At 45.6% G+C, this 135,000-nt stretch overlaps 9 protein-coding genes and 1 long non-coding RNA gene across 14 annotated transcripts in view; 2 read left to right on the top strand and 8 right to left on the bottom strand.

Moving 5' to 3' along the window:
• Positions 1 to 24,776, top strand: part of tmem132a (transmembrane protein 132A) — a gene marked incomplete at both ends in the record, with an annotated part of 30,037 nt that extends 5,261 nt beyond the window's left edge. Inside the window, 7 exon segments of the mRNA XM_084454422.1 lie at positions 948 to 1,149; positions 1,731 to 1,874; positions 1,988 to 2,190; positions 3,317 to 3,536; positions 3,692 to 3,883; positions 4,297 to 5,115; positions 24,753 to 24,776. Of these exon segments, the coding sequence (XP_084310548.1) occupies positions 948 to 1,149; positions 1,731 to 1,874; positions 1,988 to 2,190; positions 3,317 to 3,536; positions 3,692 to 3,883; positions 4,297 to 5,115; positions 24,753 to 24,776 (1,804 nt within the window).
• A 3,455-nt stretch (positions 24,777 to 28,231) lies between these two features.
• LOC311322353 (uncharacterized protein) lies at positions 28,232 to 35,461 on the bottom strand (the record flags this gene model as incomplete). Its single annotated transcript, XM_084454420.1, has 7 exons — positions 28,232 to 29,362; positions 30,366 to 31,114; positions 31,420 to 31,534; positions 33,627 to 33,775; positions 34,517 to 34,622; positions 34,778 to 34,884; positions 35,170 to 35,461. 7 exons carry the CDS (start codon positions 35,459 to 35,461, stop codon positions 28,232 to 28,234), a joined length of 2,649 nt encoding a protein of 882 aa, XP_084310546.1.
• An 8,029-nt stretch (positions 35,462 to 43,490) lies between these two features.
• Positions 43,491 to 44,632, bottom strand: LOC311322352 (uncharacterized protein; the record flags this gene model as incomplete). Its single annotated transcript, XM_084454419.1, has 2 exons — positions 43,491 to 44,399; positions 44,510 to 44,632. 2 exons carry the CDS (start codon positions 44,630 to 44,632, stop codon positions 43,671 to 43,673), a joined length of 852 nt encoding a protein of 283 aa, XP_084310545.1. The 3' UTR covers positions 43,491 to 43,670.
• An 8,604-nt stretch (positions 44,633 to 53,236) lies between these two features.
• Positions 53,237 to 61,838, bottom strand: LOC311322247 (uncharacterized protein). Of its 3 annotated transcripts, XM_084454307.1 has the most exons (8): positions 61,727 to 61,759; positions 60,918 to 61,123; positions 60,129 to 60,254; positions 58,392 to 58,490; positions 57,477 to 58,212; positions 55,027 to 55,915; positions 54,495 to 54,752; positions 53,237 to 53,985 (listed from the first exon to the last, which is right to left on the bottom strand). In XM_084454307.1, exons 5-8 carry the CDS (start codon positions 58,034 to 58,036, stop codon positions 53,488 to 53,490), a joined length of 2,205 nt encoding a protein of 734 aa, XP_084310433.1. In that variant the 5' UTR covers positions 58,037 to 58,212; positions 58,392 to 58,490; positions 60,129 to 60,254; positions 60,918 to 61,123; positions 61,727 to 61,759; the 3' UTR covers positions 53,237 to 53,487. The 3 variants fall into 3 exon arrangements, with proteins under 3 accessions (XP_084310433.1, XP_084310432.1, XP_084310434.1); XM_084454306.1 differs by lacking the exon at positions 60,918 to 61,123 and having other exon boundaries at positions 61,727 to 61,838; XM_084454308.1 differs by lacking the exons at positions 60,129 to 60,254; positions 60,918 to 61,123 and having other exon boundaries at positions 61,727 to 61,813.
• Positions 61,839 to 62,281: 443 nt separating this feature from the next.
• LOC311322351 (uncharacterized protein) lies at positions 62,282 to 68,426 on the bottom strand (the record flags this gene model as incomplete). Its single annotated transcript, XM_084454418.1, has 3 exons — positions 62,282 to 64,374; positions 65,381 to 65,475; positions 68,375 to 68,426. 3 exons carry the CDS (start codon positions 68,424 to 68,426, stop codon positions 63,616 to 63,618), a joined length of 906 nt encoding a protein of 301 aa, XP_084310544.1. The 3' UTR covers positions 62,282 to 63,615.
• On the bottom strand, positions 68,291 to 71,496 carry LOC311322350 (uncharacterized protein). The gene is made up of 4 exons (XM_084454417.1): positions 71,209 to 71,496; positions 70,952 to 71,049; positions 70,546 to 70,660; positions 68,291 to 69,641 (listed from the first exon to the last, which is right to left on the bottom strand). The coding sequence occupies exons 1-4, from the start codon at positions 71,489 to 71,491 to the stop codon at positions 68,617 to 68,619; spliced, it is 1,521 nt and encodes a 506-aa protein (XP_084310543.1). The 5' UTR covers positions 71,492 to 71,496; the 3' UTR covers positions 68,291 to 68,616.
• Positions 71,497 to 72,178: 682 nt separating this feature from the next.
• On the bottom strand, positions 72,179 to 76,173 carry LOC311322349 (uncharacterized protein). The gene is made up of 4 exons (XM_084454416.1): positions 75,847 to 76,173; positions 75,634 to 75,728; positions 73,660 to 73,738; positions 72,179 to 73,480 (listed from the first exon to the last, which is right to left on the bottom strand). Exons 1-4 carry the CDS (start codon positions 76,088 to 76,090, stop codon positions 72,252 to 72,254), a joined length of 1,647 nt encoding a protein of 548 aa, XP_084310542.1. The 5' UTR covers positions 76,091 to 76,173; the 3' UTR covers positions 72,179 to 72,251.
• Positions 76,174 to 76,938: 765 nt separating this feature from the next.
• LOC311322226 (uncharacterized protein) lies at positions 76,939 to 86,304 on the bottom strand. 3 transcript variants are annotated; one of them, XM_084454280.1, is made up of 8 exons: positions 82,260 to 82,662; positions 82,055 to 82,154; positions 81,721 to 81,925; positions 81,519 to 81,616; positions 81,132 to 81,183; positions 79,622 to 79,821; positions 78,878 to 78,944; positions 76,939 to 78,703 (listed from the first exon to the last, which is right to left on the bottom strand). In XM_084454280.1, the coding sequence occupies exons 3-8, from the start codon at positions 81,911 to 81,913 to the stop codon at positions 77,985 to 77,987; spliced, it is 1,329 nt and encodes a 442-aa protein (XP_084310406.1). In that variant the 5' UTR covers positions 81,914 to 81,925; positions 82,055 to 82,154; positions 82,260 to 82,662; the 3' UTR covers positions 76,939 to 77,984. The 3 variants fall into 3 exon arrangements, 2 of the variants coding, with proteins under 2 accessions (XP_084310406.1, XP_084310405.1); XM_084454279.1 differs by having other exon boundaries at positions 81,721 to 82,154; XR_014630916.1 differs by lacking the exons at positions 76,939 to 78,703; positions 78,878 to 78,944; positions 79,622 to 79,821; ... (1 more) ...; positions 81,519 to 81,616; positions 81,721 to 81,925 and adding exons at positions 83,527 to 83,593; positions 84,304 to 84,503; positions 85,076 to 85,127; positions 85,734 to 85,831; positions 85,953 to 86,304 and having other exon boundaries at positions 81,960 to 82,154; positions 82,260 to 83,352.
• Positions 86,305 to 89,537: 3,233 nt separating this feature from the next.
• On the bottom strand, positions 89,538 to 92,763 carry LOC311322348 (uncharacterized protein; the record flags this gene model as incomplete). Its single annotated transcript, XM_084454415.1, has 4 exons — positions 89,538 to 89,912; positions 91,296 to 92,144; positions 92,261 to 92,361; positions 92,451 to 92,763. 4 exons carry the CDS (start codon positions 92,761 to 92,763, stop codon positions 89,787 to 89,789), a joined length of 1,389 nt encoding a protein of 462 aa, XP_084310541.1. The 3' UTR covers positions 89,538 to 89,786.
• A 22,602-nt stretch (positions 92,764 to 115,365) lies between these two features.
• On the top strand, positions 115,366 to 116,620 carry LOC311322210. The gene is made up of 3 exons (XR_014630914.1): positions 115,366 to 115,538; positions 115,881 to 116,035; positions 116,216 to 116,620. It is a non-coding gene; the product is annotated as an uncharacterized lncRNA (long non-coding RNA).
• Positions 116,621 to 135,000: the final 18,380 nt, after the last annotated feature.

Raw genomic sequence — 135,000 nt, 5'->3', positions numbered from 1 at the left:
AGCGTTCTCTCCCCTCAATGTTCCCCAGTGTTCTCTCCCCTCAATGTTCCCCAGTGTTCTCTCCCCTCAATGTTCCCCAGCGTTCTCCCCCCTCAATGTTCCCTAGACCCAGCGTTCTCTCCCCTCAATGTTCCCCAGCGTTCTCTCCCCTCAATGTTCCCCAGCGTTCTCTCCCCTCAATGTTCCCCAGCGTTCTCTCCCCTCAATGTTCCCCAGTGTTCTCTCCCCTCAATGTTCCCCAGCGTTCTCTCCCCTCAATGTTCCCCAGCGTTCTCTCCCCTCAATGTTCCCCAGCGTTCTCTCCCCTCAATGTTCCCCAGCGTTCTCTCCCCTCAATGTTCCCCAGCGTTCTCTCCCCTCAATGTTCCCCAGCGTTCTCTCCCCTCAATGTTCCCCAGCGTTCTCTCCCCTCAATGTTCCCCAGACCCAGCGTTCTCTCCCCTCAATGTTCCCCAGACCCAGCGTTCTCTCCCCTCAATGTTCCCCAGCGTTCTCTCCCCTCAATGTTCCCCAGCGTTCTCTCCCCTCAATGTTCCCCAGTGTTCTCTCCCCTCAATGTTCCCCAGCGTTCTCCCCCCTCAATGTTCCCCAGCGTTCTCCCCCCTCAATGTTCCCTAGACCCAGCGTTCTCCCCCCTCAATGTTCCCTGGCCCTAGCTTTCACGTTTTCAAAAATACAAAAGCTCTGGTTGTGTTTTTTTGAATCACATTCATTGTAACGTTCTGTAGATTCTGGAATGATCCAAAGCTGATGGCTGATCAGGGCGTGCTCAAACTACCCTCACCCCCTTCTCCCCCCTCAAACTACCCTCACCCCCTTCTCCCCCCTCAAACTACCCTCACCCCCTTCTCCCCCCTCAAACTACCCTCCCCCCCTTCTCCCCCCTCAAACTACCCTCCCCCCCTTCTCCCCCCTCAAACTACCCTCACCCCCTTCTCCCCCCGCAGATCCTCGTCTCTCCACCAGGTGGCGTGCCTCTCAGTGGACGGTCTGAGGCGGACTTTTGGCGTTGCCATGACGGTGCCGGCCAGTTGGTGGGTGGAGTACTCCGGCCGCAATGACCCTCCTCCTACGCCGCCGCGTGGGGGCGTGGTCAGCAGCTTCTCCTTCACGGACAGAGAGGTGGTCGGCGTCGTCGCCCTCACCGAGGTAGGGGGGCGCCTCGTTTCGTCTACGTGGGGTCACCCCGCCAGGGGCGTGCTCACCTCGCGCCAACGAGCTGTTGCACTGAACAGTTACGCTAAGTGTCCTTAACCCACACCTGTGATCCTTATCCTAACACGACTCTTAAGATAAGATAAGAGACTTGATTGATCCTCCGGGGGGAAATCTGGTGTTTCAGCAGCTGAACTTCAGTGTTTCAATGGGTTTCTTTCCTGATTAAATAAAAGTAAAAAAAAAAATATATATATATATATCAGGCTAATATTTTGGCTCTAACGGGTCTCTACTGCCCAGAGAAGAGAAGGGTGTGTATCTTCTTATCTGACTCTGGGGAAGATGGCAAATAAGATCATTTACCCAAAGGTTGGCGTGTTCCTTTAACCCAAACCTGGGATTCTTATCCTACCACGACCCAGGAAGTAGTTTAACCGCCTGAACTGAGGATCCTTTTTGGACCTTTTCCCAGTGTGCCTGCCCCTCTGGTCTGTGTGTGTGTGTCTGTGTGTGTGTGTCATGTTCTCTGCTTCTCTGTGATGCTGAATGACTTGAATGTTTAACATCGACAGAGCGACACGATCATAAACACGGCCATCTTGACCAGCGAGCCCGTGTCACTTCCTGTTATCGTGCTGGCAGTCGGGCATGATGGAAAGGTGTCTGATGTCACTTCCGCCGTGAGGTGCCAGTCGTCCAACGAGAACATTGTCAAGGTAAAGACAGAACTGAACACACACACACACACAAACACACACACACACTGTATTGCAGAAGTGTACTGTACCACCCATCTCACTTCTGTTCTTCTCTTTGATTGGCTCAACAGGTGTCCAGCGACTGCTCCGCCGTCTTTGTCGACGGGAGCGAATCAGGCGCCGGCAGCACCTGCGCGCGGGTGGAGTTTGTACTGGGCGCGCTCCGTGGGTCGCTGCGCCTGTCCGTGTGGGCGCCCTCCGTGCCCCTGCGCGTGTCCCTCTCCGACCCCGAGCTCAATGCCATCGACGGCTGGAGCCAGCTCAGCGTCAACGGGTCAGTAGTGAGAGCCGTTACCGTGGGAATGTTCTAGAGCCGTTTGGCAGTTGTTGTTTATTTTTGAATATTTGCCAGTTGGAGAGCAGAGAGGGACATGCGCTACCCTGCCCTGTCCCAGCTCTAGTCCCACTATGCACTCTTGCACATTTGGAAACATAAACATGTTTGTATTTTGTGGGATTTTTACATCAATCCTTTGCTTTTAAATCTGTGTAGAGGGGTGAACGCCATGCTTCAGGAAAAGCGGTTGTGTGAATGCACAAACACACACACACACAAACACCTACACACACACACACACACACACACACACACACTGAAGGAGGGATACTGTTGCAGATGATTTTGGAAGAAACACATCTGTCCTGGGAGCCAGAGATTAGACCATCTGGCTCTTCTGGGATTCTGTAATCTGTAATAATCTGATTTAATCCCACGTATCTCAGTAGAAGGTATGGACTGAGACAATAAGACTGAACCTCCTGGCCCCTCCCCCTGCTCCTTGAAGACAGATGAAGGAAAATTTGATATCTCAGTTTTGAGATGCGCAAACTACGTTTGTTCTTCGAAGACAGAGGAGAAAACATGAATGCCGACACTCACAGTAGGATTGTGTGTGTGTGTGTGTGTGTGTGTGTGTGTGTGTGTGTGTGTGTGTGTGTGTGTGTGTGTGTGTGTGTGTGTGTGTGTTTGAGACCCCCATGTATTTTCAAACATACATGCATGGGATGTGCTTGTGATTGAGGAGGACCTCAGTGAGGTGTTCCTGTTGGAAGTAGGCTGGACCTTTGACTGTAGTTTAGAAGAGGTGTTTCTCACTGAACAGCTAGAGTACCGGTCGCTGGTTCAGGCCATTATACAGCCAGGCTACACGGGTCAGATAACTGTGTTTATATCTGGCAGCCTGGGCCATGACCATAGGTTAGTAGTCTGAGGCCTGAGGATTATGGGGCTGACCAAGTGTCAAGCAAAGCAAGCAGACTGATAAATATTGCTAAATCTCCTCCATTATAGGCAGCCGATGCATTTGGAGAAGATGTTTTCAGTACCCATAACTCCCCTGGTGTTAGTGGCACTTCCTGTATGCTTAATGTACATCATTATTATGTGTGTGTGTGTCCAGCTGTTCCCCAGTGTTCCAGAGGTCGACAGTTGAGGTTCTGACTCAGTTCGTCGCCAAGGACGACCGGGGTCAGCTGACCTATCTGCTGGGCTCACCTGATTGGCTGGTGGACATGACAGAGATTGTCCGTAATTGGCTGAGAGTGGAGAACCCTCGCATTGCCACCCTTGACAAACAGAGCAATCTGATTGGCCTGCAGCCGGGGAAAACCTCCCTTCACGTGGGTGTTCACTTCCTCATCATGTGACCGGAATAAAAGTTGATCTTTTTAGAAAAAGATTCAAGTTTTAATCGCCAGCACCAGTAAGATCACTCCACCTTCCATGACTAAAGAATTTGGAGACATTCCTATTGGTCTTCCTCCTTATCCCTCAGGTCATATCGAACCAATGGGATGGTGTCCTAGGCAGCTGTGATGTCACCGTGACCTCTGAACTCGTGACTCCAGGTGACCTATCAGTGCAGGTTGTGAGCGGACTGGGCATGTCCATCAAGGCCAGCCCCGCCCACCCGTCCGTCGTCACAGCAACAGTGACAGCCTACAATGTTCTGTCCGACCCCGGGCAGGTGAGCGTTGGTGTGGCTTGTTACAGGTGTGCATTGTGGGATATCAGAGCTGCATGTGAAGGTACATGAGTACATTACTGACTCTTTCTCTCTCACTTCCTCCCTCTCTATCCCTCTCTCTCTCCCTCTCTCTCTCTCTCTCTCCCTCTCTCTCTCTCTCTCTCTCCCTCTCTCTTTATCTCTCTCCCTCTCTCTCCCTCTCTCTCTCCCTCTCTCTCTCTCTCTATCTCTCTCTCTCCCTCTCTCTTTATCTCTCTCCCTCTCTCTTTCTCTCTCTCTCCCTTTCCCCCATTTTATCACTGCCACCCTTTAACTTTTCTCTCCTTCTCCACCTCTATATCGATCCCCCCCCCTCTCCCTCCCTGTCTCCCTCCCTCCCTCCCTCCCTCTCTCTCTCTCTCTCTCTCCGCCAGGAGGCCATCATCAATGTCTGGCTCCAGTTCAGTGATGACAGCGCCTCTCTTCTCTCCGCCTTCAGGGGCGTGTCCTTCTTCCTGCGCCTCTCCTCATTGGCCGAGTCCGTGGTTGCCGTGACGCCAGGCCCGTCCCAGCGCATCGTCGCCCAGGGAGACGGGGGCGGACCCTTGCTGCGGGCGGAGCTCCTCGTCTCCACCTGCGAGCCAATCACGTCCAACTCCATCGTCGACAGCGACGGCCTCAAGTCCGGGGAAGGAGGCGGGACCAGGAGGCTGGCGAAGGGATCTGGTTGGCTAAGAGTGAACCTGGACTCTGACCTTCGTCCAATGGGGAGCGAGGAGTCTGACTTTGAGTTGGGCGCGTCGGACACGCTGGTGGAGTCGGACGGAGACGCGTACGGCAACTTCGGCACCAGCGGCGCCACCACCACCCCCGGCAACGGCGTCCCAGGGGACTCCTCCCCCGACAACCGCCAGGTGGGTGAGGAGGGCATGCTGGGAAGGAAGGGGCTGGAACGCGCGGTGCTCAGGCCCAATCACGAGGAGGGCGCCGCCTACCTCTCGCCCGGCGTGGAGAGGGAGAGCACATGGGAGGAGGAGGAGGAAGAGGAGGAGGAGGAAGAGGAGGAGGACAGGCTCGGAGACAGAGAGCTGGAGGTGGGGGTGGGGGCCATCTTCTCCCTCCTCTGTCTGTCCACACTCCTCTTCCTGGTCAACTTCCTTCCCTGCGCCCTGAGAGAGAGGAGGAGGAAGAGGAGAGGGAGGGAGAAGGGTTGGGGAGAGACGGATGAAGTGGAGGAGGAGGAGGAGAGGGAGGTGGGGAAGGAGAAGGAGGTAGAGGAGGAGAAGAAGGGAGTGGATGTCGAGGAAAATGCAGAGAAAATGTATGTGATCCATGGAAATATTCTTATGTGAAATTATTTTTTAATCGCTAAGTAATCAGAAAATAAATAGCCTAATACATGTACATGTATTTCACCAGGAGAAGTCCCAAGTCTTTAGGTCTCTCTTTAGGTCTCTCTTTAAATTACAACCTTTGATATTTTGTATTTCATAGTTGTACATTTGCTTCACTGTAACTCAACCTTTGTGGCTACTTATGTATTTGTTATAAATGTAGCGACATGGGGGCCTGTAAAGTAACCAGTAAATTAGAGTTGATCTCTTATCCTCCCTGTAAATACACATACAGCCAGTGGTCAGTTGTATAGTGATGGTGAAGGACGGGTGCAGTTTATGAATAATCTCTACTGCGCTCTGCTGGTGTGCAACTGTATTGGTTTCTTCTGATTGGTGTAAATCTCATGCTATGAAGAGGACTGACACACACCGACGGACGGACACAGGTCACGTAAAAGTGGCTGCACCGCTTAAAAATAAATTTGGACTAATAATTTTGTCTGTAAAGCAATCAGTACAATTTGTTTGGAATTTAATTAATATAGGCCTACTTATTTTACAACTAATGACGGACGGTTTGTTTTGTTCTTAGGATAGCCTATTTTGTTTCCGCAAGCTTTGTTTGAAGCTTTGCTATTCGAAATGATTCATCCCGTCAGTCTTTTTACAGTTTGAATTCCACAGCGCTCATCTCTTTCATTAATGTTTATTAGCTGACATTTTACACTGAGGAGCCGGTCAGCAGAGTGGCGCAGCGGAAGCGTGCTGGGCCCATAACCCAGAGGTCGATGGATCGAAACCATCCTCTGCTATCTTTTTATGCGAATGGGAAATGTCTTTTGTTAGTTAGGAATACGAGTTAATAATACTTTAGTATTATATCAACTACTTTTAGAACCCCAGTTGTTGAAATTGTGATTTGAGTGCGTTGTACTAGTTTGTTTTTCTTTTGTGCAGACCATGTGGTACACAGTGAGTCGGCGTCAATTTACTAGTACGCTAGATTAGAGGATGTTTATTTTGCTGGCTCGCTGCATTTGTTTGGGCCACGCCGCCGCGACTCATTGTTGAGGTTTCTATCGCAAAAGATACTCGCCCAACGTGGGGCTCGAACCCACGACCCTGAGATTAAGAGTCTCATGCTCTACCGACTGAGCTAGCCGGGCATGTTTGTGCTGCGGTGTATAGTCCTAGAAAACGTGTTGATGGGTGGTAGCGTTGAAATGAATTTGTACTTCCATTTTGGGAGAATATGCAGGACACATGTTTAAAAAAAGATATTCATGAAAAAAAGCCAATTCGGAGCACTTAGGTGTCTGTGTAAACGAGGAGGGGCTTCAGATGTGTAGGAGGACACGTTGCTGTCCACTACGTCGACCAGCAGATGGCGTCAGATATTAGGAAAATGGGAGGTCACATGATCAACTCAGAAATTGGGGGAATTGTTAGCGTGGCTGGAATACACTGAACAATAGGCCTATATAGACTACACACACAAAAATACAAAAGCACACATTCAAAGCGTCAAGTGTCTGAAGCCAACAGACCAGGCAGCGAGTCTGTTAAAATGACACCAGAGGGAAATGTGATCAAATGAATCATCTGGATGGGATGATGGAGTGACTTTCACTACTTCAATCAGCCAGTTTTTTTTTATAGTTGATTGACAGGGAAGTCAGACATCTTGTCTTAGAGCCACCTATCCAGATTAATCCGATCTAATGCAACAATCACCAGGATAGGAGCAGTTAGCAGATCTAGCTCTAACATTGAGTCTATGGGGAGCCACATGCTCAGAACTGACCACTTGTTTTAGATCTGGAACCATTGCCACACCATGATGGGTCTTAGCGTTAGGCCAATCATAGACGCAGCAAACACTCAGGTGTGATGGTCTGACCAGAAGATGAACTGTCTCAGTGAGGGTTTAGGTGAAGGAAACTGAGCAGAATTGCTTGGCCTACATACCTGTGAAGGTTCATGAAGATTGTAGATAAAAATAAATTTGGTCTGAAAAAAAAAAAGCCATACATACCCCTTATGTTTTTTTTCAGGTGGACATAATTCAATTGTTCACTGCTCGGCCTAGTAATGGACTAGACACCCCTGGGTGGCAGATCTATGATCAGAATTGCTTGGCCTACATACCTGTGAATGTTCATGAAGATTGTAGATAAAAATAAATTTGGTCTGAAAAAAAAAAGAGCCTTATGTTTTTTTTCAGGTGGACATAATTCAATTGTTCACTGCTCGGCCTAGTAATGGACTAGACACCCCTGGGTGGCAGATCTATGATCAGAATGGATTGGCCTATATACCTGTGAATGTTCATGAAGATTGTAGATAAAAATAAATTTGGTCCGAAAAAAAAAAAGCCATACATACCCCTTATGTTTTTTTTCAGGTGGACATAATTAAATTGTTCACTGCTCGGCCTAGTAATGGACTAGACACCCCTGGGTGGCAGATCTATGATCAGAATTGCTTGGCCTATATACCTGTGAAGGTTCATGAAGATTGTAGATAAAAATAAATTTGGTCTGAAAAAAAAAAGCCATACATACCCCTTATGTTTTTTTTCAGGTGGACATAATTCAATTGTTCACTGCTCGGCCTAGTAATGGACTAGACACCCCTGGGTGGCAGATCTATGATCAGAATGGATTGGCCTATATACCTGTGAATGTTCATGAAGATTGTAGATAAAAATAAATTTGGTCTGAAAAAAAAAAAGCCATACATGTTATGTTTTTTTTCAGGTGGACATAATTCAATTGTTCACTGCTCGGCCTAGTAATGGACTAGACACCCCTGGGTGGCAGATCTATGATCAGAATTGCTTGGCCTACATACCTGTGAATGTTCATGAAGATTGTAGATAAAAATAAATTTGGTCTGAAAAAAAAAATGCCATACATACCCCTTATGTTTTTTTTCAGGTGGACATAATTCAATTGTTCACTGCTCGGCCTAGTAATGGACTAGACACCCCTGGGTGGCAGATCTATGATCAGAATTGCTTGGCCTACATACCTGTGAATGTTCATGAAGATTGTAGATAAAAATAAATTTGGTCTGAAAAAAAAAATGCCATACATACCCCTTATGTTTTTTTTCAGGTGGACATAATTCAATTGTTCACTGCTCGGCCTAGTAATGGACTAGACACCCCTGGGTGGCAGATCTATGATCAGAATTGCTTGGCCTATATACCTGTGAAGGTTCATGAAGATTGTAGATAAAAATAAATTTGGTCTGAAAAAAAAAAGCCATACATACCCCTTATGTTTTTTTTCAGGTGGACATAATTCAATTGTTCACTGCTCGGCCTAGTAATGGACTAGACACCCCTGGGTGGCAGATCTATGATCAGAATGGATTGGCCTACATACCTGTGAATGTTCATGAAGATTGTAGATAAAAATAAATTTGGTCTGAAAAAAAAAAAGCCATACATACCCCTTATGTTTTTTTTCAGGTGGACATAATTAAATTGTTCACTGCTCGGCCTAGTAATGGACTAGACACCCCTGGGTGGCAGATCTATGATCAGAATTGCTTGGCCTATATACCTGTGAAGGTTCATGAAGATTGTAGATAAAAATAAATTTGGTCTGAAAAAAAAAAGCCATACATACCCCTTATGTTTTTTTTCAGGTGGACATAATTCAATTGTTCACTGCTCGGCCTAGTAATGGACTAGACACCCCTGGGTGGCAGATCTATGATCAGAATGGATTGGCCTATATACCTGTGAATGTTCATGAAGATTGTAGATAAAAATAAATTTGGTCTGAAAAAAAAAAAGCCATACATACCCCTTATGTTTTTTTTCAGGTGGACATAATTAAATTGTTCACTGCTCGGCCTAGTAATGGACTAGACACCCCTGGGTGGCAGATCTATGATCAGAATTGCTTGGCCTATATACCTGTGAAGGTTCATGAAGATTGTAGATAAAAATAAATTTGGTCTGAAAAAAAAAAGCCATACATACCCCTTATGTTTTTTTTCAGGTGGACATAATTCAATTGTTCACTGCTCGGCCTAGTAATGGACTAGACACCCCTGGGTGGCAGATCTATGATCAGAATGGATTTGCCTATATACCTGTGAATGTTCATGAAGATTGTAGATAAAAATAAATTTGGTCTGAAAAAAAAAAAGCCATACATACCCCTTATGTTTTTTTTCAGGTGGACATAATTAAATTGTTCACTGCTCGGCCTAGTAATGGACTAGACACCCCTGGGTGGCAGATCTATGATCAGAATTGCTTGGCCTATATACCTGTGAAGGTTCATGAAGATTGTAGATAAAAATAAATTTGGTCTGAAAAAAAAAAGCCATACATACCCCTTATGTTTTTTTTCAGGTGGACATAATTCAATTGTTCACTGCTCGGCCTAGTAATGGACTAGACACCCCTGGGTGGCAGATCTATGATCAGAATGGATTGGCCTATATACCTGTGAATGTTCATGAAGATTGTAGATAAAAATAAATTTGGTCTGAAAAAAAAAAAGCCATACATACCCCTTATGTTTTTTTTCAGGTGGACATAATTAAATTGTTCACTGCTCGGCCTAGTAATGGACTAGACACCCCTGGGTGGCAGATCTATGATCAGAATGGATTGGCCTATATACCTGTGAATGTTCATGAAGATTGTAGATAAAAATAAATTTGGTCTGAAAAAAAAAAAGCCATACATACCCCTTATGTTTTTTTTCAGGTGGACATAATTCAATTGTTCACTGCTCGGCCTAGTAATGGACTAGACACCCCTGGGTGGCAGATCTATGATCAGAATTGCTTGGCCTACATACCTGTGAATGTTCATGAAGATTGTAGATAAAAATAAATTTGGTCTGAAAAAAAAAAAGCCATACATACCCCTTATGTTTTTTTTCAGGTGGACATAATTCAATTGTTCACTGCTCGGCCTAGTAATGGACTAGACACCCCTGGGTGGCAGATCTATGATCAGAATGGATTGGCCTACATACCTGTGAATGTTCATGAAGATTGTAGATAAAAATAAATTTGGTCTGAAAAAAAAAAAGCCATACATACCCCTTATGTTTTTTTTCAGGTGGACATAATTAAATTGTTCACTGCTCGGCCTAGTAATGGACTAGACACCCCTGGGTGGCAGATCTATGATCAGAATTGCTTGGCCTATATACCTGTGAAGGTTCATGAAGATTGTAGATAAAAATAAATTTGGTCTGAAAAAAAAAAGCCATACATACCCCTTATGTTTTTTTTCAGGTGGACATAATTCAATTGTTCACTGCTCGGCCTAGTAATGGACTAGACACCCCTGGGTGGCAGATCTATGATCAGAATGGATTGGCCTATATACCTGTGAATGTTCATGAAGATTGTAGATAAAAATAAATTTGGTCTGAAAAAAAAAATGCCATACATACCCCTTATGTTTTTTTTCAGGTGGACATAATTAAATTGTTCACTGCTCGGCCTAGTAATGGACTAGACACCCCTGGGTGGCAGATCTATGATCAGAATGGATTGGCCTATATACCTGTGAATGTTCATGAAGATTGTAGATAAAAATAAATTTGGTCTGAAAAAAAAAATGCCATACATACCCCTTATGTTTTTTTTCAGGTGGACATAATTCAATTGTTCACTGCTCGGCCTAGTAATGGACTAGACACCCCTGGGTGGCAGATCTATGATCAGAATTGCTTGGCCTACATACCTGTGAATGTTCATGAAGATTGTAGATAAAAATAAATTTGGTCTGAAAAAAAAAAAGCCATACATACCCCTTATGTTTTTTTTCAGGTGGACATAATTCAATTGTTCACTGCTCGGCCTAGTAATGGACTAGACACCCCTGGGTGGCAGATCTATGATCAGAATTGCTTGGCCTACATACCTGTGAATGTTCATGAAGATTGTAGATAAAAATAAATTTGGTCTGAAAAAAAAAAGCCATACATACCCCTTATGTTTTTTTTCAGGTGGACATAATTCAATTGTTCACTGCTCGGCCTAGTAATGGACTAGACACCCCTGGGTGGCAGATCTATGATCAGAATGGATTGGCCTACATACCTGTGAATGTTCATGAAGATTGTAGATAAAAATAAATTTGGTCTGAAAAAAAAAAAGCCATACATACCCCTTATGTTTTTTTTCAGGTGGACATAATTAAATTGTTCACTGCTCGGCCTAGTAATGGACTAGACACCCCTGGGTGGCAGATCTATGATCAGAATTGCTTGGCCTATATACCTGTGAAGGTTCATGAAGATTGTAGATAAAAATAAATTTGGTCTGAAAAAAAAAAGCCATACATACCCCTTATGTTTTTTTTCAGGTGGACATAATTCAATTGTTCACTGCTCGGCCTAGTAATGGACTAGACACCCCTGGGTGGCAGATCTATGATCAGAATGGATTTGCCTATATACCTGTGAATGTTCATGAAGATTGTAGATAAAAATAAATTTGGTCTGAAAAAAAAAATGCCATACATACCCCTTATGTTTTTTTTCAGGTGGACATAATTAAATTGTTCACTGCTCGGCCTAGTAATGGACTAGACACCCCTGGGTGGCAGATCTATGATCAGAATTGCTTGGCCTATATACCTGTGAAGGTTCATGAAGATTGTAGATAAAAATAAATTTGGTCTGAAAAAAAAAAGCCATACATACCCCTTATGTTTTTTTTCAGGTGGACATAATTCAATTGTTCACTGCTCGGCCTAGTAATGGACTAGACACCCCTGGGTGGCAGATCTATGATCAGAATGGATTGGCCTATATACCTGTGAATGTTCATGAAGATTGTAGATAAAAATAAATTTGGTCTGAAAAAAAAAAAGCCATACATACCCCTTATGTTTTTTTTCAGGTGGACATAATTAAATTGTTCACTGCTCGGCCTAGTAATGGACTAGACACCCCTGGGTGGCAGATCTATGATCAGAATGGATTGGCCTATATACCTGTGAATGTTCATGAAGATTGTAGATAAAAATAAATTTGGTCTGAAAAAAAAAAAGCCATACATACCCCTTATGTTTTTTTTCAGGTGGACATAATTCAATTGTTCACTGCTCGGCCTAGTAATGGACTAGACACCCCTGGGTGGCAGATCTATGATCAGAATTGCTTGGCCTACATACCTGTGAATGTTCATGAAGATTGTAGATAAAAATAAATTTGGTCTGAAAAAAAAAAAGCCATACATACCCCTTATGTTTTTTTTCAGGTGGACATAATTCAATTGTTCACTGCTCGGCCTAGTAATGGACTAGACACCCCTGGGTGGCAGATCTATGATCAGAATGGATTGGCCTACATACCTGTGAATGTTCATGAAGATTGTAGATAAAAATAAATTTGGTCTGAAAAAAAAAAAGCCATACATACCCCTTATGTTTTTTTTCAGGTGGACATAATTAAATTGTTCACTGCTCGGCCTAGTAATGGACTAGACACCCCTGGGTGGCAGATCTATGATCAGAATTGCTTGGCCTATATACCTGTGAAGGTTCATGAAGATTGTAGATAAAAATAAATTTGGTCTGAAAAAAAAAAAGCCATACATACCCCTTATGTTTTTTTTCAGGTGGACATAATTCAATTGTTCACTGCTCGGCCTAGTAATGGACTAGACACCCCTGGGTGGCAGATCTATGATCAGAATGGATTGGCCTATATACCTGTGAATGTTCATGAAGATTGTAGATAAAAATAAATTTGGTCTGAAAAAAAAAATGCCATACATACCCCTTATGTTTTTTTTCAGGTGGACATAATTAAATTGTTCACTGCTCGGCCTAGTAATGGACTAGACACCCCTGGGTGGCAGATCTATGATCAGAATGGATTGGCCTATATACCTGTGAATGTTCATGAAGATTGTAGATAAAAATAAATTTGGTCTGAAAAAAAAAATGCCATACATACCCCTTATGTTTTTTTTCAGGTGGACATAATTCAATTGTTCACTGCTCGGCCTAGTAATGGACTAGACACCCCTGGGTGGCAGATCTATGATCAGAATTGCTTGGCCTACATACCTGTGAATGTTCATGAAGATTGTAGATAAAAATAAATTTGGTCTGAAAAAAAAAAAGCCATACATACCCCTTATGTTTTTTTTCAGGTGGACATAATTCAATTGTTCACTGCTCGGCCTAGTAATGGACTAGACACCCCTGGGTGGCAGATCTATGATCAGAATTGCTTGGCCTACATACCTGTGAATGTTCATGAAGATTGTAGATAAAAATAAATTTGGTCTGAAAAAAAAAAAGCCATACATACCCCTTATGTTTTTTTTCAGGTGGACATAATTCAATTGTTCACTGCTCGGCCTAGTAATGGACTAGACACCCCTGGGTGGCAGATCTATGATCAGAATTGCTTGGCCTACATACCTGTGAATGTTCATGAAGATTGTAGATAAAAATAAATTTGGTCTGAAAAAAAAAAAGCCATACATACCCCTTATGTTTTTTTTCAGGTGGACATAATTCAATTGTTCACTGCTCGGCCTAGTAATGGACTAGACACCCCTGGGTGGCAGATCTATGATCAGAATGGATTGGCCTACATACCTGTGAATGTTCATGAAGATTGTAGATAAAAATAAATTTGGTCTGAAAAAAAAAAAGCCATACATACCCCTTATGTTTTTTTTCAGGTGGACATAATTAAATTGTTCACTGCTCGGCCTAGTAATGGACTAGACACCCCTGGGTGGCAGATCTATGATCAGAATTGCTTGGCCTATATACCTGTGAAGGTTCATGAAGATTGTAGATAAAAATAAATTTGGTCTGAAAAAAAAAAGCCATACATACCCCTTATGTTTTTTTTCAGGTGGACATAATTCAATTGTTCACTGCTCGGCCTAGTAATGGACTAGACACCCCTGGGTGGCAGATCTATGATCAGAATGGATTGGCCTATATACCTGTGAATGTTCATGAAGATTGTAGATAAAAATAAATTTGGTCTGAAAAAAAAAAAGCCATACATACCCCTTATGTTTTTTTTCAGGTGGACATAATTCAATTGTTCACTGCTCGGCCTAGTAATGGACTAGACACCCCTGGGTGGCAGATCTATGATCAGAATTGCTTGGCCTACATACCTGTGAATGTTCATGAAGATTGTAGATAAAAATAAATTTGGTCTGAAAAAAAAAAAGCCATACATACCCCTTATGTTTTTTTTCAGGTGGACATAATTAAATTGTTCACTGCTCGGCCTAGTAATGGACTAGACACCCCTGGGTGGCAGATCTATGATCAGAATGGATTGGCCTACATACCTGTGAATGTTCATGAAGATTGTAGATAAAAATAAATTTGGTCTGAAAAAAAAAAAGCCATACATACCCCTTATGTTTTTTTTCAGGTGGACATAATTCAATTGTTCACTGCTCGGCCTAGTAATGGACTAGACACCCCTGGGTGGCAGATCTATGATCAGAATGGATTGGCCTACATACCTGTGAATGTTCATGAAGATTGTAGATAAAAATAAATTTGGTCTGAAAAAAAAAAAGCCATACATACCCCTTATGTTTTTTTTCAGGTGGACATAATTAAATTGTTCACTGCTCGGCCTAGTAATGGACTAGACACCCCTGGGTGGCAGATCTATGATCAGAATTGCTTGGCCTATATACCTGTGAAGGTTCATGAAGATTGTAGATAAAAATAAATTTGGTCTTAAAAAAAAAAGCCATACATACCCCTTATGTTTTTTTTCAGGTGGACATAATTCAATTGTTCACTGCTCGGCCTAGTAATGGACTAGACACCCCTGGGTGGCAGATCTATGATCAGAATGGATTGGCCTATATACCTGTGAATGTTCATGAAGATTGTAGATAAAAATAAATTTGGTCTGAAAAAAAAAATGCCATACATACCCCTTATGTTTTTTTTCAGGTGGACATAATTAAATTGTTCACTGCTCGGCCTAGTAATGGACTAGACACCCCTGGGTGGCAGATCTATGATCAGAATTGCTTGGCCTACATACCTGTGAATGTTCATGAAGATTGTAGATAAAAATAAATTTGGTCTGAAAAAAAAAAAGCCATACATACCCCTTATGTTTTTTTTCAGGTGGACATAATTCAATTGTTCACTGCTCGGCCTAGTAATGGACTAGACACCCCTGGGTGGCAGATCTATGATCAGAATGGATTGGCCTACATACCTGTGAATGTTCATGAAGATTGTAGATAAAAATAAATTTGGTCTGAAAAAAAAAAAGCCATACATACCCCTTATGTTTTTTTTCAGGTGGACATAATTAAATTGTTCACTGCTCGGCCTAGTAATGGACTAGACACCCCTGGGTGGCAGATCTATGATCAGAATTGCTTGGCCTATATACCTGTGAAGGTTCATGAAGATTGTAGATAAAAATAAATTTGGTCTGAAAAAAAAAAGCCATACATACCCCTTATGTTTTTTTTCAGGTGGACATAATTCAATTGTTCACTGCTCGGCCTAGTAATGGACTAGACACCCCTGGGTGGCAGATCTATGATCAGAATGGATTGGCCTATATACCTGTGAATGTTCATGAAGATTGTAGATAAAAATAAATTTGGTCTGAAAAAAAAAAAGCCATACATACCCCTTATGTTTTTTTTCAGGTGGACATAATTCAATTGTTCACTGCTCGGCCTAGTAATGGACTAGACACCCCTGGGTGGCAGATCTATGATCAGAATTGCTTGGCCTACATACCTGTGAATGTTCATGAAGATTGTAGATAAAAATAAATTTGGTCTGAAAAAAAAAAAGCCATACATACCCCTTATGTTTTTTTTCAGGTGGACATAATTCAATTGTTCACTGCTCGGCCTAGTAATGGACTAGACACCCCTGGGTGGCAGATCTATGATCAGAATGGATTGGCCTACATACCTGTGAATGTTCATGAAGATTGTAGATAAAAATAAATTTGGTCTGAAAAAAAAAAAGCCATACATACCCCTTATGTTTTTTTTCAGGTGGACATAATTCAATTGTTCACTGCTCGGCCTAGTAATGGACTAGACACCCCTGGGTGGCAGATCTATGATCAGAATGGATTGGCCTACATACCTGTGAATGTTCATGAAGATTGTAGATAAAAATAAATTTGGTCTGAAAAAAAAAAAGCCATACATACCCCTTATGTTTTTTTTCAGGTGGACATAATTAAATTGTTCACTGCTCGGCCTAGTAATGGACTAGACACCCCTGGGTGGCAGATCTATGATCAGAATTGCTTGGCCTATATACCTGTGAAGGTTCATGAAGATTGTAGATAAAAATAAATTTGGTCTTAAAAAAAAAAGCCATACATACCCCTTATGTTTTTTTTCAGGTGGACATAATTCAATTGTTCACTGCTCGGCCTAGTAATGGACTAGACACCCCTGGGTGGCAGATCTATGATCAGAATGGATTGGCCTATATACCTGTGAATGTTCATGAAGATTGTAGATAAAAATAAATTTGGTCTGAAAAAAAAAATGCCATACATACCCCTTATGTTTTTTTTCAGGTGGACATAATTCAATTGTTCACTGCTCGGCCTAGTAATGGACTAGACACCCCTGGGTGGCAGATCTATGATCAGAATTGCTTGGCCTACATACCTGTGAATGTTCATGAAGATTGTAGATAAAAATAAATTTGGTCTGAAAAAAAAAAAAGCCATACATACCCCTTATGTTTTTTTTCAGGTGGACATAATTCAATTGTTCACTGCTCGGCCTAGTAATGGACTAGACACCCCTGGGTGGCAGATCTATGATCAGAATTGCTTGGCCTACATACCTGTGAATGTTCATGAAGATTGTAGATAAAAATAAATTTGGTCTGAAAAAAAAAAAGCCATACATACCCCTTATGTTTTTTTTCAGGTGGACATAATTCAATTGTTCACTGCTCGGCCTAGTAATGGACTAGACACCCCTGGGTGGCAGATCTATGATCAGAATTGCTTGGCCTACATACCTGTGAATGTTCATGAAGATTGTAGATAAAAATAAATTTGGTCTGAAAAAAAAAAAGCCATACATACCCCTTATGTTTTTTTTCAGGTGGACATAATTCAATTGTTCACTGCTCGGCCTAGTAATGGACTAGACACCCCTGGGTGGCAGATCTATGATCAGAATGGATTGGCCTACATACCTGTGAATGTTCATGAAGATTGTAGATAAAAATAAATTTGGTCTGAAAAAAAAAAAGCCATACATACCCCTTATGTTTTTTTTCAGGTGGACATAATTAAATTGTTCACTGCTCGGCCTAGTAATGGACTAGACACCCCTGGGTGGCAGATCTATGATCAGAATTGCTTGGCCTATATACCTGTGAAGGTTCATGAAGATTGTAGATAAAAATAAATTTGGTCTGAAAAAAAAAAGCCATACATACCCCTTATGTTTTTTTTCAGGTGGACATAATTCAATTGTTCACTGCTCGGCCTAGTAATGGACTAGACACCCCTGGGTGGCAGATCTATGATCAGAATGGATTGGCCTATATACCTGTGAATGTTCATGAAGATTGTAGATAAAATTAAATTTGGTCTGAAAAAAAAAAAGCCATACATACCCCTTATGTTTTTTTTCAGGTGGACATAATTAAATTGTTCACTGCTCGGCCTAGTAATGGACTAGACACCCCTGGGTGGCAGATCTATGATCAGAATGGATTGGCCTATATACCTGTGAATGTTCATGAAGATTGTAGATAAAAATACATTTGGTCTGAAAAAAAAAAAGCCATACATACCCCTTATGTTTTTTTTCAGGTGGACATAATTCAATTGTTCACTGCTCGGCCTAGTAATGGACTAGACACCCCTGGGTGGCAGATCTATGATCAGAATTGCTTGGCCTACATACATGTGAATGTTCATGAAGATTGTAGATAAAAATAAATTTGGTCTGAAAAAAAAAAGAGCCATACATACCCCTTATGTTTTTTTTCAGGTGGACATAATTCAATTGTTCACTGCTCGGCCTAGTAATGGACTAGACACCCCTGGGTGGCAGATCTATGATCAGAATTGCTTGGCCTATATACCTGTGAAGGTTCATGAAGATTGTAGATAAAAATAAATTTGGTCTGAAAAAAAAAAAGCCATACATACCCCTTATGTTTTTTTTCAGGTGGACATAATTCAATTGTTCCCTGCTCGGCCTAGTAATGGACTAGACACCCCTGGGTGGCAGATCTATGATCAGAATTGCTTGGCCTACATACCTGTGAATGTTCATGAAGATTGTAGATAAAAATAAATTTGGTCTGAAAAAAAAAAAGCCATACATACCCCTTATGTTTTTTTTCAGGTGGACATAATTCAATTGTTCCCTGCTCGGCCTAGTAATGGACTAGACACCCCTGGGTGGCAGATCTATGATCAGAATTGCTTGGCCTACATACCTGTGAATGTTCATGAAGATTGTAGATAAAAATAAATTTGGTCTGAAAAAAAAAAGAGCCATACATACCCCTTATGTTTTTTTTCAGGTGGACATAATTAAATTGTTCACTGCTCGGCCTAGTAATGGACTAGACACCCCTGGGTGGCAGATCTATGATCAGAATTGCTTGGCCTACATACCTGTGAATGTTCATGAAGATTGTAGATAAAAATAAATTTGGTCTGAAAAAAAAAAAGCCATACATACCCCTTATGTTTTTTTTCAGGTGGACATAATTCAATTGTTCACTGCTCGGCCTAGTAATGGACTAGACACCCCTGGGTGGCAGATCTATGATCAGAATGGATTGGCCTATATACCTGTGAATGTTCATGAAGATTGTAGATAAAAATAAATTTGGTCTGAAAAAAAAAATGCCATACATACCTCTTATGTTTTTTTTCAGGTGGACATAATTCAATTGTTCACTGCTCGGCCTAGTAATGGCCTAGACACCCCTGGGTGGCAGATCTATGATCAGAATGGATTGGCCTATATACCTGTGAATGTTCATGAAGATTGTAGATAAAAATTAATTTGGTCTGAAAAAAAAAAAAAAAGCCATACATACCCCTTATGTTTTTGTTCAGGTGGACATAATTCAATTGTTCACTGCTCGGCCTAGTAATGGACTAGACACCCCTGGGTGGCAGATCTATGATCAGAATTGCTTGGCCTACATACCTGTGAATGTTCATGAAGATTGTAGATAAAATTAAATTTGGTCTGAACAAAAAAAAGCCATACATACCCCTTATGTTTTTTTTCAGGTGGACATAATTCAATTGTTCACTGCTCGGCCTAGTAATGGACTAGACACCCCTGGGTGGCAGATCTATGATCAGAATGGATTGGCCTACATACCTGTGAATGTTCATGAAGATTGTAGATAAAAATAAATTTGGTCTGAAAAAAAAAAAGCCATACATACCCCTTATGTTTTTTTTCAGGTGGACATAATTCAATTGTTCACTGCTCAGCCTAGTAATGGACTAGACACCCCTGGGTGGCAGATCTATGATCAGAATTGCTTGGCCTACATACCTGTGAATGTTCATGAAGATTGTAGATAAAAATAAATTTGGTCTGAAAAAAAAAAGAGCCATACATACCCCTTATGTTTTTTTTCAGGTGGACATAATTAAATTGTTCACTGCTCGGCCTAGTAATGGACTAGACACCCCTGGGTGGCAGATCTATGATCAGAATGGATTGGCCTATATACCTGTGAATGTTCATGAAGATTGTAGATAAAAATAAATTTGGTCTGAAAAAAAAAAAGCCATACATACCCCTTATGTTTTTTTTCAGATGGACATAATTCAATTGTTCACTGCTCGGCCTAGTAATGGACTAGACACCCCTGGGTGGCAGATCTATGATCAGAATTGCTTGGCCTACATACCTGTGAATGTTCATGAAGATTGTAGATAAAAATAAATTTGGTCTGAAAAAAAAAAGACCCATACATACCCCTTATGTTTTTTTTCAGGTGGACATAATTCAATTGTTCACTGCTCGGCCTAGTAATGGACTAGACACCCCTGGGTGGCAGATCTATGATCAGAATTGCTTGGCCTATATACCTGTGAAGGTTCATGAAGATTGTAGATAAAAATAAATTTGGTCTGAAAAAAAAAAAGCCATACATACCCCTTATGTTTTTTTTCAGGTGGACATAATTCAATTGTTCACTGCTCGGCCTAGTAATGGACTAGACACCCCTGGGTGGCAGATCTATGATCAGAATTGCTTGGCCTACATACCTGTGAATGTTCATGAAGATTGTAGATAAAAATAAATTTGGTCTGAAAAAAAAAAAGCCATACATACCCCTTATGTTTTTTTTCAGGTGGACATAATTCAATTGTTCACTGCTCGGCCTAGTAATGGACTAGACACCCCTGGGTGGCAGATCTATGATCAGAATTGCTTGGCCTACATACCTGTGAATGTTCATGAAGATTGTAGATAAAAATAAATTTGGTCTGAAAAAAAAAAAGCCATACATACCCCTTATGTTTTTTTTCAGGTGGACATAATTCAATTGTTCACTGCTCGGCCTAGTAATGGACTAGACACCCCTGGGTGGCAGATCTATGATCAGAATGGATTGGCCTACATACCTGTGAATGTTCATGAAGATTGTAGATAAAAATAAATTTGGTCTGAAAAAAAAAAAGCCATACATACCCCTTATGTTTTTTTTCAGGTGGACATAATTAAATTGTTCACTGCTCGGCCTAGTAATGGACTAGACACCCCTGGGTGGCAGATCTATGATCAGAATTGCTTGGCCTATATACCTGTGAAGGTTCATGAAGATTGTAGATAAAAAATAAATTTGGTCTGAAAAAAAAAAGCCATACATACCCCTTATGTTTTTTTTCAGGTGGACATAATTCAATTGTTCACTGCTCGGCCTAGTAATGGACTAGACACCCCTGGGTGGCAGATCTATGATCAGAATTGCTTGGCCTACATACCTGTGAATGTTCATGAAGATTGTAGATAAAAATAAATTTGGTCTGAAAAAAAAAAGAGCCATACATACCCCTTATGTTTTTTTTCAGGTGGACATAATTCAATTGTTCACTGCTCGGCCTAGTAATGGACTAGACACCCCTGGGTGGCAGATCTATGATCAGAATTGCTTGGCCTATATACCTGTGAAGGTTCATGAAGATTGTAGATAAAAATAAATTTGGTCTGAAAAAAAAAAAGCCATACATACCCCTTATGTTTTTTTTCAGGTGGACATAATTCAATTGTTCCCTGCTCGGCCTAGTAATGGACTAGACACCCCTGGGTGGCAGATCTATGATCAGAATTGCTTGGCCTACATACCTGTGAATGTTCATGAAGATTGTAGATAAAAATAAATTTGGTCTGAAAAAAAAAAAGCCATACATACCCCTTATGTTTTTTTTCAGGTGGACATAATTCAATTGTTCCCTGCTCGGCCTAGTAATGGACTAGACACCCCTGGGTGGCAGATCTATGATCAGAATTGCTTGGCCTACATACCTGTGAATGTTCATGAAGATTGTAGATAAAAATAAATTTGGTCTGAAAAAAAAAAGAGCCATACATACCCCTTATGTTTTTTTTCAGGTGGACATAATTAAATTGTTCACTGCTCGGCCTAGTAATGGACTAGACACCCCTGGGTGGCAGATCTATGATCAGAATTGCTTGGCCTACATACCTGTGAATGTTCATGAAGATTGTAGATAAAAATAAATTTGGTCTGAAAAAAAAAAAGCCATACATACCCCTTATGTTTTTTTTCAGGTGGACATAATTCAATTGTTCACTGCTCGGCCTAGTAATGGACTAGACACCCCTGGGTGGCAGATCTATGATCAGAATGGATTGGCCTATATACCTGTGAATGTTCATGAAGATTGTAGATAAAAATAAATTTGGTCTGAAAAAAAAAATGCCATACATACCTCTTATGTTTTTTTTCAGGTGGACATAATTCAATTGTTCACTGCTCGGCCTAGTAATGGCCTAGACACCCCTGGGTGGCAGATCTATGATCAGAATGGATTGGCCTATATACCTGTGAATGTTCATGAAGATTGTAGATAAAAATAAATTTGGTCTGAAAAAAAAAAAGCCATACATACCCCTTATGTTTTTGTTCAGGTGGACATAATTCAATTGTTCACTGCTCGGCCTAGTAATGGACTAGACACCCCTGGGTGGCAGATCTATGATCAGAATTGCTTGGCCTACATACCTGTGAATGTTCATGAAGATTGTAGATAAAATTAAATTTGGTCTGAACAAAAAAAAGCCATACATACCCCTTATGTTTTTTTTCAGGTGGACATAATTCAATTGTTCACTGCTCGGCCTAGTAATGGACTAGACACCCCTGGGTGGCAGATCTATGATCAGAATGGATTGGCCTACATACCTGTGAATGTTCATGAAGATTGTAGATAAAAATAAATTTGGTCTGAAAAAAAAAAAGCCATACATACCCCTTATGTTTTTTTTCAGGTGGACATAATTCAATTGTTCACTGCTCAGCCTAGTAATGGACTAGACACCCCTGGGTGGCAGATCTATGATCAGAATTGCTTGGCCTACATACCTGTGAATGTTCATGAAGATTGTAGATAAAAATAAATTTGGTCTGAAAAAAAAAAGAGCCATACATACCCCTTATGTTTTTTTTCAGGTGGACATAATTAAATTGTTCACTGCTCGGCCTAGTAATGGACTAGACACCCCTGGGTGGCAGATCTATGATCAGAATGGATTGGCCTATATACCTGTGAATGTTCATGAAGATTGTAGATAAAAATAAATTTGGTCTGAAAAAAAAAAAGCCATACATACCCCTTATGTTTTTTTTCAGGTGGACATAATTCAATTGTTCACTGCTCGGCCTAGTAATGGACTAGACACCCCTGGGTGGCAGATCTATGATCAGAATTGCTTGGCCTACATACCTGTGAATGTTCATGAAGATTGTAGATAAAAATAAATTTGGTCTGAACAAAAAAAAGCCATACATACCCCTTATGTTTTTTTTCAGGTGGACATAATTCAATTGTTCACTGCTCGGCCTAGTAATGGACTAGACACCCCTGGGTGGCAGATCTATGATCAGAATGGATTGGCCTACATACCTGTGAATGTTCATGAAGATTGTAGATAAAAATAAATTTGGTCTGAAAAAAAAAAAGCCATACATACCCCTTATGTTTTTTTTCAGGTGGACATAATTAAATTGTTCACTGCTCGGCCTAGTAATGGACTAGACACCCCTGGGTGGCAGATCTATGATCAGAATTGCTTGGCCTATATACCTGTGAAGGTTCATGAAGATTGTAGATAAAAATAAATTTGGTCTGAAAAAAAAAGCCATACATACCCCTTATGTTTTTTTTCAGGTGGACATAATTCAATTGTTCACTGCTCGGCCTAGTAATGGACTAGACACCCCTGGGTGGCAGATCTATGATCAGAATTGCTTGGCCTATATACCTGTGAATGTTCATGAAGATTGTAGATAAAAATAAATTTGGTCTGAAATAAAAAAAGCCATACATACCCCTTATGTTTTTTTTCAGGTGGACATAATTCAATTGTTCCCTGCTCGGCCTAGTAATGGACTAGACACCCCTGGGTGGCAGATCTATGATCAGAATTGCTTGGCCTACATACCTGTGAATGTTCATGAAGATTGTAGATAAAAATAAATTTGGTCTGAAAAAAAAAAAGCCATACATACCCCTTATGTTTTTTTTCAGGTGGACATAATTCAATTGTTCCCTGCTCGGCCTAGTAATGGACTAGACACCCCTGGGTGGCAGATCTATGATCAGAATTGCTGGGCCTACATACCTGTGAATGTTCATGAAGATTGTAGATAAAAATAAATTTGGTCTGAAAAAAAAAAAGCCATACATACCCCTTATGTTTTTTTTCAGGTGGACATAATTCAATTGTTCACTGCTCGGCCTAGTAATGGACTAGACACCCCTGGTTGGCAGATCTATGATCAGAATTGCTTGGCCTACATACCTGTGAAGGTTCATGAAGATTGTAGACAAAAAATAAATTTGGTATGAAAAAAAAACGCCATGTTTTTTTTCAGGTGGACATAATAAAATTGTTCACTGCTTGGCCTAGGAATGGACTAGACACCCCTGGGTGGCAGATCTATGATCAGAATTGCTTGTACTTCATACCTGTGAAGGTTCATGAAGATTGTAGACAAAAAATAAATTTGGTCTGAAAAAAAAAAAACTTAAAACAAAAACACACACATCAGTTTATGTGCACTTATTTAATTGCATGAAAAAAACTTGGACCTCAAGCAGCACAATCGCTCACTTTTTCTCACAGGATCATATATCAGATCATATCATATATATGATCAGATCAGATCCACACAAACAAGGATTCTAAACATTCTGGAATGGAACTTCCAGATGGACAGCAGGGTTCCGACATTGCCACGGTAACAAAGGACCGGAAGGCCCTGTTTGAATTCTGAGACGTGACCTTCCCTGACCTTTGTCTAGAGGTCGACCTCTGACCCACGGTAACAGAGGACCGGAAGGCTGTAAAATAACATCAAGAAATAAAAATAAGTTAATTTAACAGTTCACAAAAAATGTTTTTATAAAACTAAAAGGAATTGATGAAGAATCTACAGCGTTAGCAGACAGAACAGACCAGAGTGATGAATAGAGCCAGGAGGAAGAGGGGATATTAAACTAGATACTGAAGCAGAGGAGTGAGGGTCCCATCGTTGATTTACTTAATCTGAAATGCATTGCTTAGCCTTTCCATCCCTCCTTCCATCCATCCATCCCTCCATTCATCCCTTTTCTCTCTCTCTCCCTTCAGTACCCTGGAGAGCTCAAACTTAGACTAGGCCATTTGATGATTAGATGACAGATAATATAAAATGCTGACCAGGACAGACAGGTAGCCAGTGGAATTGACATACAGTAGAATGAGTTCAGAGTAAATACTACTCAGTCTAATCTAAAGACTCAATATTTAAAGAGACTGTTTGTTCCCAGGCACAGATGCCTTGGAGGGGTACCTCAGTCAGCACAACACATATCAGACACACCCTTCATCATCATCATCCCAGTTGGAGGTAGGTAGCATGGAAAGTTTGACCGTGCCTTACCCATATGTAACAGGCCAGGTATGTTACAGGGCAGGTAATTTTACAGGGCAGGTATGTTACAGGCCAGGTATGTTACAGGCCAGGGCTGCGTTTCCCAGAGGCATCGTAGCGCTATGTTCATCGTAAGCTACAGCGTTCATCGTAGTGCTACGATGCCTCTGGGAAACTCAGCCCTGGCCTGTTACATACCTGGCCTGTTACATACTTGGCCTGTAACATACCTGGCCTGTTACATACCTGGGCTGAGTTTCCCCAGAGGCATCGTAGCGCTACGTTAATCGTTATCATTAATAAAGCGCTATGATGAACGCCATACCTTACGATGAACATAGCGCTACGATGCCTCTGGGAAACTCAGCCCAGGTTTGAAGTAGTTTTGTGCCGTTTTAGACAGGATTTACCCTTGCTAACGTAAACTTGAGCTTCTTGTCTTTGAAATCGAGAGTTTAACATGTTTTTGAAAGATTTTTCAAGGTGCCCACCCACATTAATTGTATGACCAAAACTGTGGTAGAGCAATTATCAGTATCCTTTACTACTCCTTTAAGGGGAAACTCTCAATGGGAGCTTAGCTGATGCTGCATCTTCCAGACTGCTACCGCCTTCCACTCTGTGCCACGACAACAACAATGTAATGTACTCTAGCCTATATTGTAACCTAACCTTAGAATGCTTATTGTTTAATAAACACCAGCATCTTTGACGGCTTCTGGAAAACATCTGTCTGGAACTGAATCGATTTACTATCACTATCCAGGACAGCTGGGAACAAGTGTTACCATATAGGACATGGTTTGAACCAGGTTTGAACCCATGTCTCATCACACACAGCAGGCTTGGCAACTGCCAGGATTAGCCCATTGAGATATCCAACAGCTCTGCTAACAAGTGTTCGTCCATCATACTTGGACCCAGATTTGCACCCATGCCACATGGGAAATTCAGCACCTGCAATAATCCATTCAGCTATCTGGGAGCTCTTTGAACAACAGTTTTTACTCATATTAATCCATCATTCCAGAACAATAGAGTTACTGTATAATGACAATATGTTCAAGGCTAGGATCGAGACAAGGTTACAACAGACACATCGCTTTCAGGGACGCAAGAGTTCACAGAGCTGCACCAGAGCCATGCTCACCCCAGTCAAATATCGCTCCAGAGTCATAACCAGAGAGAGCCATGCATAATGCAGTCAGATTGCCTGCAACAGCATTACTTCTCTGTGCCCTCTTTCTCTAAGTACTATTTAGTCCTATTCATTGTAAACAAACCACTTGAGGCTTAGCCGTTATGATTTGATAATAGGCTAGCCTAAGTCAAAGAATTTAGTTTCAACAACATAAGTAGGATAGGCAAGTTAATTAGCCTATATTAAGTAGGCTGAAACCGTATTCAAGACATTACAAACCTCCATGTTATACCTCTATTCAGCATCTATTGTCATCAGTAGGAATCAAACCCCTTTCTCCGGCATGGGAACCACCAGCACATATCGATAGACCAAAGACGAATTAGAATAAGTTAAACGCCGATATTTGGATTTTTCCCGTTTGGTAAGGTGTTAATCGTCTAGGTGTTTGGTAAGGTGTTAATCGTCAAAGTAGGTGTTTGGTAAGGTGTTAATCGTCTAAGTAGGTGTTTGGTAAGGTGTTAATCGTCTAAGTAGGTGTTTGGTAAGGTGTGAATCGTCTAAGTAGGTGTTTGGTAAGGTGTTAATCGTCTAGCCTAGTCACCAGTCTCTCCTCGGGCCCCTTCTGCCCGCCTGCTACTTCCGCTTGCTTTATTTTACCTTAACCGGTAGTTCTCGCATCTTCTTTTATAATTTTCGTCGATGTTATGCCTGGTGATGGCCTACCTTTGATATCATAAACATGTACAATAAAAGATAAAGATAAGAATTCAAGTAAAATACAGTGTATCTAACCTTACCCTAGATGACTTCGTCCTTCCAAGCGACGGGTAAATCTCCCATGCTTTGTTGTAATCAGTCTCACAGTGGAAAGAAATACATCCAAATCATCTGGCACTGCTTTCACCTCCTTATGAGTCCTCTTTCTAATTAGAGGCTGATATCACAATATCACACCACCATCCCTACAGTTGGGAACCCAAACATCTCTACCATTAGAAGACTTTCCCCCCTGTTCATCACACCCAGTAGATGCAGCAGTTTGTTTCAGTTCAGATGTCAACGAGAACGAGAACAAAGATTTATGTACGTTTGACTTGGTTGGGATTATTCCAACAAATAATTCTAGCAACTACAGTATGCCTAATATAACCCTGAGACAGTTCATCTTCTGGTCAAACCATCACACCTGAGTGTTTGCTGCGTCTATGATTGGCCTAACGCTAAGACCCATCATGGTGTGGCAATGGTTCCAGATCTAAAACAAGTGGTCCAAGCATGTGGCTCCCCATAGACTCAATGTTAGAGCTAGATCTGCTAACTGCTCCTATCCTGGTGATTGTTGCATTAGATCGGATTCATCTGGATAGGTGGCTCTAAGACAAGATGTCTGACCTCCCTACAGGCTACTGTCAATAAGTGATAATCAACGCCAGGTGTGCTGGTGAAAATATGTTCCTGATAGAGACGTGAAACCGGGTCACTGTGATACTTTAGTAAGGACAGTGAGATTCAATAAAGAGTATTTGCTAGGTAATTAGTAAAAAAGAATATTTTATTATAACTTGTACCACCTCCACCCCCCAACCTCCCAGAACACAGTATGGCTATTATAGAGTTATATTCCACAAGCACTCATCTACAGGACCAGCTAGTGGAGGTTCACAGCTGAACGACGTCCAAATCCGGACGTCGTGAGAGTTCTGCTTAAGATTTCCCAACATCCCTCACGCCATCCCTCCTCCTCCTCCTCCTCCTCCTCCTCCTCCTCCTCCTCCTCCTCCTTCTCCTCCTCCTCCTCCTCCGCAGGCGGATGACTGCTGGTGCGTGCGCAGGTTGCAGGTCCAGGCGAATCGTTTCCCGCACCCGGGGCAGCTGAAGGGCTTCTCCCCCGTGTGGACGCGCTGGTGCTTCTTCAGGTTCCCCGCCTCGGAGAACATCTTCCCGCAGGTGGCGCAGCGGAAGGGCTTCTCGCCCGTGTGGACGCGCTGGTGCGCCTCCAGGTTCGACAGGCCGGTGAAGGCCTTGCCGCACGCCCAGCACACGTAGCTCCGCCTCCTGCCGTCTCCGCCGCCGCCGCCGCCCGCATTGTGATGCTGCAGCTGCTGCTGGGAAGTCCGTTGGGCAGAGAGAGCCGCCTCGATGTCGGCCAGGCCGTCGACGGACGTCACCGCCGTCGCCCCCCCCCTCGCCGGAGGCCCCTCCTGGGGCAGCGAGGGGCTGATACCGCCGGCGCCCCTGCCGGGGGCGAGGCTCTGCTGCTGACCCCCCCCCCGCAACCTGCTGTTGCTATGCCGACGCTGCTGCAGCTGGGCCTGCGCTGCTCTCAACATGGCCGCCCTGCTCCAGGGAGGAGGGTGAACCTGGACGCTGGCGCCCGCCTGCACGCCGTCCGCCTGGGGCTGCGGTCTGGGCCGCCCGGAGGGGGAGGAGCCCCGGCCCGCCCCCCTCGCCCCGGAGGACGGGAGGGGCCGCGCCTGGGTGGGAGGCTGCGTCTCAGAGACCACGATGACGGCGTCTGGGTCCGCGGCGGCGGCATAGGAGCAGGCCGGGCCACCGGGGGGCGGCGGCGAGGAGGAGGCGGCGGGATCCGGAGCCCAGCGGGTGAAGAAGGTCTCCAGTTCAAACAGGGAGAAGTCTGAGCTCAGCGAGCTGCTGGCCCTCTGCTTAGCCGCAGGGGGCTGCAGGCCCTGGCATGACGGCAGGCTGTCTGGCGCCACCCTGTGGACACTGGCAGTACTGCTGCCTAGACCTCCAGGATCAGGGAGGGCGGTGGGGGCTCCTAGCCCCCTCTGAGAAGAGAGGGAGGGGGCCGTCTTCCCCTCTACCTTCAGTGTTGTCGCCTCTGGAAGTAGAGGCTAGGAGAGGACAGGAGAGGAGAGCAGCGTGAGATTTGTTTGCTTAAATAATTGTATTCCACTCAGAAGTGTCTGGCTGTGTGTGTGTGTGTGTGTGTGTGTGTGTATGTTTGAGCGTGTGATGTTATAACATTGTGTCACAATTGAGGAAGTTGACATGTCCTGGGATGAAATGAAGTTTTATAATAAACCACATTAAATCATTGATGTTGTTTATGAACTTTTAATCCTGTTTTATATTTTACAAGGTCAGGACATGGATCAACATCTCACAAAAACTGTGACACAATATCATCCCTTAACCAACAACAGAATCCAGAGGAATTTAGAATGAAAAGCTATTACTATTTTAACTAATGGCAGTAAATATCTAAATAATTGATCGATCCTAGGCAAGTCTTTTGATCAAACATTACCAGCACCACATTTGAACAGTACCCCAAGAGTACACTTTTCATACAAACTAAAACATTGATAAATATATATATTTTTAAAAAGTATTATAAATATGATTAGTCACCCAACCCTCTGAAACTCTGTATGAAAACCCATTACCCAGAAAACCCATAACTAAAACAGCCCAGAGTAGGCTCATATAAAAACAACACAGGAGAATGACCATGCTACACACTGACGAACCCTGATCACTAAGCCCTTGACTAACCCTGATGTCACATCCCACCCAGGTCTGGAGGTATGTGCGCTACTACCAAAGTGTAGTATTGCCTCCTTTTTCACACAAGTGAACTTGTATGAGATTTGCACTGTGAAGTATGACATCACGTGTCTGAAGGTTTTTGCGAAGCCACAACTCTGCATCGTGTTCTAATATGGAACTGACTCAGAGGTCCTGGCAAAGAAAAAAAAAGAAGAAAAACACTCCCGGTTTCTCGGGCTGGAGTCCTAATCTGAAGGTCGCGGGTTCGAGCCCCGCCGCGTTGGTGGGCGCCGTGTGGCTCAGCGTCGGGATAAGAGCGCCAGCGCCGCTGCTGCCGGGTCACACGGCCGGCTGAGGCTGCTGGTCCTGCGCCTGCGGATGGTGTCGCTTCTGGTGCTTCTTGAGGTTACTGGGGTCGGCGAAGCGCTCGGGGCAGCGCGGGCACTGGTACGGTCTCTCCCCGGTGTGGACGTTCATGTGGATCTTCAGGTTCCACACCTGGGAGAAGTGCTTCCCGCAGACGGTGCATCCGTAGGGCCGCTCGCCCGTGTGGGTCCTGAGGTGGGGCTCCAGGTTGGCTGGGGCCGAGAACCCTTTCCCACAGAACCTGCACAGGTACAGCCTCTTCCTCTCCGCCTTCTTCCTGCCGTTGGTGTACCTCTCCTGACCCTGAGCTTGACCCTGAGCCTGACCCTGGTCCGACCCCGCCATCGGACCCATAAACCCGCCGAGCCCGCCCGCGACGGACATGGCGCCCGAGAAGCTCCCGGAGTGCTCCGTGGCAAAACCCCGCCCACCCTGCGCCTCGGGGCCGGCGCTAAGCCCCGCCCTCATGGGGGGCGGGGCCGGCGGGAAGCCGTGAGACAGGGAGGAGGTTCCCGGGACGACCATGCAGTCGTCGTCGCAGCTGTCCCCGTTACTACTCCACATCTGATTGGCCGACGAGGCGTCGTACGACAGCGCGTGATGGCCATAGCTGACCTCTGACAAGCCCCGCCTGGTCCCCTCGGGTTCTGCGAGCTGATTGGCCAGAGCCAGGCCGTCGTCCAATGGTATCGCTGCCCGGTAGTCATCTGTACTGGACTCCACTAATCCTGAGAGAGAAGACAAGTTTGTCAGAGTAGGTGTGTGTGTGTGTGTGTGTGTGTGTGTGTGTGTGTGTGTGTGTGTGTGTGTGTGGGAGTGTGTGTGTGTGAGTGAGTGAGTGAGTGAGTGTGCGTATGTGGTGGGGGTTCCCACAGGATCTACTTCCCAACAAAGAATGTAATTAATTAATTGATTAGGTATGCAAATCAAGTAAGCCAAAATGGAGTACAATAAAAAGACTGTAAGCAGTCAGTCCAGCTCATCTCCCCTCCTCTCCTCCCCTCCTCTCCTCCCCTCCCTCTCCCTCACTCACCCTCCTGAATGCTGAGGCCTCCCTGGCCCGCGGTGCGAAGCCCCTCCTCCAGATCCTCCACCTTGATCAGCAGCACGTCTGGATCCTCGTCCCCCTGCGGCTCCACACCTGCACACTGGGGCACAGCAGCACAGGACGCCACTTCAGACTGTGGGAACGCACCCCGACACGTACCACCCGCAAACCCACGTCCAAGACCCTGGTTCAAACCCACATCCAAGACCCTGGGTCAAACCCACATCCAAGACCCTGGTTCAAACCCACATCCAAGACCCTGGTTCAAACCCACATCCAAGACCCTGGTTCAAACCCACATCCAAGACCCTGGGTCAAACCCACATCCAAGACCCTGGGTCAAACCCACATCCAAGACCCTGGTTCAGACGTTGAGTTACTGAAACCAACATCTTGTATTTAGGGAACTGCCCAGCTGAGGGTGTTCAAAGGAAAGCATGGTGGTTATAGAACTGCTGTGAACGACTGTTTGTGTGCATGTTGATTTGGTACAATCAGTTTCTGACCCCAGACGACTTGGAAGTCAATATGAAGGGTTATGTTTGAGCACTCATGTTTTAGATATCTGTCTCATTTTATGACACGATAGACAAGCCTTGAAAATAAAGATGGACACCAAGAACTCGAGGAATGCATGTCATTTATTGCAATTGTATAGGGTAAAAAAAGAATTCTTAAATACAAAGATTGCAATGCTGAAACATAATTATATTATATATAAAGTACTGCAATACCGAAAAAATTATATTATAAAGTACTGTACAGACAGAAGAATAAAAGTGTATATTCTATTAGAGTTTTTAATGCGTAGTACCATGCATTCTTTTCAACAACTACATAATATTTAGAATTGAATGTATAAAGTTACTTGGCCCGGTGTGAAACCCCTTTCTGCTTGGGAGCTGTAGTTCAGTCCATCTGAACCCGTGTTCTTCTACAGTCATCTCCACATTCACACCTTGGAAGCTTTAAGGGACCTTCACTCACATTTACAGTAAAACGTAAAAAATCTTACATTTTTCTCAGGACTATCTTGAGATCCTTCATTGGATCTTCAAGGAGACACAATGTATTGAGAAGCACAAGAACATGGTTCTGCTAGGGATATAAAGTACCCAGGGAGAACCCGACAGAACCTGCTGAGAACCCTTTATGGCCCTGAGTCGTCTGTGTGTCAGAACCGTGTTTTGGGTTGAGCCTGGGTCCCGGGACAAGTCCAGTTACAGGATCTCTAATTAGCTACAAAGTTAGAAACAAGTCAGCACTGCTGTTAACTCTCTGCTCTTCAGCGTTCTCCCTGCCCCCCCCCCCCCCGGAGGCGGAGTCTGGGCGTGTCCTCAGGAGAAGCAGGCCATGTCCTCGGTGTAGACGTCCGGGTGGTTCCTCTGCTGGTGGGTCCTGAGGTTGCGTATCCAGGCGAAGCCCTTCCCACACAGCTGGCAGCTGAAGGGCTTCTCCCCCGTGTGGACGCGCTGGTGCTTCTTCAGGTTCCCCGCCTCGGAGAACATCTTCCCGCAGGTGGCGCAGCGGAAGGGCTTCTCGCCCGTGTGGACGCGCTGGTGGATCTCCACCTTCTTGGGCCGGTTGAAGGCCTTCCCGCAGAAGTTGCAGATGTAGAGTTTCTCCCTGGCGCTCGTCCTGTGCAGGGCCTTCGTAGCCCCTCCTCCTCCTCTTCCTCCTCCTCCCCCTCGGGATGAGGAGGGGAAACCGGCAAACTCGCCATCCCTTCCTCCTCCCCGCCCCCAACCGTTTAGGTCGGAGGTCGACGGCATCACAACGTCATTGGGCCTCAGCATGGAGTGAGGAGGGGGCGGGGCGGCAGGCGTGTTGTTTTGGTTGCCCTGCATTCCGGCGCCCTCCCAGTCCAGTAGCTCCTCCCCTTCCTCCGAGTCGACGTCAATGACTTCCTGTTTTGCGGCAGGGAGACGATGGCGGGCGACGCCCCCGGAAAGCGGCTGAAACAGTGCCCCGCCCCCCGAAGAAGCCCCGCCTCCAGTAGCGTAAGAACAAGATGGCCGCCCGTCACCCTCCTCCTCGGCGCTGTTAAAGAACGCCCCCACAAGTGGGCCGTCGCTTTCGCCAAACACATCGAACGCAGAGTCGGGGTTGGCCGGCGGTCCCTGGGAGGAGGCGGAGCCTGCCGTGTTTTCAGGGTCATTGTCAGTTTTAAGGAGAGTTGAGGATCCACTGACCTCCAGTCCTCTGGCTCTGCCGCTGGGCTGCGTCCGGGTCCGGGGGCCCGTCTGGGGCTGGGGGAGGGGCTCGGAGCTCTGGGCCGTGGCCGGGGGGAGCTCCGGGGGGCTGGGGTGAACGCCGCCGCGAGGCCCGCACTCCACCACTCCTGGAGGAGGACGGAGAGACGGTTAGAGGACTCGTTTGGTGTCTAGCATCATAAGACCTGTTATAAGGTTCGTTATGATACTATACAACAGCACGCCCATAGAGATCCATTAAGGACTTAGCTGTGACATGACCAATGAACACTAATATATCAAGAGTGGACAATTTGTAAAAAGTCTTGATACAGGCCATTGTATATGATCGTAAACAAACTTCTAACAGGGCTTGAGAGATGAGCTATGGACGGTGGTGGGGGTACACGACAGGATATTTAAAATCCTAACCCATTTTGAATCCCGACCATAAGGAGAATCTTAACAGACGTTCCTACCGCGAATCTCAAACATGCACACACTACAAGATTTGAAAATAGCGGCTCATCACACACTACAGGATATTATTGTGCCCGCGAAGGAGCAACGAACCACTGCCTTGCTTGTAAAGTAGTGATGTAATAATCTTAAATATCAAACATGTGTGATACTATTGGGGCCGCCCCGATGGGTCTGCGAGCCGATCAGGAGGTATAACATTGAATCTGTAAACCTCTCACATTACAAGATCATCTGGGCCCAACATCGGTACCGACCAACTTTCCAGACCAGATTTCTCCTCCGATTGTCGGGAGGGGTGAATCGGGGATAAATCGGACCAAAAATCCTGTAGTGTGCCTTAGTATTAAGTTTATTGATGTTGGGCTGAAAGAGATTGAAACACAACAACGTGCCACCCGCAAACTCACCGTCTTCTCCGATGAGAGCGATGTGGTCCGACTCGGCCAGAGCGTCATCCATCCTCTCCTCCTTCACCAGCATGCCCTCCTGCTCCACCAGCTGGACATCTACTGTCTGGGAGACATGACACCACAACGGTCTTCAACAACTAGCACTCTGCTCATAACACACCGATGAGGGTGGATAATATTATTAAAATAGAATAGGCCTTTTTAGTTAATATGTATATATATTATGGATAAAGCGGATTCCTGTGGGCATTGGCCTACCTCATCTGGTCTGAGCGGGACGGGATGCATCGGTTCGCTGATCGTGTTACTAGTTGAGGATCCGTCGGGCCATAAACCCATGTTCATCTGTCTGTCAAACACGCTCCCTGGAATCAAAAAACAACAACAAACCCGCTTGGATCAACATCCACACAAAGCCATATTGATATGTAAGGAGTTTATACAAAGCCATATTGATATGAAAGGAGTTTATACAAAGCCATATTGATATGTAAGGAGTTTATACAAAGCCATATTGATATGTAAGGAGTTTATACAAAGCCATATTGATATGTAAGGAGTTTATACAAAGCCATATTGATATGTAAGGAGTTTATACAAAGCCATATTGCTATGAAAGGAGTGTATACATTGCGGAGCGGCACTCTCACCGGAAGATGTGGCCGCCCCCCGGTATTTGTCGGTGATGCTGACGTGCGCCCGGCCGCCGGGACGGCTGCTGTTCATGGCGAGCCGCCGCTCCGCGCTTCCCCGGGCCATCTTCAGCTCCAGCAGATGCAGCTTCCTCTTCAGCGCCTTGTTCTCCCTCTGGCACTGGGACATCTGCAGACTCACCACGGCGTAGTCGTCGTCCACCAGTTTGCAGATCTCCGCCACGGCCGCGTTGGCCAGGACCTCCATGATGGAGGCGAGCTGCGTCTGGAAGGCGAGGCGCGTCGACATGGTGATCCGATCGACTCAGACGAGTTAAGCTCCTCGAACGGTTCAAAACTCTCACCCTCAAATATTAATACAGAGACCTGTATGGTTAAAATAGAAATAAGCGGACGCAAAGCGTTTGGCTGACTTGCATAAGAAGAATCAGCTTGTAGGAAAGAGTTGCTAGCAGCTAGCTTCTTCCAAGCTACAACCCCCCTAGTGTCTTTTCCGGAAGCGGAAATACTACCGTAAATTACCTAAGGTGGAATGATGGGCGCAGGCAGAAAAAAAACGTTAGGTGGGGGGACAATGAGAAGAAAACAAAGCAATCAATCAGAAGTGAGAGCAGTTTCAGTAAAATTATTTTATTATCTACATTTCCTAAAGACACAATTTCCATGGTGAAAAACCCAGAGTGGTACATTTTAAGCATTGCATGGTACCCTTGTACTTATGACAAATAAACAAAGAATAGATGGGTCACATAGAAGCCAGACCTAGACTCCGTTTTAGCGCTGTGCCAACTCTGGAGAAAGGTCTGGCCGCAACCCATTGTCATTCTGGGATGGGGGGGGGGGGGGGGGACTGCATTTCTTTAAACCAATCACAATTGTCTTTTGCGGTGCCAAGCCCAGGATACAGCAATGGTGCCCTTGCACCTGCCTGCCTTTCACATCCCACTGCTTTGAACATTATTTCATGGGGAGCGTATAGTCGGGACTAAATTAAAAACTCATTTAGGTAATACACTTTACCGTTTGTGTAATAAAAACCTCAGTGAAGTGAGAGTTATCGTGGAAGACGGTCCAAGGAAATCGCAGCTCGTGTGCCAGATATGCTGCTGACAGCTCGCTAGAGTGCAGGACTCGTTAGCAATACTTGAAAAGTGGAAATCTGCAGTCAGTGACCAATCAGAGGCCAAATCAGCCTCTCTGCACAACCCACTATCTGAGAAAATCCAACCAGATTCTCATTGGTGTCCGCGGATATCATAGCTTGTTCCCAGAAATTCTTGCCGTGGCGAGGGCTTCTGGGTACTCGGAATACACGTGCACAGGTTGTGTAGTAAACAAAAGCCCTTGTAAACAAAAGCCCTAGTCCGCTGATGTGTAGCACATTGGTCACCTCACGTAGTCCAGTCTACAGACCCTTCCTGGTCCTTGTTGACCCTGTGCACGCCTCGGTGTCGTATCAAGTTGCTCAGAAAAGAGAAGCTCTTCCAGCACTGCTTGCACCTGAAAGGCTTCTCCCTGGTGTGGACCGTCTGGTGCTTCTTCACGTAGCTGGCCTCCGTGAAGCGCTTCCCGCACGTGGGGCAGCTGTAGGGCCGCTCGCTGTCCGCCTTCCCCCGGCCGTCCGCCCTGCCGGGCTGCAGTGGCCCCAGAGCGCCGCCGCCGGAGGGCCCCACCACCGCCGCCGCCCCGGAGTTCTGGTGTGTTTTGGACCCTGCGGTGAGGGTGTTGGGAGGGTAGAGGAGTGTGCTGTAAGCCGCTTGGCTTCTCTGGTGCTGGGGGTGTGTCCTGAGACCGTGCAAGGTCGGGAGGTAGGAGTGTGGTGGCGGTGGTGGCGGCGGTGGGTGGTTCAAGCTTGGCCTAGGGGCAGACCCAAGATCAGGTCTGGCACCGGGCCCAGAACCGACTCCAGACCCAAGAGCAGGTCTGGCACCAGGCCCAGAACCGACTCCAGACCCAAGATCAGGTCTGGAACTGGGCCCAGAACCGACTCCAGACCCAAGATCAGGTCTGGCACTGGGCCCAGAACCGACTCCAGACCCAGAATCAGCCGCAGGCCTTCTTTGGGTCCAGATATGAGGTACCATAGATATTGGACCCAGGCTGCTGAGTGACGGCCCCCCTGTCCAGTGGCCGTGTTCCGCAAGAGAAAAGCCTGTTCCCTGTCGGTCCGGTTCTGAACCTGGACCTGGGTCCGGCTCGTGGTGAAGGAGGAGGGGTTCCTGAGGGACACGGGTCCAGGTTCTGGGGCTCGTTTCCATGGTCCAGTCTTCCACGCTGGCTGCATCTGACACTAGACGTCAAAGGAGAGAGAGAGAATAGGAAACATGATCTACACCAGGGGTTCCCCGGAGCCCCCCTCACTTACACTTGATGGATTTTAGGATTCTAGAAAAATATTTGACTCGATGAATATTAAGGCTTCAAATTGTCTGGGGCCTGGGCCCCCCCTATGATTGTTGGCGCCCCCCTAATGGGGGGCCCGGACCCCAGGTTTGGAAACCCTGATCTACACGATAGCGGCACCAGCAGTGTTAACTTCGTCGGCGAAAACTATGACAAAAATTATTCGCCAACAACCTTTATTTAGTTAGCGTCATGAGATGACAACTAAATAAAAAAAATGATTTATGTACGATGACAAAAACTATGACCAAATCTACTGAAATTTTCATCAACAATAAAAAACTAGATGAAAATGTTAGGACAGGACAGTTTGGGAAGAGATCAGAACGCTGAGATTTCTGTGAGAGCTGTTGCTCACGCTCACGCTTGTTTCTGTTCTAATACCTCAAAACCTTTCAAAAGCACTGAGGCGTTTATCTGGGGGGGCGGAGACGCTTCTTACATTCCCCGCCGGTCATCAGGGCCGAGTCCAGATGGCGGCTGACCATGCCTTCCTCCTCCTCCTCCCCATCCTTCCTCTCCTCTTTGACCAGACACACTTCCACTCCTGTGTCCTCCAACTCTTCAGACTGCAACACAGAAGAGGGCAGCAGAACCTCACTTCAGAACCTCACTTCAGAACCTCACTTCAGAACCTCACTTCAGAACCTCACTTCAGAACCTCACTTCAGAACCTCACTTCAGAACTTCACTTCAGAACTTCACTTCAGATTGTTTTCTTTTCTTTTTTTAATTCTTTGAGTGCTAAATCACACCGAGGTGCCTCAATGCACTTTACAACAAAATTAAAAACAACACAGAAAGAAAAACAGACAAGAACATGGACAGACAAATGTTAAAACACATGGACAGAAAACGACAATCAATATACCGTACAAGCATCAAAGTACAGTGAAATAGAACAATATACACAATAAATAGTGCAATATAATATATAAATAGAACACTATAAACATTGAATAGTGCAATAACAGCTTGAGCAATCATGTAGGTAGTTATTGAAGCTCCCCTGCCATATGATCATAAAGATCAATTTGTAGGGGCAAAGTATTGTGTAAAGAGATGAGTTTTATGTCTGGTTTTGAACAACTGAATGGATGTAGCATTTCTGAGTGGAAGCTGGTTCCAGAGGAAGGGAGCACGGTAAGAGAAGGCCCTGCTTCCAGATGACTGTTTATGAGTTCTGGGAACAGGGAGGTAACCAGCATCTTGTGAGCGGAGGGGATGGCGAGGAGAGTAAGGGGTGACAAGGTCCGAAAGATATGAAGGGGCCTGAAGGGATTTATAGGCTAGCCTGACCATGTAGACATTTATAGGTTAGCCTGACCATGTAGAGATTTATAGGTTAGCCTGACCATGTAGAGATTTATAGGTTAGCCTGACCATGTAGAGATTTATAGGTTAGCCTGACCATGTAGAGATTTATAGGTTAGCCTGACCATGTAGAGATTTATAGGTTAGCCTGACCATGTAGAGATTTATAGGTTAGCCTGACCATGAAGACATTTATAGGTTAGCCTGACCATGAAGACATTTATAGGTTAGCCTGACCATGTAGAGATTTATAGGTTAGCCTGACCATGTAGAGATTTATAGGTTAGCCTGACCATGAAGACATTTATAGGTTAGCCTGACCATGAAGACATTTATAGGTTAGCCTGACCATGTAGAGATTTATAGGTTAGCCTGACCATGAAGACATTTATAGGTTAGCCTGACCATGAAGACATTTATAGGTTAACAGTAGGACCTTGAAATAATTTATATCAACATCTTGTATGATCTAAAAAAAAAAAAAAAAAAGGTTTCCATTGAGGATCTCCTTCAAAAGTTTAAGTGTTTAGTGACACTGCCTTTAAATATCCATGGACATAAAGGGCGTTCGCTTCTTGAGAAAGGACTCGCCACTCAAATGTAATGTTCCCTGGTACTTTATTTGAACAAACAACGTTTCGGTCAATCAGATCTTCTTCATGTGTCTCTAGTTAACCTGAAGAAGATCTGATTGATCTCCATGTTGTTTGTTTAAATAAAGCACCGGGAGCATTACACTTGAGTGGCGAACCTTTTTTCAAGAACTGAATGCCCGTTTTCTACAGTTTGGCTCAGCACCAAATCAGGGATGTGCTTAAGACTGACTAGAAACTTTTCATGGACAGAAACGACCTTTACACGTCTGGGTGACTGTGGCTCGGGTGTGTTGGTTCTGACTGTGAGCACTAGGAGAGAGAACGGCCCAGGTCACTCTAATTGTTGAGCTTTGAAGCACAACCTTATTCAAGGGCTCAAGATAAAACCTTCTGTTATAGCATTACTCACGTCAACAGAGAGGCGTGTGCATACCTGTCTGTCTGTGCCCTGTCTCCCTGGAGGTGGTGGAGGTGGAGGTGGTGGTGGTGACCGTTCCTGCTTGAGCTGGGACTGGGAGGAGACGCTTCCTCCAGGCTTACCTTCTGAAAACTGATATGGAGGACAGAACAGAGGATATATTAAGAGAGAGACTGACTGCAAACCGGAGTCCAAACCAAGTACTGTACACATGTAAACATGTGGTCCCCCACCCATTATGCATGTTCCCTTGTGGTATCAAGCCCCCTGCTTCTCATTAGGCGTTTTTATACAGAGATCTCACTATATTGCCCTGTAGAAGACCCCTCCATTTTCTGGCTTTGTTTGTTTATAATGAACCAAAGAAAGACGGTATAATGTGTGATTTTATATAGCACGCCGGCAATCTGGAATCAAGAGGCATGACCCTTGGACGCAACATTCACTAGTCCATGCACCTGTATGGTCAAAAGTCCTATAATGAATGTTGAAATACAGACATATCTAGCGCTACTAATGTCACATCATGTGTATCAATGATTGACAAAAGTAAGCTCTCTACAAACCATGGTAGTGTGAATAAGAGTACAATAACGTCTCCATCTAGTGGGCAAACAATATTCAATCTATAATTAATGTTGAGCCAGACAGATACAGACATATCTAGCTCGACTAAACCTCTCAAGCTCTACTCTCTGCGGATGTAGAAAGTACATGGTTTCCCGAGTAAACTTGTCTGAGACACCAAGCATAGTTTTTGATGTAAAAATCTAAATGTACTTGTCAATGGAAAAATGCATTGTGGTGGGTTCTGGTACTACGGGGGACTGACAGATTCACTCACTGACTCACTCACTCACTCACTCACGACGTGACACCGGCCAACCTAAAGTCCCCCCCCCTTCGGCTGTCGCTGAGTGGGGGACAATTAGGTTTGCAAAGCCATCAGGAACATCATAACAGAAATGACTCAGGAGAAATCGACAACCCCCCGCCCCCCTCCGAAAGATTGAACAAATTGATGTGTGGTGGAGCCCGTTACCTCGTCTAGGATGGTGACTGTGATGACCCCCTGAGTCGAGGGGTCTGCCCCCTCACTGGAAGCGACCGGCTGGTCCCCAGGTCCCCAGGGACCCTCTCTCTCTGCGACGTCCCCTGGGATCCCAAAGCTTCTATGGCGACCTGGGAGGTACCCTTCTCCTGGAAAGAGAGAGGAGGATAATTTAGCTTCAACTTCAGCTTGTTTATCAGTAGTTCTAGACGATACGCTTCACTTGTAGATAATCGCACACTAATCAACAATATGCCATGAGCTGATTCATGAGCTGATTCAGGATCAGCGCGCATCTATACCTCTTGCTGCTGCTCCTCTAAACTTGTCGAGTATCTGACCCCCGGCGGTGCCACTGAGCCGGTTGGCGAGGACGCGCTCTCGCATTGTCCTCTCTGCGCGCTCCCGAGCCATTTTCACTTCTAGGGTCTGTAGTTTCCTCCTCAAAACCCTGTTCTCCCTCTGGCTTTGGGTCATTTCCAGACGAAAAACAGCATAGTCGTCGTCTACCAGCTTACAGATCTGAGCAACCGCTGCGTTCGCCAGCACCTCCATGACGGAGGCGATCTGAGAGTGGAATGTCATGGAGTTGGTCATTGTCAGCGTTCAACCTTGACTTGCAAACATAGAAGATAGGCACATGACAGCCGAGTCTTTCGGCACAAAGTATGCGCTAATATTCTCTAATTCAATGTTAATGAGTAGTGCATAATTCAAAATTTTGTCCGAAAGGTGCATCGAATGTTTTAACCGATGGCCACCATGTTTACTTCCGGCTATCAAGATTCTACGTCACGTGTGGAGAGGCGTGGCTAAAGGAAGGTTCTTCTTCTTCTTTCTCTCTTTAGGTGACAAAATCAACAAATAAAATCAAATCAAATAAGATTTATTGGCATGAATGATAATAAACCGTTGTTGCCAAAGCAGAATAATAATACACAATTATGTACATATACATACATAAGACATACACATATACACATTCATTACATAAAATATGTTACATTTGTCAATGCAAGTGTATTAACCGGAAAGATATGATACATTAAAATAATAAAATAAAACTAAATTAAACTAAATTTAAATAAAACGTAAGAAATATATATATAAATATATATATACATACAAATACATACATACACATACATAAACATATAGATACAAAATAATATAATCAGATTATGTAATATATTAATTAACATTCATGTTGACGTCATAGAGAACCTGGACGACCCATGCACAGTTCAGAGAGCAGGAAGCTCGCCCGGACCTTGCACGCCTAGTCCGGGAGTTTGAAGGCACAAAGGAGTCAGAAGAACAGAGCCACCATGGACAGTACCCATCATTTCAAGCTGACTATAGGGTAATTTTCTGATGTATTGCACGGGTCTGTATTACAGTGTGTGGACCTGAAAGCATACATTTTTAAAATGAAATTTGCATATTTTACCCCATGTTGTCATGGTGAGAGAACAACTATAGATTTTTTTTACATTGACACCTATTTAATTGGATTCCTTGACCCCAAAAATGTACACGTTGACACCAATTTTGTCATTATAGCTATAACAGGAGCAAAGATATGAGGGCTGGTGTATTGTCGGCAGCCATTTAAAAAGAATTGTATAAAAACAAAAAGTGATCTCACTTGTGTCTTTGGATAAAAATGTTTCTATGGCCCTAAGGTACTTCCATACCAAAGGAGACCTTTGCATCATGACTTGAAGTAAAAAGCTTCCTAAGTCCTCTTCTAACTGTGTTAGAGTTTTTGAATAAATAGAATTCCAGTATCGATGAAGGTGTATGTTTAATGTAATGTTTGATGCAGTATCTACAGGACATATAAGACTTTAACAAGGATTTCTTTTTCATGAGGTGTCAAAACTGTTTCGTCTTACTGAATGGTACTGTATATGCATCAAAGATTTTATACCATGTAGGTAGCTGTGCACCTAATAAAATAGTATTAGGCGTGTCATAACAAAATATTTATGATTAATCTTCTTATGTATGGCAAATATATATATAAATGCAAAGCCAAGTTTTTTTGTTCAACAGTGAATTATATTAACATGGCAATGGATAAAAAAAATAGCAAAGCAAATGAACGCTGAATGCGTGTGCAGCTTGTTTGAGAATGGTGTTTACCCCATTGTTTATGTTTGCAAGTTTGTGTTTGTATGCTCTGATAAAATGTTAACAAAAAAACAAAGAAAAAAAGGTTTATATTGTAAGTCAAACCAAACAATGGCGACCCAACTAAAATGATGTGGATCGCAGGGGGGTCCCATCATAATTGTATATACTGTAAAACAGCAGGGCAGGTTTGGAGAAAGATGAATACTACATATTATTAACTCATTCTTAAACAACAGGACAGTAACATTCAAATGAATCTTGAACAGATCTAAACAAATCCTGGGATCAATCTTGTTGTAAACAGCAAATATTTTACTAGTATTTACCTTCTTCTGCCTAATGCGACTTTGGGTTTATTTAAGTTTATTTATTTATTTTTAATCAAACTTTAGTGGGATACGATAACAGAAGTGTCAAGTGAAATGTATAGGTGGAGAAGAGTTGCAACAACAACGTAGAACGGAATTCAACATAGAACAAGCCACTCATAAATAAAATGTTTTTAATTATTCTTCAGAAGGATAGCAGGTGGTAGAGCAGGGTCAGGTTCCAAAGATAACAAAGGGCCCGTATTGTGTCAGGAGGCACAGTCGTCCATGTGTTTCTTCAGGTGGTGCTCCAGCTGGAACAGCTTCCCACAGCGCTCACAGCTGAACAGCTTCACCTCCTCCTCCACGCCACCGCCTGGCCTCCGGTGCGTAGTCTGGTGCCGTCGGCAACTGTCCACGTCCGGGAAACGCTTGAAACATCGGCGACACTTGACCGACTTGCTGGGGTGGTTGTGGGTCAACAGATGGGAGTTGAGGTGGGCAAGTTGGCGGAACATCCGCCCGCAGACTGGGCACTGGAAGGGCTTCTCCCCCGTGTGGACCCTCTTGTGGACCCCCAGGGCCATTTTGTTGCAGAAAACCTTGCTGCAGACATCACAGCGGAAAGCGGGTTGCTGACGGCACTTGCTGCGGACTTGGGCCCTGTACTGGGCCCTGTACTGGGCCCTCTGACTCTGCCTAGAGTACGCGAGGGGGCCTGAGGGGGGTGGTCTTGACTGGGAGGAGGCTCTCTGAAAATCCTGACTTTCTGGTTCTGATTTTATTTCATAGGACTTGCAGTCACTGTCTGGCTTCTGCTGTTGTGATGGTTGTTGCTGCTGCTGCTGTTGTTGTTGTTGTTGTTGTATCAGGATGAAACCCTCAGCGTTGGTCTGGCTCACGAAAGCGTCCACAAAAGGCTCTCCACTCTCAGCTTCTATCTCCAGATCTCCAGGGTCCGGCTGCTCATGTTTCAGATGTTCACAGCTTAACTCCACCTGTATTAGGCAAGACAGAGAAGAGTTTCACAAATGTAAAAAAAACAAACAAGAGATGTTCCTTCATAGTTCTCCTCACAACAGATAATCAGAATGAGGATTCAAGTCACCTTTACAGGAGACAGGAGTGAAGAGTTCAGCTGAATCCCAGGTGGGGGTCCATGGCATTGACAGGTGCATCCGGGCACTCCAACAACCTCGACACCTGAACAGACAGCGCCATTGCCAATCATTCACTGTATTAGACATGGTAGGTGGTTGTTGATTATATATAATAACAAACTTTATTTAAGCAATAAACCACGAGAGGCCGTGTGTTATAGTGATTTTATAACAGCTAGGGGGCGTTGTTAGGCACGACACGAAGCTGGGTGCCTAAAACCCCCCTAGCTGTTATAAAATCACTATAACACACGGCCTCAAGTGGTTTATTGCTTTTATACAACGGTTACTACAGCTATTAGTGTAAAAATAAACACACAGCAATGTAAAATATTAACATTTATTCAAAACGAAGTATCATTCCCTCAATTCCGCCGAGCAAAATAGTTCCCCTAACAAAACAACTACAATGCATTGGATCAAATGGGAGGCGCATTAATACTGGAAATGGAATGATATGCGGTCCCAGGTGTGTGTTACAAAGTATTTTAACACGGCGTCCAGCCAATCAGAGTCAAGAACCAGAACTAACCGTTGTATAAAATAAATTGACTGCTTGGAGAATACAACACTCAGTGCATACTAGGTGCCTGCACGGACCCCAACTAACTCCTAACACAACATTCTACAGTTGGCAGTTGGTGTTAGAATGTTGGAAGTTTAAAATGCAACCGAAAATCCATCCAACCGACGCCAACGGTCACCAACAAACATGGCACACCAACCCAATGCTGTTGGTTGGCCGGTTGGGGCAGTGCGCAGGCACCCAAACGTTACATACCGGCTGCTTCGCTGGATGGGTTTAGTACTTTTCCTTCGCTCCGTCTCTCCTCATCCATTACGAAGAACTGAGATGAATAACGCTCATTGAAGAGCTGGCAGATTTCTTTGACGGCGATTGTGCTAAGCGTTTCCATGACTTTGGAGACCTGGGTTTGAAAGGCCTCTCTAAAGTCCATTAAGGATGCCATCTGAGTGTTATAATATTTCACCCCCAAAAGTCCGTGCGATTATTCCGGTTCTGAAAGTGAAAATGTTCCTCTGCTAGGAGCCCATTCTTCTTCTTTGGGTTTTCACGGCGGCTGCATCCAATTTGTTGCACTACCGCCATCTAATGGAGCTAGCTGGCTCCTACAATGCCCTTTCCGCCAGTCACATTCTACCTAGTCTGACTCAACCATGGAATGAGCTGGGGCCTTTCAGGGGGCTTTCAGGGGCCTTTCAGGGGCCTTTCATGGGCCTTTCTCGTTCGGTGTCGTTTCGCCGGTCTAGAGCGGAAGCGCGATGACGCATCGCATAATCATCCGGTCTGGACCGGAAGACGAAGAGTTGTTGTAATGTTTTTACTGTAGGCTGCACATGGTGAAGTTTCGAGTAGATAACATTCGCGATGGCATCACCAGGCATAACACCCGACGAAAATTGTAAAAGAAGATGCGAGGAGAACTACCAGTTAAGGAAGAATAAAGCAAGCGGATGTTGGAGGCGGGCTCTACAGGCTCGAGCCGGATGATGGGGCGGGCTTAAGGCAGTGAAGTAAATAGACACCAGGCTCTTCTCCCCGAGGAGAGACTGGTGATGCGAGGCTAGAATGATCTTAAAGGTATAATATGTAATATGTGGATTAAAATAAACATTAAACAAAATAATTACTAGGAATCTGACTAGGGTTGATCTGCTTTGTGTTTATCCACTATACTGGTAAAGTTTACATGAAGCAATTATTATGAAGCAATTATTCACAAAAATTGTAAGCAACTATGAACTAAATATAGGCCTATGGTATAGCTGTGAAGCAAAACGTTTGCTGAAAAGAGTGGGTCACCACAAAATGTCAAAACTAATGCCATTTACAAACATTCCCAACATATAGTAATCATATATTTTCATAAAGATGTATCCAGATGATCAGGCGAGTTACTTCTTAGTTTGGTATGTCCATGTTTTATTTGATCTCATAGCAGCAAACCTGATGCAACTTGATATAAAACCGGATGCACAGAACCCAGACCCAGAACCCAGACCCAGAACCCAGTTGCAGCCAGACCTTTCTCCAAGGCTGGCACAGCGCTAAAATGTGTGGAGAGGTCTGGCTATGTGAGACTACAGGCCAATAGGCTATGGCTCAAAATGTTTGTATATACCTGGGGTCCAACTGAAAACCCAAAGTGATGTTCAAGGCAAAAATCTATGTTTAAGTACATGTACTGTATGTCGATCTTCATGCTTTTATCACAGAGCACTCTGGGATCAAAGTTTCTTTTTCAACTTAATGGAACTACATGTTTAAACCATTTCATCTTTTTCCTGTATATACTTTTGTATATACATGTATAGTTTTAAATGTTAAGATTATTTATACAAGATTATTTATACAAGCTAGTTTATACAAGCTAGAACTGCCACTGCCATAGTCTTCATCATATATACTCATCTCTTTAAGGAAGTAACAATTACAAATACATCTAGCATGACTGCCTGAGAGAGAGGTGTTCTTAAAACAAAGATCACAGAACTGTATCACCTGCCTCCATTAACATCAGATCCCTCTCTCACAGATCCAGTACTGCTGGTCATCACATTGACTGTCGTTCCAATTTCTGTCAGGATCTGTAAAGAAATGGTGGATCTCAACACAGTCCTCCCCTTCTGGTGGCCCAACATAATTATCAGGCTGATTGGTGTGCCAGTACCTAGAGGGTTAAACAACAACACACAACCAGACAGTCACACACTGAGGGAACTACCAGTACCTACAGGGTTAAACAACAACACACAACCAGACAGTCACACACTGAGGGAGGTACCAGTACCTACAGGGTTAAACAACAACACGCAACCAGACAGTCACACACTGAGGGAGGTACCAGTACCTACAGGGTTAAACAACAACACGCAACCAGACAGTCACACACTGAGGGAGGTACCAGTACCTACAGGGTTAAACAACAACACGCAACCAGACACTCACACACTGAGGGAGGTACCAGTACCTACAGGGTTAAACAACAACACGCAACCAGACAGTCACACACTGAGGGAGGTACCAGTACCTACAGGGTTAAACAACAACACACAACCAGACAGTCACACACTGAGGGAGGTGGGATCATGACAACAACAGGTGGTTCCTATGTAGCCATCAATATGAAGAGTTGTGTCAATGAAAGCACTGGAGGCTCATACAGTATATTTATACTAGCAAGTTCCAAAAGATAACATTGCCAGGCAATTTTTTTTTTTTTTTTTTACTTTTCATTGTTACTAACTTGTCATGTCCAGCATACAGCTCTGGTTTCTACAGCTTGTTGTTTTGTTATGAATCTAGAGCCTGAAGAAGGAGTAGTTTTCTCTTACGCTGTGGTCAGTGGTGTTCCGTCCACCCAGGTCCAGGTCCCCTCTACATCTCTGTCAGTCAGACCGATCCACACTCTTTTCTTGAAGGTAGAGAGATATACCTGTCATGGAGAAAGATTGTTGTTGTTTGCAATACAGAGAATGGTTATAGGCTGAGGTTTAGCCTCTCTCTCTCTCTCTCTCTCTCTCTCTCTCTCTCTCTCTCCATCTCTCACCTGTTCCTCTCTGCTGTTTATGATCACCAGGTGTGCTCCTCTGCTTATACAGTCCTGTCTGCTCTCCTCCCAGGTTTTCTTCTCAGTAGAGACGTAATAATGACTGCAGCCAAACCTCCTCCATCCATCGATACTCTCTACAACAGGAAACAACACATCACAGTCACAGGTGAGTAGTTATTATTAGACGTAGTAACAGCTGCAGCCAAACCTCTTCAATCCGTCTTCACAGTGAGTTTTCTCTGTTTGATAAAACAACACAGGTCACTTACAGAACAGTTTTCCATTTGACATCTCTGTTATTATTACTCTATATGAGAACATTAACAGTAACAGCTGCAGCCAAACCTCTTCCATCCATCTATCAACAGATCATCGCTCGGGAACAGGAGCCACTCAGCAGCATCCATAAGAAACAGACAGTAAAGAAGGCCTCACAAATAGACACCACTCACACCCTCCACACCTGCTACAACCTCATGCCCCATTACCATCAACCCCCCCCAACACACACACACAGAACATAGGTGCATCTCAGAAAATTAGACTATTGTGAAAACGTCCATTATTTTCCGTAATTTAATTCAAACAGTGAAACTTTCATGTATTCTAGATCCATTTCACAAAGTGAAATATTTAAAACTTTTTAGTTTTAATCTTTATGATTGTACAGTATGTTCAGTATCTTCATTTATACACTCAATACTTGGTGGGGGCTCCTTTTGCACAAATTACTGCATCAACGTGGAACAACATGGAGGCAATCAACCTTGAAATATTTCACTACATATGTAATGAATCTATAATATATGAAATTTCACTATTTGAATTAAATTACGGAAAATAATAACTTTCCACAATATTCAAATTTTCTGAGATGCACCTGTACATACACAGTTGATCACAGCTGGTTGACAGAACACAACCCACCATCTGTCCCTCAGCAAACTGGGATATGAACCAGTGACCTTTCGGTTTCTGTCCCTCTTCTCTGGCTGCCTTGCGTACCTATCTTCCTCACAGCACCAAATACACACATGAAATGAGACTGGAGATCAGAATGAAGAATTGAACCTACCACAAAGTCTCTTCTGAAGGGCATCTCTCCCTTTCATCAGGTTCTGGTTACTGGTCTCTAGCTGGTCTCTCTCTCTGGTCAGGTCCTCAACTGAAACAAAAGGGAAGTTGGGGTTATTTTTGCAGAGTAGAGGATGTGGTTGGAGGGTCTCAGGATGTGAAAGTAAACCTTCTCACAGTCTGACGACATGAAACAAAGTCATTTCACGTCTATTTAAACAAACATTATTGTCATGAAATTGAGCTTGAAGAAATGCTTATATATTTATAACATATTTAACTTGTTTCTGCTGTGACCACAGTTTGGATCAAATCCCTCTCTATTCCAGCAATTTAGAATTTCAATTTTAATTTTAAAAAAATCCTGTAATAAACAGTTTCAAATGATTGTGAATAGATTGTTACGGCACAAACGGACCCAAGCAATTAAGAGACCAAACAAAGCACAACACTAAAGCCATACACACAAAAAGCCCCAAGTACACAGACAAGAGTCGCTGAAATGTCCAAAATAACAAGGAGAAAAAAACAAACAAATCATAATGTTCTTAACAACATGACAATAATCAACAAAGGCTTTTCCCCTCTGACAGGATGGGGGGAGAGAACCAACCGAAAAAGGAAGGACTAACTGAGACAATGTTCACAAACAAACTAAAGAAAAAGGGATATAATATTCACCGCCCAACCAGGGGAAGTAAAATGACCCTACAAAAAGCTAAACCCCAAACTAACCCCGTAACCCACAAACACATACAGTACAAGATTAACATGATGATAGAAGGTTTTTTTGCATTTGAACCTGAATTGAAACTCTGTTGAGCCCAACCCTGGCTGTGACACATCATCCTTCTGTCTGGGATCATAATGATTAGAAATCACTAGACTCACAGAGGACGAGACGGAGGGAGATGTTCAGAGTGGCTTGTAGGACACACAGCAGCCCAAAGCTCAAAACAACCAGCCTGAAGAGTCTTAATCCTGTGGGACAAACACACACACACACACACACAGAGTTGTTTGAAATGTTTTGTTTTTCTTGGCATAATGATTGGAAGGTGGCCAAATCAGCTTGTATGATCTGTCCTACCTGACTGTGGGGTCTCCTCTGGGGTCCTGGTTTGAACATCCTTGGTTGGATCATCAGAGAGGTTTATATCCTCCACCTCCATCTCTCCATGACCTCTAAACACCGCCATCCCTACCAGCTCTACTGGCTACTGTAGAATAGATATCAGCTCTACTGGCTACTGTAGAATAGATATCAGCTCTACTGGTTACTGTAGAATAGATATCAGCTCTACTGGTTACTATAGAATAGATATCAACTCTACTGGTTACTGTAGAATACCAACTCTACTGCTTACTGTAGAATAAATGTCAAATTCCTAGTATGTGTGAACCATATACATGGCTAATAAACAGCTAATAAACCTTTATACGTATATAACTTTTATATATATATAATTAATAAACTTAACAGCTCCTCCTTCTTTTCTTCTTTCTGCATCTCTTGTTCCTCTTTTACCACTGTCTTCCTCATCCTTTTTTCACTGTCAGCAGTGAAGCCACATAGATATAAATACACCCATAGTCATAGCAACAAGATCTCTCAGTATATATCCATATTTACACATGTATCCAACAACCTGGGTCTTAAATATAGTGCATTTTGTGAGGGAAATTGTGTTCATGACATGTTTTATACTTAATACTTTATTCTCTAAACGTATTAAGTGGTCTAACTTCTAACTTCATACTAAGGGATGTTCTGGTTGAGTTTTCCAGTTGCCCCCTGCTCCTGGCCTGATGAGAGAGCATTGTTAGGCAGTTCCCTGTCTCCAACTGGGTGCAGGGCCGATAACATTATTTGGGTATCGGGGAGTGAGAGACACAGAGGCACAAACTTCACCACGTTTGATTTTAATGAGATGTGTTTCATTTCTTAAAGCGGGGATGACCATATATGGTACCATTTTCCTGTTGTTGTTTTTGTGGACGGTCATTTCTCATCTGAAGCAAAGACACTTGCATGCTTGATTTTCAAACGTCATGTGAAATACTGTATAGAAGACTATCACTGACTACAGTTCCATCACACTTCTCCTCAGATACAACCTGGTGTCTGTTCTGAAGTGTCCTCTGGCCAGAGCACTGTTATTAAAGCTCTCTTCTTACTCCAAAGTTCACCGGTGTGTTTTTGGAGTTCTTACCCTTTTAAAAGAATCCACTACAATGTACCCCCTCCCCCAGTCCCAGCCTGCATGTCTTACTGTATTTCACTAATCTGACCTGAGACACAACAGAATTAGAATTAGTGGCTTAAATAACTGAAACATTCCTGTCCTTTAATCACATAAACAGACACACTGCAGCTCTGGACTCCCAGAAACTATGGAACAAAATATCCCGGTGTTTGATGTGTGTGTGTGTGTGTGTGTGACAGGGACCCAGGAGGTCTGGACCAGACGTGTCGCCAGTGGTCAGTCTTAAGGGGGCACAATTATTATTAAATATTTTGATAATACGATATGCTATTGTATTTGAAGCATACTACACTGAGGTCATCTACTAACCAAACTGATCCCAGGTAGATTTAATATGTCCTGCTGTATTATGCCTAAAATGATTTGAATGTATTAAGTTATAACTTGGAGAGAGGCCAACCGGCGACCACTCTTAAAGGAGTAGTAAAGGGAAAATGCATGTTTAGCCCTGTTTTAAGGTTACTTATGATCATATACAATGGTTCAGATCAAAATGTTGACAAAACTAGCACTTTTGAGAAAGTCTGATAATTGCTCTACCACCGTTTTGGTCATACAATGGATGTGGGTGGGCACCTTGAAAAATCTTTCAAAAACATGTTAAACTCTCAATTTCAAAGACATAAAGTAAGATTCTAGATCATCTGGAAAGGCTTTTTAAAATATTTAGCATAGTAAAAATAAAAACTAATGAAAAATAAAAATAAAAACTAATGAAAAAGCTAAACTATTATAACCCTGAACAAGTGCTGTTGACACACACACACACACACACACACACACACACGCTCCACAGTTTCTGGCTCTTGACAGAGCTCACGCAAGATGAGCTCTGTCATCTTGAGATTCCCATGTCCTGGTCTTAGCCTGATGACGGCCGTCTCCTCTCTCCTGCTTCCTCCTGCACCCCCACGGTGACAACTCTATTCTATACGCTGTGGAAACGCCTGCCTCTCGTCTCCTCTCTCCTGCTTCCTCCTGCACTCCCCACGGTGACAACTCTATTCTATACGCTGTGGAAACGCCTGCCTCTCGTCTCCTCTCTCCTGCTTCCTCCTGCACTCCCCACGGTGACAACTCTATTCTATACGCTGTGGAAACGCCTGCCTCTCGTCTCCTGGTCCCAGTGCTGTTGCCACTTCCTGGTGATTTCCTTCCATACAATCCTCTTCCCCTCTGCTCTCGACAGCCTAATGTGTTTCCTCTCCTCACAGCTTGCTTGTAGTAATACTAATCTCAAATTTTCTGGGATTTTGGGGCATAAAGGGGTTAATATTTGAAAATGCTCAAAGAAAATCACCCGGCACCCTCCTGTATTTTGAAGAGGCACGCCCAAGCTACAGTACAAGAATCAGCAGAGAAAAAAACTTTACTGGACAAAACCAGGTTCGTCAAAATATACTTTAGCAGCCTGACTCCAGGACTAGTTCTAGACATAAATGAAGAGTTAGTGTTGCCGGAGTCACCACAAAGCAGACACCACTTCTTAAAAAAATAAAAATAAAATCATGTCTAGTGTACTGGCTCACACACACACACACACACACACACACACACACACACACACACACACACACACACACACACACACACACACACACACACACACACACACACACACACACACACACAACTAACATCAGCTACAGGCCTTCAATCATCTCTCACAGCACAGACAGACGGACAGAAACAGACACACAGACAGAGACAGAGACAGAAAGACAGACGACAAACACACCGCTTCAATTCAAAGGGGCTTTATTGGCATGTGAGAAAAAAAATGTACGTATAATTATAGATATACTTGAATAAGACATGTATAAACAGAGTTGTGCATCTCTCTCTCTTCCCAGACCAGTCCATTGACGTAAAAACAGGAATATCTCTCTTATTTAAAATAACCCACTTCTTATACAGCTCCTACTGTAACTGTCTCTCAACACTCACCAGTCCAATGACGACGATACAGTCAAGAGCAGAAATCCTCCATCTCTTCCTGGCCTCCGGTTCTTACAGGTCACTGAGACACTGGGTGAGCTGCCGGTGTCGGCGGAGGCTGCAGAGCTGGCTGAAGGAGTTCCCGCAGCGGGTGCAGGTGTAGGGTTTCTCCTTGGTGTGGACCGTCTGGTGCCTCTTCAGGTGGTTAGACGTGATGAAGCTCTTCCCGCACAGCGAGCAGCAGTAGCGCCGCTCCCCGGAGTGGACGAGCATGTGGACGCGAAGGTTGTTCATCTTGGCGAAGGCCTTGCCACAGTGCTCGCAGTTGTAGGCTTCAGGGGTGGGCTTGGAGGGCCTGGGTCGCCCTCGGGCCCTGAGACGGGGGTTCAGGGCCTCCGTGGGGTCCGTGGGGGACGGGAGAGCCTTGATGTTAAGTTCTACCTCCAGGTTCAGATCACAGTCGACCGTTTCCTGCTTGACCTGCGGTAACGTAGGCATCTCCTCTACGTTCATGTTCAGGTCACAGTCGGGCGTTTCCTGCTTGACCTGCGGCAATGCAGGGGTCTCCTCCTGCATGAATAAAAAGACGTGTTCAGTTGAAGCTTAACATTTTGAAGCTGAAGTCTCTGTCCTCTCCAGATCAGACTCACACATGTGCTACTGGCAGACTGACTGGAATCATCACGCTTCCTTTGGGACTCGGCTGGCAACCCAGTAACATTCCAGCATGCAACAAAACCTTCTTGCGTCTTTACACACATTTCACAAGTCATCCAATTAAAATCCATTCTGATTCAATGTCATAGAGAAATGAGAGCATTGGATCGTTCCTCAAATTAACTAAAAGGCCACAAATGTATCTTTGGTATCACGGATGGATAATTTAATGATGATGAATCATGAAGTGAAACAAAATGGCAGCTCAGTCTGTCAGGCTCGTATTTTAGTAAAGTTAGACGAAACTTAACTAAAATACTAGCTTGACAGACTGAATTGCCATTTCGTTTCACTTCATTAATCAGTCTGAACATTGCAGCCGTTTTCCCGAGATGGCCGGTGAGCGGAAGTGCGTGAGATACCTCAGGTGTCGACCAGGTGGCCCGTTTCTTGTTCCATGCCCCAGGCTGGTCCCCGTCTGTCTGTTTGGGCTCCTCCACGTCTGTGATGGACTTCATGGCCGCCGCGGCGTGTCTCAGGAAACACTTGGCGCAGTAGGCGGAGTCTGGGCGGGGCTTCTTCTCACAGCCGGCCCCCACGCATCGAGGACCGGCCCGTTTAGCCGCCTCCCCCCTCCCTGCCGCCGCCGCCGTCTGCGCTGCTGCTTGCGCTTCCGTCAGCTCAAACGAATAAAGTTCAAAAGATATTGAAAGAACGGGAGTAGGACATGTATCTGTTAGTTTGAAATGCAAGATCATAGGTCTCTTATCGTAGCTAGCATGAAAATATGATTCACTTAAACCCAAATGATATGTGTAAGTATTAGTTCCCATTCAAGTATGTGACAAAAATCTACCCTAATGCACAATGTAGATACTGAGGAGGGTCATGAAAACTGGACAAATGACCCACTTAAGGTATGAAAAAATAATAATAAAAGTAGCAGAAATCTACCGGCTGAAAGAGCTTGATCTTCTTTTTCCTACTGGGTCTGGCGGCCTTCTCTATCCTCCCATCTTTAATGCCCCGGTCGTTCCCGCCCTTCTCCTCTGCCCCAGCAGAGGGCGTGGCCAAGGGCGCGGCCACAGCTGGACCTACAGGCAGGCTGGTCTCTGCTTTCCTGGTTCCAGGTGGTGTAGCTGGGCTCAAAGGCAGTTTAGACTCTGCCTTACTGGTTCCAGGTGTTGTAGCTGGGCCCATAGGCAGGCTGGACTCGACCTTACGGGTTCCAGGTGTTGTGACTGGGCTTAGAGGCAGTTTAGACTCGACCTTACGGGTTCCAGGTGTTGTGGCTGGGCTCAAAGGCAGTTTAGACTCTGTCTTACTGGTTCCAGGTGTTGTGGCTGGGCTCAAAGGCAGTTTAGACTCTGTCTTACTGGTTCCAGGTGTTCTGGCTGGGCTCAAAGGCAGTTTAGACTCTGTCTTACTGGTTACAGGTGTTGTGGCTGGGCCCATAGGCAGGCTGGACTCGACCTTACGGGTTCCAGGTGATGTAGCTGGGCTCAGAGGAAGGCTGGACTGGGCTTTTGGAGTTCCAGGTGATGTAGCTGGGCTCAGAGGAAGGCTGGACTGGGCTTTTGGAGTTCCAGGTGATGTAGCTGGGCTCAGAGGAAGGCTGGACTGGGCCTTCTGGGCTCCAGGTACTGTAGCAGCAGCAGCGTTGGGACTCGTTGCGTTGTGGTCGTCAGGAGCAGTGGTCCCGGCGGCCTGGCTCCTCTCAGCGCTGCAGTTGGGGCAGACGTAGTCCTCGCCGTTCCTCTCCATCAGACGCCCGCCGGCTTCGGTGATGCCCACGCAGTCGCCGTGGAACCAGGCCTCGCAGCGGTCACAGCAGATCATGAACCTGGGGACAGACCAGGGAACCCACAGTGACGCTTTAGCTGGAGGTAGGGTTGCAAATTTCAAGGAATTTCATTAATTGATAACTGTTAACCTTAACAAACGATAGTCGATTAATTGATAAGAACGTCACACGCTGGACTGCGCTTTGCTCGCATCATTTTTTTTTTCCTTCTTCCGCTGTGTCGTTGAAATTTCCCGGCATCCCAATTAGCCTTCACTACATGACGGGGCGCCCTCATGTGCAGTCAGACCCTAAATCATGATTACATTTCACACAACTCCCGTTGATAATGTTCGTTCAAAAAAAAAAGTTCTGTTCCATTAAAGGACTATGCTCGTTTTTGACAACCTGGACCTTATTTACGACATATTATAAGAAGTTTGACTCACCCAGATCACTTTTGTGTTGTTCGGAGGCAGGTAGAAGAAATTTAAAATCCAGCGCGAGCCAGTATATCCATGTAATGGCGGCGCACGGGGCATAGGGAATGCAGTTTCTCAAAATCCATTTTCGGCCGCTAAACGGTTGTTTTCATCAATCACATTGCATGAATCGACAGTTGATATTCCTCTACGCGAGCCATTCTTTCGGTTGGTTTTCAAATGGTCTGTAGCCACTGTAATATGATCTTTAGAAGCCTCTCCCCCACTTGCTCCAGCACGCATGCGCACAGGCCAGCGCGCAGCCTGCTATTCTCCGGCTCACGTTCTCTGCGCTACGATCGTAGTTGGTGCCGAGAATATTGTCGTCGTCATTCGTCAGCAACAATCCGATCGTAGCGCAGAGAATGTGAGGGAGCATAGCCAGTGTAAAGATCATATTACAGTGGCTACAGACCACGTATTTGAAAACCGAAAGAATGGCTCGCGTAGAGGAATATCAACTGTCGATTCATGCAATGTGATTGATGAAAACAACCGTTTAGCGGCCGAAAATGGATTTTGAGAAACTGCATTCCCTATGCCCTGTGCGCCGCCATTACATGGATATACTGGCTCGCGCTGGATTTTAAATTTCTTCTACCTGCCTCCGAACAACACAAAAGTGATCTGGGTGAGTCAAACTTCTTATAATATGTCGTAAATAAGGTCCAGGTTGTCAAAAACGAGCATAGTCCTTTAACAAGCAATTAATCGAGTAACCAAATCTTATTAGAGTAAATTCTTATAGGCAATTAATCGACGGTCGATTAACTATTAACATCCCTAGCTGGAGGCTTTAAAGCTAGACAGTTACTTACGTAGAACCGCTATACAAATAACGCTTTGATTGATTGATTGATTGATTGATTAATTGATTGAACCTGTGACAGGCCGGTTATTATAACTTTATAAGCATGACAGAGGTGTATCAAAGGTTCATGTCTAGTCAGGCTCATCATTCATGTCCAAGAGGCATTTGTAAAGTTTAAAAAAGGTAAATAAAGTATTTAACCAAATGTATTTCAATCACTGAGTCATGAATCCAACATCTAAGCAATAACCAAGCTGAGGAGACATGATTTTTAATGCAATACAACGACTTGGGCTACAATCTGCAATGTCACTGGACTACAAAGTACCGTTTGTTGTGTTTCTGTCGACAGATGCAGTACAGCGCGTCGTCGTCATATCCTCCATCATCATCGTCCGGGTCACCGTAAGACGACGAGTTGGTGGTGGACGACGACAACTCGTCCTCAGAATCCTCCTGGACCTTGCGGGACTTTGTGTCTCTCTTGGCCACCACCTCCTTTCCATTCTTCTCCTTCTCTCTTTTAATGTTTTTCTTTAGGGATTCCTGCTGGGGTTGCGCTGCACCCCGCTCTGCATCCGGGTCCCGGTCCTGATCCTTGGACCGGGGCTTTTTGGAGGCCTCTCCCCCACCACCCCCACCACCCCCACCACCCCCACCACTATCCCCTTCATTCTCATTCTCTGAGCTTCCATGGTCTTTGACATGGGGGGATGCCCACGCTGCCTGCCAGGCTGAAGAAGGATACCCTCCCTCCAGGCTGGCAGGCCAGCTCCTCCTGAACCCTCTCTTGGCAGCGAGCAGGAACTCCTCCAGCCTGTCGGTGCGCTTGGCCCGCCTCCCGCTGCGGCGGAAGGGCTGTCCCTCGGCGGACGCCTCCCCCGGCATCTCTCTCTCTCTCACTCTCCCTCTCTCTCTCTCTGGGACGGAGGGTCTGGCGGAGGTCTTCCCCAGCTCAGCTCACTTGGTAGATCCCTCTGTGTCTCCCAGCTCTGGCGTTACCTCAGGAACATCCTCACCCTCTTCACCCCCTTCCCTCCTCCTCCTGTATCTCTCTCCGTTACCTGTTGAGCAAACTGACATTAAGTTTTAAGAAATAGAATGATGGATCTGATCAAATTCTCTTATGTAAAAGAGATATAAATGAATCACTTCCTCTGAGAAACAAGGTTCAACGAGGGAGAGGTTAAGATCCTTGCGCTCATTTAAGCCCCCCCCCCCCCCCCTCCCCCTCCTGAGGTACCTTGAGAGCTGCTGTCCAGGACCCTGGCTCTGCTCGGACTCAGGCATCACATTCTCCTCCATAGGTGATGGAGTCACTCGCTGCTTTCAAACACAATATCTACGGTTGAGAGAGGAGCACAAGAGACAGGCTAGGAGTTAATTTTTTTATTTTTAAATCATACTAATTAATCATACGAGTATTACAAGGGTTCTCTGGGTCACTGGAAAGGTAATATATTTATTATACATGGAGTATTACAAGAGTGATGGAATGTCCGCACTTTTAAAAAACAACTAAAATCACTGCTGTTCAGAGAGCCTTTTGGTAAATGGTAAACAGACTGCACTTATATAGTGATTTTATCCAAAGTGCTTTACAATGGCCTCTCATTAGCTGCCATGCAAGGTGCTAGCCTGCTCATTGGGAGCAATTTGGGGTTCAGTATCTTGCCCAAGGACACATCGACAAGTGGACAGGAGGAGGCGGGATTCGAACCGCCGACCCTACGATCACTGGACGACCCCCTCTACCTCCTGAGCCACGGCCTCCTCTGGTTTCCCCTGGTCTGTTTCCCTTCCTCTGGTTTCCCCTGGTCTGTTTCCCTTCCTCCGTCTCCTGAGCCACCGCCTCCTCTCTGGTTTCCCCTGGTCTGTTTCCCTTCCTCTGTCTCCTGAGCCACCGCCTCCTCTCTGGTTTCCCCTGGTCTGTTTCCCTTCCTCTGTCTCCTGAGCCACCGCCTCCTCTCTGGTTTCCCCTGGTCTGTTTCCCTTCCTCTGTCTCCTGAGCCACCGCCTCCTCTCTGGTTTCCCCTGGTCTGTTTCCCTTCCTCTGTCTCCTGAGCCACCGCCTCCTCCCTGGTTTCCCCTGGTCTGTTTCCCTTCCTCTGTCTCCTGAGCCACCGCCTCCTCTCTGGTTTCCCCTGGTCTGTTTCCCTTCCTCTCTGGTTTCCCCTGGTCTGTTTCCCTTCCTCTCTGGTTTCCCCTGGTCTGTTTCCCTTCCTCTGTCTCCTGAGCCACCGCCTCCTCTCTGGTTTCCCCTGGTCTGTTTCCCTTCCTCCGTCTCATCAGTTGTATTTTCTTCGTTTATCCTGGCCTGCTGTACTTCCTTAATGTACTTATTTTAATGTACGTGTTGTCGATTTATTTTAATATATATGTTGCTGTTGTCTTGCTATTTATTGGAGTGGAAAGCACTTTGTGATTCTGTATCTTGAAAGGTGCTACACCTGTCGATAAATCAAACTACTAAACTTACTTCTCCAGATCACTGGAAAGGTCATTTCCGTACATGGAGTACGGCGCTCTCCGGGTCACTGGAAGAATTCTTCCATGTTTGATCTGTCTCTTTGTGTTAGAGGGTGATCTCTAATGGATCCATATCTCTAGCGTGACCCTTGACCTCTGAACCGTATCAGCCTGATGGAGCAGCTCTAGCTGAGGCGCTGCAGCTGAGCTTGAGCCTGCTTCAAAGTTGCGGACATTTCGTCACTCGCCCCACAGTATAATTAGCGTTTGCTTATTAGTATTGGTCAAATCGGACATTGTATTTTTGTAGGCAGACTAAAGCAGTGTGACGTTTATCCCAGGAAAAGGTGGGTCATTCAACCCCCCTGTTACACAATCCTTGGACATTGGAACACCACAGCTGAACGCAGCCCAGTCCGTAGGAACGCCTCTCTGCTCTATCCGACGTGAGAGGTTTCGGCTGGGTAACAACACATTCATTCAACCACAAAAAAATACCGTATTTGGCCACCTGAAGCTCTGTAGCTGGATCTGAATGGGCGCTTCTTAGACGAGACAGGGGGCTTGCTCTCCTCTTTGCTTACATCCTTTTTTATTTAGAAGAGGTCATCGCTGGTTTGGTGCAAGAACACTGGACCTACAGATTAGAGAAGACGTGTTCAATAATGACATGTAGGCTATGGCTCACTGCACGATTCAACAGTTGTTCTACAGAATCCACACAAGGGTCTTTTAAGCTATCGCTAGCATCAACTGATCGCTAACATCAACTTCAACTGATGTCCAAGTATTCAAAAGGTGAACATTAGACGTCTCGATGCTGTAATATTCAAATCCCGGCGGTTTCATCCCAGATCCTAACCGAGAAGCTGGCGGAAACTCACACAGGATCTGGGCCCCGAGGGTCTAATAGACAAGAAAAACTAGTGCTACACCCCCGTCTATAGTGAGCAATAGCAGATGTGAGCGCCTTCAAAACAATCTGGAGCTCAAGGCGCTAAAGTGGAGATGGTTGTGGAAACAAGCGGGCCCTACACCCCACCATCTCTGCGTGGCTCTCCAGGACTCCTCCCACTTCCTGGGGGACCAGATTCAAGATTCAGGCTTTATTTTGTCACATGTAATGTACAGTGTACAATCGGAGTGAAATGTTACTGCCAGCTCTGATATGTGCTCTGATGTTACAAATACTTTAAATACAAATACACAATTTACACAATAAATATAAATTAATACAATATAATGGTAAAATACCGCTATGGACGGATTATGTACGTGCTTTAAATATGAATATAAAAACCTGGGGGACACACCATCATCCTGGGACCGTCAGCTCCCTCACCAAGAAGGCACAGCAGAGGACGGACTCTACTTCCTGAGGCAGCTGAAGAAGTTCAACCTGCCAAAGCCAATGATGGTACTCTTCTACACCTCCATCACAAGAGTCCATCCTCACCTCCTCCATCACCACCACAGCCAAAGACAAGGCCAGACACCTCCAGGGCCCTGAAGAGGGCAAGGAAGATCGTGGCAGACCCAGACTTTTTGAGCCACTCCCCTCTGGCAGGAGGCTGATTATCATGATCAAAAACCTCTCTTCACAAAAGCAGCTTCTTCCCGACAACTACCGAGCTGATCAACAAGACGTGTCCCCCTCTGACTCTGCAGCACCAACTTATTTGCACACGACTCTTGATTGTATTGCACATAGGATCACACTGAACCTCGCACATTGCATAGGCCTGATCGCATTGCACATGTTGTGAACACATGTTGCACATCATGTTGTATTTGCCCTTTACTTATTGCGCTTTTATGTTGCACTGTCATGTCATTTGCACTGTCCTGTCATTTATCGTAACCACCCACGGTCCAGAAAGACTCCTCATCTGGCTCAAATAAATCTGAATCTAATACGTGCTTTCACTTCTAAAACGAATGCATCCAATGTCAGCTACTAGCTAGCTACCCCACTGCCCTGTCTCATGTCTTCCTCTAGATAGCTCACGTTAGCTCCCCGAATGGGTGGCGAATAACACTTGGCTGGCTCAACGTAATTACGTTTCGTTTCATAACATAACTCAGAACCTCTGAATATTATAAACTCACACATCGTGTCGTTCCCTGCACGGTAGATCCTCCAACACAGTCCTCACTTGTGTGTTGGGGCAGCGTTTTGCGGGGACTTGAACTTCATGTAGACTACAAATGGCTGCCAGCTAGGGGAGAGCTGCTGGGTCTCTACAGCGCTGGTGGTGGAGAGGAGGAGACATGAGGACGAGGGAGACAAGGGGGCTGAGAAGGGTTAAAGTATGACTTGCTCTAACAAACAAGATAGGAATTGATATGGAGCATTGAGAAGGCTAGACAATGATTGATAGATGGAAAGATATATGAGGGGTCAAGTGCGGAGGAGAGGGAGATAAGTGTATGAACATGCCAAGTTGTGCTCTAGTTCTTATATAGGAGAGTGAATGGGTCGACGGAGAGACAGGGGATGAATGTACAATAATGAGATGAAGACCGCTCAGGCTTTCATAGAGGTGGACAACTTTATAATAAAAACACACAAGTGCACACTTAGAATAAAAACACACAAGTGCGAACAGAATAAAAACACACAAGTGCACACAGAATAAAAACACACAAGTGCACACAGAATAAAAACACACAAGTGCACACAGAATAAAAATGAGGGGAACTTCAGTGGTCAGGCTTTCAGCAAAGGCCAAAAGGAGAAAATCACATACTTGGTCAAACACACTTATAAAAAACACCATAGATTTATTTTGTTGTTGTACAGGAAGTAAAACGACAGCACAGTGACAGAAATACAGGAAGCTCAGCTACAAAAGTTCCATTCTGTGATCTCTGCAGCTGCAGGAGGAGCAGGGAGAAGGAATCATTACAGTGCAGTAAACTCACAGAAACCAGTTCTGAGACAAGTCTTGAAACTTAGTTCAGGTTTAGTTTACTTGTAGAATTAAAGGCTGAATGGTTAAAGAAACTGCCCTGTCTCATTCATCTCCTGTAGATTTGTCTGTGGACCTCTTGAGCTAGTAGTCTCGAGTACTGCGCTTGCTGCTGACAGTAATGCCATATTATTATAGTGGCAACAAAATCTGTAAATTTTTCTCAAGCAATCTGAGACGCACGCCCGTTTACCAACCAAGGTCAAGTACAGGTGAATAACGACCTATTACCATGCAAGTTCTTAAGTGCACTTGCCTCGCATAAATGCAATATGAAACCCTATAGCCGGATAAAATGAGTAAAATAGAACAAAAACATGAATTTTGGTCCAGACCTTGGTGCAGACTTTCAGGTGTGAAAAGGCCTTCAGCAACAGGAACACAAGTCACATCAACGTTTGGATTTTGGAATCCAGTAGTGGTTTATTCCTCTGCTGGTGTGCTTTGGTACTAAGGTTTACAAAAATTAATTAACAAAAAAGAATCTGCACACTAGATGTGCTCTCATGAACATTTATTCCTACCTCAGTAGTGACATTTCGGACAATGATGTCCTGGTACTAATATAGCAAATCCATACTTGGAAAAAAACAAAACAGTTAATAACATAAACATGTAAACTACCTTTCACTGATCGTCTGGTCTGGTCTGGTACCACAGGCTAGACTACTAATGACAACGATGACGTTCCAGAGCGGCTTGGGCGGTGTTTATCATAAATCGTAATCATTTGTAAATCATTTATTTTGTCTTCTTCCGCTGTGTCGTTGAAATTTCCCGGCATCGCAATTAGCCTTCACTACATGACAGGGTGCCCTCATGTGCAGTCAGACCTTCAATCATGATTACATTTCACGCAACTCCCATTGATAACGTTCGTTCCCCCCCAAAAAAGTTATGTTCCATTAACAAGCAATTAATCGAGTAACCAAATCTTATTCGAGTAAATTCTTATCGGCAAGTAATCGATAGTTGATTAACTATTAACATCCCTAGTTCCAACGATAACAAAGGGCCCGTATTGTGTCAGGAGGCACAGTCGTCCATGTGTTTCTTCAGGTGGTGCTCCAGCTGGAACAGCTTCCCACAGCGCTCACAGCTGAACAGCTTCACCTCCTCCTCCACGCCACCGCCTGGCCTCCGGTGCGTAGTCTGGTGCCGTCGGCAACTGTCCACGTCCGGGAAACGCTTGAAACATCGGCGACACTTGACCGACTTGCTGGGGTGCTTGTGGGTCAACAGATGCGAGTTGAGGTGGGCAAGTTGGCGGAACATCCGCCCGCAGACTGGGCACTGGAAGGGCTTCTCCCCAGTGTGGACCCTCTTGTGGACCCCCAGGGCCATGTTGTTGCAGAAAACCTTGCTGCAGACGTCACAGCGGAAAGCGGGTTGCTGACGGCACTTGCTGTGGACTTGGGCCCTGTACCAGACCCTGTGACTCTGCCTAGGGTACGCGAGGGGGCCTGAGGGGGGTGGTCTTGACTGGGAGGAGGCTCTCTGAAAATCCACACTTTCTGGTTCTGATTTTATTTCATAGGACTTGCAGTCACTGTCTGGCTTCTGCTGTTGTGGTGGTGGTGGTTGTTGTTGTTGTTGTTGTTGTTGTTGCTGTTGTTGTTGTTGTTGTTGTTGCTGCTGCTGTTGTTGTTGTATTATCAGGATGAAACCCTCAGCGTTGGTCTGGCTCACGACAGCGTCCACAAAAGGCTCTCCACTCTCAGCTTCTATCTCCAGATCTCCAGGGTCCGGCTGCTCATGTTTCAGATGTTCACAGCTTAACTCCACCTGTATTAGGCAAGACAGAGAAGAGTTTCACAAATGTAAAAATAAAAAAACAATACCAAGAGATGTTCCTTCATAGTCAACACACTCTAGTACTTGGTCGACATTATTTGTTGGTTGGTTTGTTTGTTTGGTTTGGATCTAGAGCAACCCCAAAAGTTTGCCACACTACTCCTCCCACAGTTCTAACGGCACACACACACACACACACACACACACACACACACACACACGAGTCATGTCAAATCGACCGGCTTCATCGGGAATCGTGTGCTTCCTCATTGCTAAGCAATATCTTTGATAGTTTCATTTATATTAATTTATTAGTGAATTAAAATTCCCCATTGACTTGAATGGGAATAGGGAAAATCTCCAGTTCAAATATTTTTTTATCTCAGAAACCTTAAAGTCGCACTGAAATGAAAAAAGCATTCTGTCCCATGTTGGTTCACATAATTAGTCATAGTGTTCACCTATTCAACGATCTATGCCCCCCCAAAAAATTCTACTTTTGTTGTAATCTTATATCAAAGTATATAATTTCTTACATCCTGGAAAACGGTAGGTCACGTGCAATGACGACAACAGGTACCTTAGATTTTAGGCCAATAATCTCATGACATCCACCCGTCAATCAACGCTATCCTTCTATCGAATCTGTCTAAAGTTCTTAAAACCCGTCCACTTGTCAATGTTCCAATCAAATTCCTCTAAACATATGTCCCACCCTCATAGCTTGTTTGCGTCGGAAATACGTCAAACTACGGAAGTTAGATGATCTCAAACGTCTGTTTCAGTGCGACTTTAAGGCCTAAAGTTACCGAAGAACTACAAGTGCATGCACACAACATCCAACACACACACACACACACCCAAGACACAAACACACCATACACACACCCAACACTAAGTAATAATGACAGAATGGGCAACCACACTGGCAATTTCCCCAAATTGCACATTTCTAGTTCTCCTCACAACAGATAATCAGAATGAGGATTCAAGTCACCTTTACAGGAGATAGGAGTGAAGAGTTCAGCTGAATCCCAGGTGGGGGTCCATGGCATTGACAGGTGCATCCGGGCACTCCAACAACCTCGACACCTGAACAGACAGCGCCATTGCCAATCATTCACCGTATTAGACATGGTAGGTGGTCTTTTATTGTGTATAATAGCTGAAACTTGGTGATAAATAGGCTCTGTGCACCAGCTCCACTACTTCCTGAAAGTCACTTGGCATGTTTATTTCCTGTCCTATATGATTGGATTAAGTGATTAATCAGGTGTGCGGCAGACCCAGCACACACCTGATTAATCACTTAATCCAATCATATAGGACAGGAAATAAAGAAGCCAAGTGACTTTCAGGAAGTAGTGAAGCTGGTGCACAGAGCCTATTGGCTGCTTGGAGAATACAACACACTGAATGGTTAAGATGAACAGGAGTGGTCAAATTCTGCCATACGATCCTTGATTTACTGTCTGGAACTGATGCAAAGCATGTGGTTTATTAGCTAGATAACTTTACTTACTGGCTGCTTTATTGCTGGATGTGTTTTGTACTTTTTCTTCGCTCCGTCTCTCTTCCTCTATTCCGAATAACTGAGATGAATAACGCTCATTGAAGAGCTGGCAGATTTCTTCCACGGCGATTTTGCTAAGCGTTTCCATGACTTTAGAAACATGGGTTTGAAAGTCCTCCCTTAAATCTAGGGATGCCATCTGAGTGTTTTAAGACTTTAGTCCACAAAAATCGTGCGATAATTCCACGTTACTCTGCTGGTTAGTGCCGAGGGTGTCGACTATTGATGACGCGGTAACTAATTATTGCCGTAAAAATAGGTGCAAGTTAAAGGTGCAGCATGCAGTTTGGCTCAGACGCATTTTTTGTTATATTTTTGCAGTTCTCATTACATCCCGACAGCAATCAATAAATAAAGTGCTCCGACACTAAAATGAAATAAATCTGTAATCAGTGTGAGTCACAGGACTGTAACAAGTGCGTCCAATCATTTCGAGGTGCCAACTTGAAATGATTGGATGGCTTATGGTTTGGCTCCACTGCGGCAATCGGCATCAACCATGAGCCATCGGAACTAATACATTGTAATTAATAACAGTGGCTCCACTGCAGTTATTGCATCACATTTAATGCCAACGTCAGAGTTAATAGAATAACAGCGGTTCATTTCTTGATTGTTGATGGTAGAACGTCGACGGCTGACTGACGGCTGCAGTGGAGCCATGCTGTTACCTGCCTGTCAGCCTACCTGCCCGTCCGCCTACCTGCCCGTCCGCCTACCTGCCCGTCCGCCTACCTGCCCGTCCGCCTACCTGCCCGTCCGCCTGCCTGCCCGTCCGCCTACCTGCCCGTCCGCCTACCTGCCCATCAGCCTACCTGCCCATCAGCCTACCTGCCCGTCCGCCTACCTGCCCGTCCGCCTACCTACCTGCCCGTCAGCCTACCTGCCCGTCCGTCCGCCTACCTGCCCGTCCACCTACCTGCCCGTCAGCCTACCTGCCCGTCCGCCTGCCTGCCTAGCGAGGGCCAGTGGTTGGAAGCACTCTGGGCCCTATTCACTTTGCAGTTGTGGTTTCTGGTCTAAGCAGATATTGATCCCTCTGTCCATAAACGGGCCTACCCATAAAACCTACGATGCGATGCGGCTTCTTCAAGAACTTCCTCTGGAATAGGTTACTTGGTCTGGCATGTCCTTGTTTTATTCAACCCCTAGCGCCTGCTGGCGAGACTAGGCTGCAGGATCCCAGCAGGATCCGGTCCGGAAACCAAGCACTGAACAGTGAGCAGAAATCCATCTCTCCCCCGACGTTAACGCCAGGTCCGTCTGGAGGCGTGGCTTTGGAGGGAGGCCTGAAGGGTGGGGTGAGGATTTTGTCGGTTGCAATTTTCAAAATCTTTTACAGTGTTTCCAAAGTCTAACATCAAATTACAAACCACATACGGCACCTTTAAATGTCTGCTGGAATGTTCTATGCTATTCCGGCGTACAAGAGAACAGTGTACAGATCACAACTAACATATTAACAAGAACCAAACATTGTCATGTAAAATGTAAATATTACACATTTTAATATCCATACATTGTTAACATCCTATGACTTCGAACTGTCAGGACTAGAGCTCTAATCTAATAATCATTCTTTTCCATACATACAGCTACAAACACGTTTCAGACTAACAGTAGAGTTAGCGTTAAGGGAGTCATTCTCACATGCTGACACCACCTTTAAAAAACAAAGTCTAGTGTAGTACTGGCTCACACACACCACTAGCATCTGCTACAGGGGCTCAAGTCCTCTGCCTTGATGACACACACACACACACACACACACACACACACACACACACACACACACACACACACACACACAGGCCAGTCCACTGAAGTAAAAATCCGGTCATCTCTCATTTAAAATCTTAGCAAAGAACCACACATTGTCATGTAAAATGTAAATATTACACAAATTTTAATATCCATACATTGTTAACATCCTATGACTCGAGATAGAGAAGGCGAAATGTATCAACCGTGAGGGCTAGAGTTCTAATCTAATAATCATTCTTTTCCATACATACAGTTACAAACATGTTTCAGACTTTACATTTCTAGTCATGAATGAAGAGTTAGTGTTGAGGGAGTCATTCTCACCACAAAGCAGAATTCACGTTTTTTTTTTTTTTTTTTTTTTTAAATCATGTCTAGTGTATTGGCTCACACACACCACTAACATCTGCTACAGGGGTTCAAGACCTTTGCGTTTATCTCTCTCTCTCACACACACACACACACACACACACACACACACACACACACACACACACACACACACACACACACACACTCTCCAGACCAGTCCATTGAAGTACAAACAGGAGTGGAGACTTAAGCCCGCGGTATACTCGCTGTTCAACAACGCCTGTGTGTGGACAAGCGCACATTTTGCGGTGCGTTAAATTTCCGAGGACCTGCGCGGCCAACCGCAGCCGACGGCCCAGAGGACGGGGAGGTGTGGCAGCCGTCGTCGGTACATCGTAGTTAAAAAGCAAGCATGCCGCGACCTTTGTACCCCACTTGTTTAAAAGCACCCATTTTCTTATACAACTCCTACTGTAATACTGCTCCTGTCTCGCTACACTTACTGTACCAGTCCAATAAAGACAATACAGTCAACAACGGAAATCCACCATCTTTCTTTTTTTTAACCCCTCCTCCTTCTCTTCTTACAGGCCACACTGGGACTGCTGTCGGTGTCGGCGCACGCTGCAGAGCTGGCTGAAGGACTGTCCGCAGCGGGCGCAGGTGTAGGGCTTCTCCTGGGTGTGGACCGTCCGGTGCCTCTTCAGATGGCTGGAGGAGATGAAGCTCTTCCCGCACAGCGAGCAGTGGTAGCGCCGCTCGCCGGAGTGGATGAGCAGGTGGACGCGCAGGTTGTTGGGCTGGGAGAAGCCCTTGCCGCAGTGCTGGCAGCTGTAGGGCCGCTCACCGGTGTGGGAGCGCTGGTGCACCTCCAGGCTGGCGGCGCTGGGGAACACCCGCCCGCAGAAGTTACACACCATGGGCTCCTTGGCGGCCGCGCCGCCCTTGTAAGGCCCCCTCCTGGCCAGGGAGGGGTCGGCGGGGAGGTCGAAGGAGGAGAAGGCGGCCATGTCGTGGGCGTTGCCGGGGAACAGCATGGCGGGCGGGGCCTCCATGTCGGCCTGCGTCGGGTAGGAGCAGGACGGGTGCCCGCCCTCCGTGTTGTTGAGGCTCGCCTGCGCGAACGCCGCGCCAAGATGGCCGACCCTCTCCTGCATCCAGGCCAGGTCCAGGCCCAGGCTGTTCAGCCGCTCGGGGCTCGGCTCGCCGTCGACAGCGGGGGGCGGAGGCAACTGGGGGGCGGAGCTCTCGGCCGGTGGCGTCTCCGGTTTGAGCGCGGCGGCGGCGGAGGCAGCTCCAGCTCCAGGGACAGGCTTGCTGGAGGACTTGGGCCTGCCTCTGGGTCTGGGACGGCAGGTCAGGTCCACCGTGGCGTCCGTGAGGGAGGGGAGGGTGTCGCACATGTTGAGCTTCTCGCCGGCATCTACCTCCTCACGCGGCTCCGGGGCTGCAGATGGACGTTGGGGGGGGGGGGGGGGCGGGTAAACACTCACATTAGCATACGTGGATAAATACAAGCCTTGGGATGGTGTCAGGTTCACGTTGTGCTGCGTAGCTGCAGCTGTGTGGGGACTGGATCCCAAGCTACTGTTTTTTACTCGGAATGTAACTAATTACTCACAGACACAGACAGACGGGGCCGGAATGCACCGGATCACCGTTCACTCATGTAGGTGAATTTCCCTCCGTGCTTCACCGTAACACACATCTCAGTGATCTGAGTCCAGGCAACCAATAGAAATGCTGACCCAAAGCGAAACTTAAAACTGGCACGCATCGTCGGGACAAGGAGGTATGACAGTGGCGTCGGGAGCTAGAGCGTTTTATCTGTCTCAGATGTGTTTAAGTAGCCAAAGTAGGTAAGATAGTGACGTGTTTCAATTGTGCCGAGTCCAAGGCATTGCTCAAATATTTAAACACATACTCGAATTACATTACAGTCATAGCAGACGCTTTTATCCAAAGCGACTAACAATAATTGCATTTAACGTAGGAAAAGCCAATGTACTACTACTTGCCCGAACTCACAAGTGCATCTTCTTTCTAGAACAAGTGACTAAGAGCATAATCTAGTGCTGAAGGCAAAGTGCAAGAATAGAAAACTAAAATACAATAAGTGCTTAAGAGTTTAACCTGGTCTACCAACTGATGGAAAAAAAGAGAAGTGAAAGAATCCCCCCAAGAAGGCCTCATCATGTCACTGTGCCCCTGAGTCAAACTATAAAAATATTGTAAAATATCAAGGTGCTGCAAAGACATGAACAGAAAAGAGAATAATATTGTTGGAACATGATCATTACTAGGGAGAACAAATTAGCTGCCCACCTCCGTCAATCAACAAAACTATTTTTTTTTTACCCCACGTCCAGATTAGATAAACAGATAGATCGATGGGATGGATATGAACTTAATTTATCCCCGAAGAGAAATTCACTTTGTTGCAGTCAAAATGACTGCCTGGATCCCCTCCCACACACCCACAAGTAGAGCAGACCTGGTTGCACCCCTCTCACCTTGAGCCTGGCCTCTGTAGCTCTGCAACTCACCAGAGGAGCCAATCTCCACCTTCATGTTCATGTCACAGTCAGCTCGTTCCTGTTTGACCTGAGGCAATGCAGGGGTCTCCTCCTGCACAAACACAAGACATGTTCAGTTGAAGCTTACATTTTAAGTTGAAGACAATGTTATTGTCGTTCTCTGGGACTAAAAGCATCCCATTTCGTTGGATGTTGACTTCATAAAATGCCCATAACATATGCAGTTTAGTCGATTTACCTGTGGTAGGCATATGTGATGTACCTGTGGTAGGCATATGTGATGTACCTGTGGTAGGCATATGTGATGTACCTGTGGTAGGCATATGTGATGTACCTGTGGTAGGCATATGTGATGTACCTGTGGTAGGCATATGTGATGTACCTGTGGTAGGCATATGTGATGCATCTCTGGTTCGTTGTCGGCGACAGCAAGGGGACCCTGTGTCTGGCCAACCTCCACAGTCACGATTGTAGAATCAACTAAAGAATATGGATCACAATCGTATGCATCGTCATTGTATTTCATACCAGTCTGATATTGATGCACATAAAAGAATGAGCCTTGCATTGCAGATACATAACGTTAATTAGTTAGCCGACCAGCAGGTTTATTGCTTTTCCTCACTAAGGCCTGGGTACCTTCGGGCGGTCTGTAATGGACATTGGTCATTTCTTCCCGTTGATTGCGTCTCTTCAGTTTCCTCTCGTAGCTCCGCACCCGCACATCCATGTCTCTTAATCTCCTCCGCAGGTCGTCGTTCTCCTTCTCGCTTTGTTCTCTCTCCAGCTCCATTTGGGATCGCAGGGCGGCATAACCATCGTCCACCAGTTTACAGATTTCCAGCACCGCCGAATTTGCTAGCAGTTCTATAATCGAAGCTATTTGCGCTTGAAAGCCAACACAGTCCGCCATCATCGCCATTTCGACTTCTATTCATGCACAGATTTACCGTTATCAACCGTTATATAGACAACTGTTAGCCAGATTTTCAAACGTTGACATGCAATATCGAATTAGATATTTTACACTTGGGTGGATTACGTTTAGACGGTTGTCAAAAACGCTTTTCGTGTAAATGATATTGTAGCTAGGTTTATGGGCTGCGAGTCGCGTCCTGATGACGTCGATTTGTTGTTCAGCATCACAGGAGCAGGCTGTCAGCATCTGCATAATATTTTATGATATCTACACCTCATTTTCAAGCGAAAACACAAACTAATCAAAAATACTTATTCCATTAACAAAAAATGTAATGTTTTTTATTAACACATCTTGAATCCAGATCAGTGCAAGGAATTAATAAAAGTATTGACAACAAAGGAGCTACTATTATATCCATCGCACATCACATTCACATACAAAACAAACCGTTAAAGCTGCATTCATTGATCATATTCACATTGTCAAAACTAATTAAAACCACCTGATATCAGATTGTTTCACTGACCCATAATTTCCTAATAGCGTCCACTGACTTCACATTCCTACCGGTCACCATGTCTTGTTATTCCAGCATTTCTGCCTGTGTTGTAAATAACCGGCCCGTGCCTTTGCTCCGCCTCCTTGCCTTAAACATCCATATTATACCTTTTAGGCCTTTTGTTTGTAAACAAGTCTCTTACTGCCAGTTAGCGGTAAACAAAATCAATGATTACAGCTTTAATTCAACCAACTGTAAATCCTATTTCCTGATATGAACACTCTGATGCCTAACCAGGTTGCCTAGCACCGAGAAGCTCTTCCCACACTGTGTGCAGCTGTACGGCCTCTCGCCCGTGTGGACGCTCTGGTGGACCTTCAGACTGCAGGCCTGGGAGAACCTCTTCCCACACAGGGAGCAGCTGTACCTCTTCTCCCCCGTGTGGACGCTCATGTGTCTCTTGATGTGGCTGGACTGGGAGAAGCGGCGTCCGCACTGGGCGCAGCTGAAGGGCTTCTCCCCTGTGTGGACCCGCTGGTGGGTCTTGAGCTGGTGGAGGTGGAGGAAGGGCTTCTTGCACTGCGGGCAGTGGAACAGCCTCTCCCCGGCGTGGGACCTCTGGTGCACCACTAGGTCCCGTGCGTTGTGGAACAGCCGGCCGCACTGCTCGCAGTGGAGCACCCTCTCCGGAGGGGGCCGGGCCCGGGACGAGTCTGCTGCCCCGCCGCCGAAACTACCGCCGCCGCCGCCCGTGGGGAAAAGATATGATGGCAGCCCCTCCACGCCACTCCCGTCCCGATGGGGCACCTGCACCGCTGAGAGGTCCGACGAGGAGAAAAGGTCGTCGAAGGAGGAGGAGTCGAACCCGGCGCCGTCCAGTTCGCTGGACCTGCTCTCTGCCGAGTCGCAGGCTCCCCTCTGGCTGGTCTGAGAGGCGAGGCTGTCCCTACCGGGGAGGGGAACTAGACACAGGCCCGTTTGGAAGGCCCTCCCAGCTTCGGCCCAGGCAGAATGCATCCCTCCCTCCATTTTTAGAGAGTCCACTCTCCCAGAGAGTCCATCCTCCGCCTTCCAGTCCAGTGAGGTTTGAGGGGTAACAATCCCACATGAGCTGTCCCCCCTGGTCTGCTGGCCCAAGGGCCCCTCCGCACTAAATGACCCCACCACCTCTGCCTCCGCAGGGAAAGAACACGATGAGTCGACCCCGCCTTGACCGTCCTCCATTTGAGACGACAGGATGGCGCCATCCCTGCTGTAGGGCGGCTGTGTATGTTGAGCAGCATCTCCGTGTCCGTCTCCTCCAGCCTGGCCGGCCCTCAGGCCGGTGCTGCTGCTAGTGTCCCCAGCCTCCTCCTCTAGTCTCGGGACAGGGTGTGGTGGCGAGTCTGGCCTGTAGGGGCCTGGAGGCCTGGTGCTAAGTCTCCTGTGTTCCTCCAACGGCGAAGGCTCCACAGTCTGGTCATTAGCAGGGAGGGAGGGAGGTACTCCAACTGGAGGGAAGTTAAGTAGAAAAAATAAGATCTCTTTTTATTATCAACTTATCACAATTTCCTCACCAAATCATCAGCCATCACAAAGACCATTAAAGTCTCACACAATCATCAGCCATCAAAAAAGGACATCAATGTCTCGCCTAATTACATAAATCGCAGAGCCATGAAGCACTTACTGCTGGGCTGAGTGTCACCATCTCCCAGGTCCTCTTCCTTCACCAGGATCACCTGAGGGTGATCAGGCGAGCCCACGGTCTGACGAGGAGGAAACAGCGAGTTAGAGTGTCATGTTTCTGCATGCCCAGGGTGGGATTCGAACCCAGGTCTCCCGCGGGACAGACACCGTTTTAAACCGCTACGTTGATGTAAAGCTAGCTCTTCATTTTCATTCATAAAAAAAAGATAATAATAATCTAAATCAAATTGAATCCCTAACGTTGTTAAAAGCACCAATTTTAGAGCATCTGATTCTCCCTCCATAGTGTTAGAACAGGCGTGCGACGTGTGAAGTAGTCCACACAATGTCCACTGCTGAGCTGCCTGCCTGGTATGAGTTAGCTAGCTGGAGTACTGCAGCTACCGAGCATGTAGCTCAGGAGGTAGAGCAGCCAGATGGGGATCTCAAGGTCCCTGGTTCCATCCCAGCTCCCGGCATTGTGCTCACGTGTGGTACAGTACCTAGAACTATTGCCTCACAGCAAGAAGGGTCTTTCTCTGTGTTCTCCCCATTTCCTCCCAAAGAACCCAATACAAAAAAACATGCAGAAGAACAAAGACAGACAGGAGCTGGTCCCCATGGCACACTGCCTACTGTCTGCTTCCAGCCGCTCTTGGGGGAAGGATGATGGGTTAGGCGCAGAGACATTCATCTGCAACCCTAAAATGTGTGTGTGTGTGTGTTCACCTGTGTTTCCCATTTGAATGTGTGTTAAAGACTGTGTATTGCATGACTTTAATGTAGTTTTAAACAAGCTGCTCTAAATCATTTGCCCCTAGTGGGACTAATAAAGTTGTTTGAATTTAATTGAATGAATGAAACTACATTAAGTCACTACTACATCTTTAATGTTTAATGTTTTTGTTTAATAAACCAAAAAAATAGTTTACACAGGCCATAGCTTTAGTGACAGTTTGGAATGTGTCGTTAAATCCATATAATGTAAGATTCTATGCACGTTCCAGAGTTCTTGGGACTATAATGCATATGACCTAGAGTAATCTAGCCTAACAACCTTAACACAGAATGTGAAATTAATGGATTGCCCAAATTGTTTTTTGCTAGATCGATTAATGTGTCTTCAAAAAGTAAGTGGTTTGCATGGACAAAGTCTCCAAAACATTTTTTTTCTATCAAACCCAGAATCAATGGATTTTAACGTCACTCCAGAGAGCTCAGCTGACTGTGCTCAAGGTTAGCTAACTTTACGCCTAATCAAGCCCGGTTTAAGATGACTTTGACATTGTGGCCCCAGGCTCAGTCTTTATCTCTCAGCATCTGTTTCTCCTTCTATGCACGCAGCATGCTCTGTGATGACGTCATTAAAATATAGCGTTCCCCCACTAAAAATAATCCCCACTACACCACTGCTACTCGAGACTCACAAGGACTCTTTCACTCGCTTAGACTCACCCCCTTAACTCACTCCACATCCACAGGGCATCCAGGTCACAGTACCAGTGTAACTCATATGTTTTCCGGCGTGCCCAGGGTGGGATTCGAACCAGGGAGTCCCACGGGAGAGAGACCGTTTTAACCGGCTATGCCGATGAAGAGCTTGCTCAGCGCGGGTGAACAGTATTTATACTGCGGGAGTGAGTTTAACCAACAACTCACCACTACCTACTCCGTCAGGACTCATGAGAACTTAGTTTCACTAGGTTACACACACACACACACACACACACACACACACACACACACACACACACACACACACACAGACACACAGTAGTCTATGCACTTTAACACTGCAGATAGCATCCTATTTTCCTACTTCCTCTGTGTGTGTGTGTGAATCTGAAACGTTCCATCTCCGTAGTATCCTCTGCTTGCTAAACTCCAGAGCCTAGGGCCCCACAGAGAGAGGTCTCTGTCCAGATGCTCCTGAACTCTGGTCCTCTTGAACGGATACATGGATGTCAGTGCTCACCTGGTCGCCCACACCAGATTGAGACCCCAGGTCTCCCAGGTCTCCGAGCAGCATGGGTCCTGTAGTTCTCTTGGCACATGAGGAATGTTTTACAGCTGCAACAACGTTGGGGGGAAAACACACATGAGAAAACAAGCAATTCAAGAGATACAAATAGTGCACATAAAAAAATCCTACATTGTTTGTAAATCTCTCTTGGTGTAATAGGCATACCTTTCCTCCCGCAAGACACCACCAGGTGAGGTACGGGGCTCCGTCTGGGGAACCGGTCTCGTGATCGAACCTCAGACAGCCGTAGTTTGCTCTTCAGAGCCAGGTTCTCTCTCTGGGTTCTGGAGATCTCAAGCCGCAGCACCGCGTACCCATCATCCACCAGCTGACAGATCTCTGCTACAGCCGCGTTAGCCAGGACTTCCATGATCGACGCAAGCTGCGAGTGGAAATTAACGTTCGCCATTGTGTCCTAACCATCCAAGTTTTAGCTAACGTTATATGATTATAAATTGACTGGTTGTATATGGTTAAATTATTGTATCACCAACACTTTCATATAATCTTCAGGAAGGTACCGTATTAAGACAACGTTCCATTCTGTTCGCCTGTAAGCTCACTTCCAGCGATTGTTTACTTCCGGGTTGCGACGGTAAGGTACCGTAAGTACTGTATAGGCGCATAAACATACATTACATAATTCAAAATTTTATTCAAAACCATTGCATTTTGCAAAACAGTGTGAAAACACCAAACAATCTCACGCGAATTGAATTACCTGCCATGAAGGGAAAGAAAAGAACAAAACAATTTGCAGCTAATAAAATACCAAAAATATCTTTATTTAATATGTTTATTTGTCATGTAAGGTAGTGTAGGCAACAATGAAAGGCTCACTTCTCAACACAGACAATAAAAAAGCAATAAAATAAAACAATGCTTTAACAGCAGTAAAAAAAATTAAAAGGGGGGACTTGAGAGGGGCTCAAAGAGAAAAACAAAAACATTTTTTTTTTAAACATGCAATTTTTAAGTTTTTCATATGTCCACTCAGGTGGACAGCATGTTTGAGTTTTCAAATGTTTAATACACCAATTAATAAAAGTACATATTATGTGAAAACTATAATGTATATGTTTAATTCTGTTAAACTAATGTGTTGCCATATGTTAGCATATTCTAATACTGCTCAATGCAATGCAAAAACCTGGAACTTCGCTCCCAACTCCTCCTCTCCCCTCCCTTCCTCTCTCTCTCAACTCCTCCACCCCACCCTGCCTGCTGCCCCCCCCCCCCCCCCCCAATAGTCTCATTTTACTGACTTGTATACAAGTTCACCAAGTCTATCTTCTATGAAAACTGGCATTCGCATGCATGCAGCATCATGGCATATGTTGCATTTTTTGCTTCGGTGAGTTGAGGCCAGTGGTTTCCTGGATACTGCCCTGCGCTTCAGAGGAGGTGGGGTGGCACTGGGCCGTCCGCTTGGGGGTGTCTTGATGGATGATCCTCATTTGATTCTATTTGCTCCACTATCCTGTAAGCCTTTAGTTACATTCTAATAACATTAATTAATTTACAGTCAAAAAAGTAAATGCAGATTATTTTCAAGAACAACAATGTTGCAGTAACAGTATGAAGAATTGTAGTTGAAATATAGCCAGCGATGCATGATGTCCAATTTAGTGGACATATGATTAATCAATGTCTTCCCAACATAAAATCAATACTATGAAATTGTGACAATAACTCCTTAGATTTTACTTGACATTACCCAAATTCTATTTACCTGCAAGGGTGACATTTTCATGGAATACATGTCAATGTCATTTTATTTCTATAGCAAATTAAAACAAGAGATGGATTATAAACATAAACCATGTAAACACAGTGAGAACATAATTAAAAGAAACAAAAAATAAAAGCATGTTTCCCCTTGGCAATGTTTCTTAGATTATAAAATGAGGTCCTTGTCACATTCTTAATATGGGCCTCAAAGCTAAGATCAGAGTCCAGCACGATATATAAAGATTGGCAAGATATTCCTGAGCTGCTCTGTGTTTCTGGCTTTCTGTCAGCCATCTTGGTTTTTGAGAAATCTGTGTTGCACTTACAACTGCTGACCAGTGAGTGGCAGTGTATATGGTTTGACACACTAGCATACACTGGTGGCTGATGACTATGCCATCAAAACCCAAGGCTACCCAAGGCTACACAAGAAAACTGCTTTAGAATAGCTGTCCCCTGTAGTGACTACTATGCGTGAACGGATTAAATGCACAGATGAACATCAAAGTGAAGCAGTATCTAATTCAAAACTCCTGCACAGTTATAAAGGAACAGTACCCACATCTTCACTGCTACTCGCAGCACTCCGTGCCTTGGTTATAGGTCTTGCTCTCCTGAGGCTCAAAGTGCATCCCAGCATGCTCAGCGAGCCGATGTCGTTTGAGGAGGGACAGCCTGCCGAAGCTCTCCCCACACGCGGAGCAGCTGAACTCCATTTCTCCCTTGAACACGACGCACTTGTGGAAGTCTCGCTCAGCGCGCTCCTTGAACGCTTTCCCGCAGTCGGGACACTGATACTTCTCCTGAACATGGGAACGCTGGTGGGTTTCATAGCTGCTCTCGTACCGGTAACCCTTTCCACAGACCTGGCACCTGAATGGTCGATCACCAGCGTGCATCCACATGTGACGAGAAAGATGGGTGATCAAAATCGATCGACTGCAGGTTGGGCAGCTGGCGAAGGACCGGTTAACCACACTTCTGCCCTTCGTTTCATATTTGTGCATCTTTTGGTATTTTTTTGCACACGAGATCTTCAGATGTGCTGCTAGCGTCTTGTTGTTAGGGAATTCCTCATTGCAAACCTTGCACCTTGCAGGAGTGTGCGTGTGCATCAAGTGTTTTTTCAGGGCCGCCTGCTTGGCATAGCTTAAGCCACAGTGGTGACAAGTGAACCATTCCTCCACTTGTGGAGTAACAGAAAGACCACTGGGTTCTTCTTTGGCGTCTTCATAGTCTTGCTGCCGGGATACTTGTATGGCCTGGGAGGTGACTTCACACTCACCATAATCTGGAACAGAAATAGTTGATCTTCCCGTTACAAATATGTATTTAAACAATCAATGTTCTTCGTCATGAAATGAGAGGTATGGATCCCCATTCCCCTACAAGAACAACAATCAACATAGATAGGTACAGGTACCTTAACATAACACTTCAACTTAAAAATCAATCTACAACTCACCCTGAAACTGAGTTCCGTCCTCCTCTTTGATAATCACAGCAGGTAAATATGGGGAAGAGTCCAAACCCTACAAACACAAATGACCGTGATAAGTGACCTTTGCTACATGGCCCACTACCTGCAATGGACACAGCTGGTGCGTAGGACACTTTGTAGGCATTCAAACGTGTCCGAGTCAGTCTACCTTCATTCCCTGTTCATTTACATTTCTGGACAACATAATGTTTGGGAGTTCTTTGTAGGGTTCTCAGGTTCAGTTCTGGGGCCAGGGTTGTAGGGTTCTCAGGTTCAGTTCTGGGGCCAGGGTTGTAGGGTTCTCAGGTTCAGTTCTGGGGCCGGGGTTGTAGGGTTCTCAGGTTCAGTTCTGGGGCCGGGGTTGTAGGGTTCTCAGGTTCAGTTCTGGGGCCGGGGTTGTAGGGTTCTCAGGTCAGTTCTGGGGCGGGGTTGTAGGGTTCTCAGGGTCAGTTCTGGGGCCGGGGTTGTAGGGTTCTCAGGTTCAGTTCTGGGGCCGGGGTTGTAGGGTTCTTTGTAGGGTTCTCAGGGTCAGTTCTGGGGCCGGGGTTGTAGGGTTCTCAGGTTCAGTTCTGTTGCCAACTCTCACATCTGGAGTGAGACTGGTGCTTTCACCTCAAAACTCACACTGAAATATTACCCATCAGTTCATGGAAGCATAACGTGAGGCTTGTCAAACTCTGGCAAGCCTGTTCCTGAATCTGTTCCTGAATCTGTTCATGAATCACTTACACTACTGCTCCCCATCATCTCCAATGTGGCTGCGCCGGAGTCAGCAGACTGAGCAGGCCTCTCCTCCTCCTCCTCCTCTTCTAGTCCCGTCACAGCAGATGCTCTTGAGTCGTCATCTTCGACAGAAGAACCACATTCTTGTTGCCACAGAGTGCTCTGCTCGTCTTCATCAGGGACGTTTCCCACAACAGGGAGGACATCTGAAAGTGGCAGTGGAAACAAACTTGACTGTAAGAGACTAGTTACAAACCAAAAACACACATGGCCTAAATTTACAGGACTGAATTAAAGCTAGGTCCCCTTTAGATGTGAGAAAGTAACAGCCCTTCCATCCCACTATTTGGGCTAGCTCAGTTAGCTAGCAAGCTAGCAATATACTCCAACTGGGGGGAAGGAAAGGAGAAAATATCTCTCTTTTTGTGAGTGGCTGTAAACCAGCGCACCTAGTATAGCGTTTGTCCGGTTATCACTCCCTCCCTCCATTCACCTGCATTCCTCCGTTGGCACCACAAGAGGCAGTGGTCCCAGCACACCAAAATAAAGGACACCAAAGTCAATTTGCCAATCTCCACTGCACAAGTAGAGTAGTGGTGAAAGCAATGGACTCCCAAGCGGGAGATGGGGGTTCAAGGCCCTGGTGGGGATGACTTCATGGGACCTTACCCCAAACCTCCACATGTTCATCCATTCACTCCAACCTTTACCCCTTGCCTTATAGGTCAGATCCCGTCTCAACCCCAACCCTTATTCTAACCCCAACGAACACTAGGCTGTAAGCCAGCGCACCTAATTTTGGTAGTACGGGAGAGATTCCATACAAAAACACTAGGACATACTGTACATTCAATTTCCTCGGTGGTGTAGTGGATTAAGCGTCCGACTCCCATGCGGGAGATCAGGGTTCGATCCCCAGTTGAGGATGAACCTGTTTGATTCCTAACTTTAGCCACAACCTTTCCTCCTCTCTGCCCCCTTTTTTCCGGCATTAAGTTTGCGGCTAACCCGCCGAGCTCGAAACAGAATGAATATCACCTATTAGCAAACAAAACATGTTCAGTCACAATTATACTGTTAAAACGAAGATGCCTGGATAAAATAATATGTTTTCCAATGGATATATTTGACGAAAGTAGATTAATAAGCAAGCCGATTTTCATTGCTAACTCAGAGCGGAGAGAGCCATGAACGCGCGTTTGCATTTCACATCTGTTCATGGACTACAAGAACGTGTCATTGATACCTTTGACTGGGCATGTCAGAGGTACCAATGACGCGGTCCTATAGGGATTCACCTCTTCAAGCAGTCAGTGAATGGAGTGACCCTATCCAGTTCTATTAATACATCCAGGGGTTCAATAGGGCTTCACTTTAGAAAAATAAAAAAGACAATCTGATAACGTAACGACAGTGCACTTACTCGCAGAGCCTGTGGGGGCGCAGTTCCGAGAAAACCGGAGAAAACGCTGCGTATTGTCTAATACCATAAATTGCAGAGCCATGAAGCACTTACTGTTCAGCTGAGTATCACCATCTCCCAGGTCCTCTTCCTTCACCAGGATGGCCTGAGGGTGGAGGGAACGCCATGTTAACTAACTTAGCTCACACTATTCTACGAACCAGATAGCATCCTACTTTCCTATTTCCTCTGTGTAAATCTCAGCCCTGAAAAGTTCCACCTCCGTAGTACCCTCTGCTTGCTGAACTCCAGAGCCTACCCAGATAGCAAGCGGATCTGGGCCGTATACAGGCCAGATCTGGCCCTTGTGGCTTAGTTCCGGCCCATATATGGCCCAGATCCGCTTGCTATCTGGGTAGGGCCCCACAGAGAGAGGTCTCTGTCCAGATGCTCCTGAACTCTGGTCCTCTTGAATGGATACATGGATGTCACAGTGCTCACCTGGTCGCCCACACCGGAGGGATGAGACCCCAGGTCTCCCAGGTCTCCGAGCAGCATGGGTCCTGTAGTTCTCTTGGCACATGAGGAATGTTTTACAGCTGCGTGCGCCAACAACGTTGGGGGGAAAACACACATGAGAAAACAAGCAATTCAAGAGATACAAATAGTGCACATAAACATTACATTAAATTTCCTGGCATACCCTTCTCCCTGGAAGGCAGTGCGGGGATCCGTCTGGGGAGCCGGTCTCGTGATCGAACCTCCTTCAGCTGTAGTTTGCTCTTCAGAGCCAGGTTCTCTCTCTGGGTTCTGGATATCTCAAGCCGCAGCACCGCGTACCCATCATCCACCAGCTGACAGATCTCTGCTACAGCCGCGTTAGCCAGGACTTCCATGATCGACGCAAGCTGCGAGTGGAAATTAACATCCGCCATTGTGTCCTAACCATCCAAGTTATAGCTAACGTTATAGAATTATTAATTGACTGGTTATATTACTGTACCATCAACACTTTCACATAAACTTTAGGAAGGTACCGTATTAAGACAACGTGCAATTCGGTTCGCCTGTAAGATCACTTCCGGCGATTGTTTACTTCCGGGTTGGGACGGTAAGGTACCGTAAGAACTGTAGAAGCTAACAAAAAGACATAGCGTCATTCAAAATTGTATTCACACCAATTTAATTTTACAAAACAGTGTAGAACCACCAAACAATGCAATCTCACTTGAATTGAATTACCTGCCATGAAGGGAAAGAAAAATACAAAAAAAAGTTGCCGGTAATAAAACCAAAAATATCCTAGGTGTTTATTTGTCATGTAAGCTACAATGAAATGCTCATTTCTGATTAAGACCTTCTCCTCAGACAATAAAAAAGCAATAAAAGAAAACAATGCTTTAACAGCATTACAAAAAAGGGGGGTACTCGAGAGGGGCTCAAAGAAGGGTCTTCTGAAACCTCTGAAATGTCTGGGGAAAACAAAAATTGAACTTTTTATTAACATGCATTTTTAAAGAGTTTTTCACCTGTCCACTCAGGTGGACAGCATACGTGAGTTTTCAACTTAATAATTATTTAACAAAACAATCAATTAAATGATATATTATGTGAAAACTATAATTTATATATTTCAATGCTTGGTTATAGGTCTTGCTCTCCTAAGGGTCAAAGTGCATCCCAGCATGCTCAGCGAGCCGATGTCGTTTGAGGAGGGACAGCCTGCCGAAGCTCTCCCCACACGCGGAGCAGCCGAACTCCATTTCTCCCTTGAACACGACGCACATGTGGAAGTCTCGCTCAGCGCGCTCCTTGAACGCTTTCCCGCAGTCGGGACACTGATACTTCTCCTGGACATGGGAGCGCTGGTGGTTTTCATAGGATCCCGGGTGCAGGAAACCCCTTCCACAGACCTTGCACCTGTATGGTCGAGCACCAGCATCAACATGTCTCAACATGTGACGAGAAAGATGGGTGTTAAAAATTAATCGACTGCAGGTTGGGCAGCTGGAGAGGCGCCGTTTAACCACGCCTCTGCCCTTCCCTTTATATTTGTGCATCTTTTGGTATTTTCTTGCACACAAAATCTTCAGATGTGTCTTGTGGTTAGGGAATTCCTCATTGCAAACCTTGCACCTTGCAGGAGTGTGCGTGTGCATCAAGTGTTTGGTCAGGGCTGTCTGCTTGGCATAGCTTAAGCCACAGTGGTGACAAGTGAACCATTCCTCCACTTGTGGAGTAACAGAAAGACCACTGGGTTCTTCTTTGGCGTCTTCATAGTCTTGCTGCCGGGATACTTTAATAGCCTGGGAGGTGACTTCACACTCACCATAATCTGGAACAGAAATAGTTGATCTTCCCATTACAAATATGTATTTAAACAATCAATGTTCTTCGTCATGAAATGAGAGGTATGGATCCACATTCCCCTACAAGAACAACAATCAACTAAGATAGGTACAGGTACCTTAACATAACACTTCAACTTAAAAATCAATCTACAACTCACCCTGAAACTGAGTTCCGTCCTCCTCTTTGAAAATCCCAGTGGGTGAATATGGGGAAGAGTCCAAACCCTACAAACACAAATGACTGTCATAAGTGACCTTTGCTACATGGCCCACTACCTGCAATGGAGACAGCTGGTGCGTAGGACACTTTGTAGGCATTCAAACGTGTCCGAGTCAGTCTACCTTCATTCCCTGTTCATTTACATTTCTGGACAACATAATGTTTGGGAGTTCTTTGTAGGGTTCTCAGGTTCAGTTCTGGGGCCGGGGTTGTAGGGTTCTCAGGTTCAGTTCTGGGGCCGGGGTTGTAGGGTTCTCAGGGTCAGTTCTGGGGCCGGGGTTGTAGGGTTCTCAGGGTCAGTTCTGGGGCGGGGTTGTAGGGTTCTCAGGGTCAGTTCTGGGGCCGGGGTTGTAGGGTTCTCAGGGTCAGTTCTGGGGCCGGGGTTGTAGGGTTCTCAGGGTCAGTTCTGGGGCGGGGTTGTAGGGTTCTCAGGGTCAGTTCTGGGGCCGGGGTTGTAGGGTTCTCAGGTTCAGTTCTGGGGCCGGGGTTGTAGGGTTCTCAGGTTCAGTTCTGGGGCCGGGGTTAGGGTTCTTTGTAGGGTTCTCAGGTTCAGTTCTGTTGCCAACTCTCACATCTGGAGTGAGACTGGTGCTTTCACCTCAAAACTCACACTGAAATATTACCTATCAGTTCATGGAAGCATAACGTGAGGCTTGTCAAACTCTGGCAAGCCTGTTCCTGAATCTGTTCCTGAATCTGTTCCTGAATGACTTACACTACTGGTCCCCATCATCTCCAATGTGGCTGCGCCGGAGTCAGCAGACTGAGCAGGCCTCTCCTCCTCCTCCTCCTCTTCTAGTCCCGTCACAGCAGATGCTCTTGAGTCGTCATCTTCAACAGAACAACCACATTCTTGTTGCCACAGAGTGCTCTGCTCGCCTTCATCAGGGACGTTTCCCACAACAGGGAGGACATCTGAAAGTGGCAGTGGAAACAAACTTGACTGTAAGAGACTAGTTACAAACCAAAAACACACATGGCCTAAATTTACAGGACTGAATTAAAGCTAGGTCCCCTTTAGATGTGAGAAAGTAACAGCCCCTCCATCCCACTATTTGGGCTAGATTAGTCACATGTAATGTACGGGTTAAAGTTGTACAAGTGTAAGGTGTACAAGTTCCACATTTACAGTTTATGCAATAAGTACCGTTTCTATACAGTATAAGATAAAGGTAAAATGGGATAGATACCGGTCTGGATGGATTATGTACATGCTATAAATTTATGAATGAATGAATGACCTGAATGAAAGTTAGGTCCTGTTTAGATTCAAGAAAGTAACGGCCCTTTCATCCCACTACTTGGGCTAGCTCAGTTAGCTAGCGAGCTGGCAATATACTCCAACTGGGGGGAAGGAAAGGAGAAAAAAATCTCTCTTTTTATTATGAACTTGAGATATCACAATTTCCATACCAAGTCATCCTCCACCAAAAAGCCAAATTAAGTCTCGTCTAATAACATAAATCGCAGAGCCATGAAGCACTTACTGTTCAGCTGAGTGTCACCATCTCCCAGGTCCTCTTCCTTCCCCAGGATCACCTGACGGTGGAGGAAACGGCATGTTAGCTCACACTATTCTACATACTTTTTTCTGGGGGCTGCTTTAGCTCAGTTGGTTGAGCGGGTCGGTCAGTGGTTCGAATCCCAGCTCCGACTGTCCACATGTCGAAGTGTCCTTGAGCAAGACACCTAACCCCAAATTGCTCCCAATGAGCAGGTTAGCACCATGGCAGCTACCACCATTGGTGTGTGAATGTTTGTGTGAATGGGTGAATGAGAGGCCATTGTAAAGCACTTTGAGTGCCGCTAAGGTGGAAAAGCGCTATACAAGTGCAGTCCATTTACCATTTAACTTTAAGTTCAACCAGATAGCATCCTACTTTCCTATTTCCTCTGTGTAAATCTCAGCCCTGAAAAGTTCCACCTCCGTAGTACCCTCTTCTTGCTGAACTCCAGAGCCTACCCAGATAGCAAGCGGATCTGGGCCGTATGCAGGCCAGATCTGGCCCTTGTGGCTTAGTTCCGGCCCATATATGGCCCAGATCCGCTTGCTATCTGGGTAGGGCCCCACAGAGAGAGGTCTCTGTCCAGATGCTCCTGAACTCTGGTCCTCTTGAACGGATACATGAATGTCACAGTGCTCACCTGGTCGCCCACACCGGAGGGATGAGACCCCAGGTCTCCCAGGTCTCCGAGCAGCATGGGTCCTGTAGTTCTCTTGGCACATGAGGAATGTTTTACAGCTGCATGCGCCAACAACGTTGCGGGAAAAACACACATGAGAAATCAAGCAATTCAAGAGATACAAATAGTGCACATAAAAATTCTACATAAAATTTCTTAACCTGGGTTCAGGTGGCATACCTTTCCCACCGGAAGGCAGTGCGGGGATTCTTCTAGAGCACCGGTCTCGTAATTGAACCTCCATCAGCCGTAGTTTGCTCTTCAAAGCCAGGTTCTCTCTCTGGGTTGTCAGTATCTCAAGCCGCAGCACCGCGTACTCATTATCGACCAGCTGACCAATCTCGGTTACAGCCGCTTCAGCCAGGACTTCCATGATCGACTTAAACTGCGAGTGGAAGTTGACGTGCGCCATTGTGTCCTATCTGGATTACTATAAACGTTTCAGCTAACGTTATTGGGTTGACTGGTTCTAAATGGTGAAATTATTGTACCAACACACTAATACAATCTTCAGGAAGGCACCAATCCAACATTATTTGCTGTAAGATATAGGCTAGCTCCTGCTTTTACTTCTTCTTTGGGTTTCCTGGCGGATCGCAAACAGTTTAAAGGTGCATACCGCCACCTAGTGTACAAAGTGTGTGTAACACCATGTCATCCTCCTAGTTCCTAGTCTACCCAACAGCTGGTCACCCAAGAAAATAAATAGAGCTTTCCTGCAGATTCCTACCTCCTCCCCCTCCGTGCCCAATAAACCCCTCAAATGTAATTCCCGTCCTGCCTGTCTCTGTCTGTCATCTTTTTCACCAATGATCAATATGTTTTTTTTTATATATTTTTTTTTATTTTTTATTTGCACTGTTTTTTTGTATTGCATTAGGCAGGGTGGAGGCGGGGCTAAGAGGCAGGGTGGAGGCAGGGTGGAGGCGGGGCTGAGAGGCAGGGTGGAGGCAGGGGGTGAGAGGCAGGGTGGAGGCGGGGGTGAGAGGCAGGGTGGAGGCAGGGGGGAGGCGGGGGTGAGAGGCAGGGGGGAGGCGGGGGTGAGAGGTGGGGTGGAGGCGGGGCTGAGAGGCAGGGTGGAGGCAGGGTGGAGGCGGCGCTGAGAGGCAGGGGGGAGGCGGGGCTGAGAGGCAGGGTGGAGGCGGGGCTGAGAGGCAGGGTGGAGGCGGGGCTGAGAGGCAGGGTGGAGGCGGGGCTGAGAGGCAGGGTGGAGGCGGGGCTGAGAGGCAGGGTGGAGGCGGGGCTGAGAGGCAGGGGGGAGGCGGTGGTGGTCAGGGACCCCCAGGCCCGGCAGAGCCTCAGGTGTCTGGAGAACTCCCTCTTCTCCAGCATGGTGGTCCTGCAGAATGGGCAGTGGTGGTGCCCTGATGGCCTGCAGCCTAAATTACACCTGAACAAGCTGTAACCTGGCAATGACACACACACACACACACACACACACACACACACACACACACACACACACACACACACACACACAGGAATTAAGGAATACATGGGCGCCAAAAATATTAAAAAACAAATCCAATCTCTTTTACAGCTTTATATGCGCTAACTTGTGCACTTTGGCTTTGGCACTAGATTATGATCTTGGTCACTTGTTTAGAAGGGAGATGCACTTGTGAGTTTTGGCGAGTAGTAGTACACTGACTTTTCCTACATTAAATGCAATTATTCTTAGTCGCTTTGGGTAAAAGTGTCTGCTAGATGACTTATGTAATGTGACTCCTTTATGAAATCCTCGGTCTTACCTCCGTAGTTCACAGCTCTAGACAGGTGAGACTGCAGATGCCTGAGGACTTTGTTCCTGAATGTGCGTTTGAAGACGGAGGTCTTGCAGAAGGGACAGTGGTACCAGCAGCAGCAGCAGTCAGAACACCTCTGCAACGAGATGTGGACCTTCAAAACGAGATCGCTCTGATGAACAAGATGCAATTGTAAAATAGCTCTTTCAAAGAGGATCTCTGGTTTGGTATGGAGCTTACCTCCTCTTCCACTGGACCAGAAGGCTCCACCGCCACTAGTCCTTCTCCCTCTGTGTTTTGTTCTGACCGTTGTCCTCCAACAGAGATGACCCCAGCTCTGTCTACTACCGCTCCTGGAGTAGGTGGTGATTGGACTACGGTCCTCCACTGGAGGAGCAGATGTTACACAGAGCAGACCAGACTCCCGTTCGTTATGAATCCCCTCGGACGTTTTTGCAATGCATCATCAGTAATGGCCAGGCAGTCTGTCAGACACAACAGGCATATCATTTCGGAGAATACAGTTAACAAGTTACATCAGTCTCACCAGGATTTGGGACATCCTCGGCGCGGTGGTCTCTCGCCGTATCCCTTAACTTCATCCCTGAACTTCATCCCTTAACTTCATCCCTGAACTCCAGCCGAAAGGCGTCAAGCTCTCTTCCATCAGCTGGCAGACCTCTCGCACGACGGTGGCCGTCAAGGCGTTCATGATGCTAGCTATACGACAGCGAACTGTAACATCCAACGACATATCAGGTTCGACGAAGTATCAAAATGATGATGAGAGAAAAGTTGATTGTTGTGCTTCTGGTCGGTGGCGGTATTATCAATAGTCTACTTCCGGCAACACTACGGACTCGTGGATGCACGTTTTGGATGCCGGGGCCCGCCTATATGCTGTGTCGGCCATTGGGGGGTGGGGACTACAACAAAACAATTACACGCAGTGAAGCCAAACAATGTGGGATTAGATCCCGACATAAAAAAACAATTCGGTACAATTTGGCTTTCAATAACTAATAAAACGAGGTCCAAACGCAGATTATTTTCAAAATATTTTTCTTTGGCATTACAATACAGGTCAAAACAAGCATGTCATACAGCAAATACAATTACAAAACACGTTTTATCTAAAACCTCAGTACAGCTTTAGCCTACTGCTAATGTATTTATCAATACATTCATATCCGTATTCCAAATAAATATGTTTAAATCTACTTTCAGTAACATTTTCTGACATCAATATTGTTAAAAAGCAATGGTGGGCTACTGTAAATGTCCTCTAGTGTCTTTTAAAGGAGTAGTAAAGGGAAAATCATGTTTAGCCCTGTTTTAAGGTTACTTATGATCATATACAATGATTCAGATCAAAAAGTTGACAAAACTAGCACTTTTGAGAAAGTCTGATAATTGCTCTACCTCCATTTTGGTGATACAATGGATGTGGGTGGGCACCTTGAAAAATCATTAAAAAAACATGTTAAACTCTCAATTTCAAAGACAAGAAACTCACCGAGGTTGGCGTTCTGACATATAATTTGTATGTATGTAATACATAAGTAAGATTCTAGTTAATCTGGAAAGGCTTTTTAAAATATTTAGCATAGAACTATTTAGTCGCAGCACATACGTGTGTAAACTTCCGCAAACTAGGTAGCCTAGCAACATAAACAATAACAATAGCTACCGTAAGTAGTTCCGCTTCCTGAATCCCCTTTGCGGATTGATCTACACATCTACAACGGTCGCTTCAATACAAGTCAATGGATTTCATAAAATGATCAATAAAACCCTACAGGATTCATACTTTGCAGCGAATCTGATGTCAGAACATCAACGGACACCAATTACCCCCTCGGTGAGCTTCTTGTCTTTGAAATCGATAGTTTAACATGTTTTTGAATGATTTTTCACAGTGCCCACCCACATCCATTGTATGACCTAAACGGTGGTAGAGCAATTATCTGACTTTCTCAAAAGTGCTAGTTTTGTCAACGTTTTGATCTGAATCATTGTATATGATCATAAGTAACCTTAAAACAGGGCTAAACATGATTTTCCCTTTACTACTCCTTTAACTGTTGTTAGAGTGGGGCTCAGATAAGGGGTGCCAACTCCACAACCGTTAATCTCAAGAGTGTTAATATTAGCACAGATAAAAATGTAGTAACTCCTATAAGACAAATACACATACATTCTGTGTTAACACTGGCTTAGTCATCATATCACCAGCTGTCTTCATCAGCAGTACTGTAGCTGGAGGCCATCACCTCGGGGCGGTCCTGAACATGGAGTGTCCTGTGTGGACGCTCAGGTGTCTCTTCATGTGGCTGGACTGGGTGAAGCTCTTCCCACAGTAGGTGCAGGGGAACGGCCTCTCCCCCGTGTGAACCTGTGGACACAGACCACGCCAGCGCCGTTACAATCATGAGTAGTCTGGCTCAATGGACGGAGGTGTTTGAGATAAGCCGCCGATTGGCGCCGCTCAATTCCAGCGGAGCCAATCGGATTCAGTCCCCTGACACTATTTTGCATTGTTGAAAAAAGAGTAGCTCAGCCCCGCCCAAGACGATTTGTTTAAAAAAAAATAAAAAAATAAAAATAAAAAGTTTTTTTCCCCCCCATCTCAGAATGATAATGGGGTGCAGCAGCCAAGCCTCCACCAGCACTGGAACAGCAAGAAACTGAGTGGAGAAAGGTCTGGCGCTGCGAGACTAGAACCAGATTTATCACATCCCCCCCCCCCCCACACACACACACACACACACACACACACACACACACACACACACACACACACGACAACTGTCATAGAAATTGTAGTTTCACCACTTCCTTTGTAATTCACCACCTCCCTCAACCTTTCACATAGCTGTGCTAATCTAATTCATGACAGGATGACCTCCAGGAGGTCAACACACCTAGACGTTGTCTGCTCCAGAATAACCATCCTTTGTCCCATTGTCCCTGCAAGAATTACCGCCTTTTTCTCATGTCACGTGTCTGTATTCTCGACCACTGTTAATGACGCCTGCCATTTAATATGACGTGTACAATGGGTTAGCCAAGCACATCCTGGAAGCGCCATACCTGTGTACTTCTTGAATATAAGGCTGCGCAAGACCAGACTGGGGCACTTCACTTGGATAAACCACTCACGTGCGTCTCCTCTGAAGTCCTTGCACTCGTATGTTTTCTCAATAAACCAGACTTAACCTGTTTGAGCGAATCTTGGCAAATCCTTTTTGACTAGATCAGTTAAAAATCTTCTACACAACACCTCCACCGCGATAGTGTAACCAAGTGAATTGAGAGTCCTCGTAAACCCTTGTGGAGTGAGTGTAGTCCTCAGAGATTGTGGTAGCGAGTAGTTGGTGAAAATCACTCCCCTAATATAAAGGATAAGATAACGACCCTACCAACATATATACTTCTCTTGGCATAGTTGTTAGCACATCCGACTTGCAAGCACAAGGTTGCAGGTTCGCGTCCCGCCCTTACCGCTACAATAGACAGATACAACGGACACGGCCATGCACCGGATGGGGATTGAACCGTCGTCTCCTGCCGGCAAAGCTCACACATCTAGATGAGGACATCTGCGATTGGTCAACATTTGTGCCTCCTACGTTTGGTGTGTCGTGTGGTTTTAGACGGCAGCATGGGGCTTAACCACCCAACAACACAAGAGCCAGGGGCTTCCCCAACCACCTCTGGCTGCAGCTGAAGAAGCGAGATTCCCCGGCCTCACCCACACACACACACCCACACCCACCCTCTCGTGGTTCTTCAGCTGGTGTCCGTAGGAGAACCGCTTGGCGCAGTGGCGGCAGGAGAAGGGCTTCTCGCCGGTGTGGACCCTTTGGTGGCGTTGCAGCGCGGCTTGCCTGGGGAAGAGCTTCCCGCACACCTCGCAGCGGAACTGAGGCCTGGCGGCGCCTGGAGCCCCGCCCCCCTCCTCCTGACCGCTCCCTCCTCCTCCGTGGCCTCTGGAGCAGCCGGGCGCTCTGGGGAGGATGGGGGGGAGGAGGAGGAGGGAGGAGTGGTGGACAGGATGGGGACGGGAGGAGGAGGACAGCGGGGGGAGGTGCTGGTGTTGGAGGCCTCCCGGCGCGGACGTGGGTCCCCGGGGGGCGTTGGGGACGGGGAGCTGCTGCTGCTGGTGGTCCTGGTGAGGCTGGTGGGACCTGGAGGCCCCGAGGGAGGCCGAGGCGCTGGGGGAGGAGAAGGACAAGGAGGAGGAGAACGAGGAGAAAGAGGAGGAGTAGGTGAAAGGCAGCCGGTTGAAATCGGCCGTCACGTATTCTCTCTCTCCTCCTCCTCCTCCCATCCCTCCGTCGCCTCCGCTCTCCCGGCAGGCTCCTCCCACCGCTGCGTCCTGCGCTGTGAGGCTCCACCCGGAGCTCATCCCGCAGGAGGCCTCTTCTTTGACGGTGTCCGGAGGGTCCACCACCACCACCACGTCAGGCTCCCAGTCCCCGGGCCCCAGAGAAGGGCTACCGGCCTCCGGGTCGCCCTCCCCTCCTCCCTTCCCTGGAGGATCAACTGGCATCGTGCTGGGGGGCAGGCTCTCCACTTTGATGATAACTGGCAAATCACCCTCTTCTTCCTCCATCTTCCTCCCCTGTAACCAACGAAACAGTGCAGTTAGAAAGTTGGGCCAAGTTTCAGGATGTTATTTGGGAGGTGTTTATGGAATAGTGAAATACGATCAATCAGGCACAATTCACGATGAGTCACCTGGGTGTCACTGTCGCGAGTGTTACGAGGGATACCATTCTGGTTTGCGAAACTGAGCCCCGCATCGCGCCGGCTGCCCTCAACACCAAAACGAGGTCCCACTGTATAAGGGGTGGGGGGTTATAGTGTGAACACCACATCGCAAATAGCACTAAAATCATTAATGTGACTATTATTACAAAACACTTACAATGGGAAGGACCGTCCCCTGACTCTACCACGTTCTCCCTCACATCGGCATCATTCCCTGCGTCCGTGCGCCTCTGCCCGACGCGTCGGGGTCTCAGCGTCCCCAGCCGCTCCGCGTTCCGCCGGTAGTTCTGGAGTTTGGTCACAAGCAGCTTCCTCCGGAGGGTGTCTATCTCCCTCTGGCTCTGGGAGATCTCCAGCCGCAGCACGGCGTAGCCATCGTCCACGAGTTTGCAAATCTCAGATACGGCCGTGTTTGCTAAAACCTCCACTAAAGAGGCTAGCTGTTCGTGGAATTTGACACTATTGGACATACCAACTGTGTATTTCACAATGCGCACGCACGGTGGTCAATAACCGGACACTGTTATTATATCGTTGACTTAAGTGTTGAACTACAGAGCAAGATTCTTGTAAACAGTAGGCTAACGTTTCCTCTCTGGCTACAGATGTGAACCTACACATGTGTTTCCGGGTAAACGCAGCAATCTTTTCAAAATAAAGGTTCTCAGTTACCAAGCGCTGGTTAAGAAGCAGTTGTGACAGGCTCGCTTTCGTAGTTATATCATGAAAGATAGCGTAGAGAACTGTCCAATCACATTAAAGATTAAAAATAAAAATAAAAAAGATTAAAAAAAAGAAAAGAAAACAATACCAATTCGCTGCCATTAAATGTGGGCGTGTCTTGGGTGCGGAGCTCAGAGATTCTAGCAACCAAAGCGCCCTTCACCCATGAAGTATGTATTCGCACAGAAATTAACCAAATACAATTACTTTAGACAACGTAGAACATTTTACTAGAGGTCCATTGATGACATAACTCAAATTCAGCATTTGCTTTTATCTTAATGGTTCCTTAATTTCCAGCCCTAGATCAGGGTCATTGTAGGTCTCATCCCATAGACTGCCCACCAATAACAGAAGGGAATAATCAAATCACTTTCTCTTAAAAGAAAAAAAATAGAAATAATAAGCCTATATATCGTACACATAGCAATCAAAACAGTTTAATTACACCGAATGGTGTGAGAGAGAGTCAGAAAAGCATGCATATGGTCTCATAGGCAGGAGTATGGTAAATGGTAAATGGACTGCACTTATATAGTATTATTATATGCATGATGCACAGGTTCTTATTGCCCTGGGCATGTCCACCAGCATGAGCTGGGGTCAGGGGTCACGGTCACCCCCTGGGGATCACCTGCAGGCTGGCTTGTCCAAGCCTGGGTCGTCAGGGGCTGGCTGGTTAGAGGCTGGGTCATCAGGGGCTGGCTGGTTAGAGGCTGGGTCATCAGGGGCTGGCTGGTTAGAGGCTGGCTCGCCAGGGGCTTGCTGGTTAGAGGCTGGGTCATCAGGGGCTGGCTGGTTAGAGGCTGGGTCATCAGGGGCTGGCTGGTTAGAGGCTGGGTCATCAGGGGCTGGCTGGTTAGAGGCTGGGTCATCAGGGGCTGGCTGGTTAGAGGCTGGCTCGTCAGGGGCTGACTGGTTAGAGGCTGGGTCATCAGGGGCTGGCTGGTTAGAGGCTAGCTCGTCAGGGGCTGACTGGTTAGAGGCTGGGTCATCAGGGGCTGACTGGTTAGAGGCTGGGTCATCAGGGGCTGACTGGTTAGAGGCTGGGTCATCAGGGGCTGACTGGTTAGAGGCTGGGTCATCAGGGGCTGACTGGTTAGAGGCTAGCTCATCAGGGGCTGACTGGTTAGAGGCTGGCTCGTCAGGGGCTGGCTGGTTAGAGGCTGGCTCGTCAGGGGCTGGCTGGTTAGAGGCTAGCTCGTCAGGGGCTGGCTGGTTAGAGGCTAGCTCGTCAGGGGCTGGCTGGTTAGAGGCTGGCTCGTCCAAGGCTAGGTTGTCCAAGGACGGCGCACCTAATGAAATCAAATATAATTTATATAGCACATGTAGCACAATACAACAACAAAAATAACATGTCCTCTAAGGCTTTCCTTACTTGAAGGCATAAGGCACAAGGCTCTCTCAAATACCGCCCAACGTGCTTTACAAAAAAATGAGAAAAAGAAAAGAAATAAAGGGCAAGAAGATAAGGAAGGCAGATCTAATAGAGAAGATAAAGAAGGCAGATCTAATAGAGAAGATAAGGAAGGCAGATCTAATAGAGAAGATAAAGAAGGCAGATCTAATAAAGGAGATAAGGAAGGCAGATCTAATAGAGAAGATAAGGAAGGCAGATCTAATAAAGAAGATAAGGAAGGCAGATCTAATAAAGAAGATAAGGAAGGCAGATCTAATAAAGGAGATAAGGAAGGCAGATCTAATAAAGAAGTTAAAGAAGGCAGATCTAATAGAGATGAAGAAGGCAGATCTAATAAAGAAGATAAGGAAGGCAGATCTAATAGAGAAGATAAGGAAGGCAGATCTAATAGAGAAGATAAGGAAGGCAGATCTAATAAAGAAGATAAGGAAGGCAGATCTAATAAAGAAGATAAGGAAGGCAGATCTAATAAAGGAGATAAGGAAGGCAGATCTAATAAAGAAGTTAAAGAAGGCAGATCTAATAGAGATGAAGAAGGCAGATCTAATAAAGAAGATAAGGAAGGCAGATCTAATAAAGAAGATAAGGAAGGCAGATCTAATAAAGCAGATAAGGAAGGCAGATCTAATAAAGAGGATAAGGCAGATCTAATAAAGAAGATAAGGAAGGCAGATCTAATAAAGAAGATAAGGAAGGCAGATCTAATAAAGAGGATAAGGAAGGCAGATCTAATAAAGAAAGGACAGAAACAGAATGGAATTAGTTTAGAGTCTAGTTCAGCACTTCACATTGTCTGACAATGAAGTGTTTCATAAATAGTTGTGGGTATATTTTTTCAAACTTTTTATTTATTTTATTTTTTGTAAAGTAGGCCTACCTGACACACACTTAGGTTACAATTTTCCTTTTAATCATTTTCTGGAGGTATACATTGCTGGGGTGAAATGGACTCCGAGGAAACCAAATGTAATGTAAATTTGAAGATAGCAGGAGGTTAAATGCACACAAAATTACTTTAGCCTTTCCTGAGCTAGACATTATCAAACAGATCTATAAGCAGATTTAGGGATTTCTGGCATCTTCATGTCATGACAGCTTAAGCTCTTTAACACTGGGCTGGAGTTCAAATGACTTGTACCTGTAGCAAGCTGCCGACCCAACACAGTGGAAAGATGAAAATAATCCCAGGTACTCTCACTTGTTCAGGGCTGAGTTTCCCAGAGGCATCGTAGCACTACGTTCATCGTAAGCTATGGCGTTCATCATAGCGCTACGATGAACGTAGCGCTACGATGCCTCTGGGAAACTCAGCCCAGTCCTTGGCGAGGACCAGGAGGACATGTTCAGCTCTGAGGATGAGCAACAAGGGGTCGGCCTGGACACATGACAACATTGGTGGTCCCCCTGTCACCTCTGACATGTCCCTTTCCCATGACTGCACAGCAACCTGGCACACAACATACTTTTGCACATACCACAGGGTGTTCACACATCATTTTGCCTTCCCTCAAAAGGAAATATGTCTCACATAGACCGCACAGTATTGGACCTGCTGTGTGCTTCCTTTCTATGTGTTTCTTTAGATTGCTGATGTTCATGGTAAGTTTACAAATTGGCCACTTTTTTAGCGACTGGCCGCCTTCTGGATGTTTCGGCAGCAAGAGGCAGAGTTGGTTGAGGGGAGGGTGGAGTCGGGTCCATGGAGGGCTGAGTTGGTTAAGGGGAGGGCGGAGTCGGGTCCATGGAGGGCTGAGTTGGTTGAGTGGAGGGCGGAGTCGGGTCCATGGAGGGCTGAGTTGGTTGAGGGGAGGGCGGAGTCGGGTCCATGGAGGGCTGAGTTGGTTGAGTGGAGGGCGGAGTCGGGTCCATGGAGGGCTGAGTTGGTTGAGGGGAGGGCGGAGTCGGGTCCATGGAGGGCTGAGTTGGTTGAGGGGAGGGCGGAGTCGGGTCCATGGAGGGCTGAGTTGGTTGAGGGGAGGGCGGAGTCGGGTCCATGGAGGGCTGAGTTGGTTGAGGGGAGGGCGGAGTCGGGTCCATGGAGGGCTGAGTTGGTTGAGGGGAGGGCTGAGTTGGTTGAGGGGAAGGCGGAGTCGGGTCCATAGAGGGCTGAGTTGGTTGAGTGGTTGGCTGAGTCGGGTCCATGGAGGGCTGAGTTGGTTGAGTGGTTGGCTGAGTTGGTTGAGTGGTTGGCTGAGTTGGTTGAGTGGTTGGCTGAGTTGGTTGAGGGGAGGGCGGAGTCGGGTCCATGGAGGGCTGAGTTGGTTGAGGGGAGGGTGGAGTCGGGTCCATGGAGGGCTGAGTTGGTTGAGGGGAGGGCGGAGTCGGGTCCATGGAGGGCTGAGTTGGTTGAGTGGAGGGCGGAGTCGGGTCCATGGAGGGCTGAGTTGGTTGAGTGGAGGGCGGAGTCGGGTCCATAGAGGGCTGAGTTGGTTGAGTGGTTGGCTGTCTCTTGCATAATGATAGATGGATCTCAAAATTCCGTTTGCTTGTAATTGTTCGCTGGCAGTAAAGGCAGTGGTAATGCAAGAGTGGTCTGCAGTCCAATCCACATCTGTGTATAGTGTATTCTGTAACACAAACATAACGAAAAATAATAAAATCATAATGTGACCATATATGGCACAGTATGTGTCTGCTAAGTTATGCTCATTAGACCAATGCCGATATTGGGTGCTGATATGGTCGGCGATATATTGTACATTCCTACCTGTAACATCATAACAGGCTATAGGCAATGTTTTATAAAAATTTTACATTTTGCACAACACCCACATTTAAATTTAATTTATTTGGAGAAAAATGTCCAACTTTACCTTGATGGATAACTGCCCTTCTGAAATGGCTATTTAAATGCCTCTGGACTTTGTGGAGTTTGGCGGGCTTGAAAACAGAAGGTCCACAGAACGGGCAGTGGAAGCTGGAGCAGCAGGCTGAGCACTTCCCCAGCGCTGGGAGTGAACAGCCCGTCTGAATTGTGATGTGGTTCTAGAAAAAGAGAACAGAATTACTTTCAAAAGGTCAAGGTCAGGTGTCCCAACATTCAAGTAAGCATATCTTCTTCCACTATTTTTCTATTTCTATTTCAAAACATCATTTGAAAGCTTAGGATCTTTTTCATAATTTGTAAAACAGAAAAAATACCTACTGACTTAAGGACCAAAACACCGGCTGCGGTCACAAATCTAGCAATAAACCTGCCTATAGGCACTGGGGCTGCAAAGCTTTGTAGCCAACCCCCCTGTCAATGTCAGAATATTAGCTAACGTTAGCTAGCTAGTGCAAATGCTACCTAACAAGCTAGTGCTGGCTAAAGTTAGCTAACGCTAGCTTAACACAGAAGCTAATGACAGACCAAATAGCCCCTGACTGCAGTATGCAGTACGCCATGGGCGATGGGCGTAGGCTCCGGGACAGTGGGCGGAGGCTCCGGGTCGGTGGGCGGAGCCAACCCTCCATTTGAGTTCATACAACCCGCTACTAGTGAATTAATTTACAATAATAGTAACAGAACGTTTACAACCCAGACAGGCTTAATAGGTCATCTTTTTATTTTGATAAATGTTAGGGATGCACCGATTGCAAAATTCTGGGCCGATGCCGATGCTTAAAATAACAATCCGGCCGATGTTTACTTTATTTCATTTTTATTCCCCCTTTTGTGCCAGGGAAACATAGAAATGAAGTGTTTGGTTCCAAAACGCAGATTTTTATTTCACTTTAATTGCAAAAGCAAACTACATGTGTGTTTGCAGCGCTACGTCACGGATCTTCTCCGAATCTGCAGCTGGTAGGCTACGTTTTGCAACAAAAAAAGCTGTAATTGTTGCGACATAACATCGGCCACTACCATCGGTGAATGTCATTTTATTTGCCGATGGGCCGATGGCAGTCAACAAGGCCAACAATGCCGATGTTCGGCCGATGCATCGGTGCATCCCTAATAAATGTTATAACTTAAGTCTATTGACAGACCATATAGAGCTATATCCTGAATTATATTAACTTTCCTCATGTAAATAAACAGTATACAATAGATGTGACAGATGGGCTATCTGTTAAAGAGAACTGTTCATACCCCCTGCTACAGGTGGATTTACAGTTATAGTAACAGAACATTCACAGCTCAGTTAAATTGACAAAATGTGATGTTCAATCTCTATTGCCAGACCATATACCGTAGGCTATATTCTCATTCTGTTAGACTTAGATTCTTATTCATTGTTGATAGTCTGGACATACTGTATATTCATTCATATACTGTGTTAATAAACTGTCCTAATACACTGATATACTCATTGCTGATACTCACTGTACATATATTAATTCATATAGCCTAGTATATTCATGAAGTATTTAATAGATTACATTAACATAGTGTTGATTGATTTGTATTCATGTGTTGAGATAATTATTTCTAGTGTTTGTCCAGTAACAGGGGTCTCCCCATCTCTTTAGTAAACAGAAAATACATATTCAGGTTGAGATTTCATCCAATTTCATCAGGAGAGCGAACTGATACAGGAGAAGTAAAATAAGTGATGGAAAACAAAAAATGGGGAGACAAAACTGAAAAACTATCAAATTGAAGCCGATAAATTGGTTCTCAATTCGTAATGTTTTTTCCATTTACTAAAGAGCTGGAGAGATCCCCATTACCAAACATCAAAATATATCACTCTTATAGCACCTTTTAATTTGACTGTACATCTACCCATATACTCACTGTTACTCTACATCTATTCATATAGATTGATAGTTTATTCATATACTCAGGGTTGGTAGACTTTACATAATATTATATTCTGTAGTGTTAATACTACAAATACATTGGATAGACTGTACTGTTCAGTCTTCAGAGAGAGCGTGCAGATAAGGCCAGCAGCTCAGTATTTTATCTTTAACTGGGTTTGGTTCTCGACTCTTACCTGCACCTCTCCCGTGTTTCCTCGTTACAGTTGTTCCTGCTTTAACACCTGAGTTTACCTCCAGGATCAATAAAGGTTTATCTTATAGACATCCTGATAAGCTGAATATGTGGTACTGTAACCAGCTCTAAAAGATCACAACTCAGTTGATTTCCATGACATCTTTTATTCATGCTCTTCAAAAGAAGCACAGAGAACCATGTTCTTGTCCATAAGAGAGAACATGTCATAGTTGCTCTTCAGTTCGAAGGAGAACAAGAGCGGTTCCTTCAGGAGCAATGTTTCCTCCGCATCCATGCCATCATGCAACCTCAGCTTTTTGACGCTTGTGATACGTTCTTCTCTGTCCATCTGAATGACCCTTGGAAGGTCAACTTTTCCTTTAAAAGACTGGTGCTTGCACCACCTCGCTGCCTCTAGGCTGTCCCTTAGGAGAACATCTGCTTCGTTGAAGAAAATGGGAGAAAAACTATTAGGAGTACAGCCTTAAGACCAATTACACCCCACTTTTACTCGTATCTACAGGTATATCTACTAATATATCTACATACCCAGTTCACTGCTCCCAGTTCACCATGCTCACAGCCATATTCCCAGCCCATATGGGTTTCAGCATCATCTACAAGGTGTCTGGGCCCCTGGGCGCTGTTCAAGAGCCTGGGCTTCTGGGTGTTGTTCAAGGGCCTGGGCTTCTGGGTGTTGTGTCTGGGCCTCTGGGTGTTGTGTCTGGGCCTCTGGGTGTTGTGTCTGGGCCTCTGGGTGTTGTGTCTGGGCCTCTGGGTGTTGTGTCTGGGCCTCTGGGTGTTGTGTCTGGGCTTCTGGGTGTTGTGTCTGGGCCTCTGGGTGTTGTGTCTGGGCCTCTGGGTGTTGTGTCTGGGCCTCTGGGTGTTGTGTCTGGGCCTCTGGGTGTTGTGTCTGGGCACTGTTCAAGGGTCTGGGACTCTGGGTGTTGTGTCTGGGCCTCTGGGTGTTGCATAATTAGTATAGCATTAAATAAGCAACATTTATTTGATTATTGTAACATTATTGCGTGTGTAGACTCAACAGTTAGCATGAAAGACGCACATTCTGCCAACCATAAGGCTTATTTACAAACAGACATTTTACAATAAATCGCTAACACAACTGTACATGCAGACCTTTCTGCTCAAATAGGCTAATTTGTCAAATAAGGATTCCATCATCGTAAACATGAGCTCATTACTATCTCACATGCAAAACGGTGCAAACGAGTGCGCTGCACTCAATTAACATGACTATTCCATAGACATTATGCATCATAACAGTCTCACTTACTTCCATTGTTTAATTTGAAGTTGTACTTCTTGCTGTAACCTTAACAGGTGTGGCAGAGGAGCTGACATCATGTCCCCGCCCCTTTTCCAAGATGGCAGCATCCCCATTGTCTGTGCTGAATGTTTGTTAGTGTTTGGTCTTTTTTGTTGGTTTTTAGCACTTTTATATTTAGTTGTGTTGTTCTCTGTATTTTATATGTCCTTGTGTCTTTCTATGTGAAACTTTGCTGCCTTCTTGGCCAGGTCAGTATTGTAAAAGAGATTTTATCTCAATGCTTTTTATCTGGTTAAATAAAGGTTAAATAATTTTTTTTTTTTTTTTTTTTTAAAAGGTTGGGTGCAGCTGCGTAGGTGAACTACCCTCGACGACTGCTGGGGGAAACTAGCTTGACTGCAGGGGCTTTTTAGGCTCATTGGGTATGATTCCGCCCACCGACCCCGAGACTCCTCCCACCGACCCGGAGCCTCCGCCCACCGACCCGGAGCCTCCGCCCACCGACCCGGAGACTCCGCCCACCGACCCGGAGACTCCGCCCACTGACCCGGAGACTCCGCCCATCGCCCTGTCTGCATACTGCAGTCAGGGGTACTTGAAAAATAGCAAAGGTGTCCCTTACATTTTACTACTTACATTTTCACTGGAAAATTTCTCACTGATAAAAGGTGACTGTTTGTACTTTGTAGTCAAGCCGTGTTGGGAGACTCTCCACGCTCTCAAAACATCATTACTAATATTCTGGCACGCCATCCACATGCGCACTAGACATATTAAGCTGTAGACCCCATGATAAGCTGTTGACCCCGCTTACGTTCAAAGATTGGTCTGCATGGACAAACGGCTGTATTTAAACGTTTAAACTTTCATTATTTCATTCTTCGTCTTCTTCTTTTAACTGCGGCTTGCATCCAAGTCGTTGTGCTACCGCCATCTATAGGAGTAGTTGGCTCCTACACTGTCCTGAGCAATGGTATCCAGCTGCAGGCTTGGAGGCTGCAGTTTCAGGGCTGCAGAAATAGGGCCCACCACAGCGCCACCCAGTGGATATTATTGGTAGTGCTTGCAGACTGCAGAATTAGGACCCTTCATTTTCACACAGCGCCACCCAGTGAATTGGAGCAGTGCTTGATACTATTAGTATTGATACCATGTTTTCAAATTGTAGCCCTTTGAGATTTCTTTAAATGTAAAGTGCAATACAAATTCAATGTATTATTATTATTATTATTGGAAGGCCACGCCCCTTGGTGCTGATTGGTCCACAGTTTTTTGTTAATAACTTTGGTTCTTAAGGTTACAGAGCTACAATACTCGGCGGGGATGATGTTGGCGGCCAATTCGCCTTATTCACCTCAGCTGCCATATTGGTCAGTCTGACGTAATTAGGGGGGCGGATGCGGAAGTGCCCGTTGACTTCAATGTTAAAAGTTTGCTGTAAAAACACCACTTCAAGAACCAAAATAGTCAAAATAACAGGCTGAATACACTATCGGGGTTACAAACTCATCATTACCAGACTCTGATTGTTTTTCACTGCCGGAAATACATCGGAGTGAATGCAGCTGACGGCTAACTATGGCTCATTCACCTCCATGTATTTCCAAATGCGAAAACACGGTCTGGTAATGATGAGTTTGTAACCCCGATAGTGTATTCAGCCTGTTATTTTGACTATTTCGGTTCTTGAAGTGGTGTTTTTACAGCGAACTTTTAACATTGAAGTCAACAGGCACTTCCGCATCCGCACCCCAGACTGACCAATATGGCTGCCAGGTGAATAAGGCGAATGATTGGTCCACAGATTTTTGTTCATAACTTTGGTTCTAAAGGTCAACAACTTAATGATGTTATGTCCATTTTTAACCTTTTTACAAAAAACCTCTACAATTTCTATGAAGCACCTTGAGACATTAAAATGTGCTATACAAATACAATTTATTGTTATTGTTATTATTACAAGATTACTAAGATTGACACAAAAAGGTGGTCACTGCAGGGGCAGAGGCACGTAGCTCAGGAGGTAGAGCGGCCGGCTGGGGATCGAAGGTCCCCGGTTCGATCCCAGCTCCTGGTGTTGTGCCGAAGTGTCCTTGAGCACGACACTGAACCTCAAAATCGCTCACGTGCAAGAAGGTCTCTGGTCCTTTGTGTGGAGTTTGCATGTTCTCCCCATGTTCGCAAGGGTTCCCCCATAAAGAACCCAATATGAAAAACATGCAGAAGACGGACAGGAGCACATGGTTGGCCCCCTGGCGCGTCCCCGGAGCAGAGAACATTTCAGCGGCGGCCCCAAAAATGCACGTGTGTGTGTTACCATGTGTCTCCCGCAACGTGTGTTGGAGTGTGTATGATAAATAAAGATTCTTCTTCTTCTTCTGAGGTGGTCTCTTCAGGGGCAGAGGTGTTGGCGGTCGTGGCGGGCGCTGCTGTGGTAGTGGGGGTGGCTGTAGTGGTGGTCTTTTGTTTGCAGGAAGCAAGGTGCTTGATAAAGTCCCGCTTACGCACCAACATTGACCGGCAGTAGATGCAGTGATAATGGAGCTGGAGCTGTGGTTTACATTGTAGCCCACATCTGTGAATGGTATACCCTATAACAGAGCAGAGAATTGTAATATTATTGTATGACCATTTATCAATTGAATAGAGGGATTTCACGGCCTACAATCAGTCGGCTATGTTGGAGGTTTTAGGCTACCATATATAGCTAGCTAGCTAGATGGTTAGATCAATCATTGGACCCATTTCCCAACAGTCAATTTGACATGTCAAAGTAGGGTAAACACAGGTGTAATTGATAACATTAATTATGGCCCTGTTCCATTTAGGTTTTAGGTGAGCCAGGGCCTTGATATTTGGCATGTTGGCTCACTGGAATGGTTTTGAAACACTAAATAGAATGGGGACGTTAATAAATGTCATCAATTACCCCTGTGTTTATGTATGACATCATCAAAATAGGGGAAGTGTGACTGGAGCTGCACGTTGTGACGCTGGAGGTGCTCCATCGCAGCTCCCCCAATCCCCCAGCAAAAGACCGCCACACAACCCGGGGAATCTTCCTCTTTCATTGCTCCTAGAAATTCATTGGACATCTTTATTTCCTGTCCTATACTATTGGATGAAGTGATTAGTCAGGTGTGCCTGGCTGAAGCACAATGATCAGGCACACCTGATTAATCACATCATCCAATAGTATAGGACAGGAAATAACGATGTCCAACGAATTTCAGGAAGTAGTGGAGCTGTGAAAATCCCCTACAGCCGTCGGGAAAAGGTATATCCTGTAGATAGACCTATCCATCTATCTATCTATCTAGTTAGTAATCTACATGTAGCCTAAAACCTCCAACATAGCCGACTGACTGTAGGCCGTGAAAACCCTCTATCTATAGACTACACAACATCTGAATCATATATCTGCCACAAACACTTCACAAAAGGGTTTGTTTTGACTCATTGCTCAAATGGAATTGGTCTCTACTGTACTCTAGGCTACCTCCATTTACATTACACAGAGAATGTTGGTCAGCTTTACCGTCATGGAAAACAGCCCTGTTGAAATGACCCTCCAAGTGGCATTTCACCTTGCTCAGCCTGGTTGGTGCGAATAAGTCCGGACCGCAAAAAGGGCAGTGAAACTGGTTGCAACAGGTCGTGCATCTTTGCACGTCTGGCAAAGATTTTTCCACCTGAATTGAAATATGCATCTAGAAAAGAAAGGGCCTAATTGGTCAAATTGAACATTCTTAGATGATTCCACGGACATAAGCCAGTCGAAATATAACAGAACTTAATACTAATGTTGGCCTAACCGTTCGTTTTGCAGGGCTACAAGCTAGAGCTAGCTAACAGGCTATTTAGGCTAATGTTAGCTCAAGTTTACATCGATGTTAGTGCCCTTAATACCATATCATCATTGTTAGCTTAACACAAAATCCCATGCAGCTTCATATTGTTCATTTTGTTGGGAAATTATCCTATATTTACATCGCATTTTAAATAAATTAAACTCAACGCATGTTAGTTACTTACGTTTGGTTTGTCGTCCATGTTTGTTTGACTGGCTCATGACGCACGTGTCACTGTGCTGTACTGTGTGCAAAGTAATAATAATAATAATAATAATAACAATGGACTTGACGCAACTCTCTCTCTATACGGCTCTGCTTTAAACCAGGTACTTCTATTGGTATCTATTGGCCGCCAACATCATCCCCGCTGAGTGTCGTAGCTCTGTGACCTTTAGAACCAAAGTTATTAACAAAAAACTGTGGACCGATCAGCATCAAGGGGGCGTGGCCTTCCAATAATAGTAATAATAATAATGCATTGAATTTGTGTTGCACTTTACATTTAAAGAAATCTCAAAGGGCTACAAATTGAAAACATGGTATCAATACTAATAGTATCAAGCACTGCTACTATTCACTGGGTGGCGCTGTGTGAAAATGAAGGGTCCTATTTCTGCAGTCTGCAAGCACTACCAATAATATCCACTGGGTGGTGCTTTTGCAGGCCCCATTTCCGCAGCCCTGTAACTGCAGCCTGAAAGCCTGCAGCTGGACCCTTCTCGTCCTGAGCGTGGCAGTCGTGAGAGTGGTGTCTTGAGAAGGTGGGCCTGCAGACAGACTGTCGTGGAGAGTCTAGATCTGGGTGGTCTCACCAGGCTGCCCTCTGCCTGCCTGAAAACACGCGCGCACGAGAGGAGGCCCTGCTCTGAGCGCAGAGAATGAAACGCTCAAATGTTTGGTTGCGCCTTGCAAACCAACATCTTTGTGGATAGGCTACACTGGCCACACCGCTCCAGTCCACCCTACAATCTGTCTATTACACAGCTCTCTGAAATACTCCATTCTGATTGGACGATCGACACGTTCTACGGTCAATCATTTCTCATCAACTGACGTTAGGGGCAACGGGGCAGTAATGGGACAACACCGTTGTTATCTAGCTAACGTTAAGATAATTCGCTGGCGAAATAAAAAGTGTTACTAGGTCTACTACCATGGATGACATCACTACATTGCTTAAATGTCACTTTCAATGGAAACAAGAAGTAGCCTCAAGTGGCTGGCTATTTCATAGCTTTTGATTATTGATGGTTGATAGTGTTGAGGGTTGATGATGGTTGATAGTGTTGAGGGTTGATGATGGTTGATAGTGTTGAGGGTTGATGATGGTTGATTGTTGATAGTGTTGAGGGTTGATGATGGTTGATAGTGTTGAGGGTTGACAGTAGGTGTAACGATACACTAATCTCACAATACGAAACATGATATTGGGTTGACGATAACAATACGATACGATACACTAAGGGCAGGTGTGAAGCGTTGCAGTAGCGCTGCTGTTCACACCAATAGTGCATTTCTCCACATTTCTACTCCAATACACTTTGTGAATTTAGAGCTTAACTGTTATATCATGGAGAGGCCTAGAGACAAAAGACATGTTTGTTACCAGGGTTGTGTAGCCAGTGTTCACTTATATACAATAAACATATCACCATATTGTTTTCACCTTGACGATACGTATTGTGACGTTTCTGTATCGCAATATATTGTGGCGTGATATATTGTTACACCCCTAGTTGACAGTGTAGATGGCTGATAGTGTAGCTGAAGCCAAACGTTGCCTTATTTTTTTCATTATAGGTACAAACTAAATAAACATCAAATATTCAAATCAATATTTTGTCTCTATGTATTAACGTTGTTGGTAGCCGAGTAGTAACGTGTAGCCAGCCGGTCATTATAGAAAAATAAGAGCCTTCAGTGAGTTACAAAACAGGGCTCTTATTTTTTCGATAATGACCAGCTGGCTATAAGTTTATCCCCTTACACAGGGCAGCCGGGTGTTAAGTAGTTTACCGTCAAGGTCTGGTCCCGCCCCCCTGGGGTCACATGGCCCGTCTCCAAGATCAGCAGGTCACCGGGGTCCCCAGGCTGGTCTTCCTCTCCCCTCACGTTGTCGTCCTGCACCTCCTCGTCTCCGCCTCCTCCCCGCGCCGCCACCCGCTCCTCCAGGAACTTGTTATTCACGTTCCGGAAGACAGACAAGCTCACTTTCTCCCTGGCGTGCTCCAGGCGGTGAACTCCCACCTTACGCCTCTTGGTCAGAACCTCTCCCCAGGACTCTGGGCTGAACTCCTCGTTGTGCCTCCTCTTCATGTGCTTCTTTAAGCTCTTCTCGTTCAGCGTCACACTGCAGCGTTGGCACTGCACTCTGGGAGTCTTCCATCCGCCCAGGCTCTTCCTGTGGACTTCCTGGTTCTCCGCCGCCACAAACACGTCCGTGTGTCTCCTCTTCATGTGCATCTTGAAGTTCCTCATGTTCAGGATGATGCCACAGAAGTGGCACTGCATCCTCTGCTCTCTAGCAGTATTGGTAGTATTGGTAGTATTGGCGTCGGTCGGTGCTGACTCAGCCTTCCTTGGTGTCCGGGCTGCAGAGGTGGAGGTGGGGGGGGCGGGAGGGCGGGCGGGGCTGGTTTTGGCACCTTGATGCAAAGCCGAAGAGGATGAGGGGCTCGGGACGGGGGCGAGGTCCGTGCCAGGCGTGGGCGGGGAGCCGAGGGGTTCCGGAGAGTCCGATTCCGGCTCGGGTTCCGATCCCGAAGCGACCGGTTCTGGATTAAAGAAATCTTGAATGTTGAAACTTGAATCTTCACCGGCAGAGGAGGAGGAGGAGAGTAAACTCTCAGAGGAGGCCGGGGACTGGCTTGGGGCGTGGCCTGGCTGCTGGGGTTCAGGGGCACGCTGGGTGGGAGGTGCAGATGGGGAAGGAGGAGGAGGGAGTTCAGGGAGAGCGGTGGGGGCAGGGGGAGGAGCAGCATCAGGGGGAGGAGCCGGGTCCTGACGGTGAGCAGGCGACGGTGTCTGTTCCCTGCATTTGAGGACGTGCTCCTCGAAGGCGCGTCTGTAGATCACCGTTTGCGAGCAGTAGCAGCAGTGGAAGTGGCTCGTCTTTCTGCACGCCATGTGGCACTTGTAGATGGTGAACCCTGCAACACATAGAGGACACAAACACACGAGTTACATATCATGGGTGCTTATCTGTCATATGAAGGTAACAGGTACCATGTACAATGAAATATATATTTAATACGTCTGCAAATACATAATTATCATCAATACATCTGCAACACATAAATATAACTCAATGTCGGTCAGAACTAGTTGCAAATACACCAAAAAACAGTGCTTTAACACTGCGCATCAGAACTTTGTCTACTGGGTTTAGCAGAAAAAGCAGGTGACTAGTTGGGGAGGCCGTGGCTCAGGAGGTGGAGCGGGTCGTCGGTTTGAGTCCCAGCTCCTCCTGTTCACATGTCGAAGTGTCCCAAATTGCTCCTCATGAGCAGGCTGGCACCTTGCATGGCAGCTGGCCGCCATTGGTGTGTGAGTGTGTGTGTGAATGGGTGAATGAGAGGCCATTATAAAGTGCTTGGGATAAAAGCACTATGTAAGTGCAGAACATTTACTGTTTACTGGAGGAACTGATCACCTACCAGCGTGTTGGATGGCCTGGTTCTGGTGGGACTGCACATGACGGACGATCCTGCAGAACTCGTTGGGTTTGAAAACAGAGGGCGGGCAAAAGGGACAGTGGTAGAGGGAGCAACAGGTGGTGCACTTCTCTATCTGGGGGGTCTCCCCCACCCGCATGCAGGTGAAGTGGCGCTGCCCCTGTAAGCAAAACCAATGCACACTTACATAATTATTGCATACAAACTCAGTAAACAACAGCTCTGAAGTGAATCTCGTCATCATTGTGTTGGTCCGGATTAGTCAGACGTCTTGGTTCTCAATGTCACCTCATTAGCGGTCAGGCTGGTCAGGGTTTTGAGCTTTTGGACGCTGGACTCAGGGTCACTCGCCTCGGCACCATCAGACGTGAGGCTCAAGGAACTGTCGGTTCTCGATAAAGTAGGTCCAGGTATCCGTGGTGCCGATTCTACTCCCGATTCGGCCAGTTTAAGTCTTCTCTTAAGAAATTCAGTTTCCTCTTTGCTTTGGGAGACCTGGGCTCGTAACCCCGCAAAGCTGTCGAGAACAACTCTGCAGATGTCTCTCCCTGCAGCCGCGGCCAGACTGTCCATTATTGAAGATATCCGACTGTTCAAATGGCAGGCTTCCGACATTCTTGCTTTACCAACACTGGATATTACACTATTCGTTTAATCACGTTATGAGCGTAAGCTAATATGTGGAGGAAAACAAGTTAACTGGAGAGATGCCCGCCTCATTATCGAACTGCCGCCATTTTTGTTTTCTTTTTCTTCTTCTTTGGGTTTCCTGGCGGATCGCAGACAGCTTATAGGTGCATAGCGCCACCTACTGTACAAGAGTGTATAACATGTCATCATCCTAGTGCTTACAGTCTACCCCACAACTGTGTCACCCAAGAAAGTAAATAGAGCCTTCCTGCACTATTTTTGTTTTTTCCTCTGCGTGTTAGTCCAGGTGACGCTGCTACCAAGATAATTTTGGTATATTTTGGTAAATTTGGTAATTTTTGGATAATCTTTACCGCCGCCTACTGCTTGGATGAATATCAAACCTCTCAGAAGTGTGCTCTAATCTGACAGCTCTTCAATAGGTCATACAAACTAACTCATAAAATCATACTTTATGTCGTATTCCAGAGGCAGAATGCTGTTGAAGACAAATTCCTAGTACCTTGAAAAACTGTATCGCAATAAACAAATTCTGATTTTGATTCTAGGGAGGTGTTCCAGGCGTGTCCGGCTGGGAGGAGGCCGCGGGGTAGACCCAGGACTAGGTGGCGGGACTACATCTCCGCACTGGCCTGTGAGCGGCTAAAGATTCCCCAGGCAGAGCTGGTTGATGCTGCTAGGGAAAGGGATGTCTGGGGCCCCCTGCTGGAGCTGCTGCCTCCGCGACCCGACCCGGATAAGCGGATGAAGATGATGATGATGATGATGATGATTTTGATTCTGATTCTGTGTGAATGTGGATTAGCTCTTGTCCACAAGTTGAATTACGCTAGGGGAACTGCATGTTCATCCCTGCACATAGATTTACTGAAAAGAGGGGCTGATTAACGGTAAACGGTGACTCCTAACTTGGGATCATAAAAAGGGCGGTGTGGTTGTGGCTCAGGAGGAAGAGCGGGATGTCCAGTGATCGTACGGTCAGCAGTTTGAATCCTGACTGTCCACATGTCGAAGTGTCCTTGGGCAAGACACTGAGCCCCAAATTGCTCCCACCTTGCCACCTTGCATGGCAGCTGCCGCCATTGGTGTGTGAATGGGTGAATGAGAGGCCTTCATTGTAAAATGCTTTGGATAAAAGTGCTATATAAGTACAGTCCTTTTACCATAAACATTGGAGCGTCTGTATAGCTCAGGTAGATTGATTGCACTGATTGTAGGGCAAAGACACTGAGCCCCAAATGACTCCCAATGAGCAGGCTAGCACCTTGCATGGCAGCTTACATTACATTGTTACCTTTGTTACATTGCACTACAATCTTACTTACTGTTGCTAGTTATACTTAATTTAAATCATTGAGTTCACACTTGTTATACTCACTTACTTTATGCTCAGTTATATTTTGTAAATACTGTTTATATTTAGTCATCTATTCAGCTACAGGGTTCTTGCATTTACTATTTTATATTGTACTGTACTGTGTTATTTTATTGCTGCTGTGATGGGGGGGGGGGGGGGGGGGCAAGACACAAGATGTTTACTCCCTGTACTGTACCTGTACTGTACCTGTAACAATAAAGGAATCAGAATCTGAGCTTGACCCTAGTGTGTGAATGGGTGAATGAGAGGCATCATTGTAAAGCGCTTTGGATAAAAGCGCTATACAAGTGCTGTCTATTTAGCATTTACCATTGAGATATGACAGGTTAGAAAGGTCACCAGGCCTGGGCGGAGACGGGAGGTGTGCTTTGGTCGGCGCTGAACGCCACAAAGAGGTCCTTTGTTCCTAGTGCCTCATGTGATGTATGAACTGTGCTGTGATGTGTACTGTGTGAATCAAGTATGTCTGTTATATTGTGGAATGAGGTACAGTAAACACGTCTCAAGGTCTAATCATAAGAATGGCTTACAGGAACTGGACTGAAGAAAGCCTGAGGGCGTTCCCCACGAGGTCTCAATCACTCCACACCTTCCACCGTGTTAGCTTGACCCTTGACCTTGGACAAGGAAGTCACAGTTGTACTTATTGTCCTTGATCGTAAAGCTTCCCTGATTTGTAATTCAATTTAAAACCGTACAGTAAGTGAGGATATCACTCCACGCAAACTGTTTTGTGTATTTCCTTACAAACTCCCAAATCTTCTGTAAGCATTATACATAATACTGATCATAATAACAAACTAATCAAATTACAATGCATCTTACTGTAGCATTTTTTGCAAACCCAAAGTCGATGTCTATTAGACTCATAGATCTGTTGTGTAGGACTAGATGTTAGTATCCTTTATTGCATACTTGAGACACAGGAGGTTGTGAGGGACTGAGCCGAAGGCGTTGGCGAGATCCAGGAAAACCACATGAAGGTCTGTTCTCTCCTTCTTGGCGACCTGGATCTGATGCCAGATGACACTAGCATGTTCCACTCAACCGGAGAAGCCTGAGATGCCCGCTTTCTGGATTGACGTGTCAATCAGGTTGTTTATTTGCGGGTATCCTGCCAGCCTGTGAGCGACCACGCTGAAGAAGGTTTTTCCCTCGACATTTAGAAGGCTGATCTGGTGGAAGTGGCCGTTTAGTGATGAGTCCTTTTCCTTGGGGATAAGGATTCCTCCGGCTCTCCGCCAGGAAGTTGGTATCTCTTTCTTTTGCCACACAACTCTCATCAGCTTCCAGAGGAATCGCAGGAAATCTGGTGCATTTGCTTTTGCGATTAATTGTCTGAAAAAATATTATTATTATAATTACAGCGATTATTACAATAATTGTCCGAGTTGTTGACCGGGGGGGGGGGGGGGGGGGCTCGCATCACACCACTAGGGCCCCTTGCCGATCTGGCGGCCGCCTAGGGTGGCAGATCGCCTACTTCACCTATGCCACGGGCCGGCCCTGGCACTGATGAATGCCATTGAACTAGGGTTGCTACCATATTAACTCTGCAACAGATTTTTATTTTATAAAAAAAAATAATAATAATAATAACGCAGTTAAAAAAAGACAATGTGGTCAGAAAAAATATCGCAGTTTGACGATTATGTAATAATCGTTACAGTCCTGTATGGAACTCCATTGGGACCTGGCGGTGATGCGGTCTTTGCCGTGTGTTAATAGAGACAGAGAGGGATGGAGCAACAGTCTGGCAGACAGAACCAATCATTCAGTGTCTCATGTTGGTCTCAGACCCTTTTCATTGGTTTGGTTGTATTTTTCCGAGGAGGAAAATAAAGTATTTTATCATAATTATGGTTTGCAGGATCTCCCCTGAAGAAAGGCTGTCAAATGTGGTTTCCAATCAGTCACTTTCTAGTGTTAGTTTGACCTATGTTGCCACACTCCACACACAAAGCGCATTGTGTTGCCTCTGGGTATGAAATGTGCTATACAAATAAAGCTTTGATTGATTGATTGACCTTCTACAGAATTTGTAGAACATGGTCTTGGACAAGGAAGTTTAATTCTTTTTCTTGTCCTAGATCCGAGTGTCTGATGGTTAATGTGGGAGGCTGAGATCAGGCCTATATAAACAGCCCATCAGCCTCCTCCACTACGGCATCACAGCACCGAAGACCTGGGACTCACCTGACACAGGCAAGACATGCTGCACTTGGACCTGCCTTGGTCTCTCTCTTACTTTCTCTCCGTCTCTCTGACTTACGCCCCCCCCCTCTCTCTCTCTGACTTAGGCCTACTCTCTCTCTCTGTCTGACTTAGGCCTACTCTCTCTCTCTCTGTCTCTCCCTCTCTGTCTGTCCCTCTCTCTCGGGAGTTAAAATTACACGATCTGAAATCAATCAGTATTATGCTCTCCAGGTATGTTTAACATTCTCTGACATATTCCCTCTTCCTCTCTCCACCCAGAAACCCATCATCTTCATCATCACCATGAAGGTTCTAGTGATCATCTCTGTGCTGTTCTGTGTGGCCCTTTCAGCGATGGCCGCAGTAGGTATGTCTGTCACAAACGCTGTTGGACTAGACAACGCAGGGCTATGTTTGCTGGTCACGTTGTGGTATATTGAGTAGTGGAGTAGATGGTTGGAATGTTGTTGAATTGTGGGATATTCAATCTTCGATTATGGTGTAATATAATTTTGGAATATGGAGAATCTAGAATTTCAGAAGTTCATTCCGGAATGCCTTTATCTTTCTCTGTCTACTTGTGACACACACGGGTCAACACCATTGTTTTTTTGTTGTTTTACAGTTCCTGTCAAGGAAGAGGAAAACGCCACTGTTTTAGGTTTGTAATCGCCTCACTATACCTCAGTCATTTCTTCCATTACCATTGAGAAGTATCAAACAAAGCCATAATCAAATCACTGTTATTGGGGTTAAGGCCAGTTAGTTGGGTCTCGTCTGTTCACTGCCGATTGTTCTCTTCTCTGGTTTTGTGTGTTTAGAGGCTGAAGTGCAGCTCGAGGCGGCTGTTGGTCCTGAAATGCAGTTGGAGGCGGCTGTTGGTCCTGAAATGCAGTTGGAGGTGGCTGTTGGTCCTGAAGGTCTGAGACTCTAATCATATATGTCAACTACACTACTTGGCTGCTACTAGAATATTATATCCATCATGATACGGGATAAGTTAAGCCTAGTCCTTAGTAGGCCTACAGCCTGGAAGCCAGACAGAAAAAATGCAGAATGCGAGCTCCCGTGATCAGGATGGCGACCCCAGGCTTAGGCCTACATGTCAATGGACAATCTCCGTTGAAAGGTCTTATAGCCTATAGGCTTGGCCTCCTTAGAGAGCAGGTTTAACCAGTTCCTGGCAAACCAGGTCCATATGCATATAGCCTGCAGTAGCACAACACTATACCACAACACTATGTATGTATATTTAGAATATGCCAGAGCTGTATGGACGTAATTCATGTTGTTCCGGTCTCTGCAGATCGGTTCGCCTTCTGTCCTTATGGCTGGTTCAGACACCAGTCTCGCTGCTTCCTGTTGGTCAACACGCCCATGAACTGGCACAGCGCTGAGGTACGTCAACACACACACACACGTATACACACACGTATACACACACACGTATACACACACACACGTATACACACACACACGTATACACACACACACACACGTATACACACACACACACGTATACACACACACACGTATACACACACACACACACAAGTATACACACACACACCAACAGTCCCACTATAAAGTAGACTGAAAAGCATGTAAAAATAATATTACATTTTAAAAAAAATACACGAGGTTGTGAATGAAAATATAACACAATAAAGCTAACTATAGGCTTTATATAAAGGCCTACACATGTTGGGTCCAACGTGATCTCTTCTCTCCCCTCTGTGGCATCTCACCTCCCTGTCCTTTCTGAACCCACAACCCCCGTTTTGATTCTACCTCTAACCCCCCCCCCCCCCCCCCCAGGATCACTGCAACCAGCTCGATGCCACCCTGGCCTCTGTCCAGAACCCTCAGGAGTACCGTTTCCTCCAGCAGATGGTCACCACGGCCGGCCAGACCACCGCGTGGCTCGGGGGCTTCTACCTGCAGGTCAGACTCCTCTCCCCGCCCAACGACCTCGGAGCCCTCCGAGATCTGCCCTCCTCTATCCCCCCCCCCCCCCTCGTTTCATCTACCTCAGCAGCTGTTGAGTGACAGGCGACCCTTCCTTCCTCCTCAGACCCGCTGGAGGTGGATCGACCGTCAGGGGATGTACTACACCAACTGGTACTCGCTGGGCACCGCCGCCACCTACCCCTGCATATACATGCGCAGCACACGTGAGTGGGGAGCCGATCTATGTGGCGTCGGCTGCCACCAGACGGGCAGACACTTTCACCGTCCCCTCATTTATATATTCAGCCAGGATAGTTGACACGACAGCAGTAATAGTAGCAGCATTTTCCAGCGGGTTCTGAGGTTCTTAAAACAGAAAACGCTATTAGTGTCGACGCCATTCATTCTACCAGTAGGCCTACAGCAGCCGTTTCAATTAGCCTACAGAATCGACAACAGACTTGATACTAAAGTGTTTTTGTCCTCTCTTCCCAGTGGGCTGGTCCAACTCTGCCTGTAACACCAGTCTGAGGTTCATCTGCGTCAGGAACCCCAACGACTGTTATTAGCCGGAGCCAAGATGATCAGGCAGATGACCGGAGATAAGATGACGTTTTATGACGTTTCTTTTCTTCTTTTTTACCTGCTGTGACTTTCGTCTTTTATCAGTGATTCTTCTGTCCTGCAGGATCTTTCCCACCAGGATGATTATGATGGGAATTTTCATAATTGTTTTTAATGAATACCTGTCTGATCGTTTACCTGAAATAAAGATTTTGTTTGTGTTTCGCACTGGATTGTATAAAGGCTGAGCTTTGTGAAGGATGGAGACCCGTGTCCGAATTGCATACTACCTGCTACATGCTATATAGTAGGCACTATATAGTATGCATACTGCATACTATATAGTACCTACTGTTCCACAAAACGCGTGTAGTATGCGAGAAAATACAGCATGCTACTCGAGTCATCCAGCGGAAGTGACGGGATACGATACTGTTTACTCCCGCGAAGCTGTGGTACAATTATCCGGTGTTTTCTGTGATCATTTTGTGTATTATCCACAAAAATGTAGCCTTTTCCTGTCATGGGATGTGCGGCTGCTGCTGCCGCCAGGAGAAGACGTGTTAACGCTGCAAGGAGAAGAGCCGTCATGAGATCTTCTCCACATGCTTGTAGTTGAGGTAAATATTGAACGTTAGCTTGCTAGCTACGCTAGTTAGCTAGGTTAGTTGATAGCCCCGCATGTGCTGGCTTGGGGCTAGCTATACTGTTACATTTGTACCAGGGATGTTATATTAAATAGATTCTGAGAGGCAGGTAAGCAAAACAATAAAACTCAACTCATTTTAAAGAGGTGGGTAAACTGAGTTTACCTGGGTTTACTCATCACTACACGCCTGCTTTGTAATGTTACATTTTAGCTCTACAGATAATGACATCTATCTATTATCACATTGTAAAGACAAGTATATGCCATACGCACAAATGAGTTAAAGTTTGCCCTAATAATATTCCCCCTGTAGGCTCACATGGAAGACAGAGGTCCTCACCAAGTCAACCTCCACGTCCCTGCTGAGGACCTATTTTGACGGCTGGACACAAGGAGGGACTTCAGATTGTCAAAATCGACACAGAGGAACCTTGGTGATGGTCAGGAGGATGGGGCAAGACCATGGAGGTGCTAATAATAGCAATAACAATAATAATAATTCATTGCATTTAGAGCTTTTCTCAGTACTCACCCTTTACAATGGTCTTGTCATCTTGCCAGCATTACCTTAGTCATTTATTTAGCAGACACTTTTGTGTGTCTGCTAAGCGACTTACAGTAGGCCTAATTGCATTTAACCATTTAAAGGTTGAAGACCTTGATGGGGGCCATGGTCCTGCTGCTGCAGATCATCCCAACCCTGGAGATGGCCTCAGAAAGTGTCTCGCAGCGGCAGCATCAGCACCAGCACAAGCTGCCTGGATCCCAGCTCTTGGTGAGCACGACTACCCACATCCTGCCATAAGTAGTCAGTCTATCAGTTCATGAGTGTGCTTTACCTTGTTCCTTATAGACAGCCTTGAGGCTTTAAACACTGATCAGTTGGTTATAGGCAGCCTTGAGGCATTTGTTTAAATGTATGTGTAACACTGTACATAGTAATCAGTTTAAGTATTTTGGGGGGAGACAACAGATCAGCGTTCTCCTGTCAGTACCTTTTGCAAGGAAAGCTAATGATCTGACCAAATATAAACAAGTCAAAAGTATATTTGAAGACCATTGTGTAATAAAAATATCCAAGAAATGTTTATGGTTGTGTTTCTTCCATTATACATGTAAAGGTTACTTCTTGATGTATTAACATTTCAACAAAGTGTAATATCTACACCAGACACATTGTCTTGATATGTCTACAGGTCATGTACAGTAACTTGGAAGGTCTTACAACACGCAGAGCGCTTTGGACATGTAACTCCCTTATCAAGTAGTCGTTAGTCAGACACATTAAACTGAAGCTTTCATAACCGTCTCTGAATAATTCCAATGAAGCATTGTGAACCAACATGTGTGTTCCGTCTTTTATGCCTAATTGCAAACTACAATGTCCATTAGGAATGTTCTTTTACTCTAATGACTGGTTTTAGGTATAGTGACATTTGTTCTTTGACTGGGAAGACATTACAAGGAATGACACACAAACACCAATTTAATTCAAGAAAATACATTTAATAAAAAATAACAAAAACAATAATGGAACAAGATAACAGTTTTTTTTGACTGAGGCTTCTAGAAGCAACATCAGCCGGTCCTCCCTCTCCTTAAACAACCCCCTTTCCTCCCTCCACTCAGCCTTCATCTCTGCCTTCTCTCTCCCCCATTCAACATCAGCCGGTCATCCCTCTGGAGGACGGCCAACTCTTCCCTGTTTACGGGGAAGAGAAACCACGCTGAAAGGCTTGGAGTAAGTTAACTAACGTATGCATTGTTGTTCAGAAGCAATCCAGCGGTCTGTTTACTTTGGATATTGATTTATGTAGGACCTACATCTTAGAAGCTGGGCTGCAGGGGACGACGGAGACAGCCTGGATAAAGCACACAGAGAACCTTGTAGCCATGTACAAGGTGATTTTGATCTACAGGCTACATGATAGCAAATATATTGATAGGGACTCACAGTTTGTATGACACTAGAAAACTTATCTAACCTCATAGGACCTAAAGAGCCCCAGAACTGGGGTCAGCACAGAGGGAGGGGAGGCCACAGCCGCTTCGTGGAAGTGGTACGGGGTCTTGGAAGAGGCGATGGGGACCACCCATGCAGCCGTCCTCCAGAGGATCATCGTCCCTGGTGTGGTCGTTGGTCCCTGTAATACATCCAGAAGTATTATGGGACAATGAATATTAATATATGATATATGAACAGTTGAACTCGTTTAAATCATGGAATGAACAGACAATTGTTTAAACAACTTCAAGTAACGTTAGGCTCGGTGGCTTAGGTTAGCCATTTAACAACTCATCACAATTTCGACATTTCTTGCACATTTCTTAAGCGATCATGGTCATATTACATGGAAATGTTAGTCTGTTTCTCTCGATTCTAGCTATAGAAACATCTAAGATTTGACATGAATACGTTTTGAGCAAGAGCCGTCTGAACACCTGTAACGTTAGCAGCCTATTAACATTAACTGGGCTAGCTAGCTAACGTAACGTCCACCACAGAGATCAATGCAAGCAGCTAGCTATCATGACGTTCTTTTTCGAAATGTCATTTCTACCCCACCTTTATACACAAAACTGCATTTGTAGCTCTGTGTCGTTATAACTAAGATATCTGTCCGGAAAAATAATTTTTCCATCGACAAATTAAGTCAATACTTACATTTGAAAACTCCCGCTGCGGTCCCGGAGATCTCTTCGTTCGCCATCTTTTTTTATTTTTCTCACAGCCCAGTGACGTTTCACCTCTCGACTTCCGGAACAGTATGCTCTGGACTATGCTACATTTACGCCCATTTTTTCGCCGATTTCGCCTACTATATAGTACCTACTATATAGTAGGCGAAATACAGTATGCACAGTTTTGATGCAGCATGCTGCATCTCGCCTACTATATAGCAAGTAGTATGCAATTCGGACACGGCCTGTTTAGAGTGGCCCAACTACACTGCACAAATCTAACACACTTCTGCACTGAGTGACTATGAATGGGTAGCACAGGTCTATGCATGCATAGGTCACAGGATTGAGTGGTTTATATAGGAACGTAGGCCAATAAACTATGAAGAAGACTACATAAAGAGAGCACAGGAAGAAGCAGCCCATCTTGTTTACTAAACCTCAAATCAAACCAGGGACTGAGTATCTTCAACACACACAAAGTTAGTGAAGCAAAATAGAACAGTTTGAAAGCAGCGTGATGAAACGATAACAGACCAACTTCCCAATAATACCCAGTCCTGAAAACAGGTCTGCAAAAGGCAACCAAATAAACAGCAGCTTTTACTGGCTCTGAGTAAAACACTGAGAACCAAATCAGAAGAAAGATGACAAACATTTCACAAACCAGTTCTTTACAAGTTAAGACACTAACTAGGGTCATAAACCTCTAGTCGTGCTTGGCTAAATAGAGATAACTGGTATATGAAAGATTAAATGTCAATTAAAGAGAAATGTTAAATACACGCCAGCAGGTCCCTCTGACCAAAAGATCTGGCAACTCTCAAACACAACACAATTTAGAAATGACAAAAGGCCATCACTGGACTATACAATAATACACAATACATCAACAAAACTTGACGGTAATGAACATCTCGAACACTCTTAAGGAAACGCTAAAGAACGGCGTTGGTGAACTGAACATCACCGCTCGCTAAAGCTTAACAGGACCAGAGGTGAGCGCGTCGAACACGTTCTGGAGACCAGCCCGTTGGTTCCACTGCGCCAGGTACCAAGGACCGAGCATTACAGCCAACCGCGTTTACCACACAGGTGCGGTTAGTAGCGAGGTATCCGATTGGCTCAGTGTGCTTTCGGGACTCCGACACACTGCTGCTGCTTCTTCTTCTCTTCCCGTGTGCGCGTGCAGCTCGCTGGCGGGCCCATGGTCGTCGCTACGCCATCGGTGGGGACGGGAGACTCCAGGTCTTCTGTGGGTTCCATTAAGAGGGAGAGAGGGGAGGTGAAGCCCAGGCAAAAAAAAAAAAAAATGGCTTCACTCACAAGTGTCTTGATTTGAGTGAGTCAAGACCATTTTAAGCAGTTCAGTTTACACTCACATTGCTGCCATGCAATGCTATAAGTATGTTGTGTTTGATTCATTTCATGTATTTATCAGAGCTGTCAACGTTAATGTGTTAACGCTTGCGATTCATCTGGAAACTTTAATGCGTGAAAAATATAACGCAAATTAACCGTATTACCAAAATTGACCCCTAATTCCTCCTGTAATTCCAAACGCGAGTGTTTACCAGGCTGAACTACTGAAACGTGATTGTTTACCAGGCTGAACTACTGAAACGTGAGTGTTTACCAGGCTGAACTACTGAAACGTGATTGTTTACCAGGCTGAACTACTGAAACGTGAGTGTTTACCAGGCTGAACTACTGAAACGTGAGTGTTTACCAGGCTGAACTACTGAAACGAGAGTGTTTACCAGGCTGAACTACTGAAACGTGAGTGTTTACCAGGCTGAACTACTGAAACGTGAGTGTTTACCAGGCTGAACTACTGAAACGTGAGTGTTTACCAGGCTGAACTACTGAAACGTGAGTGTTTACCAGGCTGAACTACTGAAACGAGAGTGTTTACCAGGCTGAACTACTGAAACGTGAGTGTTTACCAGGCTGAACTACTGAAACGTGAGTGTTTACCAGGCTGAACTACTGAAACGTGAGTGTTTACCAGGCTGAACTACTGAAACGTGAGTGTTTACCAGGCTGAACTACTGAAATGTGAGTGTTTACCAGGCTGAACTACTGAAATGTGAGTGTTTACCAGGCTGAACTACTGAAACGTGAGTGTTTACCAGGCTGAACTACTGAAACGTGAGTGTTTACCAGGCTGAACTACTGAAACGTGAGTGTTTACCAGGCTGAACTACTGAAATGTGAGTGTTTACCAGGCTGAACTACTGAAACGTGAGTGTTTACCAGGCTGAACTACTGAAACGTGAGTGTTTACAGGCTGAACTACTGAAAGGCCTGAAACGTTGATAACGCAACGGTCCGAGGTCAAGTTGGTTTCATATTGGACATTCAACAGACATTCATATTCAACATGATGAATTTCATTTCAAAAATCTTCCAGATGGAAGTTTAGACAACACCAGTTGTTCGCACATAGTCTTTCCACCGAAGGGGTTAAGTAAAAAAAACCCCCCCACAAAAACAAGTCTTGACTCCTGTAACAAGCCTGGCTCCAGCCCCTGAATCTGAATGTCAGGCTACTAATTAATAACAGCCCATTATTGTGATTGACTCGAATACAATTTTTAATTGATTGACAGCCCTAATATTTATGTATAGTATTTGTCCTAAAAGACAATGTTCTTAAATAACCTTTAAATAAAGGTTAATAATAATAATCATACCTTCTTTGCGGGCTGCAGACGTACCTCGACAGTCTTATTCTCTTAGTAGACTGAAGCAATAACTCACCAGCACAAACCGTGGTATATTGGCCAAACACAGCCAGTATGGTTTTGACAGGCAGTAATAACTGGGCAGTGATATTTCACATAGAACGGTAAACAGGCTTTGCCCGTGGTATATCGTGAATATACAACAGCTCTTAACCAATCAGAATGCGAGGTCGGAACTACCCGTTGTAAAATGCTGAATTGCTCCAGATTTTTAGTGGTGTGTTTACTTACTCTTGGCCTGTTTCTGGTTGTGGGCGGCCAGGACAGACAGCACCTTGGCCCGGGGCTTCTGGGGGGGCTGGGGGGGCTTCTCCAGGTCCGCCAGAACTCCCCACCACTGCTCTGGAGTCTGGACACACACACACACACACCATTCAGAACCACACACTCACCACTCAGAACCACACACTCACCACTCAGAACCACACACTCACCACTCAGAACCACACACACACCACTCAGAACCACACACACACCACTCAGAACCACACACACACCACTCAGATCCACACACACACCACTCAGATCCACACACACACACATCAGTCAGAACCCCCCCCCCACACACACACACCACTCAGAACCACACACCGCTCAGAACCACACACACCGCTCAGAACCACACACACGCACACACATCAGTCAGAACCCCCCCCCCCCCACACACACACCACTCAGAACCACACACACTCACCACTCAGAACCACACACACACAACACTCAGAACCACACACCACTCAGATCCACACACACACCACTCAGATCCACACACACACCACTCAGATCCACACACACACACATCAGTCAGAACCCCCCCCCCCCACACACACACCACTCAGAACCACACACACTCACCACTCAGAACCACACACACACAACACTCAGAACCACACACACACCACTCAGATCCACACACACACCACTCAGATCCACACACACACCACTCAGATCCACACACACATACATCAGTCAGAACCCCCCCCCCACACACACACACCGCTCAGAAACACACACACACCGCTCAGCCCATACATAGAGCAGATTCCCCATCACCCCCCCCCCCCCCCGCCTCACCGTGGCGATGAACTCCGCCTCCCTCCCGCTCTCGGCAGCGTAGAGGGCGGTGACGGCGTCGTACCAGCGCTCCCCCTCTGGACCGACTTCAGCTTGTCCTTCTCCAGGTACAGCAGCGCCAGCGCCCTCTGCAGGTCATCCTGGACCGTCATCCTGCTGGTGCAGTCCCCGATGCGCTCCTTACAGCTCCCCCTAGTGGTGGTGGTGGTGCAGCACAGGGAAATAGCCATCAGGTCAAAATGGAGCAGGATAAACCCGCAGTCATGTTAAATCATAACCACATCTAAACATGAAAAAACAACAACAAAATAGGGGCTGGAGGTCATGACCCTCAGCGTAACCACCAAAATAACACACACACACACACACACACACACACACACACACACACACACACACACACACACACACACACACACACACACACACACATACTCGTCTCCCTCCACGCCGGGCGCGACCCCCAGTGTGGCGACCAGACACATGAACTTATACAGTTCCGCCATCGACTTCTGTCGCCGTAGCGACCGTAGCCAGCCCTCCAGGCTCTGGCCGTCGTCCCCGGCGTGCAGGGAAGTGTCCGACCAGAACCGGACCAGCTCCGCCCGCAGGCGCTCCAGGTCGAAGAAGGTTCCGTAGACGCGCGCCAGGCAGGCCAGCGCCTCGGAGGGGAACCGCCGGCTCATCTGGGGGAACCGGGCCGGGTCCAGGAGCCCGAGGAACCCCAGGTCCTCCAGGGAGGAGAAGCGGTCCTGCAGCTGAATCACCAGACACTCCAGAACCTTCTGGTACAGGGACTGGGAAGGTCCAGTTAGAATTAGAATAAAACGTTATTGTCCAGATAGATTTGGACTAGGGGGGTGGGGGGAGGTCAAAACATTAGGACAAACTATAATTTATAAATATATTAACTATAATATAGGATATAATTAACACCACAAAATCTGTAGCATACCTATACCTAGCAGTCTCTAGATTAAGTGGAAGCTGGAACTGCATTCCCTCCCTCCCTCCCTCCCTCCCTCCCCCCAGATACCTTGAAGTGTTCCCGGGGGTCGTCGTCGGGCGAGGTTCCCAGGCTCCTGCGGAGAGTCTCTCCCGGGTACTCGGTCAGGTCGGAGGCCTGCTGGTAGACGCCCTGGAAGGCGGCGTCGCTCTTCCTGTCCCTGATGTGTCCGAGCAGGTCTCCCACGCAGCGCTGGCAGGACGCCAGGTCCAGGACACACCCCCTCAGCCTCTCAAACGCCCGCTGGATCTGAGGGAACACCTGGAGACACGCACGGAACACTGGCACCACGCACGGAACACTAGCACCACGCACGGAACACTAGCACCACGCACGGAACACTAGCACCACGCACGGAACACTACGCACGGAACACTAGCACCACGCACGGAACACTACGCACGGAACACTAGCACCACGCACGGAACACTAGCACCACGCACGGAACACTAGCACCACGCACGGAACACTACGCACGGAACACTAGCACCACGCACGGAACACTACGCACGGAACACTAGCACCACGCACGGAACACTAGCACCACGCACGGAACACTAGCACCATGCATAGAACACTAGAACCATACACAGAACATAAGGACAATACATAGAACACAAGCACCATATTTCCAGGGCTGTACATTAACTTTTTTAGCACATAGCACGGGTGCTACAGGGGTTGATAGTTCTGTAGCACAGAGCCAGAAAGGTGAAGCACAGGTATAAAATGTTCATTATCACCTCTACTGAACACAGGTTATGGAGTTCATCACTTAAAACCACCCGGAAAAGGATGTTACTGTACGTATACAATATGAAATAATAACAAATGTTTTCAGACAAGCATCTTTAGGTTTTCCCGGCTTTTGATTTTGCGGTGTCTTCATGATTTGGGTTATCTTCTTTTTCATTAATAATTTCAACATCTTTTTCCTTTGAACGTTTGTTTGGGTTTTTCTCTATGATCTGAACAAGGAAGCAGTGTTTCCTGTGGAATTGATCTCTTGGTGTGGTGGTGCCAAGCTGAAGACAGACAAAATAAGGAGGATTTCTATACCAAAGCGGGGGTCTGGGCGTCCTCCCCCAAAAAAGTTTCAGAGACCTAGTTTACTGTATTCTGGTGACTTTTAAAGAATGGAAATAACAAAATCGTGAGACATATATAATTGAAAAGTACTGAAACAGCATGTTTAGTCTACATGAAATATGCTTTCTTTAATTTTGAGTTATGGGGTGAGAATAATAGATAGAATGTTTTATTTAATTAAAAAAATTATGTTTGATGCCCATTGATGCTTAACTGCATACTCATTCCTTCTAAATCATCACTCTTTCTAATCTCTCATCCTGCACTGTCCCCTTCCTTCTCCTGCTCTCCTCTCAACCACCTCTATCCTCTCCTCTCTCACCTGTCCCTCAACTCTGTGCTGGTCCTGTCTTCTCCTACCAGAATCACTGTCTTTTAGGGGTGTAACAATATATCGCGATACAGAAACGTCTCTAATACATATCGTCAAGGTGAAAACAATATCGTGATATGTTTATTGTATATAAGTGAACACTGGCTACACAACGCTGGTAAAAAACATGTCTTTTGTCTCTAGGCCTGTCCATGATATTATAACAGTTAAGCTCTAAATTCACAAAGTGTATTGGAGTAGAAATGTGGAGAAATGCACTATTGGTGTGAACAGCAGCGCTACTGCAACGCTTCATCGTATCGTATTGTGATCGTCAACCCAATATCGTGTATCGTATCGTGAGATTAGTGTATTGTTACACCCCAACTGCCTTTTTTACATATCTTACATAAATAATAGGCTAGATTAGGCTACGCTTAACTGATATTTTGTTGCATTTGCTGTTGCTTTGACTGGCACTTTTAGGTGGCTGGAGGAACATTAACGCAAGCTAGCGTCGTTAAACTTTCGGTTCAGCCAGCCAAAAAGATGGTCGCTCAATCAGTCAGTCAAGGCTCTGATTCGCATGTTGTAGGTACTCGCGCTTGTGGTGTGGGACGTCTCATTGACAAATGATGCTTGCTGACTGACAGACAGTAGTAAGCTACGTAGGAGGCTCCACTTTGGCTCAAACATAGGCTAGGCTACTGGGTGTAGCTCCACGTCGTGTTTCTACACTGTATTTTTTATATATAACGTTACATATTTATCACACTTCAACTATAGGCTATTTTACTATATTTTACTATCAGACAACTGCATGAGGCACTTGCCCGACCAGAGTTTCCTGGCCCGGGGGAAGCTATAGGCTAGCCTACCTGACTGCTCTCACTTCATTTCACCTCACTCGTCCTCCCGGCTTCAACACGGAAAAAAAACGCTAACGTTACATACAAGCGGCTCGCTGTCTGTCGCACGCGTGCTACAGGGCAAATAAATTAATCGCACAGACATTTTTTTTCATAGCACGTGTGACATATATGTCACAATGTACAGCCCTGGATTAAGTATGTTTGGAAAACACTTCCTTTTTTGAAGGGAATGTCCCTTTAAGCCTGACCTGTTGGTATGTGAAGAGCAGGAAGGCGAACTCAAAGTTCTCCATCATCAGGACGATGGCATTGACACAAAAGCTGGTGTCGTGGTCCAGCTTCCTCCGACGCACCACGTGCAGGAACAACTCATAGAGCTGCCAGACAATCAACCAATTAAGCAATCAATTAATCACTCAGCCAATCAATCTGCCAACAAATCAAATCAATACTTTAGTGATGAATGTGATCCTTTTTTGTAGACAACTGCTCACAATGCAACAGCACGGGACAACTGAACCAAAATAAAATGAGAACAAAGACCTACAACAAATATACCAAATACAGAAATATGAACTAGATCACCTCGTCATAGTTGCTGGCAGCATGGCTCAGGACCATGGAGGTGACCTGGCAGACAGAGGTGTTGTTCAGCTGCAGGGACGACATCTGGACCAGGACAGAGGGTAAATAGAAACAACCAAAAGGTCACTAAGGTGACAGCTAATGGAGATTAGGGGTGGTGAAAAAAATCCATTCATGTAAGAATCGTGATTCTATTCTCGATGATATCGAAAAATCAAATTTGCTTTCATGTAAAAAAATTCATACATTTATTTTCAGATTCTATCCTGTTTTCACAATAATTTTGTGCCTGGGATGTACTGGTATTTCAGTGTATCCCCTACTATTACGAGACCCCCTGTACATAATGGGTTACTGTACATAATGGGTTACCGAAGTCAAATGGTGGAAATGTCATTGAAAATTCTATCATAATTGGATCGAATCGTGACCCCCAAGTATTGAAATCGAATCGTGAGATCACTACCGATTCTTGCCCCTAACGGAGATCCTAACAAAAGAGACCTCCTGACTATACATATACACACATATATATATACACATATACACTATGAAGGGAGACATGTCCCGGCCCCAGACCTCCAGGAAGGCCCTGCCGGGGTAGAGGGCGTCCCAGCAGCTGTGGAGGAGGAGGAAGCGTTGGGGGTTGTTGGTCAGGAACAGCGACATGCCCGTCAGCTCCGCCAGGAAGACCCCGGCCTCCCGGACGCAGGTGGCGCCGTCGTGAAGGACGCGGGGTAGCAGGTGGGCGTAGGAGTTCACCAGGAGGGCGTGCGGCGCCATCTCCCTCACTCCCGCCTCCAGCCAGGCCAGCTCGCGCGTGCACACCACCCGCCCGTCGTAGGAGTGCGCCACCAGCTTGGCCGCTGCGCCGTCGACGCCGGCCAGCTCAGCCAGCACGTGGTCGAGCAGCATGCGGGCGGACCGCATACACTCCTTCACCTCATCTCTCTGGAAGCCCAGGAGACGCTCCATGACGGCGCCGGAGCCGGCGTCCACGAAGCGCAGCGTCACGGAGCGCACGGGCCGTCTCCCTCTGTCCAGCCAGCCGTCCACCCGCACGGAGAAGAAGGGGGCGGAGCCTGCCTCTGCGCGGACCTCGGCCCGTAGGGCCAGGGCGCAGCAGCAGATCAGGCTGCCGGCGCCGGGGACCCGGCCCGTTCTCTCCAGGCGCTTGTAGAAGTCCCGTGTGCTCCGGCAGTCGGCGTGAAGGAGCAGCATGCGGCACAGCTCCGCGTACACCTCCTCCAGGCAGGCGTCCTTCGGGTTCAGGCACACCACGTCCTCCATGACCCCCAGGCACGCCGCTACGTCGATCAGCCGCCGAAGGTCCTTGCGGTTCCTCCGGACCTGGGAGTTGCACCTGTCCATCTGGGCCTTTGCTTTGCACTCCATGGCTTTCCTGGTCACTGCGGCCATGTGTCTGGGTTAACGTGTTTTGGTCGATTGCTATGGCGGTGTTTAGATTAACAAGAATGTTTGAGGATCTTGGGAGTGTCGTTCTTTGATGGCACTAGTCTACACACCGTGCTGGACGTGGAAGCTTTGGGTCAGGTTCTTCTTTCTGCAAGACAAGAGAACAGTTAAGCACAGCGTTCAAATTCAGTGAACATTTGCAAACTATAAAACTTTTTTTCAGTTAGCCTGGCTGCGTTCAAATTCAGCAAGCAGAGGCGTTAGTCGCAAACATGTTTTCTCCAAACGGTCACATTTGAACGGCTTTTAATGAACGTTTCAAATAGTTCGCATAAACGTAACCAAAATACCGTTAGGCTACAAGCCTGGGTCCGTTACTGGCGACCCAGCAAACACGCAACGTCAGGGAGACGTTCAGATCACGTCTCAATAACGTCCGTCGGTCCTGAACCCCGTGTGTTCGTCTGCTGGACCCCTCAATATTCACACGTCTGGCTTGGACCCCTCTAAGACGTCTTTTAGACGTGTCTTTGCTCAGTGGGTAACATAGGTAGTTTGCGGTGAACAAAAACAGACGCTGGACTGAGAGATTTGATTGTGATTGAATGAACGGACCCTTTTATTTCAAATTAGATTGTACTAGCGGGACTACATCCAAAGTAAATCACCCAGAAGATCACTGAACGGCTCTCCATTCAAATGTAACCGTTCAAAGAAAACATGTTTAACGCCTCTTTTCGCTGAATTTAAACGCAGCCCAGGTTGGAAATCAATTGTGTCAATCTGCAAAAAATAAATGAAGAAATGTTGAATTAACTAGTACTTATAGTTATGTTGACTTTTAACGTTAGTCATAATAGGAAAGTCAACAAGATGAGCAAAGACACTTGCTGGAATGGACTTGAACTACAATTTCACCACGTGTTCAAGTTGTGCATACGGGCCAAGTTACCAGTTTGGCGGATATTGCTCGCTAGCTAAGTCACAACTTTGTACGTTAACACACCAACACAGCGACATGATGACGACGGTACAAACTGCTTTAATTCGTGTTTTAAAAAGCACTCTCATCGGTTATGCACAATATCGTTTATTGAACTTTATTTTGGCAAACTCACCTCTTTAGACCTCCGATGCACGTCCTCCGGTCTCATGCCGTATCCACCTGCCCTCGCTCGGCGGGGATGGAGCCAGACCCTGGCCGCCAGATAGACGGTCTCACACTGCCCCCTGCTGGCCGCCAGATAGACGGTCTCACACTGCCCCCTGCTGGCCGCCAGATAGACGGTCTCACACTGCCCCCTGCTGGCCGGTCTCACACTGCCCCCTGCTGGCCGCCAGATAGACGGTCTCACACTGCCCCCTGCTGGCCGCCAGATAGACGGTCTCACACTGCCCCCTGCTGGCCGCCAGATAGACGGTCTCACACTGCCCCCTGCTGGCCGGTCTCACACTGCCCCCTGCTGGCTGCCAGATAGACGGTCTCACACTGCCCCCTGCTGGCCGCCAGATAGACGGTCTCACACTGCCCCCTGCTGGCCGCCAGATAGACGGTCTCACACTGCCCCCTGCTGGCCGGTCTCACACTGCCCCCTGCTGGCCGCCAGATAGACGGTCTCACACTGCCCCCTGCTGGCCGCCAGATAGACGGTCTCACACTGCCCCCTGCTGGCCGCCAGATAGACGGTCTCACACTGCCCCCTGCTGGCCGCGGTCTCACACTGCCCCCTGCTGGCCGCCAGATAGACGGTCTCACACTGCCCCCTGCTGGCCGCCAGATAGACGGTCTCACACTGCCCCCTGCTGGCCGCGCACAACAGCTTCAATACGTCGTTCAATCATGTTTACAGTTTAAGAATGATACTGCATGCAACCATTTAACATAAGGTCGGTGAGGTTTGGCGAAGATTGTTCGTCAATTGTTAGTCTAATAGCACTTGATATCATGCTTAGCCTACTGCGTATCAAGATGGCGGTAAAATGAAGGTGGACAGGCTCAAGGAAGAATAAAAAACAAAACAATAGAAAGACTTTATTGGAACGTGGAACGTTAGAGTGAACCGGGGAAGCAGATTAACAAACAAACAACAAAACAAACCACTTTTATTTTATTTGATCATGGTGTCTATGGAACATCGGGGAGCCTGAATACAACCCACCACCTCCACCAAAGCCTGTCAGGACCAGAGGACATCAGAACGGGGTCCCTGGGACTCCTGCCACCGTCTTCAGCCTGTGACTGCTGCAGGCAGGCAGGCCTGCTGGGAAGAAGCCACGTGGTTTGGTCCTCTCCCGCGTCCTGCCCAGCTGGGCTGCGGCAGTTCACTTGATTCTAGTCCAGATGGCGCCAGGGAGCTTTTGGGCTGCAGACCTGGGTGGAGCAGTCAGAGGTGATGTTGACACTACCTCAGGGAGGTGGATCATGTCGCACAGGGTGTTGCTGTCATTGTGTGTTCAATGGAAGCATGCCAATATCATGTTGGAGATAATTCTAAGAATTTCACTGTACCATATATGGCATATGATATATACCTGAGTTCACAGGTTGACCTTTCTGTCAGTCGATTTACTCATGAAAGCGTAGTGCATAATCAAATGTTTTGATGGGTCACAGGCAGAGAACTCATTTCACCAGTGACTCTAATGCGTGTGCGTGTGTTCGTTCATGTGTCGCCCATTGGACAAATAAAGACTTCTACTAACAATCTAAAAAGAACCTCCTTCGAGCCGGATTTGAACCAGCGACCTAAGGATTTCCGCGTATTGCCTCTACAGTCCTCCGCTCTACCAACTGAGCTATCGAAGGGGATACATCAAAAGCCGTCTGCTACCAAACAAAAAGTGTAGAGTGATAAAGAAAAGGTTCAGTCGATACTGATATGCGTATAGCATTTTATGGTAAGATTAGATTAAATTATAGAGTAATTTTAGCATCCCTGAACCTCAGTGTGGACATTCCCTTTTTTTTATTTTTTATCGGTGTGTGTGGACATTTTCTGTACTGTATTTCATTTTACATGCATGCCGCTGGCATGTTTTAATGCCCTGAATGTTTTAATGCACTGATGAAGATTTCTCTGTTAATGTAGTGATAGTATACATGTAATAGTTAGAAGAATATCGACAAATCTGAAAATTGAAGTTCAGAAGGAAAAACACAATTTTGACTGTAGTGTATCTCCCCTTAAAAGCACCAAATGTAAGAAAAAGCTATGTTCCCTGACCGGGAATCGAACCCGGGCCGCGGCGGTGAGAGCGCCGAATCCTAACCACTAGACCACCAGGGAAAGCTACTTGAAGTACATCAGTATGCGTTCAAAGCTGTTGCCTAATTGACGAGTCAATAAAGGCTCATACTACGAAATACTGGTGTGTATGTGTATGTGTATGTGTATGTGTATGTGTATGTGTATGTGTATGTGTATGTGTATGTGTATGTGTATGTGTATGTGTTTGTTTGTATGTGTGTGTGTGTGTGTGTGTGTGTGTCCTAGAATATATAAAAACAGGTCAAATTAGGCCATGGTCAATGACCTACAGCTAATTGAACTAGCTAAAATAATAAATAACTTATACATTCCTTAACTAAATAAGTAACGCAAGTAGCGTCTATTACTGTCTGATAGCTAAATTATATCTAACCTTACCTTTGAAAGAAATCTGCTACATTTTCTCCTTTTAACTCCACCCTGTCTCACCTCCATTTCAGCTTTTACAATTCTGTAACTTAAACTATGAACAAATTAATTATTTTTACATTGTCTGAGTAGGAGCAAAACAGCTGAATAATTTAGCCAGCTTGCTAATGTTAAAGGAGTAGTAAAGGGCAAATGCATGTTTAGCCCTGTTTTAAGGTTACTTATGATCATATACAATGGTTCAGATCAAAACGTTGACAAAACTAGCACTTTTGAGAAAGTCTGATAATTGCTCTACCACCGTTTTGGCCATACAATGGATGTGGATGGCCACCTTGAAAAATCTTTCAAAAACATGTTAAACTCTCAATTTCAAAGACAAGAAGCTCACCGAGGGGGTAATTGGTGTCCGTTGATGTTCTGACATCAAATTCGCCGCAAAGTATGAATCTTGTCGGGTTTTATTGATCATTTTATGAAATCCATTGACTTGTATTGAAGCGACCGTTGTAGATGTGTAGATCAATCCGCAAAGGGGATTCAGGAAGCGGAACTACTTACGGTAGCTATTGTTATTGTTTATGTTGCTAGGCTACCTAGTTTGCGGACGTTTACACACGTATGTGCTGCGACTAAATAGTTCTATGCTAAATATTTAAAAAAGCCTTTCCAGATGAACTACAATCTTACTTTATGGCGAATTATATGTCAGAACGCCAACTAACACCTCGGTGAGTTTCTTGTCTTTGAAATCGAGAGTTTAACATGTTTTTGAAAGATTTTTCAACATCCATTGTATGACCAAAACGGTGGTAGAGCAATTAACAGACTTTCTCAAAAGTGCTAGTTTTGTCAACGTTTTGATCTGGGCTGAGTTTCCCAGAGGCATCGTAGCGCTACGTTCATTGTAGTGCTATGATGAACGCCATAGCTTACGATAAACGTAGCGCTACGATGCCTCTGGGAAACTCAGCCCTGAACCATTGTATATGATCATAAGTAACCTTTAAACAGGGCTAAACATGCATTTTCCCTTTACTACTCCATTAAACTGTAGCTATTGTAGCTAGCTAGGTAACTAGCAGATAGCTAGTGAGCTAACGTTAGCTAACTGGATAGCTTTCCAGTTATTCCTGGTTGGTGTCAAAACTCTAAAATCTCGGTGTTGCTAGAGCAAAAATTGTTTAATCGTAATATCAGACGACCTCAGAGATATACTCACTGATAAAAGAATCAGTGTGGGCTCCCTATCCCATGCCATGAGCCAGTGAACTAACTGAAAAGCAGTGAAGAAGAGTGTAGTCGCAAAGCCATTTCAAACTTGACAAAACAGTAACTTCCAGTAATCAAATGAAACAGTAACTTGGTCCACCAGGGCCAAGGCCGCACCAAATAACCAGAATAAATACATACTATGCATGGCGTGTAAAAACCTACCTCGCAATAAATTCAGATTCAAAAGTGAATCGCCCAACGTGGGGCTCGAACCCACGACCCTGAGATTAAGAGTCTCATGCTCTACCGACTGAGCTAGCCGGGCGGTTGCTGAGGCGACTGTGGATTGTGTACACACACTGAAAGGAGTAGTAAAGGGAAAATGCATGTTTAGCCCTGTTTTAAGGTTACTTATGATCATATACAATGGTTCAGATCAAAACGTTGACAAAACTAGCACTTTTGAGAGAGTCTGATAATTGCTCTACCACCGTTTTAGTCATACAATGGATGTGGGTGGGCACCTTGAAAAATCTTTCAAAAAACATGTTAAACTATCAATTTCAAAGACAAGAAACTCACGAGGTGTTAGTTGGCGTTCTGACATATAATTCGCCATAAAGTAAGATTCTAGTTCATCTGGAAAGGCTTTTTAAAATATTTAGCATAGAACTATTTAGTCACAGCACATACATGTGTAAACTTCTGCAAACTAGGTAGCCTAGCAACATAAACAATAACAATAGCTACCGTAAGTAGTTCCGCTTTCTGAATCCCCTCTGCAGATTGATCTACACATCTACAACGGTCGCTTCAATACAAGTCAATGGATTTCATAAAATGATCAATAAAACCGGATTCATACTTTGTGGCGAATTTGATGTCAGAACACCAACGGACACCAATTACCCCCTCGGTGAGCTTCTTGTCTTTGAAATCGAGAGTTTAACATGTTTTTGAATGATTTTTCAAGATGCCCACCCACATCCATTGTATGACCTAAACGGTGGTAGAGCTATTATCAGACTTTCTCAAAAGTGCTAGTTTTGTCAACGTTTTGATCTGAACCATTGTATATGATCATAAGTAACCTTAAAACAGGGCTAAACATGCATTTTCCCTTTACTACTCCTTTAAGTCTTCTAATATGGCAAGGGGCCCATACATTTGTTGAATCGGATTTCTGCCTATGGAGTTACTTCCAGATGGATAAGGTTGCATGTGCTGACCTGATCTATGAATTCATCCATGGTACTGACTCACATAACTGTACTGTTTAGGTGACTGTAACGTAGCGGTCTTATCTCACAGGGCCAAACGTATCTTTAATACTAGCCTACCCAGCTGGTCTTGACCTCATCTGTTGAGCCTCGTGACATCGAGCGGAGAAACAGAGCTAACGTTGTCCCTGAATATATATAACAGAATATATGGATTAAAGATATTAGCCGATCAACAAATTCATAAACAAGTTAGGGAAACAACCGACAATTATTAAACAAAATAAACCAAACATGACCTCATTTATTTATTTCCATTTCTGTAAGCAATAGTCATGTATACTCCAGCAATTGGTTTACATCAACACCAATATATTCTAGTACCTTAACAAGAATCAATCCCCTTGCGTAAAAAAATACAGGATAACAATGAATATGATGAGCGCTCAACTGTTTAATATCATGGCCTCATAGTGATCATATTGATCTCTGATGTCAACTGATACAAAAGGTTGACTCCAGCAGATCTGGACACTGTGTGTGTATATGGGTAGCCATGGCGACCTACTTGGCTTACATATTCTGATTTCACAGTGCTGTATAATCAACATAGTAAACAGTCCAATTAGCTAATTAAAGGGGTACATGTGAGGTAAGCTGGAGACCTAGCAGACCAATAAGGACTCAGTATCAGATCTAAGTGACCAATAAGGACTCAGTATCAGACATTGGCGAACAAAAGGGGCTCAGTATTAGACCTGAAACAGTATCAAAGTACATTACTATATTCACTCATTCAGTCTACTTTTAAATGCCTTTTCCCACAGAAAAGAAAGTTACAGAACTTCTGTACATGGAGAAAAAATCTGTCATTTCAACCATAAGAAGGCTGTTTGTTTTTGTTTTTTAAATGGAGACATAATGTACACAGCATTTATGTACATTAATAAAAATAAAAAAGAGCTTTAATTCTACATATTGTAACCAAGAAAATAAACGGTTATCAACTAACTACAGTACATAACCCTCCCGTTGTCTTAAAGGGTCAAAAATGAGCCGCCGCTAAGTTTAACATCAGAAAGAACCCCAACCTAAATTATCATTTTTCAACTCGAAATTTGATGACTTTTCCTAGAGTGACTCCGACATTAGAAAGAGCAGATCGGACCCGTTACGGCCGAGTCAGAGGCACGGACCCCCCCGCTGAACCCGCTCAGTTGGTACAGCCCACCATTCTTCCTCTATGGGAGACACCTAGCCCAGTCTCTGGGTTTGTATCTATTATGTTATTTTATTCTTATGTACTGTGTTGTAATAAAAGCAAATCGTGTTCACTGATCAAATGCAGTCTTTTTGCACGATGATGAGCTGATATTCACAGTTTGTGATGAATGACAGCTCGTTTCTTCATGTAAAATAGGGGATATGGGCTTTAAAATTCAACTAAACTGCTTTATTTTAGGCGTTCAGTGAAGGCGGGTGACTTTTGACCCTTAGGACGAGGGGAGCATACAGAACATTAAGACATCACAAGGAACCGATGCAGCATGAAGAGTGTAATAAAAGTGTAATAAAA

Source organism: Borostomias antarcticus (assembly GCF_949987555.1).
Source record: "Borostomias antarcticus genome assembly, chromosome: 20".
NCBI classification, from domain to species: Eukaryota; Metazoa; Chordata; class Actinopteri; order Stomiiformes; family Stomiidae; genus Borostomias; species Borostomias antarcticus.
This window is presented reverse-complemented; position numbering and strand designations above follow the sequence as displayed.

What these genes read in the sequence shown, in the direction of transcription:
- LOC311322350 (XM_084454417.1), bottom strand. Translation starts at nt 71,491, where the DNA reads ATGGCGATGATGGCGGACTGTGTTGGCTTTCAAGCGCAAATAGCTTCG. An exon ending in ATCACATATGCCTACCACAG is followed by an intron (nt 70,661 to 70,951) that starts GTACATCACATA and finishes GTGTTTGTGCAG; the next exon opens with GAGGAGACCCCTGCATTGCC. An exon ending in CTACAGAGGCCAGGCTCAAG is followed by an intron (nt 69,642 to 70,545) that starts GTGAGAGGGGTG and finishes GTGAGTAATTAG; the next exon opens with TTACATTCCGAGTAAAAAAC.
- LOC311322349 (XM_084454416.1), bottom strand. Translation starts at nt 76,090, where the DNA reads ATGGCGAACGTTAATTTCCACTCGCAGCTTGCGTCGATCATGGAAGTC. An exon ending in GGTGTCTTGCGGGAGGAAAG is followed by an intron (nt 75,729 to 75,846) that starts GTATGCCTATTA and finishes ACGTTGTTGCAG; the next exon opens with CTGTAAAACATTCCTCATGT. An exon ending in TGGTGACACTCAGCCCAGCA is followed by an intron (nt 73,481 to 73,659) that starts GTAAGTGCTTCA and finishes ACTTCCCTCCAG; the next exon opens with TTGGAGTACCTCCCTCCCTC.
- LOC311322247 (XM_084454306.1), bottom strand. Translation starts at nt 58,036, where the DNA reads ATGCCGGGGGAGGCGTCCGCCGAGGGACAGCCCTTCCGCCGCAGCGGG. An exon ending in CGACAGAAACACAACAAACG is followed by an intron (nt 55,916 to 57,476) that starts GTACTTTGTAGT and finishes GTCTGTCCCCAG; the next exon opens with GTTCATGATCTGCTGTGACC. An exon ending in AGATCAAGCTCTTTCAGCCG is followed by an intron (nt 54,753 to 55,026) that starts GTAGATTTCTGC and finishes TATTCGTTTGAG; the next exon opens with CTGACGGAAGCGCAAGCAGC.
- LOC311322226 (XM_084454279.1), bottom strand. Translation starts at nt 81,952, where the DNA reads ATGGCGGATGTTAATTTCCACTCGCAGCTTGCGTCGATCATGGAAGTC. An exon ending in CCTCCGGTGTGGGCGACCAG is followed by an intron (nt 81,184 to 81,518) that starts GTGAGCACTGTG and finishes CTCCACCCTCAG; the next exon opens with GCCATCCTGGTGAAGGAAGA. An exon ending in GGACGGAACTCAGTTTCAGG is followed by an intron (nt 78,704 to 78,877) that starts GTGAGTTGTAGA and finishes TTTCTGTTCCAG; the next exon opens with ATTATGGTGAGTGTGAAGTC.